Source organism: Tauraco erythrolophus, chromosome Z (assembly GCF_009769465.1).
Source record: "Tauraco erythrolophus isolate bTauEry1 chromosome Z, bTauEry1.pri, whole genome shotgun sequence".
NCBI lineage: Eukaryota > Metazoa > Chordata > Aves > Musophagiformes > Musophagidae > Tauraco > Tauraco erythrolophus.
Window position 1 is genome coordinate 81,496,399 of NC_141496.1, and position 104,168 is coordinate 81,600,566.

General features: G+C 39.4%; 1 pseudogene; it reads left to right on the forward strand.

Moving 5' to 3' along the window:
• The first annotated feature begins 11,082 nt into the window (after positions 1-11,082).
• LOC104382419 (guanine nucleotide-binding protein subunit alpha-14-like) lies at positions 11,083-101,372 on the forward strand (annotated as a pseudogene).
• Positions 101,373-104,168: the final 2,796 nt, after the last annotated feature.

Sequence of the window (104,168 nt, forward strand, 5' to 3'; positions counted from 1 at the left end):
ATGGACCTATTGGAGTGGGTCCAGAGGAGGGCCAAGAAGATGATCCAAGGCCAGGGTGGTTGAGGCTTTGAGCAACCTGATCTAGTAGAGGGTGTCCCTGCCCACAGCAGGGGGGGTTGGAACTAGATGATCTTTGCATTCCCTTCCAACCCTAACCATTCTATGATAACTGAATAGTAGAAATAGGTGTAACTTTAGAAGTGTGTCGTGGTTTTAGGCTGATCCAGCAACTAAAACTCACACAGTCTCTCCTTCTCCAGTAAAGTGGAGAGGAGAAAAATAAAATAAAGAGACTGAGGGATGAGACAAGAACAGAGGGAGCACCCACCAACCATGGTCCCGGGCAAAACAGACTTGACTTTCTCAAAAGCAAAACAATTTATTGATGGTTACTTAAAAGGACAAAGGGAAACAAAACCAGTTATGTGAGAGGGTAAAAAGAAACAAAGCCAGATCTTAAAAACAGACACCCTCCTCCCCCCCACACCTCCCCCAGCGGCGCAGGGGGCAGGGACTGGGGGAGTGCAGGTCAGTTCATTCCGTGCTGTTACTGCTGCTTCTCTCTTAAAGGAGGAGGAGTCTTTACACCCTTTTCCCCTGCTCCAGTGGATCCCCTACCCATGAGGAAAAATCCGCAAACTTCTCCAGCATGAGTCCAGCCCACTGGAAACAATCCTTCCCATGGATTGCCCCAGTGTGGGCTTTACCACAGTCTCGGATTCTTAGGGAGTTGTAGCCACTCGCTCCGGCGTGGGTCGTCACGCAGACTCCAGATGCCTCTCTACCTTGTCGTGCGTCCCAACACGACCATCCTCAGGCTCAGGCATCTTCTCCCCACGGGCTGCAAGTGGGTCTCTACTCCACCAAGGCCGTCCTGGTTGCAGGGGGGCAGCCTGCTATCTCACCACCAGCTGCAGGGGAAACTCAGCTCCGGCACACCTCCTCCCGCTCCATCCTCACTGACCTGCTGTCGATGTGGCTGTTTCTCTCAGATCTCAGTCCTCTGCAGGTGAACTCAGCCCAGTGGGCACCCCGGGAGTGGGGTGCCCCCGAGTTCCCCAGCTGGCTCCACCGCCGCCATTCTCCGTGGGCGGCGCCGGCCCGACGCAGGCAGCTGCCCGGCCGGGAGCCAGGGAGCGGGGGCAGTGCCCTCCTCCCTTCTCTGCTCGCTCCTGGGCAAAGCACCTTTTCCGGTTCCTTTGTCCCGACTTAAATAGGGCAATTCGCAGAGGCGCCCTATTGGCTCAACCCCGAGGGGGATGGCAGTCTGATCTGGTGGCCAGAACTAAGCCTAACCTGGTTCCAAAACCGGGGAGGTCACACGGAGGAAAACCCCTCTCCTGCCACCAGAACCCCCACCCCCTCCACATCAAACCATGACAAAGTGGTACGTCAACACAAGAGAAACAAAACAGTAGCAGTAATTCTGAAATGGCATTGCTTGAATATTTTATATACAGTATTGTAAGAGAAAGGCCTCTTTCCTTCATGCTTTCCTCCATGCTTCTGCATTAAAATTAGTCTTCCCCTTTCAGATACCTTTCAGCCAAAACCAGGATAGGACCAGAGTTGCATTAATGACACTCATGGTAGCAGACCTACAAACTGTACTGTGCAGTTCATTAGCTGGAACTCAAAGATTGTGAAGCCTACCAAGCAGTGGCTTTGAGCTCCTAGGTGGAGACACAGCCAAAACAGGCAGCATGTTCTCATGGCTAGACATAAGACTGTTTGATAAGTATGCATATTTGTAATGAACAACTTTTTTGTCATACAGAAAATATTTAACTTCTATCTGGATGGACACTCATGCTGAGTAGCACAAAGACATCAAGAAGACACTTGCACGTTCTCCTAATTTCATTGTGATTATACATTTCTTTAAATATGTTATGTTTTGTTTATAACCTGGCTTTCTATAGTTCTATGTACAGAAAGTGTTGTTTCCCACAATACATATAAAAATATATATGTATCACTGTCACACATACCTGTCTATAATTGGCCTGAGAACCTCCAAGGAGTACTCTGGTAACTGCCAGATCTTTCCTGGGTCTCTTCCCAGATGAAATGAAATGGTGATTTGTAACATGGACTTTTGTGTCATCAGGGTAAAAAAATGTGAGGGAAGAGCCAAGAGCATTGCAGATATTATTTTATTATTTTACGAAACATATGCTGGTCACAATGAGATGTAGTTTAAATCAGATATACGTTTGAGGGAAAGCAATTTAAATATGACATATATTTATTTCATTACTGATCTTATCAGCCATAATATTTAGCTCTTCCAAAATGTTACAGGTGGAACTTAGAATCACTTGTCATTGCTGTTTCTTTACCACTCATCACTCAGTCTGATAGCAGGCACATTTCTCCAAAGCTGGCATTTTTGATAATCCAGTTCCCTCCCACCTGAGTACATTTTTTTTTAATTTGAGGTAAATTATCCTTTTTTTTTCTCCTGAAATAAACCAACATGGGCAGGAGTTGGCATTGCTGCTGACATTATCAGCAGCTCTAATGTTTTCCATGGTACAAAATAATCAATGTGTATTTTAATAACTTTTATCTGTCTATTTTAATTTTTTAAGTCAAATTTCTTTCACATATCATGTCTAATTCTTGTTGATTATTTACTTCAAATATTTTCAGAAACTTTGTTACTAATTTCCCAGATCGTTTTTTTTCTCTACTTGTTTCAACTGAAGGAATCCAAAAGCCTGTCTTCATCAATGTTTTTCAGTCTTGTGATAATTAAAATGGGTAGGCAATTATCTGCTTTATTTCCACTGCCTGGTTTACAGAACTTCATACATTGAACGTTCAATCTTAAATGCATCAATGGTCTTTTGGAGGCCGTATATTCGTAAAAGGCTGCATTCATTTTTGACAAAAATCTGTTTACAGCTGTTGAATCACATTGTAAGCTCTAGGCCTTTTCCTTTCATCTTGGTACCGTCAACCACATTAATTCATGCTTACTACTTTCCATATAACTCATGTGCTAAAGACAGGATTTCAATTCTTTTCCCAATATTTTACGTGGTTTTGTTCCTAACCTGTTCCTTCTGAGTCTTTGAAGATACTATCTGGATAGAATTTAAATCTTACTGTGGTATAAAATTTCAGTGTTTCCTTTGACTTCAGTTACAGCCTTGATTTTGCCAAAAATTCAGTCACTCAACAATTCAGACTCTATTTCAGCTGTCTTTAAATGCTTTTCTTTACCCTTATCCACAAACCCAATTTTATATTTTAACAGTAGCTTTCAGAGCTCTTCATTTAATATAGTTTACAACTTGTATAAGTCGTTTTTGTAACTTGGCTTATATGTGATGAAGTGATTTACGGGAATGGAGCAGATGTATCTAGTTACAACCTCTGCTCTAAAAAGACTGCATAAAGCAGGCCTCTTGGCATTCTTTGTTCAACACACCATTTTTCTGTCTTTAGTACCTGATAACTCAAAGCTTTGAGGATCTTAAATAAACCAATGCCTTAACAAAAAGCAAAGCAAAGCAAAACAAAACAAAAACCCAAAACCAACCACAACCACAAAACCCAAAGCTGGCAGAATTAGAATGGGAAGGAGGAAGGACGTTATAAAGCATTGAATTTAAAAAGATTACAAGTAGTTACTCCTAAATCTCCTGGTGGTAATATGTTAGAAGATTGTGTTCTGGGGAATATGAACCCAGCCAGTAAGAAAATACAATTTTTTTCCCTGCAAATTAGTTGCAGGGACTTTTAAAACACAAAATCTTTGCACAATCTAAAGTAGCCTTTTTAAAAATGGAATTATGATGATTAGTTGTCAGACCAGAAGTCAGTTACTGCAAAGAAACCTGTAATAAAAATCTAATTAGAATCATGGAATCATGCAGATTGGAAGACCTTGAAGATCATCAAGTCCAACTGTTAACCTCACACTGCCAAGTCCACCACTAAACTGTGTCCCTAAGCGCCACATCTACACATCCTTTAAATACCTCCAGGGATGGTGACTCGACCACTTCCCTGAGCAGCCTGCTCCAATGCTTGACAACCCTTTCACTGAAGAAATTTTTCCTAACATCCAACCTAAACCTCCTCTGGTGCACCTTGAGGCCATTTCCTCTTGTCCTATCACTTGGTACTTGGGAAAAGAGACCGACAGCCACCTCGCTACAACCTCCTTTCAGGTGCTTGTAGAGAGTGATGAGGACTCCCCTCAGCCTCCTTTTCTCAAGGTTAAACAACCCGAGGTCCCTGCATTTATCATGGGCAAGAAAGGAGAGTTCCTGGAAGTAATCTATGTACCTGATAATTCAAAAGTGTCAATTTACCGAAGCTAGGGAAAATCATGAGTGAAGTATGGAATAAAAATAAGCACAGAGTACTGCGAGGAAAAACTACAATTTTTAAGAAATTTCTTAGATCAAGAAACAAAGATTCAGTAACCAGACAGATTTGGCTAAAAGTTCATCTTGACTCAGTAGCAAAGGAAAGGAAAAGGAAATGCAACATCCAGAAAAAAAATTAAAAGCTAGTCATAAATTGTAAGAATTCAAAGGTAGGGACAATAGAAAATGTTAATGAGAAGTTTAAATATCTACAGCTCTTAAGGATAAGGTGACACTAAAAAGGCAGATATTTCAAAGTACACGAGAATATATTATCAATGTTATAGGTCCTGCATGGTTTTACCCGAATGGTAAGATATGAGCATGAAGAAATTACGAAGCAGGCATACCAGACACTGATATCTGGTGTATGTCTGAAGGGAACATAGCGAGGTGATGTCACGTGAGCATGATTAAATACTTTCTAATCCATTAGTAACTAGGGATAATTGTGAGTAATACTGAGCAGGAATTCAAACAGGCCCAGATAACTTGCAGCCAAAAATTCTGAGGAGGTCTTGTTCTGTTTGATGTGAAATTTTAATAAATCATGAACTCCAAGAGAAACACCAGAAGAACTGGAACAGTACTGCTGTTGGGCTACTATCAGCTGTAGTTTAATTAATTAAACACTGCCATCAGTCAGCACAAGTAAACACTGATAAATTTTCAAAAACATTTTCCTTAATGTTACTGAATGCTTTATGATAAACTGAAGAACAGGACAAGAAGCGATATAATCAGGCTTCCTGTTTCAGCTCTGCCATAGTCATGGTGTGGAGATGAATTCATCACTGTCTTGCCTTTCAGATAAGGGTGGTGGAGCACAGGGAGTAAAACCAGCCCATCCAAACAGGCTTTTGTGGGAGGTAACGCGTTAATTTTAGCGAAGTTTAGACCACACGATAAAAGATAATATAAAAATGCGAAACTTTATTGTATTTTCCAGCAACAGAAACATGTATTTTTTCCAAAACATATTTTAATCCAGTATGTTCCTAAGTTCCTCTTTGAACCTCCAGTTATTTGATGTGTTTCTATCAGCATCATAAAATACTTGAACCTGACAGAATTTAAAGACTGCTATTTGGACTTATCACTGTAACAGGAGATGGTGGGTGTAATTCCTCCATAGATACCGAAACATTTATGTAACATTAATTCTAATTAGTGGTTTTGATAGTAAAAATATGGGATATCTTTCCTCATACAACAGGATTGCAGGCTTGTAGTTAGATGCGCATTAGCTCCTTTACTCCTGCACACCATAAGCCTTTACAAACCATAACATTAGTAAATCTTAACAGCAGCACGCTTGTGTGGAGTCACTCAGGAAAATTTCCCTATGTGGTCAAACCTTTAGGATTTAAGAGAGGAGTCTTTCTCTTGTCCTTCCACTTACAAGAACAACAATCTGGAAATTCCTTTGCTTTCCCGCTTGCTCATCTTCCTTAACGTCGTCTTTATTGATCTCATGAAACAAGGTGCACCAGCAGTTTTACTTCGTTCTCATCACTTTTTGTTTGTTTGCAGTGTTAGGATAGTGGATAACTTCATATTGCAGAGATGTGATTAGCCTTTAATCCATGCAATTAAATTAGGAAAATTTGCCTATGATAAGTCTCAAGTCATCTGTTAGAAAGAAACCTGAGCTGCTGGTTATTCCCAAAGTATTGCTACTGCAAGGACCAGTTTTGCCTTTTCAGCATTCGACTGGTTTGTGATTTTTATGCAATTAATTGTTCACTTTCTAAGTGCTACTTTAATCAGTATCCTTTAATCCAGGCATTTCTGTGGAAGGGTAAGAGTATATTACATAACGTGTACTTGGAAGGTGATTGAATCCACGACATTTTTCACTGCACCAGTATTTGGGGTCATTAAACCTGTCAAACTTGTTTGGGCTAGTAAGAAAGTTTCTCTGAGTCTGTACCTTTTAAGGAGTGCAGCTACTGTGAGTTACTGAGCAACGACATGCACAAAGTACACAGCGTGCCAAAGAAAATAAACAAGTCAGCTGGAGTGAAACTTTATCACTGTGTAAAATAACAAAACAAATAGAAACTAAACCACCCACCCTAAAGAGAAAGCCACACGACTGTTACTGCAAAATTGAGTTTATTTTAATCTCGCAATTTTGAAATATGCATAACATTTGGGGTCTGTTTCTCTTTGAATCTCTGTATCCTACATAGCTGTTTACTCCGAAGAAAAGTGGATATAAGCCACTTTCAAATAAAAATCCTTTATCCATTTTTCACAGGTTAAAATCACCATGTCTCATGAAGGCCTGGGAAAAAAAAAAACAAACAAACAAGTTTCTCATTTTTTCAGTCCTCGAGTGAATGACAGCAGGATTTCCAAAGCTCTTCTACCACTGCTCTCACTCATAGAGGATAAACACAAATCCTTAGCTGAAAACAGTTACAAAAATGTGTATATGTAATTTAGGAGTAAAACTGAAATATGACTAGTATCAGGTATTCTGCCTTGAAGTTCTCTGTCTATATTAACAATACCCAAAAAGCCACTGTGAGCCATTGATAAAAAACCCCAACTTTTTAGAATAACAAAACTGAAGTTACTTCCCTCATTGAACGTACATTGATAAATATTTGTTTACCTTTTTTCTAAAGCATGATCTGTCCTGCTTCTATGCTCATTACCTTTTTTATTCAAACAACTACTTCCATGGAAAGCACATGATAAAATAGGAGGTTATGAAACATCTAAAAGTTCCTTCTACAGTAGCTGTTCTCCAGGTTCCTACCTCTACCCAAACCCACAATATCCACTCTCTTCCTGGTTGTTACAGAGCATTGTCTCTTGGTCTTTTTAGTTGGTAACCTCCTGATTTGAAGATGATGTTCACTCTTAAGGAAGCATAACAATGGAAACCTGACCAGCAGAAAACAGCAGTATACAGTTTTGCGTGGCTTTGCTCTTGAAGAATAACAACATGCAAGCAGAAGAAAGAGGGAAGTACTTGCAGGTGGTTTATGATTTTGTTACAAGATATTCACTGAAAAATTACTTCTGATGGCCTTCCATGAGGTGAAACATAACTACAACCCCACTAAAGAAAAAGGAGTGATTTTAAACTTTTCCCAACTGCATGCGAGCATGGCTTTTTTAGCTTCTTTTCAGCAACACAGGCGTGTCACACAATCAGATGTTTGATGCCTAAGCATTTTTGCATCACACCAGATTTTAAAAAACGTCAAACCTACCCTTAGCAAGACATACACTTCATTTAGCTCAGGGCAGAATTTTCACCACTGGTGGTTTTTTGAACTGTAGCCAGCTCCGATCGGAATCCTGCTTCTGAAATCTTATCTGCTTTCAAGAAAAACTGTACTGACACCAACCTTTTATGGATGCCTTAGTTTTCGGCAGCTTTCTCAAGCTTGTTAGGAGCCCATGTGCCTGCGTCTGGGGGAGCAGGCGTGTCTGGGTAATGGTGGATCACACAGAGGTGTTGAAGGGAAATGTGCTGGGTGCTAATAAATGGTCTAGAAAAAACCTGCTGTCTTAAATGTTTTGCACAGTCTCTTGGAATGTAACTCTTAAGCCCAGAGGCTGCTACAGACAAAAGTGGCTGCCAGGTACTTTGAATGGTTGTATTTCTTTTCAGCTGCACCAAGTGGGATGTAGCAGCATTTTGGATAAACAAAGGCCTCAGAAACTCAGCAGAAAATAGCAATAGCCTTGTAATCTCCACAATTCTATTACTCAGCTACAGGATAATAAAGACATAAGCAGTGTAAGTTTATTCAAGAAAGCAACAAGTAGGCTGGAAAAAATAGCACTGGTGATTAGAAGAAAGCTTAAGAATATCACGTAAATGTTAGTTCCAAGAATAAATCACCCAAAGGATTTCCTACATTATACTAACTTGTTCTTAGATGAAGAAATAGGTGAACTAAAGTGTAATACATTGGGAAGAATTCTTCAGCCTCTTAAAAAATTTACAGGCAGGAAACTCCACAGTCACTGAGAAATTGTTTAGAACTAGGCTGCGTTATAGCACCAAAAAACTCTCACCTAAAAGCCTAACCCTGCTATTCGTAAGACATGGGAATCTGTGCAGCTTCCCTTTTCCTCTCTCTTCCTTTGGCTGTTGAATTATGATGCTTTGTTGTTGTTGTTGCTGAAGAATCACTGATGAGGGAATTGGGATCCTCCTTCACTGAAAAAGGAATTTTTATTAACACTTCTTAAGTAATCTGAAGTACTTCTGTGAAATCCTGGAGGAAAACCTCATATAGTACAATCCTGAAAACTCTTCTGCAGATGCTTATTTTTGCTTTTTAATAACTCTAATAAAGGTAAGAGATACACAATCAGAATAAATTTGGACTTTGAATTTTTTCCTTGGAGAGCCAACCCTAATGTAGGAACTGAGACATGATGTGAATTTTCGACGTTGCTAGTTAGTGGGAATTGTACTGCTGTGTACACCTTTCCATAGTTCACCAAAAAAACCCTGATTCTGACACTTAGATTGTATGTACTGGTCATCAGATGCTATTAGACAAGGTAAATGTTTACTTGCACTAGCAATGAATAATATTATTCAAAGAATAGCCACATTTGTATGAAACTCCAGTATCAGCAAACTCAGAGGATCCTGACTCCTTTAAAACCTGCCTGCATTCCTTCTTATGTCAGGAAGGTATTCTAAAAAGTTACCAGCACTAAAAAGTACAAAAATATCTAGCTTTCAAATTATGAAGCAACTGCTTTATAATTACTTATTCTTACATATTTAATTGGTAAAGGGGAAGACAATGGTTTGCCGTGGACATGGAAATACTGAGTTTTGATTTTAAAAATTATTTTACCTTCATAATATAAATACACGCAACTGCCTATGGGGAAGAAACCAACAAATCAACTACTTATGCTTATTTAAATAAATATTTGCTTATCTTCCTATTTTCTAATGATTTCACCTATCAGTTTCATAAACTTAAGTCAAAAGCTTGTTGCTTGTTATTAAAGGTATTTCAAACTCTGCAAGTTCAAAAATTCCAGTATTATAACAAAGTTTGGTTTCTGTAGAGAAAAACAGGAGAGAAAAACACAATAGGAGGATGACAAAGTAGAGAATCAAACTCTTAAGTTAACTTTGAACACATGCACAGAGAAAGCAAAGCTGAGAAAAAAAAAAAATTTAATGCATACACGGGTAGCTTCTGTGGAATAAATGTTTCTTCTCCCCCTCTCCCGCCACACTCCCCTCCCCCCCAAAAAAAAAAAACCACAGAGGAAAAAAAATGCTTTCTACACCTGCAATAACCTTGAAAAGAGATTTTAAAAATGTGCTGATTTTGCAGACCTTCAGTAGAGTCAGAAGGTCATAAATATTATATGTTCTCCACTGCTTGCAAACTTGTAAATGAATCTCAAACTCTGAGATGTGGAGTATGATGTATTTTACATTAGCAGGTGTGTCCTAAAACAGCTATGGAGATGATTCTGTCCAGAGAACAGTAGGGGATGAACTGAAAGAAATCCCGAAGCCATGAGATGTCTAGCCTGAAGGAGCTCTCACCTCAACCACCCCCAGCATAGAGTTAAGTTTGTAATTTTCGCACAAGTGAATCCATGTAGCTCTTTCTCGTTGAAGCTGCAGTAGTCAAGCATCTTGCTTGCAGTTCCATGTCCTCAAAGGAGACGGTGACAATTGTTCTGCAGTAAGTCAGTGTCTTCTGTATCAAGGAACAGCAAACGTGTCTTTTGCAATAATGCTGCTAATGGCTGCGTACCTGTATTACCACAGACCATGAACTGCTTGTAGCAGTCAGAAGCAAAGCCACTGCTGCCTTACCATGAAATATGGTAGGCTCCACGACATCCATCCATCCGTCAGTCCATCGGGCACCTGGAGCAGCCTCGTGTTGGTGCTTTGTAGCCAATTCTGAAGGATACGAGTTTTACTACTGCGGGCAGGACCTAGATGTGAAAGATTTTCCAAGATTGTATTCCTTACAAAATCCAAGCCACTAAGTTAAATGCTAGATTCAACTATGTAAGCAAGGAGTGAAATACAGCCAGTTCTGAAAAAAAACCCTCCGAAATGAAAACCAGCTGAGGCCAACGGCAGGCACGTCCCCCTCCCTTTCACAGCGCCCACCCTTGTTGAGAGGCAAAGGTGTCAGGTGGGAAAAGGGAAACCAAGCCCCACGTACGGGATTTTACGACACCAACCTTCCAGGTCGCCCCTCTGCCCTCCGGCAGCCTCACGGGGAGGCGACGGCGGCGAGTCCCCCGCCCGCGGGCAGCGCCCCGGGAAGCCGAAGCCCTGTGGTGACACCCAGCCTCTTCTTCCATTCCGGCCTCTCGACTTTCGCCCATGAGTGTGTGCGGGTTTACAGGTTTTTTTTTTTTTAATTATTTTGGGGGTTTTTTGTTGTTTTCAAGTAACCGGCTCCCTTCGCCTCCCGCCCCCCCGGCGCGCCGCAGCCCGCACGCTGTCCCTTTCCGACCCCTCAGGCTCCCAGCGCTGCGGCAGGAGGATCGCGCCCGCAATCATGAACCAGCCGGGGCAGGCGGCACCTGCCTGCCTCCGCCCCCGCCCCTGCCCCTCCGGTGGCGGGAGGCGAGGCGGCAGCCCTTCGCCGCGGCGAGGTGCGGCTGGGGGCGGCTGTCCTGCGCTCCGCTGCGGCGGCGGGAGCCGGGGGCGCCGGTGGTCATGGCCGGCTGCTGCCTCTCCGCCGAGGAGGAGTCGCAGCGCATCAGCGCCGAGATCGAGCGGCAGCTGCGCCGGGACAAGCGGGACGCCCGCCGGGAGCTGAGGCTGCTGCTGCTGGGTGAGTGCGGGCTGGAGCCGCCGGGCCACCGGGCGAGGAGAGACGTCGTCCCGGCGAGTTCTGCTGGTTCGGAGGTCTCCGGCTGGTGCAGGCAGCGGCTCGTGTGAAGTGGCAGCCGGGCTGGGGCGGAGTGGCAGAGTTCCCTAGCCCGGTGCGCCCCGGGCCGCTGTTCTTTCGGGAGACACCGGATCAAACCCAGACGCGCTCAGGCACGGTGAGGAGGCCGTGGCGCTCGGGACGGCGATGCGGCGGTCAGGCACGGCGAAGGAAAGAGAGCTGCGGGCTCGGGAAATGGCATTTACTCGCCTCACCCAGACGCGCGGCCGGTCCCGTGTCCCGGAGAGCACGGTGGCTCTTGGCGCCAGTGCCCCAGCACCACGTTGAAGGCCTCTCGGTGAGCCGCGGGAGAGGCAGTACCAGCCTGCCCGGCCCTGCCCGTGCGCTTCTCTTCGGAGCATCTCTTCTGCGGCAGCGTTTCCTACGCCAACCGGGAGACTTTTTCCATGAGTGCCGTTTCGCGGGCGGTAATTGAGCATGGCAGAGGTGCTGGTGAGAGCCCTAGCGCAGGTGACATTGACAGCTTTAAGCCTTTCTAGCTGCTGCTGCTCCACGCAGGCGCCAAACACACGGACGGTGCGAGCTCCTGCTGCTCTGAGACGGGCTGGGGGAGAAACTGAGCCCATAGCGGTGGCTGAAAGGGGACAGGAAACTCGAAACCATCAGGTACAAAATCTTAAATTAAGATGAAGCAGCCTCAGTCTAGCATAAACTTTTATTTTTCTGTAGCAGCTGTTTGTGCCCAAACAGCTCCATACGGAAGCCCTCGGGTGTCAAAGCTCGCAGTGTGGGAACAGCTTCTCTTGCCACAAGCAGTGCCAGAGGACAGGTCTGTGTCTGTAGTTCAGCAAGTCAGTGAGACAGTGCTACCAAACACTCCCTCTCTGGACCCTCTGCCTTCATCTCTGCTGCAGACGGGTCAAGATGCGGCACTTGCGTAACGTACTTCACCACATAACCAACCAGGCTTCAAACAGTAAGTTTTTAGGAAGAGGGAACAAATACGTCGATCCGAAACTAAGTTTAAACAGGCTGCTCTCAAAGTGATTTTAACATGAAAACCCAAAATACTGACTCAGCCTCAGTGCCGTATGTCTGTTTTGCTATTGCCTTTGCCTGTTACCTGTGTCGAAATCTGTGGTTGACTGATGCGACAGTCTAAACTGATGTCTGTTGGATTTTGTACTGAATATTTATAAGAATTATCCGTTAAAAACTCCTGTAGTGCAGTGTTTTATCTGTGCTGCTGATGTGTTGAAAGATTGTGAAGTTCCTTTTATTCCAATTTGCCTTTCTTCGGTATCACGCTCTACCTTTATGCAATTTGCATGTTACTACGTTTACTGTTTTCACGCTTTCTCCTCTGTTTGCTTTGCAGTCTTGCATTGCTTCAGCTGAAAACTGTGGATGTTCTTCTGTATTCATATACTGTTTTTACCAGGAAAACAGATGAGCATGAGCACAGTTCAGTTTGTTTTGAAAAACACAAGACTAACAAAAAAAAACCCACAACACAAACCAAAAAACTTGTATAATCTCTGTATTTTTTCTTTTTGAAGTAATTGTAAAACACACTTTTTCCAGCTATATGCAGCAGTATACAGCCATGATTATTATATGTTGTGCACGACTGAAAAAATTGCTTTATTGGGCAGATTGGCTGTTTGAACATAAAGCAAAATATACAAATAATACTTATAGTTTGGGGTTGAGCATAATTTTATAGGTTTTTGAAAAGGAAATAGCAGATTCTTAGTGTGATTTTAGCAAAATATACAGGAAAGTAAATGGAAAGATAGAACCTAGTAGGCGAACCGTAAGGAACTGCTGCATCTAAAACCCGAGTTTGTATACCTTTATATCGGAGATGGGATGACATTTTTCACTGAGGGTGGTGTCCTTAGGTAACTCCTGGCTGTGTTCATGTGGACAGCTTGTTGAGTCATGGTGGGGAGAGCCCATGGATGACTGGCCCTGAGAGGCTTGCTTCTGGAGTCTGGATTTCTCCAATCCTTGAGTTAGCTGTGAGAAATGTTTTCATCTTAGTATCTCAAGGGAAAGCTTTTGGCTAGCATAAGGCTTAGGTTTGATGGTGCGATTAGAGTGAAATCCCATGCCCATTTTAGCCATGAAGTCAAATGAGGCTATGAGTTTGTTTTGAGGGCAAACCTGTCCGTGACAATGTTTGAGTTCAAGCTTAGAATTGTAAGCAGCCGTAATGTTATAACTTTAAAGGGCAAAAGTAAGTTTTCCTACTGTCTGTGTTCATCTGCTTGTTCTTGTTGCACCGTGGTCAGCTGCTTCTTTCAAAAGTACTTTATTTGCTCGTAGTGCAAAAACCATCATGGAAAGCCTCAGGTGGAGCAATAATGTTCATCACTTGTACAAAAAGACTGCAAACCTGTCAAAGAAGCAGTACCCTTTCAAGGAAGAGACCTTTCGAAAGCACTCGTCTGTGGCAGTACTCATGGGTCCTGGGGGAATACCAAGCCTTTTTTTGAAACTACTTGTTGCAATAAACAAATAAAACTTCTTTCTGATGTGGGTGGGACATTACCACTATGTGTAATACTGTAAGAAGGCTAATTTATGGTAGTAATTAAGTTATTTTCTTGAATATGGATGTCACCATGTACGTCTAGATATTGCAAATATACTTTAGAAAGTGTAATTTGAAGCATGTCATTCTGTTCAATGAAAAATAAAAATGTATCTTCTGACAAATTTAGGAGTTCCCTTAGTCTTTTACATGCTAGGAAAAAAGGTGGTTATTCTGGATTACTAGCTGTCCAGCAATGTTTTGTTGTAAGAAATGAGATCTTCAAGGAATGATACAAGAGTGGCATAAACATGACTTCTCTCCTTTGTCTAGCCTGTGCTCTCAGCTTCCAGCTGCTGCTGTCTCAGGAGCTTCCCGAGCCACGTGGAGGTTCTGGGTTTCAGCAGTTCTTGGTGGATTCCTCTCCCATGCATTTGTCTAGCATCCTCCTGCCATCCGCAGCATTTTGTGCCAGGGGATGGTCAGCTTACCTCTGGTCTATGTCAGAAAACACATCCTTTTGTTTTCCTCGTATTAAAACTTCTTAATATTTCTTCTGAAAGAGACAGAAGACTCTCAGTGCCTATTCATTCACTCCCATGCCTCTTCTGGTTTTACAGGCCTGTTAACATCTTGTATCTCCCTTCAGCCATCTGTTTTCCAAGCTGAAGCAGACAAGCGATCTTTTTCTTCACTGTGTCCATGCACATGCATGGCGGTGGTGTGCTCATAAAGGGGAGTATAATACATTTGGAAATCTTGATTTATGGAGAAATATACAGGGAAATGACTAGTTCTATTTTTTTTTTTTTTAATCTGTTTTCATTGTTGCCCTTGAATATCTGTTCCTTATTTGCTTTTCTTTTTTTCCCTGCTTTTCATTTTTTCACTTTTCTTTTTTCTTTTCTTCTTCCCCCATCAAATGAGTCGGAGTTTCCCTTTTGCCAGTGTTTGCAGACTTTGGATAGAGCTCAAATTGTTCCATAGTACTGGGGCCTTTTGCAGAATGGACTCCATTGCAGGCATTATGGGTTCCTATAAAGGAAGGCCCCATATAAATAAAGGCCTCATTAAAAACTCCTAATTAAAAGGGATTTGTTGCTGGGAGAAATGAGCATTTTTTTTAACAAAACCGAAATAAAATCAACTTAATGGCTAGGAGGCCTAATGTATTATTTTCTTGGTGGCTTATTAGAGAATATAATAATTTATAAAAACATACTTAAATTATGATTGTGAATAAAACTTCAGGGTAAAACCTCTAAGCATGAGGAAGAAAATGCTGCTTGTGAACACACATCAGCGTCAGAATGTGAACTGTGGGGGTAAGCTCAGGTGGTCCTGCTGAAGGCCCAGTGAGGCCATCTCAGGTGCATTTTCTTCTAGCCTGCACCATTATGATGGCTGGGTGTGGAGAGGGTTGTGTTTGACAGGCGGGCTGTTCTCTGTGATAAGCCGTGTTAAGATACAACAGCTGCCCTTTCTAGGTCTTGTGTAATGCAGACAAATGCATTTGGAGGTGGTAATCCACAGCAGTTCCAAGAAATGGTATAAAGATGGTAGACTGGCAGAACATTGACCTCTGATTGGAAGTAGGAAGATCTCTGACCAGATAAGACTATGACGGATTTAATTGGAGTAATATTGCTCCAACAGGCATGCTGTTGTGGGCCTTCGTTTTCTTTTAAGGACCTGGAAAAGTTTACATTGATCATATCACATGATCTCTCTCAGCCTTTCTTCATAGCAGAGGTGCTCCAGCCCTCGGATCATTTTCGTGGCCCTCCTCTGGACCTGCTCCAGCAGCTCCATGTCCTTCTTGTGCTGGGGACCCCAGAGCTGAATGCAATATTCCAGGTGGGGTCTTACAAGAGCAGAGCAGAGGGGCAGAATCCCCTCCCTCGACCTGCTGGCCACGCTTCTTTGGATGCAGCTCGGGATATGGTTGGCTTTCTGGGCTGCCAGCGCACATTGCCGGCTCATGTTGAGCTTCTCATCCACCAGCACTCCCAAGTCCTTTTCCTCAGGGCTGCTCTCAATCCATTCTCCGCCCAGCCTGTACTTGTGCATGGGATTGCCCCAACCCACGTGCAGTACCTTGCACTTGGCCTTGTTGAACTTCATGAGGTTCTCACAGGCCCATCTCTCCAGCCTGTCAAGGTCCCTCTGGATGGCATCCCTTCCCTCCAGCGTGTCCACAACACCACACAGCTTGGTGTCATCTGCAAACTTGCTGAGAGTGCACTCAATCCCACTGTCCATGTTACCAACAAAGATGTTGAACAGCACCAGTGCCAAAACCAACCCCTGAGGAACACCCCTCATCACTGGTCCCCACTTGGACATCAAGTTGTTGACTGCAAGTCTTGAGTGCGATCATCCAGCTCGTTCCTTATGGACCGAGCGGTCCATCTGTCAAATCCATGTCTCTCCAATTTAGAGGCAAGGATGTTGTGCAGAACAGTGTCTAATGATTTGCACAAGTCCAGGTAGATGATGCCAATTGCACTTCCCTTATCCACCAACACTGTAACCTCATCATAGAAGGCCACCAAATTTGTCAGGCAAAATTTGCCCTTCTTATATATATATCCATGTCCATATCAGTCTAGTGATGGTAGAGCCCATCTTACCAAAGATTCCTTAGTGAATCTGTCCATGTTAATCTAAATGAGTAGACTGTATAAATGAATCCAAAATAAACATCTTTGAATTTAATATAAGCTCAAAGAGGCAAGACTGAGCATCTAGAGTGAATAGATGCTCAGGATTTTTTTTTCCTCATTGAGAATTTTTTTTCTCAGCATGCTAATGACTTTGCATGTTGGTTTGTCAGTTTTCTGCTGTAGCTCTCACTGGGTTGTAATTACCAGAAATGTTTTACTCTTCCATTTTGAATATGGTTTTTATGCATTGTTTTTACTACTGTTGATAACCAGACCTGTCTGTGGCGAATGAAACGCTGGTGAAAACTGTAAGGGCTGAGACAGTTAATCAGTGAGCGTGACTGTACCCGAACTCCCATGGGTGCTGGAGGGCACAGTCAAGGCATTTTAGCCTCTGCAACTCCTTAATTCATTGCAAATACAGACATGAGAAAAAGTGCTGCTGTGCCTCAGCTCCTCACTGTTAACTGGCAATAATGGTTCTTGGTTTATCTTCCTGTGATGTGTGTGCTAGAGGAGTGCTTATATCCTAAGTCATGAAGATGTATCTGATAGTGATTTCTTGCTTTTCTGCAGCTTTCGTCCTCCAAACTGTCTGCCTGCCTTTGTCAGACCTGTTTACTATATCTGTGTTGCCTTCTGTGAACAGATTTTATAAAAAAAGAGAATTTCTCTGCTTATCTACCTGGTAAATTTGTTCTTTTTCTTTCCTATGTGTTTGAAAATTAATACGAAGAAGAAATAGTGTAGAACTAATCTAACTTGAATAGATGCAAAGAGAAAAGGCCGTCTTAGTTTGAAGAATATTATTTTGGCATGAATGTGGTTAGCTCTTGTTTATTTTATTTTAGTAGTTTGCTGGCACAGGATTCCCAAAATTGACTCTAGAGAAAACTGGTGCAATGAAGAAGTCCTGGATATGCCTTAAGACTCCGATTGTGTACTATGGTTTCCAAGAGTAAATGACATAATGCATTTCTTTAGAATTAATCTGTGCAAATGCTTGATACAAATCAATTTCAGTATCAATTTCAGCCACAAGCTTCATCATGATGGGCAGTTGTAGAATATTTGGAAACTGTCCGGATTGTGCATGGCTGACTGGCTTCGTGAATTGCAGAGATAATGTAAGCACATGTAAGAACAGCTCTATCAGTGTACAAATACATCTTCATTCTTAGTTGTTTCTGAATCCCATTGCAGATGGTTGGATCAAGGTAGAAAAACTCGATGTCCTTTAATATTGAGAACCTGATTTTTCAGGGCTGAAGGTAGGCTGGTCTCTGGCAGAACATGCTGGTTGGCAAAACCGGTCATAACTTACAGCAACTAGCTGAAACCTTTGCTTAGATTTTTACCCATCGATATGTGTGTCAAGACAGTAATTTTACTTGGACTGGATTTTGTTTCTGAGAAGGGTATGTTGAAGCTATCAAATAATAATTCATGAATTCTCCCAGTGTAACTTTTAGTTAAAACAGACTTTCTGCTCTTTGAATAGGATGGTTTAAATCTTTCTTTTAACATTATCAATATGCAATTTTAAATGTTTTAAGGATTTTATTGAGATAACATTCCTTAAATGATTGTTAAATGCCAGTGTTTTGTGCCAAAAACATGTGTTTGTCTTCACTGGGCATTAGTTGAAAATGCCAGTTGTTTTCCAGCTGTAATATGCTCTGTGCTTCATTTTGGGATAATTTAACTCTCGCGTGTCTAGTTGGTGCCATCACTATCAAAACATCAAAGAATTTTTTTTAAATGTTCAAAGGGATAGCAGTTACTAGACAACTAGTAGCAGTTGTAGATAAAACAAAGACAATGTTTTGAGGAGGAGGAAGATAACACAGCTTTTTTGCCTTTGTTTTTGTGTTACCTGGTATATAAAACCCATGAAGCATTACTTTGAAAGGAGAGAGATTAGTAGTGCAGGATCTACTGCACTAGAGAGGGATGAGGGCAGGATCTGTTGGATCCTACCTGTAAAGTCAAAAAAAGGCAATCCACTGAAAGGAATAAAGTGGCATCCCTGCAATTTGTCTATAAAGTGACATCTTACTGTTGACCATTTTAGCTTTTGGGTGCGCAATTGTTTCCGAGGTAGCTCGTGTTCATTCTTCTTGTTCCTTTAAGAAGCAACAGAAGAGAATGAGGGAGAAAATGCAATTGTTTTTTTCTGTGACTGCTATAAGATAATTGAATTTTTTTTTCATTTCATCCCATCTGGCCTTGTTTCCAGAGGAAATAATAGCATAATAGGCAAGGCAAAATTAGAACTTTCTGAAATGATTGTTTTACTTAAAAGGTATGTTAGCCAGTAGTATAATGAAATCATCTTTACCCTTCTGAAAGAGAAAGAATTAAGAAATTAACAATTACATTGTCATTATACTGCTATTAAATCTTGTTAACTGCTAAGTGATTCTTGTTAGGATTGCCTTCAGATTGCTTTCTCTTACTGTGTTCGCTTAATTGCTCTTTGTGTAAGTTTCTTTGTTTGCCTAATATTAGTGGAAAGAAGTAGATAGAGTAATGTATCTTTCTGCTTTGAAACCAAAATACAAGGACGAGATTAAAACAAGTGCTCAGGATTCCACAGCTCCCCCATTGTGCAGGAACACCATGTATGAAGTACTCAGCACTGAGCTAATGTAGATGAACCTGGAAGCTTATACATTGCTAGCTTTGATTTTGAAGTGCTGAGCAAACCCAATAATGCACATGTTCATTTTATCTGATTTACTGTAATTCATACTGTCTTTGCTGCGGCTTCAATACTAACCCTTTCCAAGTAAATGACCTGTTTGACTGTTCAAATACATTAATAAATTGCCCTGTGATACCACAACCACATTTTGCTCATGTAGTTTAACTAGATCTGATAAAAAGATGATCTGCGTTTTTTTTAATGATCTGTGTAATATTAATAAATATGTCTCCCTCACTAGCTTCCCTTTTACCTCCAGTATAAGCACCCAAAGAAGGCAAGGATTGCTGTATACTATTCCTTTACCTCCTTTTCATAGTTTAAGAGTGGCTCTACCACGTCTTTATTGATTCATAGCTACCATTAAATACACTTTTCTGTCAAAAAAAATATTTAGCAAAGTCTGTTATGTGTCACCAAGTCACTTTTTTCCCCCCACTTTTTTTTTTTTCTGTTTTTGCATAAACAGGAAACTTCTCCAAGTAATAAAAGTTGATTTTATGTCTAGCAAGTGCCCATCCATGACAGCTTAGTACTTGGCTTCCACTTGTGTGTGAGAATCATATAAAGCCACTATTAATTTTATTCCTTTTTGATTCGTAAGAGCAGATGGTCAATTTGAACAAACGTGCTTCTGAAAGAGCATTCCTGTTGGAAAGAATAAAATATAAAAACTAAAATATTGTCCTGGGAAATCGTTTACCTCTAGGTTCTGCAGTGAAAGATTAAATACAAGCTTTAGTTATTATGTTTTCCTTTTTACTTTCTCAAAATCAGTTTCAGGTCTAATAATTTCCTCCGCTGAGGAAAGCAAGTTAGATCCTTTTTATATGAGTAGTAGTTTACAGATGGTTGCCTCAAGAACTGTTTGTTTGAAACGTACCTTCAAAGCCCTTGAGATTGATTTTGCCACTTCCTAGCATTGTAAATATACTGTGTTTAATTTAATCTCTTTGATTTGGATAGTCATTTAAGCATGCAGCTTCTTTTGCAAACATCAAAAAGGGATCAGAACTCATTTGGAATTCGTTTTAAAAAAAATGTAGATATAGCTTTCTTTACATGCAGAGTGCATGTTGTATTAGCAGGCATGTTGGAAGTTTACCCTTACTATGTTACTGGCTTCAGTTTGTTTTAATGTAACAAACTTAGCATCAGCTCATAAACTTTTTTTGGTTATGTATTTTAAATTTTATGTTTAAGTAGCCTTTGAGCTGTCTTGTATCTTAATACTTTTCTGTAGTTACTTTGCCTCACATCTATTGCATGTATAAAATTCTGCGTAAACTTAGATGAAGATTTTGTAGATACAACTTCATTTGCAGTATTTCTCGAAAGAGTAAGCTTTTCAGTATGCCTAGTTTTGTTTTTCTGGTATGGTTTTCTACCCTTGCCCTTTTTCACTTCTCAGATATATTGGTTGACTGTTGGCTGGGTCTCTTTGTTTCTTTCCTAAATAGAGACAGTAATCTGCTTTTATTTGTCTGAAATAGTGTCTTATGAAGTCTTCCTTCCTATGGAAAGCATATGGAAATTTCCTACGGAAAGCAGTTTGAAATATCAATGCTGTAAGATACAGTTGAAGAATGAATGTGCCAAAGTATGGCAGCCTGTTATGAAAAGCTGTAAAATTTAAGTTTATTTACATCAGAATCATAGAATGATACTACAGTTTCTTGGACGTTCCAGTTTCCACTGCTGAGTGTTAATTGCAGCATAGGAAACTTTGAAATGATTTTTCCATCACTTCTATTTGCCAATTTTTCACTGATATGTCAGTTGAAAACAGAGCACAGAGACACAGCGTTTTTCACTTAACACATATACACTTAAAGCAAGTGTTATCAAAAGCAGTGTGAAAAAATGTTAAATGATGTAAAGATAATTATTTAGTTTTTTTCCGGACTGCACAGCAAGTTCGTGTTTCAGGTCTGTTAAAGTTATGGGGTTTTGTCCAAAAAATAAGGAAAAAGGAACAAGATTTGATAATGTGTTTAGTATCTTGTTTCTTTTAAGTTTTGTTTTAGGAAAATTAAATTTGAGGCCTCTTTAACTCAGGTGGTACAAACTAAGTATACACGCTCTTACACGAAAATCAAAACATAAACGCCAACTTCATTAGCTGTGGTTTTGCTTCTGTTTTCTGAAATGTTCTTTTAAAGGGTGCTTTTTTCCACTTGATTAGTTGCTATTTTGTACACTTCTTCTAATATTCATACTCTTTTAATAGACTTATCCTATGAAATAACACAGGGATGATTAACTTTCTCTAGATAGCGTTCTGAACTGTAAATAGGAAAATAACCTGTGCCTGAAATGAATTGCTACTTTTTTTTCCTTGGTGGCTGGAGAAATGAGGCTTTGCTGTCTGAACGTAGTATCTTCTGCTGATAGTAGTGGTGACTGTACATGTATTTTAAATTAAAATTCACTTCTTTCACATATATTTACACTAGTTCTATTTAACCTGCAATTTTGTTGGCCCAAACCCATAGTTATGAAAAAATTGTAATAGGAATGAAGTTCTGCAGCTTTGGTAGGAATAAGTTTATTCTGTGTGAAAACACATTCTATGTTTTTCATTTATCTAGGGGCAAAAATTATGTGAATGATAATGTGGGAGATGATGATGTCTATCATATTGCATATTCACTTATTCCCAGGCTTTCAAGCAGTGATGCTGTTTCTGCAGGCAGAGCTCTCAGCAAATAATGCAGGATTCTGTCTTGAAAACTCACCTTTCCATACAATTAGGATTATAGGATGTTTTCTAAAGCAATAGCATGGGTAAACAGATCTTTGCAAAAACCTTTGTGTACAGTGGCACTGCTGTTGTTTATGATTATCATCTGTCATCATTATGGAATTTCAAGGTGATTATGTTAGGAAGTTAGATTTAGCTTAGAGAATTATTTTACGAAACAGTATTCCAGCTTTTAAGAGAAAATTGAGCGTGCTTGTAATGAATACTAAATATGAGTTAATAAAACTTCATTAAAAACTTCAATAAAAACGTCATTAAAGTCCAAGAATATATTGAGGTATTTACTTGTGGAAGTTCTGCAGGGTTCCTCAGTAGTAATGCTCCTCAGTACTGAAATAACTATTTCTACTAGGAAAATATTAGTTTAACAATGACACCTTTTTCTCTCTCAATGTTGAACTAGAGCTGAAATAGTTTATTGGAGATGCCATTGTCTGATATCTTCAAACTGGAGGTATTCAATGGAAGTAAAAAAATATTGTAAAATAACATTTAAACAAGAAAGAAGAATGGGTTTCCAGATGTATTACATACTTGTAATATTTTGTGGTTCCATTGCTAGTCCCAAGTCTCCTGTAGTTAATTTCTTTTAAATGTGATTACTTTTCCTAGTGCTTGTACTTGTGCCCATCTTTTGCTAAAAAGCATGAGAACTTTATGCAGAGTATCTTGGAAATACCTGTAGTTAGCCACGGGTTGGGAATTGCATGGACCACTAACTGAAGAGCAAAACGCTTTCAATAAATAAAAAATATGCATCACAAAAATAAGCCTTTCTTTAAAAAAAAAAATAAATTTACAAATAAATACTTTTTGGACCTAACTATTTCCAAGGTAATTGTACCAAGTGCTTACCCATAATCACAATATATATTTTTAAAAGCAATTATGTTCCTGACCTGATGTATTTTCTTTGGTAGGCAAGGCCAAACAGTTCATTTTAGCCTTAGGACATATCTGTTCCACAATGCCTAGCTTTGTGTTTGAAATGAAAATGTGTTTTGTATGAAAACTTGGCATTCATTACCAAAACAGGAAGCTTTTATGCCTAACTGTGTTTTATTGTTACTTCATAATCTGAAATCCACTGTCAGCCTGTGTTTCTTCTGAGGTAGCACCTTCTGTGGCACTGTGCTCTGTCATCTTGGAGCAGGAGCTGGAGTCTTACTTGATAGACACGCAGGGGTCCTAATTCAAGCTGAAATTCTTAAATGGATGTCAAGACATGGAGTTTGGGAGCAATTCCTGCCAATCCCGTAGTGCAGAGTTGCCAGACCTTTACTCTGCATGTGTATTAGTGTACTGTAGGTTTTCCTTTTTTTTCCCCTTTCTGTGTCATCGAGCAGTGTGAAAACTAAGTAGATGAAAGCAAAGTCTATTTCGCTGGAAGTTTTCACTGGTTATTAAATTTGGTTTTCTTTCAGTAACTTTTGCAGTGTCAAGCCTTTTAAGTTCTTTCGCAGTGCTTTACCGGTGAGTTCTTGCCATCTGTGTGCGTACCGTCACCTCCCAGCACAGCCGTATCAGCACGTTGCTGTAAAATGACGCCTGAAAAGTCCCATTCTTGCTGCTAAGAGAAAGAAGAAGGGGAGTGAGCATGTTGCTTAGATTCACGAGCTGACCTGAGCACTGGCAGTCTGCCCTAGAGATTAAATCAGTTATAATTTCCCATGCAAAATAGTCCTACAAAATCTCAGGACAGCAGTTTGTTTAGGGTAGAGCTGCCTACCATCCTGTTACCACAGAGAGATTTCAAACCTCTGTTCTTGTTCTGAAATCGTTTACATGCTGAATATCCAGATATGTGAGTTAAAGGCCATTCTAACAGATATAGGAACATGTCTTCTATATAATGCCAGTAGGCCCCGTGTGATTTAGGGGAACCTAGATGTTCAGGTGACGTGAGAGCTCTTTGCTTCAGTGCACATTTTTTATAAATAAAATGAATCATTAAATGGATATGTTTTTAGAGGGCAGCAGTTTCTTACGAAACTGGTTTTCATGTTAACATAAAATAGTCTGTTATTGTACTCAGCGCAAAGTATGCTATTTAGTACTTTTAAACTTAATGCAACAGAAATTTCTTTTAATGACGTACTCACATCTGTAGAAATGGAAAAAAATAGTTTTAAATTTGAAGTTGTTTTATTTTGCACTATCGTCTCTTGGTTCTATTCTTGTTTTTTTAATCTATGCAGTCCTCAACAATGTTCAATTTGGTAGTCATTCACACTTTAAATCCTGCAGTTCTCATCAGCTAGTTGTTTTTAATACCTAGATGTTTGAAAATCCCAGTTTAAGCGCTGGGAATGATTCTGGAATTGCATGTTACTAGAGTTTTTTATTTGGCAATGTGGAGAAACAGCTGTTGCTCTGTGAAATACAGACTAATAAGAGAAACCTGCTTAGTACTGGCACTCTTTTTATTGCAAATCATATGTGTAAAGTATTTCACACTTTTGAGCGTGTATCTGAGGCAGAGGTACACGCATTAAATACAAAACAGTATTTCTGCTGCATAGAGGATTGATAGAAGTATTATGACAGTGGCAAGGGAGAGGTAGTACAGTATTTCACTGCCATGTTTCAGACCTTAATTCAGACGTTTTTGAATTATGACTTATGAAACCAGAAGAGATAGGGAGATTGTGTTTTGATACTGCTAGCATCTAACGTAAAGAACGTGTAGTAGTCTAATCATAGAGGCCTAATATTTTGCTGCTTTTGAACAGATTAGGACACTGTATATCTCTTCTTACATTCTGAGGACAATACTGTGTGTATGACCGAGTGTGCTGTTGTGTGAGTCTATTTTTTAATTATTATTTTCTGGAAGAGCTACCGAGCATTTTGGAGCTCAGCACTTTTCTGCTAGTAACATTTGCTGTATTCAGGCTGCGGTTTTGATCATTTGACAATTTTCATTACAGCCAGTCTCAAGGAGGTCAGTGAGTAAATTTTATCCTAGCTGCGTGATTTGTGTACATATCTAGCATCTGTTAAAGCAGTTGAATGTCTTCCACTGTGTTGAGTACGCTTTGGACTTAGAGTGCAATCCTGAACTACTATCTGTTTTACCTAGTAGTTTACCACTGCTAGGAGTAATTGTATGGCTATGTGCTGGCATAAAGTACATATTTTATCACTTTTTGCTTTGTAAAACTCATCTGTCTAAGAGTTAACTGTGTTCACATGTGCAATTCAGGGAGATGTGTGGAGATATTTTTTCCTGGTCACATATTACAAATATTTAACTCAAGAATTATTCTTAAGTGTCAAAAAGACCTTTGGTAACAGTAGAAATATTCTCAGAAACTCCTGTGAAGGCTGCCTTGATTAGATGAAATAATTGTAACTCAAGTTACTTAGAAGCTACAGAAAACCTCTGTCTTAGACATGTATTAGCATGATTTTTCTCAGAAACATTTTTCTTGACTACTTTTTTGAACATCCTTTGTGACTGATCTTTTTTAAACCATTTCTACCTCCCTGGCAAGTGACAGTAAAAGTAATCTTTAGCAAGTTTCTCTTGCCTCTTAAATTGTTTGCCTATTTGTCTGTTACTTCAGGGTCTGGAATAGGGTTTTGTAGCTGTTTCTTAAGTGCTGTACATGATGTATGTTGAAAAGGTTAGTTACAGACTTGTTATATGTAACCTTAAGGGCCTGTATGGGTCTGGAAGATATATTTTTCATCACTACAGGCCCTGACCTCTAGATCTGAGTTACAGTCATTTCCTTAGGAGGATTAAAACTCTGCGTTTCTGGAACACTGATTAATTCTCCTCTTTGTCGCTTTGATAAGATCCATCCAGCTGTGCTCAATTTAATACAACACTTACAGAAAGCAAATATTAACAGGTTGACATATGTTTATATTCTCTGTGGGCCAGGATATAAAAGGTAATTCCTACTGTAAGTTCTTTCACTCTTTTTTGGGGAGGAGCAGGAAGCATCTATTGCTTTGCCTTTGAAGTTCAAATGTTATTAATAACAGTTCCATTTTCAGGTTGCAGTGGTTTTGATTAAGCTCATGACCCCAAATCCTGTTTAATTTTTTGCCAGTAAACACGGATATATATTATTGTATTTAAAATAGATTTATATTATTGTATTTGCCTGTTACTGGATACAGGCACCTTTTAAAGTTCCTTAAGAAATTTGTAATAGTATTCTTACACTTAAAATCTTTTGAGAAGTTCTTCAGCCTCTTGAGTGCCCCTGAAAAACAGTTCCTTTTCATAATATAGCTGTATATCTTTGCTAAGGTGTAAGCTTGCGCAACACCTTCTATCTCAGTATCAATCTTAGTATCCACGTAATAAATACAAGTGTTCCATGAGGGCTTTCAGCTGTTAAAATTAGGCTTAAGAAGAGTTCAGTACCAGCAGCTGTGTTTTGGCTCCCTCTTAGATTCTTAGCATTAAACTCTTATTCTACTTCCCAGTTATGCCCTACAAGATCCTTGACTCTTTGAGGTCTGGCAATGGTTGTAGGTAGGTTCAAAGCCTCGGTCTGAACTTAAAAGTCTGAACGAAAAACACATTTGATAACTATATGTTTGGTGTTAGCAGCTGTGGAGAACAGTGTAAGTGTAAAGGACACTTAAACCTGAAAGAAGGATGAAAAGTGTTAACAAAATGTTTACAAGTGTTGTATAATTTGACATTTTAATTTGGTGATCAAACTTGCCATTGTGGCAGTACCTGTTGGGATGTGAATCTAAAATGGTCTGTGAAATGGTGAGGGGTATTATGGTCATAAGTTGTTGCAGATGGGTGGACAGGCATGTACCAGCATGTGGTTCTGGCCTCTTAAAGAAACCAGAGTCATTGTCAAGGAACTGCAATAACAAGTGACTGTGGCTAGTGCCAGATCCACTGTAAAAGCTTTGGTTTTGATACCTGCATGCCCACAGAGTCTCACTGAACGACTGCGTGGCATTATTCAGTGAAGACTATCTGGGAATTGATTGCACCTAGTAAGTGGTACCATTCTGGATCTGATCTGCAGTACTGTATTGGGACATGGTTCGTTAGCTGCAGTGATGTAGTCCTCTGGGGATGGGAAAATGTTTTGGTCTCAAATCAAATTTTGGAGGTAGAGACAGGAGGTTGGAGAATGGTGTTCCTTAGAGTCAACGTGGTTTGTTTTTTTTTTTTTTTTTTACAGCTCACTGAAAACAGCAAAACTAGGAACAACAGGATTTTCACCAGCCTGAATTAATTTACCTTTTCTTTCCCTTTCTAATTCTGTAGAATTATAGTAAAGTGTAGGTCTGGTTCAGACATTTTTCCTAGGTAACCTCGCAGAAATGAAGGTATGACAAAAAAGGTATTTGCATATGTCATTGTATGTGTTGTGTACATGCATACGCACACATACACACCCCCCTAAACAATGGGGGCTGGTCTTGGGGGCGTCTCACTTTAAAGCTGTACATTTAGATCCAAAGTGATCAACAATGTCCTCGCTTTCAAGAATCGGTTGGAGAGCTTGTGTATAGCACTTAAGTTGCCACGTTGAAACCACGAACAGGCATGGGCTACTTTTGTGTGTTCTGCTGCCCCAGCTTGAACTGCAGTAAGAAGAAGGAGCAACCTCAGCTCTGGAAGTCATGCCTGTGTAGCATCTGAATGGCAGGCTATTAGCTGGGGCATGGTGGCATTCAAAAATGACTCTGCTACTTCTGAATAGAGGGGACTAAGTCAAAACTGTTCCAGTGTGTGCACTTGCTGGATGGAGTCTCTGCTGTCTTGGTATGTTCTCACCAGGTTCAATTACCTGTAGCAGCAACAACATGCTAACTGGTTTTATGTGAGGTGCCCTGTCTCTGGGGACAGAGTTTCAGTCGACTTGCAGATTCTCCCTACCACACTACTATGTTATTTTGGGCTGTGTTTTTATCCATGCAGTCATAGAATCACCGAGTCCTCAGGTTGGAAGGGATCTCTGAAGATTGTATTGTCCGTGCCTCTGCTTGAAACAGGGTCACCGAGGGCAGGCTACTCAGGACTGTGACCAGCTGGGTTTTGAATATCATCCAAAGATAGAGACAACCTCCCTGGACAGACTGGTTGCATGTTCAGTGCCTACACATTAAAAAAAGTTTTTTCTTATGTTTAAACAGAATTTTTTGTTTTCCAGTCTGTCACCATTGCCTCCTGTCCTGTCAATGGGCACCACTAGAAAAGTCTGGTTCCATCTTCTTTAGTCTCACCATCAGATGTTTATGCACACTGATAAGACCCCACTGAGACTTCTTTTCCCTAAGGGAAACAGTCTCAGCTCTTTCAGTCACTCCTCATATGAGAGATGCTTCATCTTAGTAGCCCTCCACTGGACTCACTCCAGTATGTCTGTGTCTCTGTTATAATGGGGACCCCAGACCTGGACCCTGCAGTCCATATGTGTCTCACCAGTGCTGATTGGAGTGGAAGAATCACCTCCCTTGATCTGCTGGCCACACTCCTCCTAATGCAGCTCAGAAAGCTGTTGGCTCATGTTCTACTCAGTGTCCACCAGGAGCCCCAGAGTCTTTTCTGTCACACTGCTTTCCAGATGGTCAGCTCTCAACCTGTACTGATGCCTGGGGTTGTTCCTTCTCCAGTGCAGAACTTTGCATTTCCATTTGTTGACCTTCATGATGTTCCCGTTGGCCTGATTCTCCAGCCTGTCAAAGTACCTCTGCACAGCCATCTAGTGCATCAGGTTTTCCACTACTTTCCAAATTGTTGACCTCAAAGATACAAGCTAGTTATATTTAGCAAACAGAGCTTATTTCAGGAAAACTGCGACAGGCATGAGTTCTGTGCCATCCCGTTCAATGCTGGTGAATGTAACAATTCAGAGACACTTTTCCCTTTTCTTGAAGTTCTACCCTTTCTTGCGGTCACCAGTGCCAAACATGCTTGTTAAAAGTAACCTAATAATGCTCAGTAAATGACTTTGTCACAAATATACGGCAATATATGTTTTTAAAAAGTTATGAATGCCTTCATGGAGATGGACTGTAGTGAGTAAACTGCCAGCTCTTGAGTTTTAAAATAAAATAAGTGCCTTAAGAAGTGTACCATACAAATATAAACATGTCTTCTTTTCTCTAGAAAACTTCACTAGTAGAAATGCATCCACAGTCATCACACCCGCTTGAGCCACAATTAGCAACTACCCCCCGAGTGCAATGACCTATGATTTTAAGGTTTTTATGCAACAAGGAAGGTAAATCCCTCAGTCTCACTTTGAAAACTTTGCGTGCTTTGGAGAACTACCCAGGCTATAGTTCAGGCCATATACCAGAGAGCTTCACCCTACTATAGCATAAAACTGATGAAGGAGGGAAATAGAGACACACACATGAGTTACACTGATTTTTTTTTTTTTAAATCAAGTCAGCTGACTGCTTGTGTAAGTTCATGTCCTGTTGGCACAAGCAATGAGTGGTAGCTTTCTGAATACTAGGTCTTCTTCCTTGAGCTAGAAGAGAAAGGACCAGAGGAAAGTCAGCCACTTAAGTCCCTTTGGGTTAACTACGTAGAAATACCAGCCAACCTCCAAGAAGTCACCAGCAGGGCAGACTAGAGTAGGTGAGATGTTTCTCCATTGTTGATATATGCTGTTCATGTTCAAAAACGATATTTATTGAAAATTTCTTAGACAACTGGGAAATTTTCCATGAACGGTAAAATAGAGGCTTTTAATGGATAGATGTTAAAAACAAAGAAAGAAAGAATAACAAACAAACAAACAAACACATTATTTGTCAGGTTTTTAGTCCAAATGCAGCAAATAGTTTCCAACTACGTTGCTGTCTAAGGAACCTTCAGAAGGAGGGCAATGGTATCTCTATTTTTATCTCTTCCATTTAAAGAACAAAAATGTTACTGTTTGTCACTTGGCTTTAAAGTTAGGGTAATTTTCTATATTTAGTCTACTTTTTGTTAATATGTTTTCCTGTTCTACTTTGATGTTCAAAGCTGTTTATGATCAGGAAACATCTCACTCTGTCACAGCTGCCCTTTTCATATTAAACTTCTCCTCTGAATATAAGATATTGTTATAGTTCTTTAAATCATTCTTATGTCTTGGAACATGAAAGATAATCAGAGATATTCAACCTTTGATTATATAAGTGGAGTCTCAGCATTTCTTCTTATGGAGTGGTGTGATATGTTAGGTACTGGGGGAGGATAGAGTTTGAAAAAATAGAATTGAAATACCAGATACAAGCCCACAAAATTAAGGCTCCCTCACCAAGTGAATCTCTTAGCTCGAAATACAGTATTATGTTAGACAATGACATTAGGAAAACCCTTGTTTGAGTTGTAAAAAAGTTAGACCCAGTCTGTCAGCAGATTAAACTGGTTTTTTTGTGGGTTTCTATAATTTTTTCTGTTTCAGTTAGTTGGATTCTGGCACAACCTAGGCAAAAGTAGATTTTTTTTTTTAAGGAAAGTTTATTTTACGAAAAATTCTGTTGAAACTCTAAAGTCTTTTTAAAAATCTTATTAGATAATCCCCATCACAAATTAATAATAATTTACTTAGTGTCTCCTGTGACTGCAGATGACACTTGAGTATAGGTAACTTCTCTAAAACTTCCTATGTTCTTTGACAATTTGCAATGTAAGGAGGTTCCTACTCTTTTTAGTTTACACTTTTATAAGATACACACAAATGGGGCAATCCCAAGCACAAGTACAGGCTGGGTGGAGAATGGGCTGAGAGCAGCCCTGAGGAGAAGGACTTGGGAGTGCTGGTGGATGAGAAGCTCAACAGGAGCCGGCAATGTGTGCTGGCAGCCCAAAAGCCAACCGTATCCTGGTCTGTATCCAAAGAAGCATGGCCAGCAGGTCGAGGAATATGGTTCTGCCCCTCTACTCTGCTCTCGTGAGATCCCACCGGGAATACTGCATTCAGCTCAGGGGTCCCCAATATAAGAAGGACGTAGAGCTGTTAGAGCAAGTCCAGAGGAGGCCACGATGATGATTCAAGGGCTGGAGCACCTCTCCTATGAAGACAGGCTGAGAGAGTTGGGACTGATCAGCCTGGAGAAGAGAAGGCTCCAGGGACACGTTCTAGCAGCCTTCCAGTACTTAAAGGGGGCCTACAAGAAAGCTGGAGAGGGACTTTTTGCAAGGGCATGTAGTGATAGAACAAAGGGGTAATGGCTTTAAACTGAAAGAGGATAGATTTTGGTTAGATATAAGGCAGAAATTTTTTTCAATGAGGGTGTTGAAACACTGGAACAGATTGCCCAGAGGAGCTGTGGATGCAACACCCCTTGAGATGTTCAAGGCTACGTTGGATGAGGCTTTAAGCAGCGTGATATAGTGGAAGGTGTCCTTGCCTATGGCAGGGCAGTTGGAACTGAATGACCTGGGTCCCTTCCAACTCAAACCAATCTATGATTCTCTGATTCTATGATATGCTATTGCCAAGTACTACACAGGAGATGCCTAGCTCAAGTTATTTCATGATGCTATAGACTTAACAGAGCTTCTGCATACTCTCTGTTTTCTCAGCAGCAGAGACATCCTAAAGGATTTGGAGATATTTTGGCCCTAGGCTGTGAAGTAAGAGGAGAGGATGGCTGGAATGGGATTTTGTCCTTGGTAGTGCATAGGTAACAAAATTGTAAGTTAAGACTGAAAGACTGAAATTCAGGTGACATTTGCATTTGTCATTCAAGGACCATGTCAGTAAACTGTGCTCAGCTGCAGTATAATTTAATAATTCAAAGCTGGAGAGACCAAAAAATGACTAAGGAGACTGTGGAATGGCCTTTCAGAAAGCTATTTCACAGCCAATAGCGTTTGTGTGCTGTGCATGGCAAAGTTAGAAAGAATTTGTTGAGAACAACTGTGTGTTTTAAGGATGATATGGTCTCAGGTTAACATTTCAGATGGCAAGTTCATTGTTTATCAGCAATTTGATAAGCAATCTAATAAAGTTCTTTCGCTTTTGTAAATACTAAGGTAGTCTCCTCCTGAAATGGGAATTTGTATTTTTACCCATAACAGAGTCGTGCATTCCCTGCACAGGGCCATGATGTGAGTTGGAATCAGTGTTCTTTTTTTGGAAGCGAAAGAAAACCTTATTATGACAACAGCAAATTAGGCTCTTTGTGTTCAGCAGCACAAAGTGCTAATATAAGGTCCTACTATTTAAATATATTATCAGAAAATATTTTAGAAAAAAATTTTTCCATTTGTGTATTTGAGCAGTATATTATCGGATCATATAGAATGGGAAACTACTTGTGATTCAGAGCTAAGCAATGAGTAATTCACGGTAGATTTTTTTTTCTTTAAGTGATTTCAGGCAAGTGTCTAAGTCTCGTATAAAGTTACAAGAACTTAGAGTGCTAAATTACTCGGATCCTTCAGAAGAAGCTAGACAACCTGGCAAAATTTTTGTGTAGTTCTGAGGAAGTGTTGATAGATTACTGTTTAGAATAGACCTCAAATTGATCTTTTGATGAAGTTCAACGTGTGTGAACACTGAGTGCTGCTGATCTCCCACTTCTGCTTTTTGTCTCTTGAATAACTTGGGGTTTTGTTCTTGTCCCATGTATCACAAGGCTTGTCCAGATACTCCCACACCTTCTCTTGGGTTTGAGCCAAATACACATGCCAACGGTTGATGTTCATCTCTGCGATCGCCATTCTCATGTCACTAAAGTAGTTTGCATTTCACTGGTGATGTGTGTACCAGACCTGAGATCCCTTGGTGAAATACTTCTTACAGTCAGAGTTGATGTGACTTTTATTCTAAGAGAATAAGGATGCCTGCTGTGTGTGAAGTTTTTACTTTCCTTGCATAGTGAGGCAGAAGTGCATCAGGGCTTCTGATTTCAAATTGAGTTTCCAAATTCTTTCCTGTCTTCACAGCTGATTTAATCAACATGGAGAACGTAAGCGCTGGACTTGACAGTCTTGATTGTGTTTCACCTTGATTTTGGAAAGATCTGCTCCCAGGACTGCTGGAAGGACATACAGCAGCTCTAATCTAATGCTACATACAGATACAAAGTGCTTAGCTGCTGCCTAAACAAAGTTTCATTCAAATTCTAGCTAGACTTCCTAGTGTGATGGTTTTCTGTTTTAAACTTTTTATTTGTAAGCACCTTTTTACAACAGCGTAATTGGCATTTTGAAATTGAAAATGGTTGTCATATGCTGCCATTCATATTTTGCTTCTATATCAATGGCATCTGTAGCTGTAACTATGTAAAGAACAATTTTCTTTCCTTCTGCCATGTTAAAAAAAATATTGATGTGTTCTTGCCATTTTTCCCTTGTAGCTGAAGAGAGCACATTATCATAGTTCTTATAATTCTTCAGTGTTTCCTCACAATACTGGATTCTTTCTAGGCTTTTCTCTATGTCTTTAGTTTTAGAATAGTCTGGCAGAGTAGGGAAAGCAAGAAACAAAGAGATGAAAAGGCTGAACACACATTCGAAATTGCTGGATGATGAGGATGATGAAGGAGATGCACATAACATATTAGTGGTGACAGCTTCCAAATGTCCTCGGAGCAGGGAGTTACTGCCATGCTGGTATGCTAGGCACAGTGGACCTTACATTCTGCTTGGCTCTTGCAGACGCACCAGTGAAGGCTTGCCTTACCACATGACAAAGTTTTGGTGATCAGCCTTACTTGCTGCGTTTCTGTACAATGCAGAGGGTGAGTTTTGCTGTCACTGAACTTGTAGAAAAGGGAAAGGAAGTGTTGAGGTTACAGCTTTTTGGGGGAGAAGAAAAAAATGAGAGAGGCATTGCATGTGGTAGGCGAGTTGAAAAGTAGTGTTGCAAAATGCAGTCGTGCATTTGCCAGCTTTAGTAACTTGTGTGCCTTGTTAGTTCTAAATGCTTAAAAAATGTTTAGAAGTTTCTAAGTAGCTGCTGTGACAGCCTAAGTTTTTAATGTAAAAGCCTCATGCATTCACTGTCCTTAATGAGTACGAACATATGAATTAGCAGCACTGGAGCCATCCCCTCCTCCCTTGCCTTTCCGTGCACCGCAGCAGGGACACCAAGGCTCAGTTTTGACATGTCTGATGTCAGAACCATGATGTCATGTCTGATGTCAGAACCATGCAGGGCAGGGTTCTGTTTCCCTAAGCAAAGCCATGCATTGGTTGTATTGGTTTTTGGAAGCTTCTGGCTTTAGTAGTCAGGTGTAGATTTCAGGAACCACATTAACAACAGTGTTGGTTGTAAGGGATTTTTTTCTCCTGTTATTGAGCGTGGGGGCACTCAGGATTATAGAGATTTTATGATTAATTTGCAATCAGTTTCAAAGTGTTGAGATAAACATTTGTGAAGAAAAAGGTTGTCCTACCACTGAATATAAGAAATAGTTGTCTTCGCAGCAGTTATTGTGGCTAACTGTACAGAGTGTAAATGAGATGAAACTCAGAGGATGTCTCTTGTTGGCATTTGCTTGTTTATGGTAGATGAGGCACTTAACTAGTTCGTTTTGGCACTTATGTTTGTACTGGACGCATTCCTTTCGCTAGCAACTAACAGAGAATAATCTAGCAAGACAAGAAAGTGTATTTGGAGTTCTTGTTGTCTGGTGGATTTTGTCAGTTTTAAACAAGTTTTTTCTTGTGTTTAATATTTGTTCCTGCTTGTTACAGTACTTCCTATTACACACACAACATGAAGAATATAAACTATTACTGGCATCATCCGGGACATCCTACAGCAGCAAAAGATTTTCCATTAGGAAGCTGTTTTACCGTTTCCTTTTATTTACTACAAAAAGGGACTTTTAAAATAAATTAAAAAGAATATATGAAGTTGAAATTAAGAGAATGCATTTCCATGCTGCAAGCTGGTTGTTACCTATTGTGAGAATTGAGAAATCCAGGGAAATAGGGAAATTTGTTTCAAAGAAAAGATTAGAGTGTACCTTTTGTTCTTCCTTAGACACACGTTTGTTCTGTCGGATACATAGTCCCAGTTTAGTGTAATGGAATGTGGAGCCTGGATTATCTCTGAAGCTCTTGTACCCCACAGAGATTTGCTTAGTCGTGCACAGCTAATTCTTCTTTGCCAGCTGAGGGACATCGAGCATATGGCACCTATGGAACAAAACAGAGGTTGCAGGCTGTCTGGCCCAGCCTGATTCCCTGAAGAAAGAAAATGGTGTGTGGGAGGAAAGCGGGGTTGGATTAAGAAACTAAATAGCAGTGTAGGACTGTTATATGATTTCTTGTAATTTATGTTTGATGTTATGACAATTAAAAGGAATAAACTTCAGTTTGCTAAAGTCAAAAGAGAGAATTTGCTGACTTTTCAAGGAAGATTCAATTTAGTGTGAATATTGCAGACAAAAATAAGTAGCAGATTTAGCGTTTCCAGGAATACCAGTACAAGTATATTTAGAAGCTAACAGAATTCTTTAGAATCTTTAGAATCAAAGAAGAAATTGAATGATTTTATTGTCTAGTAGGTGAAAAGCACAAGTTAACAGTGACTGGATGAGTTTGGGAGAAAGAGGGAAGGTGAAGGAGGGAAACCCCCAGAAACTTCAGGATGTGTAGTTCAAATTAATTGCTTGTTATTATTTATTTTGATTCTTATTATTCAGTAATATTTTAATCATTACAGGATAATTTAGAAATAAGCAAAACCATTGCAAAGTGCAGGAGCATTGCTGTGCCGGTCTATGCAGTTTGCTCAAGCCTATCTATTCTCTGCATGCTTCTCTCAGCCTTCCTGTGTAAAACTTTTAATTATAGGCAGCTTCATCATTATTTGCATTTTGATTAAGCTATTCAGTAATGTAGGATTTAGATTATCTTATTCATATAGAAGTTTTCCAATTTTTGAAAGAATACAAAGAATATTTAAAAATTAAAAACTGCTGGTTGGTCTTGATTATTTCCTTAGATTAGTACTTTTTTTTTTTAACTTTTTGACTAACTTTTCGACTAACTTTTCGGCATTCTATACGAAATTATTTTACTGAGGCATAACCACCAGCATTTCAGGCAAAGTAGAGTGTTTTGGGAGTTCGGGATTAGTTGAGGTTTTTTTGTTTGTTTTGTTTTTCCTGTGACTAAAGCCAGCTGTAGTCCATCCAGAAAAGAAAGAGAGAGTTTTTCGAGTTCTGCTCTGGGGCTAATACAGACTATTTCCACACCTCCGTTGTATTTTTTGCCTCTCACTGAGGTGGTGAGACATGTCGGTTTTGGCAGGCTAGTTTTCTTCTGTACACTTTCTTGTTTAATCTCTGGGAGAGAGAGGGAGATTCATAAACATAGGGAAATGAGAAGAGAAATGCCCACTTACCTTTCTAGCCAATGTGTTTGAACTTGCTATGCCCAAATGCCTTAGACTTTTGAGGACAGAGATGCAAAAAGAATGGAAGTGGGCTGCCCTGAGCTGAGCGGCAGAGCAAGTTTTGAAGTTTTGAGGATCACCTGTTGCAGCAGAGTGATCTCCTGCTGCCTCAGTGAGGGCAGGAGGATTACTCTGAGAGGATGAAGCTAAACTGAAACAAGGCCACGTTAATTCTGAACACTAGCATCCTATGTGAAGATTCATGGAATTTTAGAAGCGTTTTCATATTGAACCTGTTGCAGTGCACCTTAGTGCCTTGGCAGTTTCATTCTCACAGACTCCAATCTTACAACAGAGTTGTTTTTACAACGTCCTTTGTTGTGGGCTTTGCAAGAAGTACCCAGATTCCCAAGTGTGGAGGAAGGAATCTAAGGAAGAGGGATCAGCCCAAGAGCAAGTGCTGAGCTTTGAAAGATGGTTTCTGGTCTTCAGTTGAGTGCCAGAATTTTTAAATTTTTTTAATTTGTTGTTTTTCATTAACAGTAAGAATTCCGGAGCCCAGGTTATTGTTGGGGTTTTTGGTAGTCCAAAATAGTGCCATATACCATAAAGAGCTGGCAAGTGATTGCTTGGAAAATTACAGGAAAGGGAGCTGCCCCTTCATGTTTATTCCATAGAACACTGACGAAACAGGGTTTTTGGAACTGCATCAAGATATATCAAAACATTGATTATCAGTGGTTTTTGCCTGGGAATGAGCTGGCGAGAATTTAATTTTACCTGATGCTGCTGCCGAAGTGCAACATTAGAACTGATGGAGGAGAATGATCTACTTAGTAGTGGACCTGCCAGAAAACCTGCAAGGCTGTCCTGTTAGGTCTTCAGATATGTTGGGATCTAGATAGGGTAAAGGGGTTGGCCTTCATCACATACTTTTGCCTACTTCAGTTTTCAATGTGTTTTAATCGCAGCAGTTTTATTTGGTGTCTTTTTTTTTACGTTACAGTTCTGTTTCTTCGGATTAGTAGTAGTTTGTAACGTGTGTTTGCCAGAAGGATTGCACAGTAATGTAGCTGGAAACCTACTGATCCAAAAAATATACAGTCTCAATAAAAAGGAAAGACGAAGAGTGGGAAGAAAAGACCATAATATGGAAATATCTGTTGGGTCTTCACTGTTTATTTGTTTGTTGCCTGCTTGTATTTTAGTGGAGACTGTTTCCAAAAGTGCTAGCTAAACTGAGGAAAAAGGGAGAGAGGTGTAGGGGAGACTGGAAGGGGTCAGGAGGGAACGTATGAGAGATAAGTGAGACTGGGAAGGGGCAGAGACAGAATGGAGAGAAAGGGGATCTGAGAGACTGCAAAGAGAGCGGGGGAAAAAGTGGACTCAGGAAGAGCTGTGTGCTGTTGTCATGGTTTGGCCCAGCCAGCAACTAGAAAGAAAAGAAAAACTGAAAAAAAAAAAAAGTTTCAAGAAAAACTGAACTCTGTCCCAGCTGAAACCAGGACAGCTTTTACTTTAGAGAGACAGATCTTTCTCTTTCAAATCACATCACTATATGGTAGAGCCTTGCTGGTAGTGGTCTTTTCAGATTCTTGATGTCATTTGGTACGTGGTGCTAAAACAAAGCTGCTTTCTCAACATTGAAAGAAATCTCTCTGGATTCTTATATCACACTTATTCTCAGATCTCTACCACATGAACTTCAGAACTAGAAGAGCTTTTGGGGGTTTTGCCATTCCATTACTTCTGAATTTGGTGATGATGTGATAAGTTAATTAACTGCAGGATCAGCCATTTTATATGATATAAATGAACATGCCTATTCAACATTAGTTGTTAATTATACAAAAATAAATACATAGAACTAGCATATGCGTATTACCTTTTTTATAATCATTGGCCCCATTTTGGATCTCTTTATGATACTCTAGTCACATCAGTTATTGCATGCTTGAAGTGGAAAATTCCTGGTTTTTATTTGCCAGTATCTGAAGGAAGAGTTTGGGGTGAGGGTCAGGTGAACTATAAATTCTCATATTGTCCCTGTTTAGCACAATCTTTCTCAGTCAAAGATGAGTTTTCAGACTGCCATTTTCCTAAAATATTTACAAACATTGAAGTCTATATCCTGTCCGTCACTAGACAGACTAAATTCCCTTTGAAGTAGGAGCCACACATGTATGTCAAAGGCAGGATGTGGCCTTTTAGAGAGTGAGGTTGCTGTAAAGGGACACGCACATCTTGGAGTTTGTTATCAAAGAATCTCATGCCTAAGCATGTTTTGTGGTCCATCACAGCTTGAAATGAGCTAAAACAGTGAGATTTTAAAGTAAGGTATTGATCTGGAGCAGGACATTTCCGTGCAGGGAAAGACTCAAGAATGATAGATCAGTCATTGGCTTTCTCAGCTGTCTCACAGTAAGTGACAAGATTGATTTGCTGATAGTTATATTTTGTAGGGAAATTTTGCCTTAGCTATGGTGTCTTTTTGGTGCAAATACAGTGTAAATTTGCCTCATTCTTCTGTTTCAAAATGAAGTTGCCAAAAGCTGAATTATAATGTGGACTTATGGACATGTCTTGTACATCTAATGAGATGACCTTAAGTAGCCAACGAGTCTGAAGTGGGTAGCATCTGTTCTGTTGGAAAAGTACATTATTTGGGGAATATTCAGTGTTACTTAACTGTAAGTAATGTGAAACTATTATGATTTGTTTAAAGAAAAAATCTCTCATGATTAACTCTGATTAAAAAAATAATATTTTTTTCCCCCGATCTGCTGGTGTAACTCCTTAATGTGGTATTAGTTGTGTCATAAGTTCAAAACTTGAGAACTAGCTAAACCAGTGAGTCTGAATCTTAGTGGAGCTATTAAGTTCAGGAGGAAGAGTAGGGAAAGGGACAGATGATTCTGTCTTACTTGAAAGGGAAAGGAGCTCAGCTGAGAGGAGCGTTTAGGAATCTTAATTCTTCTAGAAATCTGTTAGGACTAAGGTTAAGTTGTGCACTTACAGCTTTGGTGTGATGGTATTTTTCAGAGGATTAATTCAGCTGACTTTAATGAGTTACTACTCAGTAATGTTGGTGCAGGAGAAAGAACTGAGCTGAAAGGTTTTCAATTATGTCCGTGTAGGCCAAGAAAAAGCTTTACATGTTTGCAAAGCTGGAAGGTTTCAGCTGTTACAGTTTCAGACTCAGCTTTGCATTTGTTGGATATGTAACTTTTATTTTCACAGCTACATACATTTTCTAGAGCCTTACTTTCAGTTCTCTATCATTGAAAAAGCTTTTTTTTTAACTTTTATCTTTCATTCTGTGTAAATGAGTTATATGCTTTATGTAGCATCTCCTTATGTAAATGTATACCTTAAGTTTGATTTGTCAGAAGTGCATGGCATGAATGGTCTTATTGATATGAAAACACATTATCCAAGGACAGCATGATTAAGTGACAGCTGGACAGCTAGAAGTAGCCTCATATTTGAATGTCTTGGCCCTCAGCGGGGTCCTCAGGCATCCTAGTATCAGCTGGAGAGACAACACAGTATGGCATAAGCAATCTAGGAGATTCCTGGAGAGTGTTGGTGACAGCTTCTTGACCCAAGTGACAGAGGAACCAACAAGAAGATGTGATCTGCTGGACCTTATACAAACAAGGAAGGATGTGTTGGCAATGTGGAGGTGGAAGGCAGCCTTGCCTGCAGTGACCATGGAGCAGAGCTCAGAATCCTGAGTGAAGGGAGCAAGACAAAAATCAAGATCACAACCCCGGACATCAGGAGAGCAGACTTTGGCCTGTTCAGGGATCTGCTTAAAAGAGCAACATGGGATAAGGCCCTGAAGAGAAGAGGGATGCAAGAAAGCTAGTTGATACTCAGATATCACATCCTTCAAGCTCAAGAGCAGTCCATCTCAACAAGCAGGAAGTCAAGCAAGCTAGAAGGCCTGCATGGATGGACCAGAAGCTCCAGGCAAAACTCAAATGTAAAGAAAGAAGGTACAAACAGGGACCGGTAACTGGGGATGTATATAGAGATGCTGTCTGAGATGAGGTCAGGAAAGCCAAAAACCCAGTGGAGTTGGATCTAATGACGGATGTCAAAAGGCAAAAATCATAGAATCATAGAATAACTCAAGTTGGAGGGGACCAGTAAAGGTCATCGAGTCCAACTCACAGGACTACCTAAATCATGTTCAAGGATCAGAAACCTTCCCAGAGCCCACTCCACCTCTGACTCACCAAGAGTGGCACTGGCGGCAGCAGTGATTGCAAAAACTTTCCGTTAACTGGCTCAGAATGGCCACAAACTGGCCCAAAATGACCTTTGCCCACAAGAGGAACAGCCCCTGCTAAGGCCGGTTTCCCACTGCTCCCCCAGCCTCCGCTGGGACATGGGGAGCACCTACTTGCACAGGAGTTCACGAGGATCTTGCTCTCCTCCTGCATCTGCTGGCCTGTGGCATATGGCTCCTCCGACTGTTTAATACTAAACAAACCACTGGGTTTGAAATACCTGTAGCCTGTGCAGAGGGGTCTGATAAAAGTTTCTCTGAGTACATAAGTAGCAAAAGGAAGGCTAGGGAAAATGTGGGCTCATTGCTGAATGGGGCAGGGGCCTTCGTGACACAGGACAGGGAAATGGCTGAGGTATTGAATGCCTTCTTTGCCTCAGCCTTTACTAGTAAAGACATCAGGAAAGTCTTCAGAAATCTAAGGACCCAGACACCAGGCAGAAAGTGTGGAGCAAGGAAGATATACCCTTCATGGAGGAGCATCAGGTTGGAGCGTAATTAAGCAAACTGCAGATACATAAGTCCAGGGGCACCCACGAGTAAGTACTGAGGGAGCTCACTGATGTCATTGTGAGGCCCTTCTCAGTAATGTTTGATCAGTCATGACAACTGGGAGAAGTGCCTAAGGACTGGAGGAAAGTAAATGTCACCCTTGTCTTCAACGAGGGCAAGGACCCGGAGAACTGCTGGATGGTAAGCCTCCTCCCAAACCCTGAGCAGGTGATGGAGCAGCTAGTCAGGGAAAATCAACCAAGCTGAAGTCATGCTAAACCAGCGTGATAACTTTCTATGATGAAATGACTGGCTTGGTAGAACACTTTTTTGGGGGGAGCTGGTAGCTTTTGCACATTAAGCATGTGAACTGTTTTACAAAACCGTATATCCCATGTGCAAAACCTTGGAGGATTTCACCGAAGGTTGTAAGTTTTGGTTGTGATGCTGATTTTGCTCTGATGGTTTCCTTCAAGGTGTTTCGAATTACTCAGAATAATGAAATGAAGACTAATTTGATCCCGTGCTTTTATAGCACAAAAGACCAGAATGAACTATGGAACTTTTGCTTTATATAATTGTTCCTTGCTAAAAGTTTGTGTATTTAAGCTTTTTTTTTGTTTTCTAAGAATCCTGTAATTGAATGGCTTATTTGCCTATGTATTGTCACTTCCACCTTTATACTTAGTAGCAGAAATAACATTGAAATAGTGAGTGATGTAGGTATAAAATAAGTGCTGCCAGTGCAGAAGCAGATATTCAGCTATTTGCATAGCACTAGTCCATATGGACTTATAAATCATTACAAAAAAAATGTATATTGTTTTTTTCTCTACAGAGCTTTTAGTGGTGATTAATAAATATGTTTGGAGCCTCTCCCTCTGTTTATTTAACTTCAGATACTGCAAAACGCTTATTCTTAATCGTGTTCCCTGTCATCAACAGGGGAAAAGTCACCAGAATGTGCTTTTAACATGTGGGATTTTAGAATGAATGAGAGCTGTTTCCCTGGTAACAGATGTGGAAGATGGTTCTGAATCCAACAGAATATGAATGGAGTATCTGAAATAGCCGCTGTTTTTGGGGGGTTGGTTTTTTTGGTTGGTCTGTGTCTCCCCAACAAATTTTTTTTTTATATACATTTATGGAGGATTTTTTGTATTGTTGGTTAGTGAAAAACAACAGATAATACTTCAAAATATTGCCTAGCGCAGATATCAGGAATGCTCATTGGTAAATGAATAAGAGAAGTGAAAACCCATTTTATTTTGGGGTTGCATTCCTATTGGAAAACAAGAACTAACTGTGTATGAGTCATAGAGATGAAATCTGCTTTGACTTTTCCCCAGGTCATTAAAAACTCTGTCTTGTCCCTGCCTCTGAGTAGTGAAAATGATTGTGGCTTTGTTTTTGCGTAACTGTGTGCATTACATTGTGAAGCTAATTTCAGCATTGGATATGGTACCTCCATTAATGTAGTTAACAGAATGGGTAGAGTAATCCTCCAAGACTGCAGAATGACTCTAAAGATTGTCCTTTCTGATAAACCTTAAAAATTTCCTTTCTCCTGCTTCAGGTCTCCTCCTGGAAATAAACAGAATTTCATGCTATATAATTTTTCTGCCTATCTTCTTTTAAAAACATAAGGTTTTGTTGCTCTAACCTTATAAATTTTCAGTAAGTGAGGTTTATTTACGTGAAAGCCATTTTTGTTATGTCCACATTTTCACACTAGCACTATTTAACTCTGTACATCAAACTGTTAATCCTGCAGTTATAGAATGATGTTTCCTTCTGTGAGTTGAACAAGCCTAATAACTGCAATGCAAAATATTGCTGATCCTGTTTAAATATAATTTTGGTTTTAATGCAAGCAGCGAATCTCCTAATTTGATTACTAAATGTTGGTATCTTTATTCTCATAATTACTTCTGTCTGTGAAATAGCTATTTTTGTTAACAAAACCAGCTATTTTTCTGTAAAAAGAGTCAGAAATGTGGACTGTCATAGAGGCTTGAGAGCAGAGGTTTGAGGCTACTGAATTTTGCAGAGCTGATAAGTCAGCAGTAGCTATAAGCATGATTCTGTCAGTGAGCCTTTTCCAGTGGCCACCCATAACTAGGGAAGAGGTTTAATTCTAGATTCGAGTCTGAAGATGGCATCGAACATTACTTTTATGACCCTGTACCTTACCTTTTCGTTTTACTTGCGGCATTTTGACTTCATTGTATTTATCATGCTTGACAAAAAGGACAATTGGGACGGTAATACAGACTTCTCTTGCTTCTGCTGGGACCAGGGGGCTTGCTCATGCAGATAGCCAGTGGCTTGGCCCTTACCAGCACTGCAGCTGTTGACTGAGACAGAGCTGTCAGGACAAGCATGAAATCTGTTGTCATGCAGCAACAAATAAAATGTATTTGCTTACTAACCGACCTACCATTCGGGTATGGCAAGAGGAAGTAAGCGTGTGGGCAGCCTATACTGTAGAAGGAGGTATCATTGCCATTTGAGAGCTGATAATGGTGAAGAGCAACGCGAGTCTCAGTCATCTGAAATGCTCAAGTGTGGATCCAGGATTTACAGTGTGGATTACAAGTGTGGCTCTTAGGCTTTATCACCTCTGCCAAAGCTGCTGTTCTTTTCTTCTTAATGGTGGTGGGGCTAGCAAAACAATTTAGTTGTCTTTCCTTTGTCCCCAGCTATGACAGCCTTCTGGTTTTGTTGCGGCTGTATTCACAGACTGCTCATTGACGTAATTAAGTTGCACACACCAAGTCCTTAGGAGAATGAGAGTGTAGAGTTGTGTTGTTTGGTGTTTTGGGGATGATGTTGTTTGTTTTTTCAGTAGCTTCTGGTTTACTCTGTAGAGAATTGAGATATTAGACTTGGAAAAAAAGATAGACAAAGAAGGATTTAAGGATGAAAGAGACAATGGCCAAAACAGATACAATGTTTTATTCCTTGAATTAACTCGCAAAATTTCAGTGTTTCTTTTAATTGAGAAGATGGATTTGGGTAGGTAACACTTACCTATGTGACAGTCAGTAGTTGGAAGCTGAGCAAAAAAAATTAGCGCTTGATATAACTGGAAGGAGGATGAATATGTGACATTAACTAATGTATTTACATCTGATCTTTAGAGAATATTCCATCTCTTGACCTAGTCAGTAGAATATGTATTCAATATTTTGACGGTAATGATTCAACTGATCATTTCCTGAGGATAAGTGCACTAAATGTACTCTGGGCAAGTGCTTACCACAAGTGTTAATGCAGAGTAAATACACTTTGCCTGGGCATTTTGAGGGGATTGTTTTTGGTTTTGTTTGTTGTTTTGTTTTTGTTTTTTTTTTTTACACAAGTAACTTTTTAAAACTTGCTTGTAATAACAGACTTTTAACACATTGGAGGTATATAGCCACCTTTTAATGCCTCCCCATTCTCTGGTGCTTCTGGAATGGATGGCTTTAAGACGCGATTATATACCCCCAGGGTATATAATATGTCAATATTTTATTTTTCTATTATCTATGCTTTCTGTACTACTTCTTTTTTATTACCCTATTACCATTTTTATTATTCCTAATGTGAAAACTGTACTCCATTTTTCTTAAGCCCCACCACCTCAAGTCTTAAAATACAAGTTCCAATTTGTGTGTCTCCATTTGTTTTCCAACTATTTTAATTAAAAAGATACTTAATCCAAATCTCATTGTGTATGCAGTTCCATCCTGAAACACAGTTATCTTTAGCTTAATATCTCACAAGTATGCATATTGGCACTACTACTCCATATTCAAACTCTTTTTGAAAGCCCTGCCACTTTTTAACTTGCTTTAAAATGTCTCGCTGTCAAGATACTCTTCAAAAGCCGTGTTTCGTCTTAAGCTGATGAGCCCTGAAGGTTTTCTGAGATAACTTATGAGAATGGAGAAACAAAGAGCATGTATTGTTGGATTTGCACAGAGACCCTGTATTCTGGGTTTATGACAAGAGGCACAGCCAGGCACGTAAGGAGTTGCTGGAAGGAAGAATACAAAAGGAAGACTGTGCACTCTACTTAAGGTCAGGGTAGGGAGCACAAAACTTTTAAATCAACTTGTGTTCAGCATTGTGAGAGGTCAAGGGGTAGAGCAGGATGGCTCTGTTTATTACCGGTGTATTTCATACCACTTTATAAATCACGTGAATAGGCAATTTTCATTTGCTGCAGATTGATATAGATTAGATCAATCCAGATAATAATAAAACATTAACCTTAAAATTCTTAAAAAATTAAATTAGATACATGCAGGGAAGAACTCTAGCTTGGATTACAGATTATGATCTCTTCAAACCTGGCTCTATCTACTTTTGGTGTTTATGAGGCTTGAATAAAATAATCTATCTTTAAAAGTCGAAGTGAAACTTTTTGAACTTAGTTTCACAGCATCGTTACATAGCCCTGAGGGTGAAGTTAACAGTTGCACAGTGGTTTTTCTTTAACTCAAACACTAGTAGAGGGCATTGCTGTAATGTGATAGGACTGATTATTCTGAATTAGATAAAAATTTAGGACAGGAATTCAACCTGGATTAATCAGAGTGTTTTCCTCCCAAATATAAGGGTTCCACTGGCAGTGGAACAGGTTGGTGGTGGGGTTTTGTTTTATTTTGGTTTTATATTGGATTGTATTTATGTTGGCTTCTTAAAGCTGACGTGCCAGAACTGCCTTTTGAGGGCTGTGATATATAATGTAACATTAGCGTTTTACTAGTACAAATTCCTTCAGGAATTTGTTTCACATGTGTTCCAGCATATCTCTATGTTCCATCTCTCTGAAGTAAAGCATTACAATGCCAAAATTACAGAAATCCTGAGCATTTGTTGAAAGAACAGCTATATCAATCTTCTTTTTACAGACAAAGTTATTAAATATTTCTTATTGGTTTATTAAAAAGCTGCTTCATTCTTCTTCCAATGAGTGCTCTAGGTCCTGTTACCTGGACAGCAGAGCTGTGCTAGCAGTCTTCTAGAGAAGGACTGCTGGAACAACATGGGCTTGAAAAAGGGACAGCTATAGCTTTGAAAGGAAGTCTGCAATGGATGATGCAAAACACAAAAGAAGGTCATAGAGTAAGAATTGATGACAGTCCTAAATGTTTCAGAAAAATGGCTGTAATATACCAGTAATACATAACATACTGTGCTTTCCTAGATTACCTGGGTTTTGCTTGCTATTACTATTAGTCGTTGGAGCCCTCAGTTGCATGATCTTTCTTTAAAGTGATACAGTGGTCTGTTGTGGTACTGAGATACAATGTGATGATGTGGGCACTCAGACTATTTTCCTGCTGTGTTATAGCTGAAGATGTAATGTTCAGAGGAACTCTTTCCTCTATGTGCTGATGTATTTTCGACACCTAGTGGTACTAAGTGTAAATTACTGAAAGTTCGTTAATGGGACTACGATTTACCAGCAGTAAATTCTCAGTGGAGAAGTGAAGCAAATCCTATAGCTCAGCCAGAATGAAGCTAACTGTTGAATTTCTGAAAAATTACTGTGAAAGTTATAAGAAGAAATTATAACAGGTATTTTTTGCTTCTGGATCATCCTTCAGTCGGGGGAAAACAAGAAAAGACTGTTCATGACCCTCTCATATAAAAGCTCTGTGGGATGGGAATGGATTTGTTCATTCACATCAAGCTGATGCTGAATAACGTGAAATATAGAGAAAATGAAAGGTAAGGTGGGAAAGGGGTTTAGCAATTAAGAGAGAAATTTTTCTGCTCAGTGTTAGTCAAGTTTATAAGGATGGCTGAAAGTTGCACAAGGATATTGCAAGAGTTGGCAATGAAATGGCAGATGAAGTTAATTGTGGGTTAATATAAAGTAATGCAGATAGACAACTATATGGCACATGCACTCTCTCTCTCTCTTTTAATTACTTACAGTGCAGATATCACAGTGGTGCCACTTCATAAATCTAAATTCTGGCAGCAACTTAGTATTTGAAGTTTGGGTACTTTAGGTGTATCTCAGAGGTAAACAGAACTGAGAAAGCTTCAACAAGAGTCAAAGGAATGATCGAGCTAAGGTCTGTCTTCCACTTGAGAACTGAACTGACCTGGTTAGGACTCTTCAACCTAGAAAAGGTACAGCTCAAGGAGAATATGTGTGGTGCTTTGACCTTGGCTGACCTCCAGATGCGCACAAAGCTGCTCTCTCACTCCCTGTTCTCAACGAAGCTACTCTATCACTCCCTGTTCTCAACAGGACGGAGGAGAAAATATGATGAAAAATTCATGGGTCAAGATAAGGACAGGGAGATCACTTACCTAGTACCATCACGGACTTGGCTTAAGGTAATTAATTTAATTTATTGCCAATTGATAACAGAAGGACGGTGAGAAGTAAGAAAAGAATCTTTGAACACCTTCCCATCACCCCTCCCTTCTGCGCAGGCTCAACTTCACTCCTGACTCTTCTACCTGCTCCCCCCCAAGCAGCACAGGGCCATAGGGAGTGGGGGTTGTGATCAGATGACTTTGTCTCTGCTGCTCCTTCCTCATCGCTCTTTTCCCCTGCTCCAGCCTGGGGACCTTCTCACAGGATAGTCCTTCACAAACTTCTCCAACTTCGGCCCTTTCCACAGGTTGATGCGGTTCTTCAAAAACTGCTCCAACACAGGTCCCTTCCCCAGGATGCAGTCCTTAAGGAGCAGACTTCTCCAGACTGGGTCCCTTACAGGCCCCAGCTCCAGCCAGGAGCCTGCTTCTGAATCGGCTCTCCATGGGCTGAAGCTTCCCTCAGGGCATGTCCACCTGCTCCAGCATGGGGTCCTCCATGAGCTGCAGCTGAAGTAGAAAGCACAGGTGCCTGGAGGACCTCTTCCCCTCCCTCTTCACTGACCTGGGTGTCTGCAGGGCTGTTTTCCCTCACTCCTTTCTCACTCCTTTTTCACCTCTTTCTCACACACCAAAGAGCTTTTCTTAACCTTTCTTAAGTATGTTATCACAGAGGCACTACCAGCATCGCTGATGGGCTCAGATTTGGCCTGTGCCGAGGTCCCTCTTGGAGCTGGTGAAACTGGCTCTGCCTGACATGAGGGAAGCTTCTGGCGTCTTCTCACAGAAACCACCCTTGCAGCTGCTCCCTTTAACAAAACCTTGCCACATAAACCCAATACAATATGATAGAGTTGTATAAAATCAGGAGTGTATGGAGAAGACGTGGGTAAGATTTGGTTTATACAAGAAACAGAAATGAAGCTGGTGGATCCAGGCTCAGAACAAATGATGTATCATGGGTGATAGAGCTCTGAAACTCCGTACTAAAATGTGTTGAGGATACAAAAAGTTTCCATGGCTCTAAAGAGAGACCTGCCTAAGTACTCGAGACACACAGTAGGGCTACCAAATAGATAGTGTTCAGCTAATGACCTTCTAAGCTAAGTCCTAACTTTTAAGATGCAGGGAAGGTTTTCTGAAGGAAGTGTCTTAAATTCTACCCCCTCTTTTTACTCTTCTCTTGGCCCCCACTTTCAAACTTGGAGACAGGACACTGCCTGAACGTACCCTTGATATGAATCAGTGCAGACATTTTTCTGCTGTAAGGCTAATAGAAAAGAACAGAGGAACAAGGCTTATGTCCTGAAAAACGTTAGGATATGCATTGTTATGTCATGAAAACAGGCTTAAAGCAACATGTACCTGCAAAATATTATATGAATGATGTAAATTCGTATATGATTTTGTAATACCTGTTTCTTAGGATTTCTTTAAATAGACTCAATAATTCCCAGAGTCGCTGACAGTAATAAGTGCATTTTTTGTAATTTCAGTTAGCCTGTTTTTAATCAGTATTTGTGTAAAAATCAGTAGAAATGTGAAGCTAAGTAATGTGGCCTAATAAAATTCTTTCCCAAGTTCAGGATTAGTGCAGGCTTTATTGTTAAGGTGTAAATGATACATAAACTTTGTACAAAGTTCTCGATGTTGAGGATTTTGATACTTACACAAACAAAATTTCTTTCTTTTGTAGTCATGTACCTTGCTTGTTTTGTAACATGACTTCTACCTACAGGATGCTTAGATTAAACATTGTAGGATGTATTATGATAAGATATTTATATATATCTTTTACCAAAAAAACGCTCCCAAACCCAGCAATGCAAATATTTTGACTAAAACAATGTAGATTACAGAGAATGAAAAATTCAGAAATGGTACTTCAGCTAATGGTGACTCTTATGCACGCTCAGATAAGGTGCACATCTTTGTATGTGTATTTACAAACGTTCTCAACTGTCAGGATTTGCAAATACAATACTTTTTGTCTCTCTCCTCTTTCACCCTCTCCCAGGCACCAGAGAAAGTGGCAAGAGTATGTTCATTAAACAAATGAGGATTATTCATGGATCAGGTTACACAGAAGAAGACAGGAAAGGCTTCACGAAACTGGTTTACCAAAATATAGTTACTGCCATGCAAGTGATGATCAGAGCCATGGGTACTCTCAAGATACAGTACACATCCAAAGAGCATGAAGTGAGTCAGTACAAAGAAAATTCTGGTTTCGGCCCATGAAATTTCCATTTTGTACACAAATTATTTGAGTCCTAACTTTCTACAGACAGAACATTAAAAATCCATATGTTTTGTGGTGCCCCACCGTCTTATTCTACAGAACAACGGAGAATTCCTTGAGGCAAGGGGGCAGGGTGAACGAGATGGGATGGAGCTGGCTAGGAAGGGAGAATTTTCAAAGTTGCAAGCTGGTAGTAAGTAACAAAGCACCCACATGTTTTGTTGGAATCTAAGCTGTAGAGTTAGACTGTGCATGACGGGAATATGCAGACAGACCCTGGATTGTCGATAGAGCTGCAGAATGAGGAATTTTGGGTCTATTGTAGGAAAACTTCAGATCTGATTGATGCTAGTGTGCTTTGAAACATACCACCCAGAGCCCTTTTATGGATTTGGTAGCAACTTTTATGTACTTAAATGTAGAATGTCTTCTCCAACAGTTTTTTAGTTTCAATGTATGTTACACAATTATATTTTTTATTTCAGTGCTTATGATTAGAGAGCTATATAAAAAAATTCTGCTTCAGTTAAATCAGTTGCATCCTTTGCATCCGTCTGTTGCATCAGTTGGTCAAGTATCATGAAGAATATATTAGCGAATTACTGGGTGATATTTATTTAAATTAAGAGGGATATCCAGTGGGTGGAATTTTAGGGTTAAGATAGGGAAGACTGTACGAACTATCAAGGCAAAAATAATTTGTAGAATATATGGCTTTATTAACTGAATTACTATATGAAGAAAATACAGTTGATAGCATACTTTTCATTCAAAAAATATGATTGCATATGTACGATACAGAAGACAAAATTATGATCACATTTTTTATTTTTTTAAGTTGATTTGTGTTATTGATTCTCCTTAGGGTTATAGAGAAGAAGGATATAAAATATTGTTTAAATACAGGACTGGGAAATTAAAATTATTTAATTTTTAATCACAAAAGAACAGATGATGTCAGCAAAACCAAATTTTGGACTTCAGAGACCTAAGGTATTAGGGTAATTCTGTCCTATGTAAGAAAAATATTCTGACTTAATAAGTTGTTGTTTGTAAAACATCTTTAGATCCTTAAAAAAGTGGCAGTTACAGAAACAGCAAATATGACTGTGAGTATACTTCATCCTCATTCAGATGTGTATATTTTGATGAAAAGTTATGCTAATCAGAATTGGTTTGAAGAAATGCATTTGCACTGCCTTTTACTGATTTTTTTTTTCTTCACGTTAAGAACAAAATACGAAGACTTAATAAATAGCAAAGGTTTTCTCATTCTGGGCTCTGAGAGCGGAGCTGGATACATTCCCATAACACACTCTTCTGGCTAAATTGTGTTCTTGGTGATAGCTGTGCTGCCAGTGTCTTCAGATTCAGGAGATTATAATGCTATTTTACAGTTGTTGGAGAGAGGCAGAATTTGGTCTTGTGCTTCCTTATTAAAGGTAACAAAGTGCTAACTGCTAAGAATGCAGTTTGGCAAGCTGAGCTTCAGTGCCATTTAGAAAGCAAAGTCATTTTTGCTTACACACGGAGAAACTCTTGAGACACAACATGAACATAACCACACTTTGCTCCAGTCACTTTGCAGGAGACAACTGCATTTTAATCTTTCATGCTGTATATAATTCTTTATATATAATTCTATATGTTATATATATTATATATAGAAAAATATATAATTATATATATAAAATGTATATAATTATATACAATATATACACAATTATATATAATTTTATATATAATGTATATAATTATATACAATAAATGTCATAATTGCCTTTCATTAAATGATCTTAAGCCTATAATGAAAAACAGTTGACAGCAATAGTGATAAACAGAGAAGTCGTGACTCTGCTGCCATAATTGTATTGCAAAGGTGTGTCCAGTGATCATACAGAAATTGTTCAGTGTGCTCCTCCACATTTTCAGTATGTCCATCTTCTCCATGGCATGCCTTCTTTTCCCTGAAAAATTTGTTTCCCTCTGGCCCTTTTATTTGTTTGTTTGTTTGTTTGTTTGTTTTTCTTGTATCCAGTTTGTGCTTTGAGCAGGTCAGGTTTTCTGCTCTGTGGGCCCTGGAATTCTCTGGCTTCTGAACATCTTCATTTAAAGTTTTTGTAGCAGAGAACAGATTGTTGTGCACCGAGTGTCTCTTCCCTGTAAGTGTGATGTGTGAAAATCCATAACTCATGTAGACAGAATGTCCGAAAAGGCCTCTTAATCCTCTTAATGTTTGCAAATAAAAGCAAGATTTATAGGAGGTTTTTAAAGAGGTTTCTTAATGTTGTTGTCAACTGCAAGTGTTTAAGTAAAAGTCTGACTTTCTATAGATGCTGCATTGAGATGGGAAGGGGGTTTTGTTTTGTATTGGTTTGAAGTTGTTTAGATGAAGTAGTTACCTATATAGTCGTGCTTGACCTTTAACTTTAACTGAGCAGGCAATTTTTATCCTGATTTCAGGTGGTGTGTTCTTTGGGATACTTTGTCTCATCCTGAATTTGAAGTTGGAAGGTATCATAGCATGTTTTGAGTATATTTTAAGCATAAATCTTGCAGATGTTTAGGAATGTAATAATTCAAGGAATTATTATAGTACTATCTAAACCTCACAGTTTGGAAATCAATTGTTTGATTATTTTTTCTTCTCTTTTTTTCCTGTTGTAACCATTCTATAAAATTTGCTGCTAGAGATGAACTTGTTGGGGGAGAGTGGAATGGAGGAAGTAATGTTTATTACCTGTATGTCACTTTTTTCTGTGTCATAGAGTGGCAATTGGTAAATTGAGTGTTAGTTAAGTAGCCAGTTACAGAATAACATGACTTACAGTCTCTGAGGATAGTTTTTTTTGTGAGAGAGCTTGAATCAACTACTTTTATAAACACTTCTTCTTTCCATATGATAATAGAGACTGACAAAAAGCAAGATGAAAGTCAATGGCAGTCTGTCTCTTGACTTCTTTGAGAAATCGTGGTTGAGTTAATCTGAATATTAAGATAAGTAAATGGAAGAAGAAATGTACAAGTGAGACACAGAGAAATAAAAAATCAACTGATAGCTGAGAAGTACTGAAAGCCCTTTTTCACTGTCTGATTTATTTTTTTTTAATCCACTCAAAGTCAAAACGTAGGAAAAGAAAACTTCAAACAGGAGGAGGAAGAAATTAGGTAACGTTACAGGAAGGGAAAATATAGCATTCCATTTGTGAGGATACGTCAATCTTAAAAGGCACATTTTAAAATATTTCTTGGTTACTTGACTGTGCCGATCAGTCACATCTTGCTGGATTATTTTAGTTTTTGTTGTATTACAAATATGTAGCAGAAACAAGTTGTTTAAACCTATCTAAACTGGAGATGTAACAGATTTTAAATTATTAGTTCACCAAAACTTTTCCCTCATCTTCCAAACTAACATGTATCTTATATCACAGGAAAATCACTCTCTCTTCCTTCTCCACTTAAGGTGACATTAGAAATTTTAGCTTATTTGCATTTAGAAAAAAAAAAGTACACATTTAGCCCACTGGGAAGACCTTTTTATATAGCTGTTCAGGATGAGGATCATAGAATAGGAATTCAGTCCTGTTGTTGTGGGTTGATTTGTTTTTTTATAATTCCCTGGTAAGATGACAGTGCATATGTTTGCAATTAACAACAGATCTTTTTAGCAGTATGAAAAATTACTTTTTTTTTGTAAGGAGAAAACCAGAATACTGTGTAAAAATGCATTTCAGAAAGAGGTCATCAGGTTGCATCTCCAAAACATTTCTTGCTTTCAATAAGTAATAATCTAGTGTCCTTCTGTCTTACAAAGTTGCCCTGGCATGAGTGTGTGTCAGCAAAACTAACAGTTTTCTGAACAAAAGAAGTACTATGATGCTAAATGAATTTTACAGGGCAGGTAATTAACTTCTGTCAGAAAAAGGGAATGTAAAAAGACAAGTACAGTAAAATGAGTTTTGGGAATTACTGAAGGAAGCCATGTAGCTGGGACAAATGGAAAACACAATGAAGAGTAATTGGTTGATTTCATTGCATGTTTGCGTTTGAAGATGTGGAAAATAACATGACACAGTTCGTTTTTATCTTCGTTTTTTAACTCTTCGCAGAGAAACTGTTGCTCATAGCAGGTGCTTTATTTTAAGAATGATCTGATGGTATTAACATTACGTTATGCTTTTAAAAGTACTTTTTTATTACAATCAAATTTAACTTTAAAGATGCAGTACTTTGGTAACTGATTTTCCTTGTCTAGCATTAGTGCAGATGATAAAGGGCTAGAATTTATAGACAGTCTAGATGTATTTTTAGCAGTTTATTTTATAGAGACACTAATTCAAAACATTCCAAAACATATTGCATCCTTCTTCATAACAAACATGTTTAATTATGAGCCCATGCACAAAGTCTGGGTCTAGGTACCCCTAAACTGAGGTTTCAATTTGATTTTCCAAGGAAATGAGACTCATATGACCAGACTAATTGTATCTGTCTTTGGACCTTCTGTCTGATTTCAGTTGAATTCCACGAAGAGGTCGAAGTTAAAAAGCTAAAATTCTTGGCTTCAGAGAGTTTAGTGCTGCTCGCTGGTTAAAAATAGAGAAAGGAGAAAGCTGCTCCAGGTAACCCTACTGAAGTAAAAGCAAAGAATCAAGAAAGGATAGGGTCCTTTCAAAGTACCTGCGGAACGAACTGACATTCACGCAGTCACAAAATGTGATTTAGTTGCCTGTGCATGAGCATATAGCATCATATGCTCAGACATCTGGGCACACAACATCAGACATTCTCTTTCCTCCCTGGAAGGGCATAGGTTTTTCTTGTTTTGTTTTGATTTTGTTTGTTGGTGGGGTTTTTTTTGAGTTATTTTTTGAGTGAGAACATGGCTTCATTCTAGAGCAAGGAGATAAGTATCCTCTTTGAGTGATTAAAGTTGTGTGCTGCTTCACATGAGCAAATATAAAACATGATAATAGTGAATTAACTGCTCTCCATGTGGAAGTCAGGAAGGAAATTTTCCACTCCTTAGATGAGAGCCTTCCCTGCCATACATGGGATGTGCATGTGCTCCGTTGAGACCGTGTGCATGTTTGTTGACATTAGAATCTGTGGGACTTACTGAGGTTGTGTGGGGAGTTTTTGCTCCGTTGTTTTGTGGTAGTTTTGGGTTTTTATGGTCACATTCATCAGAATGCCTTATTGAATTTAAAAATTGAAAACCCCTAATGGGAGTGTTTCCAGTAATACCACTGCCTTGAGTGGTGAAGCTCTTAGTGTGCTTTGTCATAGTAAAAGTGTGTGCTTATAAACATTAATGCTAGTTACTAATTATTATTAAGAGACCTATGGGAGTGCTGTACAGGCCTATAAATGTATGGGCCGTGGTTTCCTTGTACTTTAAAAACTTCTGAGTTTCTCTGCCATGCTGTCTTGTTGATGAGGGTGAATGCTGGGATCTATTTCATTTACTTATCCCTGCCAATACTAGAGTTGTTTGCATCATTGTTTGCATTGCTCCATTGAATTTAAATAAATGTGACTGGCTAAGTTTAGACTTGTTTTTTGTTTCTTCCTCTTCTTTCATAAATTCAGAATCATGGTTGCTGGCTGACTTCCTTCCTAAATAGTTTCTAGACAGACCTAGATGCAAAAGCAATATTGACACACTTTTGTTTCTTTTTTCTTAGCATGCAAGCTCCAACTACCAACTTCTCTATCTTCTAGTTGAAATTGCTGTATTCATTTGTTCTTCAAAACAATTAGCTGTTGCTTAGAAATCTTCAGGTATTTCTTTACCTTTTAAAGTCTCAGAGCTACCAGAAATCTAACAGTTTTTCTTCTGACTTCTTCAAGAATTCATTCAGAGTTTTGGTCATCATCTTGTTATTTAGTTCAAGGTGGAGGAGAAGTTCAAGGTTTTTTGCTTTGTTTTGTGGTTTTCAGTTCTTTTGGGTTTTTTTTTCCTTTCTGTCAGTAAAATCTTATGTTTAAGTCCTTTGTATTTTTGTTTTGCATTTGGTCTTTTGCTTTAGAGGAGATGGTTTAGCTTAACAGAAACAGAGCTAACCTTTCCAATTCTTTCAACTACTTTTAACTGCCTTTTGGATGTTTTAGGAAAAAAATAAGTAAAAAACTGTAACTGGAGCAATATCATAAATAGAAGAGCAGAAAGGAGAAATAAGTATATCTTAAAAAGCTTATACATTTAAGATTTCTGGCAGAGAATTGAAGGATGAGAGAAAGACTGTGTGTCTGTTGGATTTATAAGAAAGTTTGCACTGAACTGACTTACTTGAGTCTCTAAACTGAGTTGCGTTTGTGATAGCAGTGATTTTTGATTTCTTAGGTCTCCTAATCTTTGAGGTAGATATGTAATTCCTTCTTTAAAAGGAACATATTTTCTCTTATAATACTAGCAAGTGAACCCATACTTTAAATTCTGTTGTTTTTAAGAAAAGTTAATTCTGGTGGATATTGGGTTCATGGTGAGAAAAGTTAAAAGTTTTCTGACCAATAATGAGGCCTGTATTTTCATAAATATGAAAGTTTGACCAATAGATCTACCAAAACCAGGTACTTCTCAGAGTTTGTTAGACTTTTTCCAGAAAATGTTCTCTCGGTATCTTCCGGAATTCTTTGAGGCTTTTTCTCTTGACATAGCCCGTCATCTAACGTGTTCTAACTTTATAGGTACTAGTTCTGTGCAGCATTTAACATAACACACAAAAGTACACAAGAACACCACATGTAAGTAAACAGGCTTGATTTTAGTGCATTATGAGTGGTTGGGCAGAAGCCCTTCAGCCAGCAGTGAATTCACTGCACCTAGTTCTCTTCTTACTTTACAATATTAAAAATCTTTTATAATTCATATAGATAAGACATAAATAATTCATATAGATAAGAAGCGATCTGATAACAAAAAGGAAGGACAGTGGTGATGGGAAAAAATAGTTAATGATACAGAAATTGTAAGTGAAGACTCCAGACAGTTTTGTACTTTGAAGTGAAGGATTGCATGTGAGGGCAAATACTAGCAGGATATGTACAAGTGCTTACAATTTTTTGGCTTTTCAGAGCGGACTGTAACGTTCTGCAGACCAAACATCCTTTCTGTTCCCCATACTCCTTCCTTTGTAACAACTGAGTAATTCCATTGCTGCCTTTGTGGCTGCGAAAGCACTATTTATTGGCAACTGAAACCAAGGGAAGCTCGGTAAACAAGTCTGCTAACGGTGCGAAGATGGAGCAAAGGCTAGTTATTCTCTGTGCTGTAGGTTAGAGAGACAAAAAGTGGCAAAACTTTGCTATAGAGGCTGAAACAAGGTCACCGTACAAAGGCTGCTCTGTCTGAATATGTTTCCACACCCGTCTTCTCTGTCATAACTTGCTGTTTCTGCATCAGAGTCAGGATGGAAGCACACGCCTCTGGCACTGTCGCCCGAGTTCAGTCTGGCAAGTTCACATCTGTAGTTGTCACAATAAAATTAGGCAGAGTTCATCTCCCAGAGCCCTTGGTCAGCAGAATGAGGAAAAAATGGCTCTCAGTCAGAAAGCAACGGACATTGTCATTTTTTTAATGATTGGTTTGTCAAAAACTCTAGGAAAATAATGTTTACAACAACACAAAAGTCTGCATTTTTAGATTTGGCACAAGTAGCCCGAGTTTGAATAAGTCTTGAGAGGAAGATACTTGAAAATGTGTGTCACAGCTGGAGGCTTTTGATATCTGTGCACAACTGGCTGTAGGAAAGACATGTTCTCTGTGTTAAAGGCTGTGTGACTGTTCTTGCTGACAACTTTTTTTGAAGTTTTCTTGTGCGGTCTTCCTTGCATACTTTGCTTTTTATTAAGATAGAAATGAGTGACTGCACAAAGTTGAAAACTCTGAATTCTTAGAAGAAAGACATACTACTTTATAGAAATATTTACTGTAATATGGAGCTAACTCCTTGTAATGGAAAATCTGATGATTTTTTTTTAATGGAAAGTTTAATGAGTATTTTTCTAAAGGAAAATTGGCAAATTTCTATGTTACTGCAATTAAATCTCTTAATGAACAAGAAGACAAATAAATAAATGGCAGATGAAAAGACCAATTAGTAACAACTGAGCCAAAATCACTTAAATCAGCATCTTCTGTCTTGTTAAGAATGAAAAAGCTGCTTCAGAAAAAGAAGCAGCTAGAAAACTCCTCTAGGCCTGCTGTTTTCTTAGTGCTAAAGCCTGTGGCACATTTTGTGGATTTATGATCTGCCGACAAAATTATTCTTTGGAGTGAAATTGCCACAACAAAGAAGTGTTTTTGGTGTTAGTGAATTTCCTAGGAAACACCATCATGTTTTTTTTTTTTCCCTTACACGTGTTGAAATGTGATGCATATTGTTCTTTTCATGAATTTAAGTAGTATATTCTTACCCTATATGAAGTGGTTCTAAAGACTGTTATATTGATGCTGGTCAACAAGCCTGTATATCTGACCCTCTTGCTTGGAAAGATACAGAGCATTTTTGAGAGCAGAATATGCTACTCTGTTACTGGATGTCTCTGCATGCTGTTAGTCGCTTTTTCTTGCAAGCCATTTCCACATCTCCATGTTTGACTGGGAGATTAATTTGGAGGCATGGAGAAATGCCTGCTGCTGCCTGGAGGCCACACTGGCAACGCAGCAAGGAGAGTCCCCTAGTCTCATGCGATATTGATTTGCAAGGGCTGGACGACTCTAAATAGGTGTTGTGCTCAGTAGCTGTCAAGTAGAACCTGCAAAGGTCCTGTTTGCTTGTGTAAAATAGGGATTTCAATGGTTTCGATGTTGAAACCAATACTTATTTACTCATCCATAGAGCAAGAAGAGTTGTGTAAATTAAGGCCAGATGGGTTTTTGTGTGCAAACCTTGTACATCTGCTACTTCATCACATTGCAAGGATAGCATTCACTGTGAGTTTAGCTTTGCTGAGGAGACTCGTGTGTGTGGCTTTTTTCCCAGTGGGGAGAAAAAGCTGGGAGTGTGCTTGGAAACGAGGAAAGGGAAGCTTGGAACAAACATTTGTATCTTTTAAACTGAAGAGCTTCCTGTCTGTCACTTGATTCTTATCACTTTTATTGAAAATATGCAGTAGTGTGTAATATATCATATTTGGATTCAAGATACAGAGGAGAAATCCTGAACTAATTTTTTCAATTCTAGCTGTACAATGAAAAACCCTGTTTCTTAGAAGAAAAAGGTAGTATATTTTATACAAATATTTACTCACTAACTAAATTAGTTTGACATTAAAGAATATATCTCATGTTTTTGAGGTATCTATAGCTTGTTACTGAAAAGCTGAGGTGAGAAGTTGGCTAATTTGCCTTTAGGCTAGAGTCTAACAGATTTTAAAGCAGCAACAGAATAAATTGACTATGGGCGATTCACTTCAAACAGGAAAAGGATTAAGGTTTCAAAAGGTGTAATAACATATGCGACTATTTATGGTCTTTAAGGAACTACAGGTCAGATTTCTTCTGTCTAATATACTCCTTTGAACAGGTTTGGTGAAACCAAGTCTTATACTAGAAATTCTGAAGAAAATTCCTTCCTATTTGGGAATTAGAATTGTTCTTCTTCCACTTGGTTATTTGGCTTCTTAAATCTAGAGGTCTGTCCTCTGAATCCCTGTCTAGATGTTGTTCTTCATCTTAGAACCTATGTTTGTCTCAATGGGCAGATACGCTATTCTACAGGAGGTCAGTATTAATTTACCTGGCAGTCTTTGTTTGAAGACAATATAAAGCATACAGTAAAAACCATACAGTAGTTGCATGCTTTATGGCTGGTATGTTTCTTGCTTGTTCCTACCATGTTTTCATGTGTGCTTACACTACCAAGATTTCTTCATTTTTCCCCTCTACCTCTTAGTCATTAACAAAAATTAATCTTAGCTTTGTAGACAAGTCTTAAAATTCTAATACTTCAGTGAATTTTCGTAATTTGTGGTAGTTTCTGAGAATGTTGGCTGAAATATCTTGTGAAAATTATTGGGAATTGACAAGTACTCTTTTAAAACAGAAATCTAAGAGTAAGTGTCCGAGGAAACTGCGAAGAGAGTATAAGTAATTATATGGATTCTTCAGCTGAATGCAATGTATCAGATTGATTGTATGAATTAATGACTAATGGCCAGCACTTACAAAAGGATGCCTAAAACCTGCTTGGATTGCTGAAACCCTCCAGAGTTACTCTGCAGTAACGTAAGCCATTAATGGCGTTAATGGCATTATTAGTGTAAGAGTAGTGATACTAACTCTTAGGCACTCACAGTATTCATTTGTCTATATCGTTGCAGTGAAAACACTCTGACCATCTTGCAAGCCTTCTGCCACGCGTGCTAGATGGCAGCTACTCTGGCAGAATTTCACGTAAAGACTTGCATTTACATACCAGTGTCTGAGGTATTTCAGCACTTCACTTACGTGTTCAAACCATGTGTGCTCTCATGAGCTAAAGCCAGCCTCTGGGAAAAAGTTGGATAGGATGGACAACTGATGGCTAATGGAATAAGAGCTAATAGTCAGAAGAGGAAGGTTTCTTAACTTCAGATGGCCTGCAGAGGTCTCTCCCAACCTCAGCCATTCTGTGAACTCTACAGGGATTGTGAACAATGGGCAGGGGAGAGGACATGGCCCTCAGAGCAGCGTGGGAAGTGGTAGTCTGGAAGGTAGGTAGTGAAAAAGCGGTCCAGAGGGGATCTACAGTTATAGTGAGTTTTGTCAGCAGATAGGCGGGAGGTTCTTTTGGTATCTGCAGACCTGACCTCCATAGCTGTGAGCCACAAAATCACGTCCTGTGTTAATTAAGTGTGTGGCAAAGCCAGGAATATATACCATTGAGTTTGTCAGTCTTAAAGAGACGTGTCAAGAGAATTACCAAAATACTAGGCTTTTCTCCTTGCTTTCTGATTTGTTTCTTTTGCTTCTACTTAAGGGGACAATTGTTGTCTGATGAGCAGAAGCAAGGAAGAGGTAATTATACAGGGCTACAGACATTGTGGGTGTCACAAAAAGAAAGTTGTGAAAGGTAAAAACCTATTTCTGCTTTAGTAGTAGAAAAAATTATCAATACAAACACTATACTGACAAGACTTTGTTATTTCTTCTTTTCCCCTAGTCAGGAAAAGTAGAAAAACTAAGGGATTTTTAAAGATAACCCCTGTGGCCATGGGGAATGTTAAAATATTCTTGTACTAAAAGAGATGGTTGGGATAAGGGATCAGAAAGCAGTTGGGGAAGCTTAAGATAGAGATATAGGAAACCCAAAGAGAACAGGAGACAAAGATTGAACTAGAAAGAGGAGTAGGAATTCTAAAAGTAAATAAATCTTAATATTGGTTAAGTTGTCCTTTGTTAAATTCCCCAGTGTATCCTTTTTGTTTTGATGCTAGATATGTGCTTGTAATTCTCCTGCTCTGCTGGCTTCTGCTCTGTGTTCCTGCTAGGAACAAATTAAATTAAATACATGGAACATAACACACATTGTACTGAATTCCAAGAAATAACATTTCTTAAAAGTATCTCAAAAGCTGACTGCTGTTTTTCTGTTATGCCGTGCAAATATGGCCCAAAACTGCTTGGCACAAAGGTACATTATAGAATAACATAATGAAATAGAAAGATGGTACTGTGATTATCTGGTCTAATTTCCTGTACAACAAAGACTGTAGGACTTTCTTGCATTCCAGCTTGGCTATTTTTCTCAAAGTTACGCTCCAGTTCAAAATTGTCGTGGTTTTAGGCTGATCCAGCAACTAAAACTCACACAGTCTCTCCTTCTCCAGTAAAGTGGAGAGGAGGGAAAGAAAAAAAAAAACAAAGGGACTGAGGGTTGAGACAAGAACAGAGGGAGCACCCACCAACCATGGTCCCGGGCAAACCAGACAGGGCTTTCTCAAAGCAAAAGGGTTTATTAACGATTACTTAGAAGGACAAAGGGAGACAAAAACTGATTACTCAAGAGGACAGAAAGAAACAAAACCAGATCTTAAAACCGACACCTTCCCCCCCCTTTCCTTTTCCTCCCGGCTCTACCTCCTCCCCCCAGCAGCACAGGGGGCAGGGACTGGGGGAGTGCAGGTCAGTTCATTCCGTGCTGTTACTGCTGCTTCTTTCTTAAAGGAGAAGGAGTCCTTACACCCTTTTCCCCTGCTCCAATGGATCCCCTACCCACGAGGAAAAATCCACAAACTTCTCCAGCGTGAGTCCAGCCCACAGGAAACAATCCTTCCCCACAGATTGCTCCGGTGTGGGCTTTACCACAGTCTCGGGTACTTAGGGAGCTGTAGCCACTCGCTCCGGTGTGGGTCGTCACACAGACTCCAGATGCCTCTCTGCCTTGTCGTGCACCCCAACACGACCATCCTCAGGCTCAGGCATCTTCTCCCCACGGGCTGCGAGTGGGTCTCTGCTCCACCGAGGCCGTCCTGGTTGCAGGGGGGCCGCCTGCCATCTCACCATCAGCAGCAGGGGAAACTCAGCTCCGGCACACCTCCTCCCGCTCCATCCTCACTGACCTGCTGTCGATGCAGCTGTTTCTCTCAGATCTCAGTCCTCTGCAGGTGAACTCAGCCCAGTGGGCACCCTGGGAGTGGGGTGCCCCCGAGTTCCCCAACTGGCTCCGCCGCCGCCATTCTCCATGGGCGGCGCCGGCCTGACGCAGGCAGCCGCCCAGCCGGGAGCCAGGGAGCGGGGGCAGTGCCCTCCTCCCTTCTCTGCTCGATCCTGGGTGAAGCACCTTTTTTGGGTCCTTTGTCCTGACTTAAATAGGGCAATTCACAGAGGCGCCCTATTGGCTCAACCCCGAGGGGGATGGCAGTCTGATCTGGTGGCCAGAACTAAGCCTAACCCGGTTCCAAAACCAGGGAGGTCGCAGGGAGCAAAACCCCTCTCCTGCCACCAGAACCACCCCCCCTCCACATCAAACCATGACAAAAATAAAATAAGATTCACTGTAATAGTAAATTCAATTGAATTCTCAGTAAAGTATTCCAGTGATAGGTTACTCTCACAGGAGTGGATGGAAAAGGCGCCTTGCTCTGTTCAGTGCCGAGCTTCCACTTTTGGCATGTGGAAATTGTTACATATTTGCTGGTTATCTTGAAAAGTCATCTGTTACTTTCAGTTCTACACTTCAAATGATTGAGTAACTTGTACTTACTCTCTTTGATCCCTTAATAGTTCCAGTTTTCTCATGAAGGCACATGTTAGACATGGCTCCAGTCCTTTAATTAAGATCAGTTCCGAGCTTTTTCATGGTGCAGGCTTAAAATCAAGAGGCAAGGTCTAAGCTAGCTTTTCCTCAAATCTCAATGTGACATGGTGCCTGGCTTGGAGTGGCACAAGGTAGTTGGGAAACTTTGCTCTCTGCTTTGATCGGGATACTACGTTAAAGTAAATACAGCCACGATGGAGTGCAGGCCAGTGATTGCTGCTGCTGCTGTCAGCCTAGTGTCCTAGGCAGCAGTCTCCCTTCCATAGGTGCAAGTTGTCTTGAATGGTAAAAATATGCCTTTCGCCATTGCCACAGCTTTTCTATGAGCACTCTCCTGGGTGTTTGGGTGGTAAAGGTGAGAGTCAACAATAAAAAATTGCATAGATAAATAATAGAAAATTGGCAGATGAAATTTGGTGTAAAGAGAGGTTAAATGGTGCATACAGGGAAAAGAAATCCAAATTTCACACAAAATGACAGACTCGGTGCTCAAGAGTAGTATTTTGGGGTCTTAATAGCTCATTCCATGAAAATGTCAATTCAGCACTCAGTAGCCACAAAAAAAGAAAGTTAAGAAAGAAATGGAGTTCTCTGTGCCACTATATAACCCTCCACTTGCCTAAGCCCTGATTATCGTGTGCAGTTCTGATTCCTCACTGCTAAAACCATATAGTAGGCCTGGAAAAGGATGAACGAAGTTATGAAGTAGTTACCATGAAGGCGAGTCACTAAGGACTGGAAAAGAGACAGGCGAGGCGTGGTTATAGTGATCTATGAAACCTGCAGTAGCATAGAGAGAGTTAGAAGAGGTTGAGCTAGTCTTCATTTCTTCAACATGAAGAACTGTAGAGTGTCAAATGAAGACTGAAAGCAAAACAAGATGGTTCTTCACACAAGATTTGTCAAGCTTTGGAATTCCTTGCTGTAGAATTGCAGGCGCCATGGAAATCTACTCCTGTATGTTCAGGAGCTCACGCGGACACGGTCAAGTTCATGGAAAGGAACTCTTCTGAAGGTTATTAAATACATAGACAACCCATATAGATCACAGCCTCACTGAACTAGAAATGATTGGATGCTGGAAGATACACACGAAGGGGAAATGTCGTGTGTGCCAGTAGTCTTCACTAGACACATTAGCCTTTGTAACCTCAGTGTGGCATTGGAAACTCATACTCAGCTGTCTACATAATCTGATTTCCAAGTCTGTTTGAGTTGTTGCTTCCTAAAATAGGGTTCTGTCTCTTCCTTCCCCCTCCCAGATGGCTGAATTGTCATTTGTTTGTACTGAAGTGTAACTGCTTGCTTGCATGCCATAGACAAATAATCTAAATTGCTATCGGTGAAATGCTATTTGTGTTATCACTTTCTTAGATTTTGTTTCATGTGTAAACTCGATTAGTTGTCCAGACAGAATGGAACTGTGAAAAGAAGCAAAAGAGCAGGAATATTGAAAAACATATTGATTGTTTAAAAGTGGTCATTCTTTGTACATAAAACTAAAAATCGGTTTTAACTAGAGGTTTTAAGTAAACTGTGGTTTCAGAAGACTGTAATTTGCTATGTATACTACATTGTAGGAGTTGATTTTTTTCCATTGTAGGTATGTATAGTATGGTATTTTGTCTGTTTCTGTTGAAAGAGTGTATGAAACTTCTGTAGTACGTCTGCAATGGAAGTATCCATACAAACTTAATTTCATCCTCATACCAATTGCAGAAAAATTAAACACTTCATCAAACATGTATTTTTCCTTAAAAATCTTGTCACATTCAAGCTATACATGACTTCAGTTTCCACTACTGGTTGTGGAGTTACCTTTTTAACAGTATAATTTAAGGCATTGGTATTTGCCTGTATTATCTAAGAAAATAGGGAAGAAAATTCGTCCAAACCATAATAGGCAAACATTTGATTAAAGATCTCAAGACTTTGTTTACCTTGTATTCTCTACAGACAATCTGGAGTAGTTCTGCTATGCTAAAGCAAATATAGGTTGATAATTTAGTTAATGTGTTTAAGCTGAGTGGTTTTTAGTTGGGTTTTTTAACGTGTTAAGATCTCATGGGGGTCCTCATAAAGAACAGATATTGCTGGAAGTTCTGGCCAGTATTTTGTTTCTCAAGAAAATTAGTTTTACCATGTCAGTATCATAGAGCTTTCATGGAATGCCTGAAGCATGTATCAACACTAGTATTTTACTTTGGATGAAGAGTGTGTTTTAGAAGAGAATCTCCTTATCATCCCCAGTTGCTGTTCTTTGGTTTGGATGTTTGCTTTTTATCTATTTTAGAACATCAGAAGAAACTAGTTGATAAACCGTGAAGCAAAGAATGCTTTTGTCATTGCAGAGGAGGTAAGAATAGCTTGCTGAGTGTGTTTAGACTCACGCTGCAGTCTCGCAAAAAACATCTGTGGAGTCCTTTTGGTCCTATCTGTTACAGAAATATATTGACTGTAAGGATACATTCAGGAGTACTTATAGCGGCTTCAGAGAGAGAAATAAAAATTTGTCAGAGAATATATTTGAGTTTGATACTGGACACTGTTGGTTCCTGGTGACAATAAGGCTAGATGCTGGACAGTCTGGATAAATGTAAAGTAACACACCTCTACTTTTGACTCCCGAGATTGTTGAGAACATTTATTTCTTGGCAGAATAATTAGGATCTCACAGTGAGTGCTCTTAATTGATATGTAGTATTGCTGAAAAATAGGTGTTTCTTTCTTACCTATGTTAATTGACTAAGACACATTATCAAAGCTGCGTCCTCATTTTAAGCACAAATAGTTTACCAGGGTTCTGGGACTCAGCAAGTGCTTGCATGCAGCTTTAAGTATCACATAGAGATAATTTTGCATTCAAATTCTCAGATTGTTCTTAACGCACAATCTAATTATTATGGTTTTATGGTAGCACGTTATATAGTATTGATTCATTTATCTTGTCTAATAATACAATCTCCTGCCATGAAGTTTCTTGTTATATATTGGATGATGCAGAATAAGTTCAGCTGTTGATGATGTTCATTGTTAACGTTAACACGAATCGCGAATGGTGCTAGCATTCAGCATTGCTGTTCGTGAACCAGGCACAAATACAGACTGGGTGGAGAATGGATTGAGAGCAGCCCTGAGGAGAAGGACTTGGGAGTACTGGTGGACGAGAAGCTCAATATGAGCCGGCAATGTGCTCTTGCAGCCCAGAAGGCCAACCGCATCCTGGGCTGCATCAAGAGGAGCGTGGCCAGCAGGTCGAGGGAGGTGATTCTCCCCCTCTACTCTGCCCTCATGAGACCTCACCTGGAGTGCTGCGTCCAGTTCTGGAGCCCCTGACATAAGAAGGACATGGACCAGTTGGAGAGGGTCCAGAGGAGGGCCACGAAGATGATAAGAGGGCTGGAGCACCTTTCCTATGAGGACAGGCTGAAAGAGTTGGGGCTGTTCAGCCTGGAGAAGAGGAGGCTTCGGGGTGACCTTATAGCGGTCTTTCAGTACCTCAAGGGGGCCTACAAGAAAGATGGGGAGAGGCTGTTCAGGAGGGCCAGTTGTGATAGGACAAGGGGTAATGGTTTTAAAATAGAGGGAGGTAGATTCAGGTTGGATATTAGGAAAAAATTTTTTACCATGAGAGTTGTAGAACACTGGAACAGGTTGTCCAGAGAGGTGGTGGATGCTCCATCCCTGGAGACATTCAAGGCCAGATTGGAAGAGGCCCTGAGCAACCTGATCTAGTAGGAGATATCCCTGTTCCTTGCAGGGGGGTTGGACTAGATGACCTTTGAAGGTCCCTTCCAGCTCTAACCATTCTATGATTCTATGATTCTATGACATAAAAAAGAAAGGAGAAGCTGTGATGTGACAGTGACTGGTGGAAGAAAATCTGGCAAACAGCAGAGAGAAGATTGGGACTTATGACAATTTGGGGAATGCATGTATAATTTATAAATCCAGACTTATTTTATGAATTTCATGTACCACTCTATTCCTCAGTCTGTATTTAATCTGCCACTTGCTGGCTGGGACCATGTCATAGATCACACGCTGTGTGAGAGAACAGATACAAGAGTAATCTAAGAAGAGATAACACGATATGATTTTTCTCAGTAAAGTATTGAACATGCTAAATAGACTGGTTAAACTAAAAGAAACTGCTCGTCACAGGTTTTCTGCTTCTAAATTAGAACAATGGAAACTGCCTAGTGAGAAAACAGATGAGAAAAGAATGGATCTTTTCTGAGCTGGGGAGCTACCTGAAAAAGTGAGAGAAGGCTGGTCCTGAACAAATGAGAGAAAGCTTGCTGAGAGAGCTTGCGGGCTGATCCAGACAGTGAGGCTTTAATACCATGGAAGAATTGTCCAATACTTTGAGGTGTTCCAGGACGTCAATGGTCACAGAGAGGTTTTTATTTCCAGGATTTTTGTTTGCTTGCTTGCTTTTTGTTTTGGGAGTTGTAAGTCTAGGTGCTTTCTCCATTAACATGACAAGTATAATAGGAATGTATAGTCTCTCTTACTTTCTAAACACCGTACAGTCTCAGAAGATGAAGCTGTAAACTGTAGTAGCCAGGAGGGGAAGCTTTATGCTGTGGAGAGGTTAGAACTAGCCTTAGAGATCTTGATTATAGACTTTGAAGGCTGCCTGAGAGTAGGCGTTGGCACCTATGTGTTGCATATGGTCAGTGGGCAGCCAGTGCTCAGTTTCGAAGCACAGCAGCAAAGGCATCGTTGTGACCAGGACTATTACGAGAGGGAAGGGAGATTCAAATAAGAGGGATCAGAGGAAATGAGAGAAGCAAGTAGGAGAGAAGTTGGTGCCTAAAGGGAGCTGTGTGTCAAGATGGGAGTCAGTCATCTTAAACAGTCTTTGTAAAGAAAGATAGAAAAAAGACAAATCAGAGGTAATATTTTTGACAAAAGTTTCATGTTTTCCTGTCAATGGCAGGAAAGGAGGCGGTAGAGCACTCTAGTTCAATGGTAGAGAAGAGCCGTCCAGCTGAACAGGTAGGGAGCATCCAAAGTGGGAATGCTTCTGTCAGACAGGTCTCTCGAGCTGGGAATTGAAAAGTGAAACACTAGCAATGATGAATAGCAGGCAATGCCTTTTCATACCATACTAGAAATAGTGGATGAACGTTTTGACCTCATGATTTTGATCTCTCTTGTGAGACCCCACCTCGAATACTGCGTCCAGTTCTGGTGTCCCCACCATAAGAGAGACATAGATCTGTTGGAGCATGTTCAGATGAGGGCCACAAAGATGATCCAGGGGCTGGAGCACCTCTGCTACAAGGACAGGTTGTGGGAGCTGGGATTGTTCAGCCTTGAAAAGAGAAGACTTCAGGGGGACCTAATAGCTGCCTTCCAATACCTGAAGGGAACCTATGGGAAGGCTGGGGAGGGACTTTTTACAAGAGTGTCCACTGATAGGACAAGGGGAAATGGGTTTAAGTTGAAGGAGAACAGATTTAGATTAGATCTTAGGAAGAAATTCTTCAGTACGAGGGTGGTAAGACTTTGGAATAAATTGCCCAGAGAAGTTGTGGATGCCCCCTCCCTGAAAGTGTTCAAGGCCAGGTTGGATGGAGCCTTGAGTAGCCTGGTCTAGTTGAGAGGCGTCCCTGCGCATGACAGGGAGGTTGGATTAGATGATCTCTGAGGTCCCTTCCAGCCTATGCCATTCTATAATTTTAATTCTATGAAAACCAGCATCCTATTTTATTGAGCCTTATATAAAAGCTAATTTAGAAGCGTGAGTGATGCCCAGGAAGTTTAAAATTTGCAAGATAGATGATGTAACACAGACAATAGACAGTGATCAGCAGAAGAAATTGTGGCCCCAAATCCATACTGACTTCCTAGCTTTGTGAAGTTTTCTTAGACCTACGTCATGGTAATGAAAAGTTTTCTCAAGAAATTGGAAAGAAATAATTAAGTTGATTTCTGGAGACTTAGAGGGAGCTCTTTCTGAACTCACAAGGGACTTCATGGGAGAAAAATTCGAAGAGAGTGGAACAGGATGGTGTGTGGGTACAGGAGAGAACAAGATGGAGTACAGAACTGAGTCACTGATAAACCTGGACAGAACAGAGAAGTATCAGTGTCTGTGGCATAGAAGATAAAGGTAACTCCAGGATAGTACTAGTTTCTTGTCTTGAAGCAAATTGTAACATCAGATGTGCTGGCATGCAACAGTAAGCTGTATGTCCTGGCCTTTTGGGATCCCTGTTAAGCCCTTTAAATGTTTGGTAAACTCTTCACTGAGCCATTTTCTCTTTTGCGGGCAGAGATGCTGAGGTCATCAAAGCAATCTTCTTTGTTAACTGAGTACTACAAATATGCTATTTCCACTGACAAAAGATTCTGCTGAATCAGAAGCAAATGAAAATGTCCTCTGCTCTGGGGAATTAGCAACAAATACTTGACAATGCAAAAACATAAGACAGAGGAAAGAAATTATTATTTTGAAAAAATGTGAAGGGTATCATGGGGCAGGGACATTCAGAGATGTCAGATGGTTGTTGCCATAATTAATGCACATTTTCAGTTGATTAAAAGAGAACCTAAATTGAGAGGGTAAGGGTCTTTTCTTTATTCAAGTGAAATCCAGTGCCGAGACTCAGTAGGATAGGAGAACAGTAGATCTGTTCTCCTATCTGATGTGGTTTGGGGCTTGCCTCCTTACCCTTTGGATAGAAATGTGAGATTTTGTGCCACAAGCAACAGTGAACACATGTCTACACTTGCTATTTTCTAAGTGTTACAACAGAAAAAATGAAACTCTTCTGAATTTTATAAGATGGCTGGTCGGCAACAAGGCTCCTGATGCTTTCTACTACTAACAATCAACTGCCTTGGGAGCAAGCTGATGTTACAGGGAATAGAACTGGCAATTCATGAGCTAAGCACAGGAAAAACAGTGGTTAACCTCTCATTTGTTTGATGTGAGATACCTTGCTTTTATCTATTTCATTAATTTTCACTTGGTTTTAGTCAGTTTGAGTTACATTGCTGCAGTTCGCTAAGGGAAGAAATTTTCTTTGTGTGACAGCTTGTTGAAGGAAGGAGAAGAATGAGTTGAGATGCAGAGTACCTTGGTTAGATGCTGTTCACATCACAGTAAGGTAAGTTGGTCAGATGTCTTCAGGAAATAGCTACTTGGACTCCCTTACCAGTCGTTACCCTGGCTTCTGCTGGCAAACAAACTTTATGTTTCTAGGGCAGCCAGGCACAAAACCTTCAGTCCACTTTATGACAATGCTTTCCACGTGGGGTGCTCAACGCAGGGTAGCCTGGCACAAATGTGAACATGGGCACTAAAACATAACAGAGCTAACGCTTTCCAATAGTTTCCACCCTTAGTCAAGGGAAGACAAAGTGTAATTCACTGGGAAAGAACAACAGGATCATTAACGCAGCACACTGGTTGAAATGTCAGAGAGTACAGGCTGGTTCTAATGTGTTTTCTTAGCATTGATGTTCACATCAGAAGTCTGTGCCTAAGCTGAAGAAATTCAGACGCCCAGAATTTAGTTCAGAGAAGAGGGCTGGAAGTTGAGTAACAGCAACTTCTCTTATTTCAGAAATGGCAGGCCTATTATTTCCTCTGCAATTGTACCTAGGTAGTGCATTTGATGTTCTTTAAGGCCAAGAAATACTCTGCTGGGGAGAAAGCTCTAGTATTTTGCAATGTTTGTAGTTGCTGTTGCAACTGCTTCTTTAATGATGTAAGGAAAAAGGACTTCTGATGACATGGTAAGTTTGTAGATTTGTAGTTTATGCTTATGATTTGGTACATTTGATTTTAGTCTTTCTTAATGCAGAAAAGCTTATGACTCCGCATTTATAAGGCTTTTGGCTTTATAGTTGCAGACGTTTGAAATCCACACTGGGAAGTGCAGTTTTGTGGTGTTGCTAGTCTTTACATCATAATTTATTTTGAAAACCCCAAAGTCATAAAACTTCCTCATCTTTTACATCTGTTGCTTCTTATGTAGAGATCCACTAGTTTAGGAAAGAAACTGATTCATTAGTTCTGCATGGAACAATATTTTACAGCCTATCTCTCAGTTTGATACCAGAAACATTTTCATGAGTTAAGCTGTACACAACAGTAAGTCTATGCTGCAGATTCTTCTATATTCACAAGTGTTTAGAAGCAGGAAGGAGCTTTCCATAGAAACAAATGGCATGCAAAGAAGAAAATGACATGGTTATGTTTTTTATAATTTTTAAGGTGATTCTCAGTAAAATATCTAGAATTAACTACATACATGTGGAACTAGAAAGTCAATTCTAAAGTAGTAAGAATAAACAGACCAAGCTACGTTCTTTTAGTCTTGGTGTGCCTACTGTGTATAATTATATTCTACTATCTGTAGACCTTTAGTTACTTTTTTTTTCTTTTGCAACCTTCTATCATAAAATATTCCTGTGATGAACTGAGGAAGCAACTTCCATGTTTACAGTTACTTAAGTTAAGAATTTAATGTTAGAAATATTTCGTAGTTATTTAATATATTCCTGACCCTGCTAACACTGAAATATGTTTCTTAACAGGCTTTGCACCTAAGGTTGGCATTTGTTGAGACTGAAGTATTTTATCAATATTGGAAAACTTGCGTTTGACACACTGTAAAAAAATTGACTTTAAAATTGCTCACTGTGTTGTATTTCTCAATTTTGTTGTCTGAAACAGGTAATCTAACTGTATTATTCCTTTCATTCACCCTTAGCTATATCACTCTATCCCACCTCCCCCCAAAAAACCCAACACATCCAACAAAAAAACATGAGAAAGATGTTAATCTGAACAAAGAGGAATGTCAGAGTTGGAAATCCTGTCAAGCTTCAGCAAGTCTTAAAGATGGTTATCACTTGTGCTTTTAATATCTCCTGTAACATGCCTGTTTTAAATAATGTGAGGAAATGAGTAGAAGAAAGTAACAAGCAGAAGACTCAGCATATATACATGTGCCTTGTGCTTCACATATAAATTCCTTTAAAATCTCTCAATAATTCTGAAGAGGTTTCTTAGTAGTGGGATTGCTCCTTATTTACTGGTTGTTGGGTTCTTGCCTAGATCATCTGTGCGAGTTGTAGAGATGTTGTCTCTGATGTCTTCACAGAGGCTGTTTTGAATTCCTTGGACTGCTGTTTGGACAGTCTCCATTAGTAGAAGGCACTCCTCCTTCCATGCCTCTCAAAATCATAATTATATTAGATGACAGGATAAAAGAAATGCTTTACTCCCAGTATTAATAGTAGTAGTTGAAAGCAATGAAAACGTCCGTATTGATAGTCCTGCTCCCTGTCTATGAATATATTCATTGTCTTTAGTGAGATTGCTTATGGTGGGAAGCTATATTCAAAATCTGACTAATTTAAAATATTTTAGTGATATCTTCTGGTTTTCTTAAAGTTTTAGCATTTGGAAGTAAAATTATTATGAGATCTTTTCTTACATTTTTTGTGTCATGCTGTGTGGAAAACTTGAGAGTGTCCCAAACTCAGAGAAAAAAGACCAAGTTTTGAAACTGATACTTAAAATGCAGCCATAGCTTTAGGTGCAGCTTCTTATTTGTGTAAGTTTAAGCTTGGCAGCAGTGGAAACAGCGTATTTCCCTTTGCAAAGCAGATGTGCACTTTGAACCTGAAATACTGCATCCAGTTTTAGGTTCCCTGGTACAAACTGGAGACTGAGAAACCGGAAAAAAGTCCAATGAAGGACAATCAAGATAGTCAGGGACCTGGAGCAGGTGAGGAGAGACTGAGGGAGCAGAGTTAATTGGAAACTAAAGGAGGATCTACTGTCAAGTCTTCAGCTCCCAAAAAGGGTACAGGTGGTTGTAGAGAAGACAGAAACAGGCTGTTCACAGAGGTGGACAGTGAATGGACAAGAGGCAAAAGTTACGAGCTGTAGTGAAGTAGACACTGTTTGGAAATATGGGACAAATCTTCGCAGCGAGAGCAATTAAGTACAGGAATGGTGCGCTCAGAGAAACTGTAGAATCTTCCATCCTAGAAGAAAACCTCAAAACTTGCCTGGAGAGGGCACATAATTTTAATTTATTTCTTCTGAGAAGGGGTAAGAGCTGGTGATGTCCAGCAATCCCTTCCAACCTGTCTTATTCTATAACTGTATGCGCTGGCTTCTCTTTCAGGCTCCTTGATGCACTGGGACACATGATGATAGAGAGCATTGGACTCCTTCAGGTGTGGGTGTTTTGTCTTCAGCTTCCACAAAATACCCCAGAAGTGTTGTCATTTGCTTTCCTAATCTTTGTAGTTAAATGTTAGTCACATAGAAACATAATCAAGAATAAACGAAAGGGAAGATGAGGAAGTAAGATTACGACCCCTTGTTAAATAGGTCCTAGAATGGACCTAACTTACTTGTGCCTTGTTCCCTTCATGATGTTGATCGAATACACAGGCTTTTAGATTACAGCTGTGCTTTGTACATAGCTCGGAGTTGAACTTCTTTGGACTTCACTCTGCAGTTAGAAACTCAGAAGAAGAAAATGTAAATCCAGACTAATTGAGACAATTTTTGAGCTAAGAAATCCAAGCAAGATATATTCCCATTTTTGCTACATTTTCCTATCTGAAAAGTTCCTTATTCAGAGGTGAAGAAGAGTATTTTTTAAAAAATAGTGTTCAGAGTTTCAAAGCTTCTTTGTATTTGAAGTGCAAACTTTTTTTTGAGACTTAGTTTTGCAGCATAATTTTGGAAGGTCTACTTTGAACAGTCATAAGTAAGTAATTGGACATTAGAAAATAAAAGTCTCTGCTTATATGAATGTTTCAAGATATTTTTGTTTCAGAGACAAAAAAAAAAAATCCAAAGAGCACTGAGGATAAGATAATAGTTTCCATTATAACTTTGTAGCTTTGAAGGAAGTCATTTGGAATTTGTTTTCCACACAAACCAAGTGGTCAATCAAGCAGACCCAACTGAATTCCACTGAAGATCATAAATCCTGTTCTGCCAGATAAAACCAAAAGTCCAGCCAGTCCTACTAGTGAGACTTAGGGCCTGCTAGTGAGTTTTTGGGGAAAGTCTGTGAGAAATAGGGTGTGATTATACTGATCCCTTACAATGATTCTTCTCCAGTGCCTGAATGCAGTATGAAACAGGGGCCAGAATCAAGACCTTCATAGTTCCAGTAATGAATGATCCTCTTGATTCTTTTTGTTTGTTTGTTTTGTTCAATCTGTCAGTTTATTTTTCCAGTCACTCAGCACTCTGCCATTCTGCATTTACTCAATGTCAGCTTTAGCTTTGCCTGTCCTAATTAATTTTGAGTTATCTTCAGGCTCTGTAACCTCAGTAAAGGTGTCACCTTCTGTGGATTATTTGTGGAATGGAGTAACGGATACCTGACCGAATCTGCTGCTGAACTCTCTTCTCTGTGAGGATGGATCATCTAACTCCCCTGTTATTTTTTCATCTTTTAACTGCTTCTTAATCCACATCTGTGACAATTTACTATCTCTATCAGTATTTATTTAAGGGCTTTGCTGAAAGTGTAACCAAGTGTATCAATATTCTAGCTGTATCATGCTTCCTAATGTGCTTGACAACTTTCTTGAAAAGGTCCGGTAGATTTGTGTGCTAGCACTCCTCTTATGAAAGCCGCTTTCTCTGTGATTTAGAGCACTCCAGCATACAACAGGAAAAAATACCTGCTGAAAACTGTCACGGAAGCAGGTGCCAGTGAAGAAAAGCCATAAAAGGATGAATTCTTCCAATTCTATTATATGCAGCAGGCCTTTTGAGTATGAAGGACTGTGTCATTTTCCTTAAATGCAAAGAAGTGTCATTTGGCCTGAAATCATTAATGATTTCACTTAGGCGTTGCTGTATCAAGCATTTCAGCGCTCACCTGTTTTGACGTTTATCTGCCTTTGTTACAGGGACAACTTAAACACATCATAATAAGCAAGGTATTCTAAACAATTGGGCCTCTCTTGGTAGTGGCGTGGCACTCTGCATAAAGTGAGATAAAATAGCGACATTAAGAAGTGCTTAGTGCACGTCAGAGAGAGAATAAACTTTAGGTCTCCATTCTTCAAGTGAGTGCTCTAACCTCCAATTTAGGAGGTCTTTTGTTTCTGCTTGAATAACTTTGACTTTGAAAGACTATTTCTGTGCTCTTTAGGCTGTTACCTGCAAAAGGCAGATGTAGATTTCTAGGCCTATTCATTAAATACTTGCTGTTCGAGAGCGGTATTTTTAAGTACTGTTCCACTAGAACAGTTCTATGACTTCAGCGAAAGATATGTAAAGTGTCCATCTCCTCTCAACTATCCCATTACCTGACTATCAGTATTTCTGCTCTGCTGAGGAAGGAGCTGGTTTCAAATCATGAAAAGGGGAGATTCAGTCAAAGAGTATTGTTGGATGAAACAGTGTGAGATCTCGTCTGAGGCAGGTTGTGTACAGCCTTATTTATTAGAAGGTTGTGGATTTTTGTATTTCACCACTACCATGGATCCCAGTTGGAAAATATGATCATGAAATCTTCTTATTCTTAAAACAAAATTGGGTAACCAGTAAGAAATGAATGAGGGGCTAAGAAAGCTAGCTATTTGTCCATAGAATTCTTTTGAAGTTTGTAAGGTATTTTCACTTTTAACATATCTAAGGCAGTAGAGGCAAAGAGGATGAGAAAAGAGTCTGGACTGTAGACATAAAATCTTTTAAGTACAGACTATTCTTAGATTAAAAAATAAAATTATATACATTGAAAATATTTATTGACATGACGAAAACAAGATACTCTTCTGTTCTCATAAATGTAAAAAAATATCTTGGCTTAAAATTCCATGGCACTTATTTTGCTGACATATGTAACAAGTTATCTAGAAAGAAAAAAGAGGCTCATACTGTCCTATATTTGTAAATATAGGGTTTTTTAAGTAGTAATTTGTACATAATGACGTTTGTCTCTATCACAAGCAATGTTTAATTCATGCTGATGTGTAAAACCAAAGGGGTGAAGTTTACTATATGAACCCAGAGGCGAACATAGAAATTATGAAAACTCATTAGGTATGTTATTTGTGAAATATTTTCTGAACAGTTTGCTGGGAAGATTTACAACAACAGATCACAGGCCTTCTGTTCCTCCCACAGAGCTAAACCGTAACAAAATTTGAGGCCATACCTGGGATTTGCAAGACTCGTGACAAGGTTGATTTGGGTGAGAAATAAACACTCGTTCACTCTCCATCTCCTGTCTCAATGTATATAGAACATTTGGAATAAGTTACAAACAGCAGTACATCAGAACATACAATATAAAATGTCATTTCTTTGGTTCTTACATTCATTTTTTATCTCTTCAAAAGTAACAGTCATCTTCAGCATAGAAGAAAAGGGGTATTCCAACATCACTTATCAAAGTAAATAATATCAAAATGAACAGGCATTTAAGATACATCTTTTATCTTGTCATATTGTTCTTAACAGCCCAGATTTTTCAACCAATACATCAACTTTGATGCTCAATTGACAGTTTCATATTCATAGAATCATAGAATCATAGAATGGTTAGGTTGGAAGGGACCTCAAAGATCATCTAGTTCCAACTCCCCTGCCACAGGCAGGGAAATCCTCCACTAAACCAGGTTGCCCAAAGCCTCATCCAACCTGGCCTTGGACACTTTCAGGGATGGGGCATCCACAACTTCTCGGGGCAACCTGTTCCAGTGCCTCACCACCCTCTGAGTGAAAAATTTCTTCCTTATATCTAATCTAAATCTGCCCTCTCTCAGTTTAAAGCCATTGCCCCTTGTCCTATCACTACACGCCCTTGTAAAAAGTCCCTCTCCAGCTTTCCTGTAGGCCCCCTTTAGGTACTGGAAGGCTGCAGTAAGATCATTCTGGAGCGTTCTCTTCTCCAGGCTGATCAGTCCCAGCTCTCTCAGCCTGTCTTCATAGCAGAGATGCTTCAGCCTTCGAATGATCTTCGTGGCCCTCCTCTGGACCCGCTCCAGTAGCTCCATGTCCTTCTTGTGTTGGGGACTCCAGAGCTGAACACAGTATTCCAGGTGGGGTCTTATGAGAGCTGAGTAGAGGGGCAGAATCCCCTCCCTCGATCTGCTGGCCACGCTCCTTTTGATGCAGCCCAGGATACGGTTGGCTTTCTGGGCTGCCAGTGCACATTGCCGGCTCATGTTGAGCTTCTCATCAACCAGCACTCCCAAGTCCTTTTCCTCAGGGCTGCTCTCAATCCATTCTCCGCCCAGCCTGTACTTGTGCTTGGGATTGCCCCGACCCACGTGCAGGACCTTGCACTTGGCCTTGTTGAACTTCATGAGGTCCTCACAGGCCCATCTCTCCAGCCTGTCAAGGTCCCTCTGGATGGCATCCCTTCCCTCCAGCGTGTCCACAACACCACACAACTTGGTGTCATCTGCAAACTTGCTGAGGGTGTACTCAGTCCACTGTCCATGTTGCTGACAAAGACGTTAAATAGCACCGGCCCCAGTACTGACCGCTGAGGAACACCACTTGTCACTGGCCTCCACTTGGACATTGAAACGTTGACCGCAACCGTTTGAGTGCAACCATCCAGCCAATTCCTCATCCACTGAGTGGTCCATCCATCAAAACTATGTCTTTCCAGTTTAGAGACAAGGATGTCGTGTGGGACAGTATCAAATGCTTTCCACAAGTCCAGGTAGATGATGTCAGTTGCTCTTCCCCCATCCATCAATGCTGTAACCTCATCATAGAAGGCCACCAAATTAGTCGGGCACAATTTGCCCTTAGTGAAGCCACGTTGGCTGTCACCAATCACCTCCTTATTTTCTATGTGCCTTAGCATAGTTGCCAGGAGGATCTGCTCGATGATCTTGCCAGGCACAGAGGTGAGACTGACTGGCCTGTACTTCCCTGGGTCTTCTTTTTTCCCCTTTTTAAAAGATGGGGGCTATGCTTCCCCTTTCCAGTCATTGGGAACTTCACCAGACTGCCATGACTTCTGAAATATGATGGATAGCGGCTTAGAAACTTCATGCACTGAGTCCCTCAGGACCCGTGGATGCACCTCATCAGGTCCCATGGACTTGTCCACCTTCAGGTTCTTTAGATGGTGTCGGGCCTGATCTCCTACAGTGGGCGGTTCTTCATTCTCCCAGTCCCTGCCTTTATGTTCTGTGACTTGGGCTGTGCAGCTGGAGCTCTTGCCAGTGAAGACTGAGGCAAAGAAGTCATTGAGTACCTCAGCCTTCTCCTTATCCCGGGTAGGCAGATCCCCCATTTCCTTCCAGAGAGGGCCCACCTTTTCCCTAGATCTCTTTTTATCACTGACATATCTATAGAAGTTTTTCTTGTTGCCCTTGATGTCCTTGGCCAGATTTAATTCCATCAGGGCTTTAGCTTTCCTAACCTGATCTCTGGCTGCTCGAACAATTTCTCTGCATTCTTCCCAGGCTACCTGTCCATGCTTCCACCCCTATAGGCCTTCTTTTTGTGTCCGAGTTGGTCCAGGAGCTCCTTGTTCATCCATGCAGGCCTCCTGGTGTTCCTACCTGACTATCTCTTTGTTGGGATGCATCACTCCTGAGCTCGGAGGAGGTGATCCTTGAATATGAACTGACTTTCCTGGGCCTCTCTTTCCTCCAGGGCTTCACCCCGTTGCACTCTACCAAGGAGATCCCTGAAGAGACCGAAGTCCGCTTTCCTGAAATCCAGAGTAGTGAGTTTGCTCAGTACTATTATCTAGTATTTTCCTCAAGAAATATAAAACTGTTAAGGTGTTAGTGAAGAAAGTCTGTTTGCCACAGTCTACACACTTGGATTATTTTCTAAAAAAAAGGGGATTGTGGTAGGACTTTAACTGTGAGAGCAAGACTGTTATCCAGTGGCACTGTTGATAAAGACAGCTGAGAGAGGAATCAGTTGTGCAGCTGAAAGCTGTACTGTAGCCTAAAGTCTCTTTGGTTAGCAGGTCTCACTACTTAACAAGGAAATGACATCTCATTCTTTTTGCCTTTCAAAAGTCAAAACCAGAGTGCAGCATGCTTTGCTTCTCCATATTTGAGCAGAAGAAAGGAAAGAAAAGACTGGGCTTTCGTGCCTATGGATTTTAAGAAGCTCAGTGGAGAGTAATGAACAGGAAATGGCTTTCACGAAAGTGTGGAATTAATTTCTTAAATAAAGTTCGTTGGATCTATTCGTTACTTGAACTAACGATTTAATAAACTAAACAGAAGCTGAGAATGCAAAATCTTCAGAGCCTGAGAGAAATTGCATTAACAGACGTCTAACATACGATTCTCCTTATCCCTATTTGAGATGACAAGGATATTCTTGAATATAGAAAAATAACAGTAACATTTACATTTTGCAGTTATCTTCATTTGCTTTTCTGCTGGGTATTAGAATGAATAGTGCATCTGGTGCCCTACACGAGTTGAAGGAGTTAGAGAGGAAGCATTTCACACTGGTATAAGTCCGAAGCCGTGAGCAGTCCGTGGGCTGTGCTGTGAGGTGTCTGAAGTGTCTTTAGAATGTGATCTCTCTGGGCAGGGACGTGTTATGTTTGGCAGCATTCACCTGCCGTACAACATGATGTACCCTTACAACACTACATAAGATAATATCCAAGGAATTCACTTAGCAAGGAAATTAGATAGCTGAGCAGCTTGGCTCAGTGGGAAAGCATGTACTTCCAAGGACATCGTCCTTAAAACCAGTCCTTAATTATGGGCAAACATCAAATGACTTCGAGTTCATTTTAGTTCAGACAGCAACAGCATCTAAACTAATTATGTCTACAAATATGGACTGCAAATCTGGTAAAGCAGATTGTTAGATATTGTGAGATATCTGATACTTCCTGTGTTTAAAATTTTTTAGAAATTGAAGTCCTGCATTACTTCCCAACGATGGTCAATTTATTATTTCAGAAGACAGAAGTTTGGAAGAACCAGCCTAACATGTAATGCAGAATAACTAAAATGTTAATCCTAAAGATTGAAATGTTAAAGATAATCTCGTAAACTGAGACACATCTTGGGGAATCATCTAGCATATTTAGACTATTGCCAGTTGAGGCCTAAATGTTCTTCTTTTGAGAAGAAATATGTAGTAGTTCATGTTTTGGATGTATATTATCTTTTTATGAGACAGTCCTGGGAAAGAAAGACTTTTCCTTTTGAGATTCTCCTGGTTCTATTGTAAAATCTGATCTGGATCTTGTCTCCAGCTGCCTAGGAGGTAGAACTTCTGTACACTAATATAAGAAGTTGGAGCTAGAATGCAGGAACACTGAATTGCTCAATTCTTGCAATTTTGGCATACTGTGAATATCCAGAATTGTTCATAATTACTCACTGCATAACTTCATTTGCATGATGCATTCTCATTCTCTACAATACAAGAATTTTCTATTTTGAAAAGGTTGAGATGTTTTCTGGTAGAACTGCAAAAGTAAGTAAGAGGAAACTAATCTTGCAGTATCAGTGTTCGCACCCTCAGAATTTTGACATCTTAATAGGTGGAAAGATGTGTGGTTTTGGGGTGGGGGGGTGAATCTAGTGAACTTGCACCAAACTGCAGAGATTAGACATCCACATTCTTGTCTTTTTTTCCTTCTTTTTTCTTTTTCCTTTTTTTTTTTTTTTTTTTGTGTGTATGTGTGTGTATGTGTGTCTTCAGTTGGTTGGAGAACCTCTTTGTGACCTCAGTGGCTCTTACATATATGTGATAGGCACATCTTTAAAAAAGTATTTGCCACTTTTGCCCTACACCTGCCAATTTCCACTGTGAAAATTCCAGTGTTTTAAATCTGCGCATCTCAGAAGTAACAAACTTTGTGCAAGTTCTGTCTGAAAACTTGTTTCCTTGGACTAATAGTTGAATTCGTTGCTTTGCCAGAAGATCATTCTATTTCATCTTAATGCCTGTGTTTTGATATGTTTTCTTTCCTGGCTCTGAATTCACTAATTAAGACTCTTCCTCAGCTTAGGAAATCTCAGACTAGTCTATATCAACAGGAGTCCCACCTCTCCTACCATTTGAAATGTTTGCTCTGCACACAGGACTGTACAGAACAGACATGCAGACTTTTGCATCTGTGAACCTCATTACTTCCAAGGAAGGAAACCAAGGCATGGCTGAATTTCCTATTCTTAGCTAGCTGCATTTTTGTGGTTTGTTTTGATTTGAGATGAACGTTATCTAATCACAACTTTTTTGCCCTGAATTTCCTTTCAGGAATCTACACATATTGTATCTACGGAGAACTTTATTCATGCTTTTCCTGAGTCACTATAAATCTGAAAGGACTCCATTACAGTCACTGGTGGAATATGTGTGCAAACCAACCAAATAGCAAAATCCCCCACTAAGTTTCTCCCTAATTTGAACATGTATAAAGTGAGTATCATTGTTTGGAAACACTTTTTTTTTTTTTTCTGTAGAACTTTTTTTTAATATATTGTGACATTCATAAGGCTTTTCTATTGTTTTATAAGGCTGGAATAAATTTAATAAGTATTAAGTCTGGTTTCTTAAGCAAGAAGTATTCTGTGATCACACTATGTGTATGGCTGCCTTTTTTCACCCCTTGCAACTTGTAAACCCATTACATGTGCCAGCCAAAGTTACAGAGGAGAAAATTCTTAAGGGTTTGGAGGGTTTTGTGATAAAGGTGGCTGGATAAAAGAGAAAATTGTTGCAAGTACATTGGTGTAAGAAAAGGAGGTGGCAAGAAAATATTTGACATAACAGGATATACAAGGCGTGTGCACGTGTGCCGGACCACTGAAGAAGTACAAACACTGCATTGCTGCAGAACCCAGAGGCACGTTTTGGCAGCTTATGTGTGCTTGGAGCTATTTCTCTGATTTAACTTTTGAAACAATGATTAACAGAGACTAATTCACATCTTCACACTAAACTTGGTTGCCTTTTCTCATAACATACTATGAGTAAATCAGAAACTACGTACAAAATTAGCTGGATTAAATTCTATAGCACAAATGAATCTATATTCCAGGGTTAGATAATCAGAATGATTTATTCAGGAAAAGAGACAAATTCTGTTATGGACATATATTTGTGTATTATTTGAAGGGGATGAAAATTCAGTTTAATTCGTGTTTTTAAGCACTGCTAGGAAACTCAGATAGAACAGTAACCTCATTAATTTATCATGCCAGTTGACCTAACAGTGGTACTTTAATACATTACTTACTATATATGGTTGTACTAGACTGTTCTTTTTTATTACTGTTTGAAACAGCACTGACTGAAATCTGTGCAACTTCTGGAATTTAGTAGGTCTAGCGTAAGTAGAAGAAAAGTAAGAGTAAGGAACATCAGAATGTATTCACTTTTTAAAATTTCTTTCTTTTTCTGGTTTTCTAAAAGCCTTACTTACACCAGGAAATCCTGAAGGAAAACAAGATAATTTCTAAATAACTGTAGGAAAAATAGGATACAGATAAACGAAATGGATTCTTTTTTTCATTTTCTAGTGTCAGTGATTAAATTAAACTATAGATTTTGGTGGCACAGAGAAACAGACAAATTGTCCTGAATAGAACTTGTTCCTCAAATAGCTGGCATCTTCTTGACATAGTCTCTGCTCAAAATCACTGGAAAGGGAGTAGCTGGAAAATAGAGAATGTGCTATCTGGGGATGTCAGAGAAGTTTGTGAGGTAAGGACTATGGAGCAAACGTTCCAAATATTCATGTCTAATATTAATAGATAATATTAGTGCATTTCTCACATGTGAAAATACAATGGCATTGTATGATATGTTGTGACCTTTCAATAAAATTTACACTTTTTCTCTTTTTCTCTTCTTGTAAAAGCTGCATGCTCTTGAGAAAGAAAATGGCATTATCAAATTAATGGCTTCTATCTTTTGTCCATTTTTCTTTCCAATAATCTGGTAACTTCTCTATTTCGGATCACAAAAGATCAAAGAGGGAATAATTTCTGTAAAAACTGAGCAATTCAGCTAGGCTGAAATATAATTAACAGACGTGTAGTCAGATTTCCACTTCGTATCTCCACATTTCTACTATTGCAGCAACACAGCAGCAACAGGATAAAACTAACCTGACTCAAGAAGAATGTCTTGTGAGAATGCCAGTGTTTTTGGTGTTTATGAATGATAGGAAACATCCTTTTGGGGCTGTTTCAGTGCTATTGCATGTAGTGCTGACTAGAAAAATATGAAAACCCAACAGAACTGAGATTCATTAAAGGTAGGCTGAGGGATTGCACAGATTCAAGTGTTATTTCTGAAACCTGGTAGATTAAAAAACCCAAATTCTCCCTAAAGAAGCACAATAAGCAATCCCTTAAATTGACTTAATGAATTAGAGAGACTGGCTGACTAAAAGAAAGGAGAAATGGGGTGATTGTCTATGATGTGTATCAAAGCCTGCGTGAATGGTGCAGAAATCTATGCTGAGATGTCTGGTGTTATAAGTAATGAGGTTGTACGAGCAGTAAAATGATTGCTGTTGTTATCTGTGACAGGAAGTCAGGCTCAGGTAAGTATGCGTGCTTTCAGGGGAAAAACCTGACGTGTGAGCAAACTGTGCTTTCAGGAAAAAAGCTAACCAAAACAAACAAACAAACAAACTCCCTCTCAGTATATTTTAAATTTTGTGATTCATTGTGAGTGCTAATTTTTAGATTAGTTAGAATGTGCTGATCTCTTTATTGTCCATTAGTCCTTATTTAATGTTTCTGAGAAGTCTTCCACACACACCCCCACATCCCTGAAAACATAAGGATGGAGTTCATGAAATGCATTTCTCACCCAATATAGGATCATAGAATCATTTAGGTTGGAAAAGAACCTTAAGACCATCAAGTCCAGCCATAAGCTTAAGACTTCCAAGTCCACCACTAAACCATGTCCCTAAGCACCACATCTTTTAAAATACCTCCAGGGATGGTCTTCAAAATACCACCGGAGACAGTGGCTCAACCACTTCCCTGGACAGCCTATTCCAATGCTTGACGACCCTTTCAGTGAACAAATTTTTTGTGATATCCAATCTAAACCTCTCCTGGTGCAACTTGAGGATCTTTCCCGTCAACTTATTGCTTGTTAACTGGGAAAAGAGACTGACACCCACCTCGCTCCAGTCTCCTTTCAGGTAGTTGTAGAGAGTGATAAGGTCTCCCCTCAGCCTCCTTTTCTCCAGGTTAAACAACCGCAGTTCCCTCAGCTGCTCCTCATGAGACTTGTTCTCTAGACCCTTCACCAGCTTTGATGCTCTTCTTTGGATGCTCTCCAGCATCTCACTGTCCTTCTTGTAGTGAGAGGCCCAAAAGTGAACACAGTATTTGAGGTGCAGCCTCACCAATGCTGAGTACCAGGAGGACAATTGCGTCTGTACTCCTGCCGGCCCCTCTATATATGATACAAGCCAGGATGCTATTGGCCTTCTTGGCCACCTGAGCACACTGCTGGCTCATATTCAGCTGACTGTCAACCAGTATCCCCAGGTCTTTTTCCACCAGGCAGCTTTCTAGCCACTCTTCCGCAAGCCTGTTGCGTTGCATGGGGTTGTTGTGACCCAAGTGCAGGACCTAGCACTGAGCCTTGTGGAACCTCATACAGTTGGTCTTGGCCCATGGATCCAGCCCCCTGTGTAGAGTTTTCCCACCCTCAAGCAGGTCAACGCTCCCACCCAACTTGGTTTTGTCTGCAAACTTCCTGAGGGTGCACTCGATCCACTCGTCCAGATCATTGATAAGATCTTAAACAACCATACTGAGCCCTGTATATGTCACACCTGAGAACCAATCCTGATCTTGTTTGAATAGGTTGCTTCCAATTACTACGTGGTTTAGTTAGTCCAGACACCTTTTGAAAGCAAATCTTATTTGGTCTTAATGTTGCTATTGCCAGCTCATTGACAATACTTATGTTAAATAAATACATTGAGTAAAATATGAGTGAATTGAGAGTATTTGGTTGTTCTTGTTCTTAGAAAGGCAAATGAAAACTTTTATTTCCATGACTCTTTGTAAAGTGTCAAAAATGTCACCCAAGATTGTCAGTATGTTTGTGAGACAATTCCACAGTAGGTATCAGCTAAAAATATTGTGCAAAGAGACTAATCACACATCTGATTTTTTGTGTATGTATCCGCGCTCTTGAAAGTGTGATTAATAATCACAGGCAAATAAACCCAGATAGCCAGGATATAGGGTAGATTTCCTTGGTTTTGCTTACTAAAAAGATGACAAGAGGCTGGAGCTTCTTTTTTTAGTAATTTTAAACTAAGTAACAAAGCCAAACTAAGGTTTGTGTGGTTCCGAGGTGCATATTTACTTGTTTGCATTTCGTCTTACCTCTAAAAAGGTTTTATTTTTCCACGTGTATCCTTAACTTACTTTCAAGAATATTGATGTCACAATCCAAAGATGGGACATAAAAAATAAAAATAATTAAAAAGACAGGGAGTTCTTCACAGCTCAAATTCTAATGATCACAGTTAAAGAAATAATGTGGGGCCATAACTTCTTGTTTTGATCAATCATAAAATATCAGATCTTAAAGATCTGAATGGTCTAGGAAAACTATTATTATCTGATATTCCATTTGGAAAAAAAATGTATAAACAATCTATAAAGAGAGGAAATTTTTTTTTCCTATTTGGAGAGAGTCTTGTTTATCTATGTCCATGTCCATAGCAACATCAATCGTTAAGTCTTGATATTCGTGTAACTTGTTCTTAAAGATCTCAGTAATGCAAACTGCTTTCCTCTCTTCCAGAGCTTGTCATTACCATTTTGTCCTATCTGCTAGGGTTTTTTTCATTCTCTGCTACAGAGACAGCAGCTCTTCTTTTGTTTCTTTTTTCTTTTTCTTCTTTTTCTTTTTCTGTGTTTGTTTGGGTTTTTTTGTTTGTTTGTTTGTTTGTTTTAGGGAGATATTGTCTTTTCTCTTCTTTGGATTAAATAATTATGTCATTTTTAATGCTGCTACTTTGATTTTGTCCTTGGGACACACCAATAGTTCACAACACTCTTGAAGTGTGTGTTGAGAAGCAAAAGTAATATGCCATTTGTGGCCTTGTCACGTTAAGCAAAACGTAGACTGCGATGAGCTCTTGTGCCTTTCATACATCTCATGTGCTCTGATATATCTCTCTGTGAATTATTTTGTTTTGTTTTGAAAAACGGTATTTCTAATTCTTATTCATATTGTCTGCCTCTTCAACTCCCAGATCATCGATTGCAAAATTTTAGTTATCTTTGTGCTCAGAAGAAATATCCGGGAAAATTGCTAGGAGTTGCATGGAGAAGGAGCATTGGCAAGTGGTCCATTGGACCTTTCTGTTGCAGCTGGCACCTGGAACCTAGGACACAGGGTGTCAGAATAACAGGCACCTTCAGGAGGGAGTCACCAACAACTAGTATCTTTGGTTCCCTCGTGTGAGTGGTGGTTGTGAATCTCAAAGCCTTCGTGCTATGCAGATTGTCTTTATTGATCTTGAAAGTTGTATTTCTGTTTATGAGATAAACATTGCCTCAGAATGGGAAGAATAATTTTAAGGAAACCAGCAATATCCCCACCCCCAACCACAGTTCTTATTTTTGAGAAACAGAAACTTGGCCCACTGTGTAAGCTCTGAGAAAAATTACACATGGTCTTGACTTGGAACTCGATAACATTACTAGCATGTTGAAAGTGAAGCTTCTGCTTAATCTTACAAACAAGAATTCAGTGATCATTTGCATTAACAGGAAGCAATGTTGCGTTTGCAAGTCTGCAGTCTGTCTCCACTACGACTGAGGATTTTAACACTACGTACATTTTCTACAAAGATGAAAAGTTAACATGTGTAAAACACACTTGGATTAATAGACCACTAGAAAATTTTGTTAAATGAGAGACTTTGTAGTTCCTCAGTAGTGGGACCCTCTGTCTTTCTAGACTCTTCAAAATGAGGGAGAAAAAAAGAAGTAGGGTTTTTGTTCCATGTCAATACGTGCTAGCTGCTAAATGCTTTAATAAAAAGGAAAACCCTCTCCCCCCTTTTTTAAACTGTACTGTGGGTTAGTAAATGTGGGAAAGAATACGCATTCATCTCACTCTTGCATACAGCCCTCTAAAACCATTCCCAGTGGTAACTGATGGCAATGGGTAACCAGCAAAGAAAGAAAATAAGAAATCATAAAATATTAAAACTACCATTTCAAATGGAGGTCATTAAACCAAGCTGTGACCCAAATATTTTAGCAATGTGCCAAACTATGATGTCTGTCTACTATAGAGTGGAAAAATGAACTAAAAAATAAAGGATGTCACTTGATTGTATCTAGGAATGTTATACTCTTTTTGTTTCTTCCACCTGTAAACTAGAAGTGGTGGAAGTGGAGGTTTGGAAGCCAAAGATTACATGTATGTGTATTTGTGTATTTGTGCCTGTGTATTTATATGTATAGTTGTGTATTTACATGTGTACATGCTCACTTTTAGTCCATGTGTGTATAATATTGCAGAAACAACTCTTTTGTGTTTGAAGAAGTTGACCAACATTTATATATACATGGATGCACTCTCACAATTTAACAAAAGGCAAATATATAAAAATTAACTGCAAACTGTTTCATTTTGTGAAGAAGAAAACAAACATCTTGTGATTCCTGTATGTTTTTTTAAGGGTAATCCATTAAATTTCTTGTAAGACCTGACTGTGAGGTCTTGTTTTCAATCAGGTCTTTGCCAAAAATTTTGTGTTGCCAATTACAATCTGGGTGGTGATTTGGCCTGGTATTTTTACAGTTGCACTGCTTAGTCTTGCTTTGCTTACTGCTAGCTAGTGTACTGTTTATTATTCCTGCTGTTGTCATAGATGGAGGGACTAATAATTATTGAAAACTTAGAGGAAAAAACTGCTACAGCCTATGGGTGGCAGACAGAATAAGCTCAGTAAGAAATATACAATCAAAGCTTATGGTAAGTGGTTGGGACATGACCAGCATTGTATCAATTCATTATTTTAATTTGCAAAAATTTAATTTTCCACTTAATCTGCTGTTCCTGTGTAGTCATCCAGTTATCAGACTATGACCAGGTACCTTTTCATAGTCATAGAACAATGCACTATTAAAGCTGAATAATGAGAGACTGCAAAATAAGCAGTATTTATTTTCTTCAGAATATAATGTCCTAATGCTTGAGTCATTTAGTTCCCCTTCTCTTTTCAACTTCCTTAGTTTTCCTCTTCCAAAATGTTCTTTCACTTAGAAATTGAACCAACTCTCATATACTTCAATTTTGCCTCTTCCTGTGATGATAGTTAGGAGATGCTGGCAATAGCAGCAGTGTATACATTTTATGTACAGCTCAGCCAATTGTTAGCTTCCCCTTAGTTTTAAGGGTTGATATTCAGTTCCTTCTGCACAAAAAATATGTAAACAATGCAATCGTAGTTGTGCGGCTGATTTTAGAAGTCTCTTAGCGTGTGCTTTACCTCAGTGACAGAGGTTGAGATATGAAAAATACCATACCTCAACGAGGGGAGCTATATGCAGTACTTGTAACTCAGCGAAACTCAGTAGCCTTGCTGGTGCCAAGAGGAGATTGACTTATGCATTTGCATCTGTGTTTGGGCTTGCGTTTGGTTCCAACTCAACAGAATTTTCACAAACAGCAACAGCAAGCCAACAGAATTGAAATTCACATAACTTCTCAGTAAAACTTAAAATTTGGTTTGTTAATCAGTAACTCTTACTAAAATTATATATGGCCCAGGAATAACTGCTTCCTATCCCCATTGTAGGGAATTATAAAATCTTAGGGGTTTTATGGGTTCCCCCCCACCCCGTTTTATGCATTCTCTTTTTATTTCCTTACAAACAAACACACTCTATTCATTACGTGAAATTAGCTGATGGGACTGTTTCAAAAATGAGATGAAAATGAAAGCAAACATGGTTTTAGTAAAACACAGTGACTTCCAAAACACGTTGCATTATACTCCCCAGAAGTTCAATTTATGACCCTCATAATAGTACGAAGAAGAGGCAAGTATTTAATTGCGTATTTCTACATATTCTGTAGTGAGATATAATCTGTATTTATTCGCACTGTAAAAGTAAAAATGGTTAGAGATGTAAAACGTGTTCAGTGACACTCAGAAAATTCTTATTCACATGGCATGAAAACTTAAAACTCCTGCTGTAGCTATCTATCTCATGATTCATAATGTCTTTCTAAAGCTGTATGCACCCTTAACTGGCCGTTCTTGTAACCTCTCAGTACTGAAAAACCACCTTGTGTCTCTTCCTGTGATTCTGTTTGTGGTGAAGAACCTGCTGTAGCTTCCACGTCCAACTTCTATTGGAGCATTTTGTAGTTTGTTTTGCCCAGCCAAATGAGGAAAGACCTAGGGTAGGAAAGTGAAGTGCGAAGTCCGTAAAATGTAAACATTTTTAAAAATAGGAACTTCATTAGTTCTCACAGCACTTTTAAAAGGATTAATTCCTGTCTTTACCACTAAGTGTTCAGGAAACATTTTCGGTAGTTATTGCTCCAAAACAGACTGCTCTTCTCAGAAAGCTTTTTAAAGGAGTAATAACCTAGGTTATGGGTGAAGAAATAAGTATGTCTATAAAGTCAGGCCTTATAAACACAAGGAGCTTTTTAAAGCCATTTTTGTGTTCTCCTTAGCATTTAGTTTCCTAAGAAATAAGACAGAGCTGCAATGTATCAAATCAAATACAATTTTTCTTTCCAAGTGTGGCAATTCAGACCCTCCAAAAAGAAGCTTTACTGAAACAATCAGGTCTATGCATCACATGTAACAGATGGAGACAAAATTTATTCATATATCTAAAAAAATGACAGTTGTTGCTTGTGGTGTTATCCATTTCTTGTCTGGCAAAGATTTGTCCCTACTACAGGTCATGTTTAATATTATACTCATTCAGAGGGCATTTGTGCATGTTTCTTGGCGCTTTCACAAAAGATGAGAAAGATGCTTTTATCCAGTGGTATTACTGTGTGAAGTGAAAGAGGTGTATTAAGACAGCTCCTGATTATTTTGTGTCTTTTTAGTATATCTTTCTGATGAAAACGGATTAACAATCGAACCTTGAAGTGTTGCTTGTTATATGCCATCAGTCGCCCTTTAATTGTAGAATTAAGTTTGATTTCCAGTGCAGAATGATGTAGTAGATTTTTAAGAGATTAACAGACTTTTAGTATTCTAAATATCTTAGACACAAGTTTTGAGTGTATTTGCTGAACAATTTTATGACTTTCTTTGTCGTACATGATCAATTTTCTTTCCAGAATCATAATGTTTGTTTTTTGGTTTCGTTTTGTGGTGTGTTTTTTTTTTTTAACGGAATAAGTATATTCTCCTATTAAAAAAATTACTTACCTTTATTTTATCATGTGGATTCTTCTCTCTGCCTGCACCATGTCATCGAGAAGCAGAGGTCTACTTATAAAAAAAGTCGGCCTGAGGTAAGATAACTTCAGAATAGGGATTTTGAATATAAAGACATTACAGCATTTTTAATGTAACTTTTGCTGCTCCCGTTTATACCATGTTTAGAGAGAGCACGATGTGCCATACATATTTTAATTAAGAGTGAATTCTGGAGCTCACTTGTTGCTTGTATTTCATTAAAAAATAATTCTATGCCAATAACTGACATTGTTAATATGTGCTTGTGCTGTTTTACATTTCCCCTCTTTGTTCCTTGGTTCAATCTGTAACGATCGTAGATTTATTTTGTTTTGTTTTCTTCTCATGTCAGTGAGCCCTTTCTGTTCTTTCTGTAAAGTACCTACTGCTCATGTATTACAGTGCTGCATATTTCCACATCTCTTGCGCTAATTTCTCAGTGGTAAGCGGGAATTCTATACAATTCCACTCTTGCTTGGAGGGAAATGTAAACTAAATTTCTGGTGTGTTTCCAAGTTGCAGAGGAAGGTTTTAAAATATGACCCTGCCCACTTGAAACATTGAGGTCCACTTCTTGCCAAAATCCCATTATAAAGTTTCACGATATTTAAACTACTTCCATGGTATGTCGGTGAAAATGCCAAAAGATATTTGTTAAAATGTAAACATATATTATTACTAAGTGTTGACAAGATTTAATAACCCTTTTCTGGAATTCCTAGTGGTGAGATTTTACAGCAAAATAATAAAGGCCTTGTGAGCCTTGTGGGGCACCTTACATCATCCAGTTACTCTTTATAGTGTTTAACTCAAGGACATTTAAGCATTTTATCAGATGTCAAACTAGCTTAAAGAGCTATAGCCGGTTAGAAAATTTCTTTAGCTTTCACGGTTTGTGACAGATTCAAAGACCACTGCTTTGCAATAATTGCCAAAAAATCCTTCAGTGGGTTAGATACAACAATTTTTAAAAAGAGAATGTCTTGATTAGCAGAAGTAGTTCTTATTAGGCACTGAAGAGCTGTGTATAGATTTTGGGGGCTTACTTAATTTTGCCATGGCTTGCAAATTTTCAGATCAGTTGCAACTAATATTTGCATTGACCATGAGTACAACACAGAATATCTTCAACTAAGCTAAAGCTAATATCAATGTTTGACAGTTTGTATTACTTAAAATTAGATGTAAACCAAACAATCCATTTCCAATTATAATCCTGTTTTACATTGTTATGTTTTATCGTGTCAACACAATTGCGTAGAAAAATCATTTACTTCAATCATTACAGTACTCAGAGGCTGAAATAGCTGGCATTGCTCCGGTTGTCACTTATGATGAATGTTTGCTGTAAGTAATAAATTGCCACACACACCCGTGCGCACATGCGCACACACTCAAACAAAACCCTGCGACATTTGCATTTCAATTAAAATGCTGCTATTTCCAGTATAAAAAAATACAGGACTCTCCTGCTACTCAGTTTGGAGGACTTTCTGCTGCTTCTAAGGACATCTTTGAGCGTGTTTCAAGTTTAATCCCCTTTTCCATCAGATCCTGGCTGGATTATCGTACACTGTCTCCCAAGATTACTCATTTATCCTGAAGACTGCATTTTAAGGAAACGGAAAGTTTCTGTGTCTTGCTTTCATGTCATATTATCCACCCATAATTCATACCAAAGGCATTTTGTATTAGTAACATGCCTGTTTACTGAGGAAGAGGAAGACTGGCCATGGAATGATACTAAAATCACTTGGTGCTTTAAGTAATTTTTGACTTCTATGTAGGATTTTTTTTCTTTGAATTACGAGAGTGAGACTAGCTGTCAATGTTGAACTCTGTTTGTTACATACTATGCAATGAAAGATTAATCTGAATTACTTTCCCAAAAAGGATTTTTCCTGATGTCACATGGCACTTGGCCACATAAGGGAACTGAGGTTTGCAGATGCAGACACTTACGAAATACTCCTTTTCACGAGGACCTTATACCAAAGCTATTTTTGCAGCTAGAAATTACATGAAGCCCTCTTAGACACATGTAAAGATTTAGCATGGAATGAAGACAGCGTCAACCCAGTCAAAACGCTGTAATGCTTGCATGTCAGTGCCCCTTCTTTTCTCTGCAAAAGAATATTTGTTCTGCGACTTCAGTGAATTGAAGAAAGAGTTATTCAGAATCCAAATTATTCTGCACATTTTTCACCAGATAAGATTAAAATTTCAATATTAAATGTATTTTGGACCAATACATTTCCAGACACTAAATGTATTAGCAAAAGTCAGTATATATCCAGTTGAACAGTTACAGAGAGAACATTTCCAACCATGGAATGGTTTGGGTTGGAAGGGACCTTTAAAGATCACCTAGTCCAACCCACCTGCCAAAGTCAGGGACACCTTTCATTAGATTAGGTTGCTCAAAGTCCCATCCAACCTGACCTTTAACACTTCAAGGAACATGGCATCCACACCTTCTCTAGGCAACCTGTTCCAGTGTCTCAGCACCCTCACCATGAAAAAATTGTCCCTTATGTCCAAGCTAAATCTACATACTTTCAGTTTAAATTCATTGCCCCCTGTCCTTTTACTACAAACCCTGGTAGAAAGTCTCTCTCTGGCTTTCTTGTAAGCATCCTTTAAGCATTGAAAGGCCACAATAAGGTCTCACTCTGGAGCCTTCTCTTCAGGCTGAACAATCCCGACTGTGTCAGCTTTTCTTCATAGGAGAGGTGCTCCAGCCCTCGGATCATCTTCGTGGCCCTCCTCTGGACTCACTCCAGCAGCTCCATGTCCTTCTTGTGTTGGAGACTCCAGAGCTGAACACAGTATTCCAGGTGGGATCTCACGAGAGCAGAGCAGAGGGACAGAATCACCTTCCTCGACCTGCTGCCCACACTTCTTTGGATGCAGCCTGGGATATGGCGCACATTGCCAGCTTATATCTAATTTTTCATCTACCAGTATCCCCAAGTCTCTGCAAGGCTGCTCTCTATCCATTCGTCCCATAGTCTGTATTGATGTTGGGAATCGCTCCAACCCAGGTGCAGGACTTTTCACTTGGCCTTGCTGAACTACATGAGGTTTGCACAGGCCCACTCCTCAATCCTGTCAGGCCCCTCTGGACGGCATCCCTTCCTTCAAGTAAATCAACTGGACCACTCGCTGCAGAACGATAGATTATTTTGTATCCCTTAAAAGCAAAACTTACGTTTGTCTTTGCAATACCTCTTGCACTTAACAGCAGAGAGCAAATTAAAATTTGTTTCTTTCCATAGACTAGTACCTTGGCTGTATCTCACTGAGATAGGTGTTAAACAGAAGATGGCTTGTAGGAATTTGATGTCTGCGTGATGACTGTTTATGCTAGGTCAGCCTCTGGTTTGTCCTGAAACAAACCAAACCAACAAACAAACTAAAAACATCTATACTAAAGGAAGTATCTAGAATTTTAGAAACTTAGCGCAGTTACAAGCTCATATTAAAATTCAGTAAGTTTAAAAATAATAGCTTTATTGCATATTCTTATGATCTCTATTTAAAAAGAAAAATCACACCTGGATGACAGTAAGCAAGACTAACTTGGTTAAAACATTCAATAGCAGTCATTCAACTTCAAAAACTAAATGCATTCAAGGATTAAACCTGTTTATTTATCCTAGATTCCTTTCTGATGCTTGGTCTCATTGATGGGAAGAGTATAATAAAGAAAGGGCAGAGTGCCTACTGCATGCCAACGGCAATCCTTTCTCACAATAGTGTAATCGTTTAATTGATTAGGAGAGTGCTCAGATTATCAAAGAAGTGGAAGTGGACAAAGTGACAGTGCTGGAAAGAAAACAAGTTGAAGCAATCAAGAAGCTCTGGGAAGACCTAGGAATTCAAGAATGCTATGAGAGGCAGAGAGAGTACCAGCTCTCAGACTCTGCTAAGTAGTAAGTACACTGCGTAATTACAAGGACAAGCCAGACTTAATGAAAGTAATCATAGAATCTTTAGGTTGGAAAAGAACCTTAAGATCATCAGGTCCAGCCATAAACCTAACACTGCTGAGTCCACCACTGAACCATGTGCCCAGGTGCCACATCTACACATCTTTTAAATACCTCCAGGAATGGTGACTCAACCCCTTTCCTGGGCAGCCTGTTCCAATGTTTGGCAACCCTTTTGGTGAAAAATTTTTTCCTAATAACCAATCTAAACCTCTCCTGGTGCAACTTGAACTGTTTCCTCTTGTCCTATCACTTGTTACCTGGGCAGAGAGACTGACACCCACCTCACTTCAACCTCCTTTCAGGTACTTGTAGAGAGCGATGAGGTCTCCCCTCAGCCTCCTTTTCTGCAGGATAAACAACCCCGGTTCCCTCAGCCGCTGCTCATGAGACTTGTTCTCTTGCCTCCTCAACAGCTTCGTTGCCCTTCTTTGGATGCTCTCCAGCACCTTACTGTCTGTCTGTAGTCAGAGGCCCAAAAGTGAACACAGAATTTGAGGTGCAGCCTCACCAGTGCCAAGTACAGGGGGACCATCACTTCCCTAGTCCTGCTGACCCCACTATTTGTGACACAAGCCAGGTTGCTATTGGCCTTCTTGGCCACCTGGGCACACTGCTGGCTCATAATGAATAGACAGGTTCACTCTGATGTTATTAGTTATACCTGTGTCTGCATTGGCCTGTGGTACACAACAAATTTTAAGCTGGAATGATGAAACAAACTAACATTAGGCTTTCTGAACATACTGGAACCATCATTCTTCCCAGTTCTGAGGTCAACACAGCTGGTACATAACAGAGTTTCCCTTGGGGAAAATAATGAAAAACAGCTGTACAAAATATATTGACAACAAGCAGGCAGTTATGTGAAAAGTTTAGGATATGAAAAACAATGAAGATAAGTTTCTCCCCCAATTTTCAAAGAATTTAGTGTTGAAAAAGTTATTGTTTCATGAAAACAGAAAAAATATTTTTCTGTTTCTGCCAAGATTGAGCAGTAGCAGGGTTCAATTTCAGCACAGAGCATTTAATTTAAGCATTTATGGTAAACTTTAACTCAGAATGGCTACACATAGGCAATCTCTTCCTGTGTGTTGTGTTATCATTCTGGACAGATGATTGTCTGCCTTGGTCTTAAGTAATCTTACATTGGAGAAGAATACTACTAAACGATCTACTGTAGCCTAGTTTTCTAAGAAATCAGCTACAATTGAAAATGAGTTTTATTTTTAATTTTATTAAATTTTCCCTTTTACTGTTAAATACAGTTGAGATCTCAATAACAATTTTCTACATTGCTGGAGAGAAGGGATTTTCTGAAGAGAAATATTTTCTGAGTAATTGATAACATTAAGTGTACTTTTGATTTTGGAGTCCACGTGAGGGATGTTTGGGCCGCAAGGGGAGACTGCATTGACACCCTCCCTCTTCCACCAAAGGAAAAGGACGCAACTGGTGCTTAAACAAAGGAAGGTTTGTACCACAACCATGCTGTATGAATTGGAGCACACCTCACAGTTTTTGTACGCCGTTAGGATTTCCGATGATCTAATGTTGCCTTCTAGTGGCCGGAAGACAGATTGCAGAGAAGAGTACCAGGCATCGGTTCTTTCGTGTCTTGCGCTCACACCGCTCATTTGTTGAGGCACAGGAATGTCATCCTAGCGTGTAATCCCAGCCATGAAAAGCGCAAGAGCCTTGTGAAACTCGGGATGGGGGGGGGGGGGGGGGGGAGGGGGAAGTTGAGAATGACTGCATGGACAGACGAGAAACTAAAGGCATCATCTTTTATATTAAAAATATGTAAGTTTTAAGCATTCATGTTTGCAGTGCTTTCTATTAATTAATGTTCCAAATTGTCCAGCAACCTTTCACATATGTGTGCAATATTAGCATCACAGATGAAGCAACAGGGGATGGAGTACTGTTGGTAATCATTATGGCTGAGACTGATATTTATATTAGGGCAATAGCAAAGATTATTCAAATAAAATTAATCATTTTGAGTGTGGACTGATTGTTTATAGAACACTCAGGCATCATCTCTTTTGACTAGCACTATTCTGTCTGCAATAAACATGCAGATCCCAGTTAAAGTACAGGGTTTTATTGTTTTATGCCAGCGACAACTGCGCTAAGGCTATGCACAACCAAATTGCAATTTAGCTGCTTTTGTGGGAGCAGTTCTGTGATTGCTGGTTAACGCTTTGGTTTTGCATCTGTGCGACTGATTTATGGCAGTGTATTAATCTTGCTGCTGTAGTATCTTTAACTTTCAGTTATCTTACTGACCTTGATAGTATTGCTATGCCCTCATTTGTGCCAAATCAACAAGATATTCTTAGAGTCCGAGTGTCAACTACAGGAATTATCAAGTATCCTTTTGATTTAGAAAATATTATATTTAGATAAGACAGCTTGTCAATTGATTTTGTATACAATTATGAAAGTAGTTGCTGCAACTTTACTTCCAAGGTCCAATAAGCTTTTGCATTCAGTGAGTGTTGTGTTTCCAGCCCTTTTAGTCTTTGAAGTCAATGTAGTAACTTCAGTGATGTTTCAAAACATTCCTTTTGAAATTTACATTACATGAAAAAAGCTCTTCAATTCAAGCATCCCAATTACTGTGTATTCTGAACTATTAGTTTAATTAAAAGCCTTGGATGAGGTCGTGCAGAGGCAAGGTATTTGAAGTGCTTATATCGGAATGCAGTTTAATTCCACTTAGAGCCAACAGTTTCTGCCCCTGACTGTAACTGTTTGGAAGAGAGGGCTCAAATAGATATGCTAAAGCCCTCAAGTGAGTTTGCAACTTTCAGTTAGATAAAGTTAGGAAAGGGAGTTGGAGACACTAAGGGAATAAGGAGGAAAAAAATAAAGTGGAGGGTCACAACAGTAGATACTTTTATTTTTCCTGCCATACACACACACACACACACACACAAAATGTTCACTGGAATTGAGAGAAACAAACATGTCATAAAGTTCAAAAGAAGTCTGAGAAGCACCTTATCTGCTACTAGACAAGCTATTGCAACAGGTGGATTTAGTGGTTTTCTAAGGAAAAACATTTTTTTATTTCTTTCAAAATTGCATAATTCACACTAGCATGATTATGGATGTTCTTCCACCAAACCACCGATTTCATCACGAAGGCACACCTGCCTGCAGTTACAGCACAGAACCAGAACGCACTCTGATAACACATGATCAATTTTGTGGTTTCTTTTTTTCTTCTGGAAAATAGAACACACTAGGGAACACTTTGGTCTGGGTAAAATGTGAGAGATTTACTTAACTGTCTGCAAAACCATAGGAATTTGATATGGAACTAAGATATTTATGAGTATTTTGTCTGTTTTGATTAGGGAGATATGACTACACTGGGGTTTTTTGAGGGGGGCGGTGAGGGCAGGGGATGAAGGAGATTTTGGAGTGTGTGGGGAAACAAATCTGAATATGTTCACATCTGCCTTTGCTTCAACCAACACAGAAAAAAGCTCCATGTTACATTTTGTGCTGTGCTTCAAGGGGCCTATGCACTTGTTCTGGGCCTGGCTAGGATAAAGTTAATTTTCTTCATGGCAGCTCATATGGTGCTGTGTTTTAGATTTTTAACCAAAACAGTACTGGTAACATACCAGTGGTTAAGCTTTTAACGAACGGTGATACACAGCACCAAGGCCACCTTCATTTCTCTGCTCCCCAGTGAATAGGTTGAGGGGTGCACAAGAGGTTGAGAGGAGACACAGCCAGGCAGATGACCTGAACTAGCCAAAGATGTATTTCATGACATGTAATGTCTGCTTAGTGATAAAAGTTAAAAGAGGGGCCTTTAGGGAGGTTGGCCATCTCGGTTTTGGACAACTGGTTGGGCTTCGGTGTGCCCATGGGAGGTGGTGAGTTGATTGCTTTTGAATGACTTGTTTTGTTTTCTTTCTCTCTTCTTCCACTTATCCTTCACTTATTAAATATTTTTTTTTTTTTTTTTAATCTCGACCTCTAATTTTTCTTTCTTTTACTCTTTCTTTCCTCTCCCCATTTCCACCCACAGTGCGGGGTGGGTAGCAAGCGAGCGGCTGCGTCGTGCTTAGCTGCCCACTGAGATTAACCCCTAACACTAAAGAACAGTGAAAGTTGTAGCTCTACAGCAAGTGAATCAAGTTTAAATATTAAATAGAACATAACATATAAGAACTTTTTGCAGTTCAAGCATATCTCAGGTAGGCAATCTATTATAAGGCCTTTGGATATACTTGAAGTATCTTATGAAAATGACTAATATGTTGACTATATTTCTGTTTAACAGGATGGTGGATGTAGGTGGCCAAAGGTCGGAAAGGAGGAAGCGGATCCATTGTTTTGAAAGTGTTACTTCCATCGTTTTCTTAGTTGCATGAAGTGAATATGATCAAGTCTTGGCAGAATGTGGCAATGAGGTAAGGAGTAGGGGTATAAGGTACCGAAAAATATGTATGCTTTTTAAGAAAGACAGCATTCACATGGCTTCATAACAGCATTTGCAAATACTAGAATTACATTAAGAAGCTGCTCAAGCAGCCCAGAAGTTATATTAAATTAGCAGCCTGCCTGTAAAAGTGAACTTTAAAAGGCAAAACATGATCTAAAAATGTTTTAAATCACTTAAGCCCTGTCAAATGTTTGGGAATTTGTGTATCAGCAAAATCTCTAAGCAAGTAAAACTGCCTCAGTCATCTGTAATTACATTTTTTGTTTGGTTGGTTAAGTCTCTGATATTTCAGAATTAATCCATGCATTAATTAAGGAAAATTAAAACAAAATAACTTAAATTTTACCTCCTTCCCAAAGTCAGAAAACATGAGTTCTCCCGTCTATTCTAGAGTGCCATCATCAGCCAGATGTTGTAGAGAAGGATGCAAACCAGGAGGCAATGAGGGAAAAGTGTATTAGTGGAACTGCTTTACTTTTGGTAGTGGTTGCTTTACATCCTGCAGTATGAGAAATCCTTAGAATGTCCTTTAAAAATACTTGCTACTATTTGAACGCTGAAGTCCCCAAATCCCTACAAGGTCACTTTCTCAAGACCTGTTTGAACTGAGAAAAGCATACCTTACTTCACTTGCTGAAGTGTCACAACATCCACTGTAGTTGAGATAGAGTTCTCAAAGTTCCCTATCATCTTTTGATGCATGAACGACTTTGCTAACTGTGATTTTCTTTTTCATTTCACTGTCTTGGACATGATGTTACGCTCACTTTGGACATCAGGAAATAAATAACAAACTGACTGCCATTGCAAGCTTATCCCCCCTGGAACACCAAACAGTAGTGTCTGAATGTGGTGTTCTTTAGATCTCTCTTGAAATGGACAGACTTTATTACTAGCACAGATGAGTACGTATGCTCTTGTCCTTCAGCTATATTACAGTATGTTAATATCGGGTGTTGGACCTGTTACACCCTGCTTCAGCTCTCGCTCTGTGTTCAGAAGAGGCTTTCATAGAGCAACAGTCCATGGCTGCTAACTAACTCATACAACAATTCAAATAATTTCTATTATTAAGGCTTACCTTTATTTCCCATGCCATTATGCCATTCATCATGGTGATCCAAAACCCAGTGAATAAAAGGATATAGAACATGAAGAGTAATGATGATCAATCAATGCCTTGCAATTGCACTTAATAAGAGTAATGGTTTTTTAAAAAGCTTTAGAAAAAAATCTTTATGATCTCTGGCTGATGTGATTTGTATATGCTACTGTCTAGAGAGCGTAACTTCATATTAATTTTTGTTGTTGTAGAATTGAATGGAAGAAAACAAGGCTTTATTTAAAACTATCATTACATATCCCTGGTTTCTGAATTCTTCAGCCATTTAGTTTTTTTTTTTTTTAAAAAGAACTTCTAGAAGAGCTTGTATTTCCATCTAATTAGTTATTTTCCAGAATACACAGGTAAGCATCTATCTCACACTGTCTTCACAAAGCTGAAAGTCATATTTAAACCGGTTAGTTTTGCCACGTTAAATTGAACACAGAAAGTGGAATTATGCAATATGTTTAATACCTATGCTTTTCGATTCTATCCTTCCAAACATACTTAAGTTACTCAGTTATACTGGAACTTTATTTTTCTACTGGATTGTTGTGGACAGAGCCTTAAGAGATTTCTTGCAGCTATTCTGTTACCATTAGAGTGGCATGATCTCTAATTAATTATGAGAAGCAGCACTTTTTTCATCTTCGATCTCAAGAGACAAGATACAGGGGGAAACCAGGAATATGGCTATTAATCCAACTCTTTATATAGTAAAAACCCATAGTAAAGTTTTGCCTTCATTATTATAACTCGTTATCTATATAAAAGTCAAAAGTTAAAATGCAGCCTGAATAACTTTCCTTAACAAATGTTGCTGATGCTTAAAGTCATCAAAAGAATGATGAAAATAATCACAGATGTATTCCATTATTTAATACAGTATTATATTCTGCAATACATGTATCATGTTGAATCCTAGAATTAATAATGAAAAGAGTTACAATGATTTAATAGCTATAGAGAAAACACACAACCCTCTGTTCGCCCAAGACAATCCTGTTTACTCTGTGTGTTTTAAAAAATTTAATTTCTCTCATGGACTTTGACATACTACAATAATGTAGAAAACTATTAATATATGCTGGGTAACTTCAGTTGCTTAGGTTTTTATAAAAAACTACTGTGACTTTAAGATTTACTGTTGAAAAAAGCATACTCCACACATTTTAGAAAGCAGTGTTGTAACAGCTTTTGCTCCACTAACATACAAATAAGGAAATGCCAACAACAGAGTATGCCTTTATGGCGATTTGACATTTAAATATGAAATTAGCCTGTTAAGGTACTGTCCATATGTTTCTTCCTTGACCCATAGCGTTTAGCTGTTCGAAACCACTAACTGTGCGTTTGACTAGGACCTAAACAAGATGTCGAAGCTGCCCATTTTAAAGCTGTATCAGGATCAGAATCCAGACAAGGAGAAGGTGATCTATTCCCACTTCACTTGTGCCGCAGACACAGAAAATATTCGTTTCATCTTTGCTGCTCTCAAGGACACGATCCTGCAATTAAACCTGAGGGAGTTCAACCTGGTTTAAAGAAAAAACATGGTTGCAGCGACAGAGTGTGGCTTACGCATAGTACAGCCTGTGTTGATTAAAAAAAGTGTCTTTTTAAATACTGTATACAGAAATGGGAGGCGGATTTATATTTACTGAAGAAGTATGGATTCAGAGAACTTTAAAGAATGAGTTTCAATGTTTACTTTTTAAGCTATACATTTAAAAGATTGTGTTCATATTTCCCACATTAGTTTTGTCTGAGGTTTTTTTTTTGACAGCTGTGGAAATTAAGTACGTTTAGAAGAATGTATGTAACTACATTGCTGTCCAGCTGGTATTGTCTTAAGGGTTTTTTTTATTATTTCTTTTTTTTTTTTTCCATATAGCATTTACAATCATAGCTTATAAAACTTCAGTGATGCCTTAAAAATTAAAAGTTAGTGTTATTTTAGGGCACTAGACATTTTTATATTCTTGTTCTGAGCAATGTAGTTGAAAGACTAGAGTGAACCTATTGCACTTTTTAGAAGCGTATCTCAGCAGCGTTGACAAGCCAAACCATTAATGTTCCAGGAATCATTACAAAAGATTATTGGTGGCCCTTGCGTATCACTGCCTTTTTGTTCAAGTGCCTTACAATAATAAAATACCTTTCACAGTTAAGGAATGACAGATTAAGATCTTGCAGGCAGTCTGTGGAATTTACTCTTTTCTGAAAGGGAAAAGCATTTCTTAAACAGCAAGGCATTTCGCAAATGTTCTCAGTATTCACTGCCACAGGAGCTCAGATCATCCACAGCTGCCTGTGACAAACGAGGCCTTAAATTCGTCTGAGTCACTAACACAACTTGCTTTTTGCACTTTGCATTTTCCTGTCATCGAGCTTCACTAGTAGTATTGCATGGATTAGAGAGCAGCAAAGTCTCTCCTTGAGATTTCCAGCCTTTTTCCCCCATCTCCTCCACTCCCTACCCAACTGCATACCTTTCCACCAGCACCACTAATGGCTCAGTCAGTTCTCCTTCCCTGGGTCAAACAGTTTCAGACAAAACAACTAATACATTTAGGGCAATCTTGAAAATCTTTTTTCACCCGTGCAAAATTTGTGGTAGTCACTGGCACTTGATCAGCTAACTCAGCAACACTAGTAAGGAGAGTGTTTTAGCAGAACAATCTGTTATTAGCAGTAATTCAGCCCAGAAGATGTGCTGAGGGTCTCCTGTATTTAAATACATGAAAATTCAATTTTTCCAGGAAGAAATATTATAGCAATAGTTTTTACTATCAGCATAAAACAGCAATTTCTATGCAATACAGAAAAAATTCAAGTTATATTGATTTTTCAGTTTGAATAGAGCTTATGTGTGTTCAGCCAGGTTGATAGCTCTCCCAGTTCAGTTCTGTGAAAAGCACCCTGACCTTTCACTGCCCATAAAAAATGTTAACCATTTCACATATTAAACAGCACAGCTCCTTTTGTCCAGCAGTACAGAAAAAGTAAAGTATGTCCAGAGCTGGTTTTGGTTGCTAAGGAGAAAACAGCCTGTAACATTTGATTCGTTTGTTCTTTCTTTAGTGTTGGAACAAGCAGCAGATGCCTGTTCTTACACTGCTTTGACATTTTTCCGCGACCTATACGTTGTGCCCATACCAGTGAATGGCAGTAATGAACACTGAGGGAACAGTGCAGTACACCCTGGGATGAGGTACAAGGGAGAGTGACAGAAAGCACGGAATAAAACAGCACATCTGCACATGTGTCATCCATGTCCCCGACATGTCATCTCCAGCCTCCCTCAGACGTACTGACGTTACGACAAGTCCTCAGACTCGCTGTCCTAAACTAACCCGTTGCTCAATAAACAATTCAAAAGCATTTCCTGTCATAAAGTCTGTAGATACTAAAGCCTTGCATTAACTTAAGAACTTCCAGTCACATGAAGATGGCAAAAATACTTTTTCTAGGGCAGAAGATCTGATGGAGGAACGCACATGAAGTGCCCAAACGCTTGAACTGCTTGATCCAGTTTTAAGCACCCAGGGCTTCTGGAAAAAATGTCTGTTGAAACTCTTGGCAGCTTTGTACCAAGTCAAGATTTGGTGTCTGTGCGAAGCACACGTTGGCACCATGAATCTGGGAGCCTGGCTTTGCTGGAGTACGAGCTTTGCGGGCTGCGAGACACGTTTTACAGGACCCATCAGCACAAGAAAGCTCTTCTTTCACACTTCACAACCAACGTTTAAAAACATTCTCCAGGGCAGCTACCAAGACAAACCTCTGCACACAGTTCTCAATCTGCTTGACACAACAAGGAATGAAAACCCACAAAGATAAAAAACTGGGAGACATTCAGTAAAAACAGAATTCAGGTTTTCTCCCTGTTTGTCTATCAGTGTCCTACCACATCGCACCTGTTCAGCAGTGACATTTGTTTCAGCCTTTAACATACTGATCTGGACACGCTGAGTTAATAAAAATTAATGGCATGGACATTCTTTTACTCCTTGTAGGAGGAGAGTAAAAGCCAATTTACTTCTCCCTTGAAGTATTATAAGAATATTTAGAATTCTTGTTCCAGATTTGCCTTGAAAACAATCAAAACCTCTTTATAAAAACCCTGTGTCTGCTGGAATTTTAGATCCTTAGATCCCACTTGCATTCACAAAAGCAAAAATTGCGACCAAGATCACAGTTTCATTTCTTAGGTCGAGTAACAAAGATCAGGCTCCTGGGCAATGCATATAAGTACTTGCATATACTGGCCAGAAAATTGTGGATTAATCCGCCGGTAAGAATAGTAATAGGTAAATTTTGTCTGAGTAATAAGAGTT